The following is a 131,722-nucleotide window of genomic DNA, read 5'->3' as shown; positions in this document are numbered from 1 at the left end:
AGAAAAGGGCTTGATAATTTGCTGACCTTGAATTTATGATCCTCCTGCCTTAGTCTCCCTTGGCAACTAAGATTATAGGCGTGTGTCACCCTGCCAGGCCACATTTCTTTTGGTCTGACTTCCAAGGATCTGCATTTTTAAGCAGCTCTCCAGGTTTGCAAGTGGCTCCCACTTTGAGAAACAACTGTTACAGCTTTCAAGTCCCTGTGTGAATTGAGCCCCTTGATAACTTGAGGCTCCTGTCTGACTCTTGAGCTTCATTGCTGATCACTTATCTTGAGCTTCATATTCTGGCAGTTTCAAGTACTTTCAATCTTCAGTAGCTGTTGTTCAGGTTTACTTATTGATCATATTAAAATGGTTCAAAATGTAAAAGATACACACTGTTACACAATAAAAAGTCCTTTTACTTGTCATTCAGTTTTGGTCTGTAGAAATAACAAAGGTTACTGATTTTTGTGTTTTGTTTCAAAAATAATCTGTAATGTATAAATCACAGTGAAATACTCTTTTTTCTCTACCCCAACTCTTTTTATGCAGTGATAACATACTACTTAAACTGCTTGGCATCTTTAAAACTCAACGTATTTATGGAAATTATCATAAGAGCATTCTCATTCTACTTTTTAATAGACAGTGGTACCTCGGTTTACAAACACATTTTGTTTTTGATTTGGGGGAAGGTGACTGCATCTGTGTTTGTGTGGGGAAGATGGCCTCGGTTGTGTTTGTTGCCTGATAATGCAGAGTTTGAGAACAGAAGTGAACTTTTGCTGAACATTTTTGTTTGCAAACCAATTTGTTGGCAAACAGAAGCATTTGTGAACTGAAATATTACTGTATATGCGTATTTGTTTCATTGTATGCATATACCTTAATTTAACACTTGGTTTAACCTATTTCTGTTCATATCTGTGTGAATCGAGCTCTAAGATAGAAGCCTGAAAGAGTTGCTGAGTCAAAACACACGTATTTATGGAATTTTAATAGGTATTGCCAGACTGTCTTCCTTAGAGAGTATCAGTGTTTACTTTTGTCAGTGCTTTTTATGACTAGTTTATCCAATTTATATACTTGCTTTTTATGACTAGTTTATCCAATTTTGAGGTCATTTCCAACCTGGTAGGTAAAAATTGTATTTCAGAGTGATTTAATTTCATCCCTCAGTGTCTTTTGTAGCCCCCTTTGTCTTGGGAGCTCATCTCCATCCTTGGTCAGTTCTGTTCTTCTTTTGAGGTCAGGCTCAGACATTTCAGGAAACCTTGATAAACTTGTTGTGCACATTCCTGTCTGCGTACCAGAGTTGGGCTAGTAATTCTTCATTATATCTTCATAATAGTTAATCTGTGGTTATTTTCTTCTCTAGGGATAAGAACTCCATTTAATATCATTCTCTCAGCCCACTAAAGAAAGTGATGAAGTGTTTCTTATGTTCTTTAGGATGATGTTTTAGTCCTTTTCTCCCCGAGGCTGAGGATCAGCTTCCTTCTACTCCAGGACCTTATTGCCAGCTGTCAGTCTCCTAAATGTTAGATGATACAAGCGTAAGGCAGAGATCACGAAGACACAGCTCATACTCCTTCTGCACTCCTTCCTCCTCATCTCCATTTCTTGCTGCTTTTTTTTTTGCAAAGGCTTCCACACTGAGCTACACCTGCCCCCTCCTTTTTTTTTTCTCATTTTGAGACAGTGACTCAGGCTGGGCTTGAATTTACACTCTTTCCTGCTCCAACCTCCCAGAGTTCTGGATTATAGGAATGTGCTGTTATGCCTGGGTCTGACATGGCTTCTTTGAAAAAAAGCCATTGACTGTTAGGCTTTAAAGCCCTGCTGTTCATCCTACACTGTGTATCTGCATAGGGAGTTTTTAAAAAAAATACAAATTTGTTTTTAGCCAGGAAATTGTAAATGACAGAATTTTTCGCTGTGATCACTTTTTCTGTATTTTTCATTAAATAAAGCTCTGAGTCAATAATGAATGTGCTTATTGATGCATGTTAATATTTTAACTAGTAAAGTGTGAGTTGACTTTATTTCATTATTAATTCACTTTGTAATATGCGAAAGAAATGTGTGGCTTCAAAATATTAGCGGGTGTGCCATTTATTTCATGCCTTAGGAAAATCGATTCCCATATATGGATACAGACATAGATACAGTATTTTTCATAATAAAGCACTAGATGTGCATTGTGTAGGAAACTGGACCAACTTTGTAAAACATTTGCATTCAAGGAGATTTCACCCAGTTGGCTTGTGTCTTCCTGAGAATTGGTAGGAGAATTACATGTTTGAAATGGCATTGATTTGGTCACTCAAAAGTAGGTTGCTTTAGTGAGATATATCACTGAAGTGAACTAAAGATTTGGTGAATTTAACTGCTTTTTAATGCTTTTTTTGAAGAAGCTATAGATTTGAAGTTTTGCCTTTTAAAAAGTACATTTGTAGTAAAGTAATTTTAAAACATTACAATCTACTTTAAAATACTTGCTAGTGTCACTCTATAGTGCCACGAGGCTCTAGGAAATTAGTTGACTTAATTTGCTTGAAGTAATCATTTTCAACTGTTTATTTGCTAACCCATTACTTGAGTACCTGCCAACTACTGGACATTCTGCTGGTCCTTGGAGAATCCAGGATACATTAGTCGTTTGTAAATCTGTGGAGAAAATATTTTATGGTATTGTAATTATTTATAAGTGACTCTTGGGTGAACAGAAAAGGGAGAGAACAATTGGGGAAGGATATGAATAAAGGAGGGAAAAAGAAGACATTTAGTTTTGTCAACTTTGAATAGATTTGTAAATCTTTTCATGTTTATATTTTTGATCATGAAATATTTCAAACCTATAGAAAAAGTTTAGAAAGTAACAGGGTACTTCTGTATTCAGCTACCTGATATAGCAGATGTTAATATTTTTTCCATATTTGTTTCAGATTTTTTCTTAAAAAGTGCTACTCCAGCTAACGTCTTATCCATCCAGCTTTTTCTGCTCTCTGGCTCCCCAGAAGTATCTTTTACTGTCCTGAAATTGTATATCATTTTCATGCATGTGATTTTACATTCATTAATACGTTATGTCCCCAAATAGTTATAACATCATTTTGTATATCGTTAAAAAGATTTTTCAATGACATATTCTGTAGCCTTGAATTTTTTAGAATATGTGCCTTTTCTTTAGAAATTTGCTTTTATTTGCTGTTGGTGTTCAAACTTATCCACGTTGATACATGGTAATTCATTTAAAATGATACATAGTTTTCCATTGTTTGGACAATAAGGTTGTTTCCAGTTTTCCTACTTAAAATAATGCTACAATTGGAAGTAAAAAATAATTTTTCCCTAAGCATTCAGTGAGTACTTGAATCCCTACATTCTGATCAGCACTTGATAAATTTCAACCTTTTTGCTAATATGATGAGACTGAAATGGTAAGATGGGTAAAATTAATCTTTTACTCAAAAAAAACTCAAACTTTGATTGTGATTCCAAAGTCAAAAATATTTTACACTGTTACTTACTAGTCCCACAAGGAATAAATATTATTGTCTAAAAACCTGTACTAATAAAAAGATAATAGGAAACAATTTAGCTTTGTTAGGTATAATATATTTTCTTTTCTATGTAGTAGACAAGCTGTTTGTAACCAACCAATATAAGGGCAGTTAGAAAATCACTGCTTACCAGAAAGTATATTGAAACCAAAAAGTAGGCTGGACAGGATATGAAGGGGTCAACTGTCAAGCCAAGGAACTAGCTTTCTCTCCTGGTTGTTTTCAGACTTCTTAGGCAGTAGAATAAAATCCTTGTTCAGTCTCTGGTCTTTTCCCTACAGGAATGGAGAATGTCAATTTTTTTTTTTTTTGAGACATCAGTATGTTGGGAGAAGTACAAGAGTAGGTTTCTGGTGGTGGTGATTAGGCTGAGGGTGGGACTTAGGCAAAACGTGTGAAGAAGTTGAGAAAAACCTGGAAGCAAGCTTTTGCATTAATCCACATAGGCGTGGATGTGGTCCAGAACTCAACTAGTGGGAGTATAAACATACATGACATGGTTTGGAGAAACAGTTTATGGGTGTTAATTATTTGACGTCACCACTGGCTGACTGGAGATTGAGTGTGAAGGGAAGAATTAAAGATGACAGCTGGGTTCATTCTGTTGATTGTTGCCTATGCAAATAGTGCAGATTTGAAAGAGGGAATATGTAATTGAGTTTAAATCTTTTTGTAGAGAACTTCTTAAGCTACCTGTGGGTGAATATTAAAATAAGCCTTTGAAAATTTGAGCCTGTAGCTCAAGAGAGAGTCTTAGGGTGGCAGGATAGATTTCAGAGTTACTAGCTCACGCTTGCTAGTTCAGGTTGTCCAGTTGGAGAGAGAATTCAGGGAAAATGAAGTGAGGATAGATAAGAAAGCCAAAGATGGAACCTTGAGCAATACCCACATTCAAGGGAGGAAGTAAACAACAAGGAATATACTGACACTGGAACAGTGGAAAAAGTGAAAGTGAGAACCTGAGAGAAAGAATAAATGGAATAGAACTGATGCAAGATAAGTAGCATATATCTGAAGAAATATTAAGGGGTCAGTGCCCAAGGCCTGATCATGATAGGAGAGTAATTAACTTTCTAGCTGCTATTTTGGTGGTCTTAGCCTTTTAAGATAAGTAGGAACAACAGTTTTATATATATTATGCTGGGAGGTGAACTTAGGACTTGGTACATGCTAGGTAAGTGTGCTATCTTGCCAAGCTATACCTGTCAGCCCTTTTAAAAGGTTTTATTTTGAGCTGTGTGTGGTGGCATACTCCTGTAATCCCAGCACTTGGGAGGCAGAGGTAGGAGGATTGCTGCAAGTTCGAGGCCAGCCTGAACTATATAGCGAGAGCCTGTCTCAAAAAAACAAAAAACAAACAAAAATGTATTTTGAGACAAGGGTCTCTCTGAGTGGTCCAGGCTAGCCTCAGATTTACAATCTTCCTACCTCAGTTTCCCAAGTAGCGAGGATTATAGGCATGTACACCAAGCCTGGCAAATGTAAGCACTTTGAAGGCTGCTTAAATTATTTCTAGTGAGTTTACCTATGAAACTGTCATTGTATCAGAAGTTTGTGGATTTCTGTGTTAAATTTTAAAAGATATAACTCCTATTCTTACTGCAGTTTTATGGAAATTGCTTAGAGTACAAAATAGCATTTGACTGGTAAAATAAATTCTAAATATTTATAGTTGTAATAAATTCAGTTTGAGTTAAGTAAAAATGTTGGTGATAATAACAGTGTTGTAGACTATTTAGAAAACAGCAAACCATCATATCTCAACTAAAGAGTGCAGAATTTATCCCCTCAGAGCCTTCCTTTCTTACTTCCATAGTGTTCTCTTTTAATGTTAGAGCTGCTTGAGAAGACATGTTGGCTTTTGGTGATTTTTGTAGGAGATACTCTTGCTTATATTGAAATGTGTCTGTCTTGATTTTTATGATCTGCTTTTTCTATGTGTTTTGTTGAGTAAGCTTTTTGTTTTTTAATGGATAGAATTAACAGAAATTTTGGAAAAAATAATAAAGAATAATACTTAATGTGGAACACTGCAGAATTAAGAAAACATTTTACAAGGATTTGTGCTTTCTTGTTTTAGGCTGATTAAGGTATATTTTTAGAGGTTTGAAATCATGTTCTTTTCAGGGATATCACTACAAATTCTTACTAGCTGTTGTATATTATACAAACATAAGAGTCAGTTGAACAGTGGTTTAAGACTTTCCAATTCATTCTGTTTAAATGATTTTCTTAAATTTTTAATCTTTTGTACGCCTGGTTTAGCTAATCCTTGTTAATAAAGTCCAATTACTCAACCAGTTACAGCTTTAAATAAAATGATATAAAGACTTGTGTTCTCTAAATGAAGGTTGAACATGAGTTATTACAGAATTAATTCAAAATAAGACATTTGAGTGGGAATAAGAATTTATGAAATGACATTTCTGCTCCAATGCTAAGTATTCTGATGCTAAATGAACTTTAGATTTGGAATTTTAGGAATTTTAGTGTTGCTAGCAATCATAAGGAACTTCTAGTTTTTGGGCTTTTTTTAAGGACATTCCCCCCCCTCCCCCCGCAGATTCAAACTCCTTTACCATCTCAAGCCAAAGTTTCCTAAGACTCTACTGCTGAGTTTCTTAATTTCCTAGAGCCTGTTAGGAGAAGATAAGTATAAAAATGTCTGAACCACTGAACAGAATTTACAAGACTTACCCAGTAAAGCTTATGCCCTTTATCTTTAGTACATGTTCCATATAATCCAAATCAAAAATTAGAACACAAGGTCAAAAAATTTGGACAGGGAATTAAAGTCCAAGAGCTAGCTATCCTTAAGTTTTATTTATAGCAAGTCAGAAGCAGTAAATTTGATGAAACTGTAAGAGACTGTGCATTTTAATTCTCATTGTCCTTGGCATTTTTCAGTGCCCTATTTAATACGTGTGATTGAGCTCAACTACTATTGTTTTTTTTTTTTTTTTGGTTTTTCTCCGGTACCAGGAACCGAACTCACGACCTTGCGCTTGCCAGGCAGGCGCTTTTGCCGCTGAGCTAAATCCCCAGCCCTCAACTACTATTTAAATGAACATAATAGTAAGGTACTCAGATCGTTTGATGAATACATTAACATTTTTAGGGCTTGTAAAGCATTTACTCCTAAAATGGGATCATGAGAAGTGCTTACCGTGGCAAAATAATGTACTACTACAATTAGTCTGTCATTGCCCAGTTCTGACCAGGAAAAGATGGCCTGCATGGCTATTGTCAGGTAGCTGAGTTATCTTCTCCAGCACCTGCTTATGCAGTAGTTTTTGCTTTTCAGAAGCATGTATCCCCAGCACCCATACAAGACAAAAAATGGAAAAATGCATGAATGAATTCATTCAACAAATACCCACTACCTAGGTCCATAGGAACAGTAGTAAACAAAATAAGATCATTGCTTTCCTGGTACTTATATATAGTAAGGAAGACAAGTAGAATTTTAAAAAATACCCAAGATACTTTTAAGTGTGGTAAATGCTATGTAAGAAACTAACTGGTTTTGGGATGAACTAACAGTGGTAGCTATTGCAGCTTCAAGGGCAGTACCAACAGTGGCAGTGATATAGTGAACAGGCAGCCCTCATATTCTAAAGTAGAGAAGAGCCAGAGTTGAGCTGAGGGAAGGAGGACACTCCAAATAAAAAGAAGTAATGATATGGAAAATGAAATAGAAGGAAGAAGTCAGATCACATAGGCTTTGGAGAGAGGCAAGGAGCTCATAATATATCACAAGTATGTTAAACCGAGCCGTGCTGTGGGTCTTTGTGTGGGGTGTAGACTTTGCAAGTTGACAGAGTGAAGAGCCCTGATTAAAATGTGGGTAGTGTAAAGAGGAGAAGTGCATGGATTAGACCTAGGATTTAGTAATTGGGTGTGGGAATAATAAGGAAAAAGGCATACAGTGTGAGTCTAGATTCTTGGCTAGAGAAGGTGGGAAATCCTTGAGATAGGAAATAAAGGGTTTGATATTTACATTAATTTGAGATGTGTGTTAGACATCTGGAGGAAGATGTCAAATAGGCAGTTAGGTAAATTCATGTGACCTCCTAAAGGGTTAGCAGTTGGGAATCATGAGAATTGTCATATAGATTTCTTTTCAAGTGTTGAAACCATGAATTGTAGAGAAAAGAAAGGAAGGGGATTTTGGTCCATACTCATTGAGAGAAGTTTGGTGCAGTTTGAATCTGTAGCTGAGTATTGTATGATAATCTGAATGCTAAAGTTATGTCCATGTATAATCTGAAAGTCTCTGTATAGTTTTTCAAAACTGATTTGTGTTGTTAAAGTAAATGGGTAGAGTTATTATGTTGGTCACTACTTTAAAAAAACTTCTTGACAGTGTTTAGCTCTAATTACGAGGCTTATGAATAAGTACTAACTTGTTATATAAGATGTCTGATCTATGTTAACATCTATGTATTAATTTTCACAATAGCCAAATGTTTCCTCAGCTTCTCTTTTAAGGAATATACATTTCTATTTATAATGAGGGCAAAACTATTTAAAAACTTAAAACCCAATATTCATGGACAAAAGCTGGGTATTGTTAACACTAATAAAATATTAATAAAATATTAACACTAATTATCCCAGAATAAGATTGTATTTGATTTTTCTTTTGCTTTATTCATGTTTCCTGTTGTTAGTATTATTTTTATAGCATTTTATTTGATTTTTGTTTAGCTTTATTCATCTTTCATGTTGTTAGTATTATTTTTATAGCATTTTAAACAGTTAAATACATGTTACAATTTAAAAATTGATTTTTCTTAATGATTCAACAAGTAATGATTTAAAATAACATTTGTACTGGACAAGATCTTAAAAATTGATTCTGTATCTTAAAGAGGAAAGGTATAAAAGGATTTGGAAAAGGAAAGATGATGATATGCTTCTTAATTCTACTAGTATTCACTCCAGTGGATGAAGATTTCCTACTTGCTGATTGAATGAATGCTCACAGGATATTTCTGAACTTTTCTCAGTATTTTGCTTTATGGATTACTTTTACGGCATATACTTTAGAAGGGCAGTAGCAATGTAGCATTGAGATAGTTATGAAATGTTAACTCTAACTAGGAGAAATAATATTTGAAGGATATGTGTCTATGTCCAAAAGTTATGTCATTTCAAGCTAACCAACTTTCTGTTTAACTTTTGTAGGGTAAATTACAAACAGAATTCATAACTTTGAACACATGAAAGCACCAAAAGCAAGTGGAATAAAGATCATCTAACTGCCTCTAAAAACAGTAGTTTATGTTTGGTCTTCAGATAGACATACATGATATGTTAAGAAGTCATTTAAAAAAGCTAGGCTTTAAAACCATCCAAATTTTGAGATCATGCAGTATTTGTTACCAAAACCAAATTGTGGTTTTCTGAAATTACAATCTAGTTCTGTTTGAATTAGTAGGTTTCACAGGCAGTCATTAAAATGTACTTCCCCAAAATTCTATTTTATATAGGGATTTTTAAAAACAACATTAAAACATATATAATATATGTAAAACAACATTTCTTTTATTTTGATATAGCTTGCATTAAAAGGCTCTAGCTACAGTGGATTACTTGAACGACATCATATTCACACCAAAAATGTACAGCATATTGTAGATAGCTTGCGGTAAGTCTGTGGGATTGGGACTTGGATGAAATTTTATATTCAGGACTTCATTTTTATAATTTATACTGGCAGGTAATTTTTAGATTTTAGTAAACATTATTTTAAAATGATTTTCATAAGATATTGAAGTTAATGGATCTGATTTTATAGCTAAGGAAATTTTTATTGCACTCTGAAAATTTCAGATATTTTCAGTTATTTGGTCTACTAGAATTTTCTGTAGTTAATTCGGTATTCAGCTGTAGTTAATTTAGTACTCAGCTGAGTTAACAGTATTTATAATATTCTATTTTTTAAACAGTACAATATAACTTTATTCTTTGAGTGTCTGAAATCAGTATAGAAACTTCTGTTAATTTGGGACTAAATATAATAATTGGGTAAGTTTGTGTGTATGCAGGAAAATCAGTATGAGAACACGCACGTTAAGATGTTTTTGTCCCTGTCTGCCACTCAATATTTGTTGAATTTCAAATAATAGTACTTGGCTCTATAACATATTGTGTCTCTAAGTGTTAATATTCTGGACCATTTGTATTTAAATAAATTTTAGCACCAGAAGGAATAGAGAAAATAAAATGAAATTCTGACCAATCAATATTGCTATTTGTTAGTGGTTATAAAAGTATTTTTAAAGCACATGGAAATTTGGATAGTTATTACATTTTAGCTTATTTGTATGCTTTGTGACCTGTCATAGTTAATTGGCTGTTATAATTAAATGAAAATGATTTTACCTTTACAGAGCTACACAAAATTTACATAACATAAGCATAATTTGTTTTACATCTCCAGTATAACAATTTTCAGAAAACATACCTTTATTGTGTTACCATCAATGGAAATTTTATATGACCATTACTTTTTAATAATGACCATTACTTTTTAGGAATGAAGGAATTGAGGTTCGTCTAGTAAAGAGGAGAGAATATAATGAAGAGACTGTGCGATGGGCAGATGCTGTCATAGCTGCAGGAGGTAATTGTTTTATAGAGATGATGTTGTGATACAGAAATGCACTTCAAGACACATTATTTCTAGATATACTGGGGTATAGGTATTTTGAAGACTTCAGAGTCCTACCAGAAGACAAAATTTTGTATTTTGGGGGTTAGTTTTAAAATAGATGTTTTATATAACATTCCGCATATATAGTGAATTTATGTTCCTGTGAGGTTCTATCTGTATATTTCTGTGTATATTCAAGGGGTGCTTTTAACTTCAACTGTAATTCAGAAGATTAGATGTAATTGTATTTTGGTTTAATTATAGCAGCGTTAAAAAAGCAAACTAACAAAAAATGAAACAGGCCAGGCATGGTGGTGCATTCCTATAATCCCAGTGCGCAGGAGGCAGAGTCAGGAGGATTGCTGCAAGTTCAAGGCCAGCCTGGGCTACATAGTGAGCGCTTGTCTCAAAAACAAAATGAAAACAAAAGCAACTGAAGTTGATGATTTAATGAAATTAGGTAAATTTTGTGCCCCTCTTTACACTTACTTATTTCTTGAACATTGTTAGTGACTATTCTTTCTAAAGCTTTTTATTGGCAATAGTTGTTGGAGAGAAAAATCTGAAGTTGGACACTGCTAAATATGTTCTCACTAAAGTAATTTATGAAATATTTCTGAGCAGAGGAAATTTGATTTGTCTGTTATGCTCAATAAGATAAAAAAAAGTCCTCATCTAAAACAATGAAAAACAAGAAAATTTATGAATTTGGACTGGTTGTAGGAGAAGGAAAAAAGTTTTACAGCACTAGTTCTCAGCTGGGAGGAATTAGTGTCATCTAATAGGTACAGATCAAGGACACTGCTAAACACTCCACAATACACAGGACAGTCCTCTACAACAAAGAGCTTTTCTGCCCAAGATGTCCATCTTGGCTACTATTGAAATCTTGGATTAGAGCAGCTGGGATAATATAAAAATATAGCAGAAAGAAAGGAGGAGAGGTAAGCTATTATATAGCAGTCAGCAGGGTAGCTTGAAATGAAAGTACTAATTCTCAAAGTGGTGTCAAAAAGTGGTTTTTCGTCTGAGATGAATACATTATTTTCAGATGAAGAAATACAAATGGCAAAGAAATATATGAAAAAATGTTCAATATCATTAGTCATTCAAGAGATGCGAATTAAAACAACACTGAGATTCCTTCTAAACCCACAAAGAATGGCAGTCATCAAGAAATCAACCAAATGCTGGAGGGGATGTGGGGAAAAAGGAACCCTTTTTACTGTTGGTAGCAGTGTAGATTGGTACAACCTCTGTGGAAATCAGTGTGGAAATTCTTCAAAAAACTAAAACTGCATGTTCCATTAGACCCAGCTATTCCCCTTCTGGATAATTTCCCAGAAGAATTAAAACCACCATACCTCAGTGACATACGTGTACCTATGTTTATAGTAGCACAGTTTGTAGTAGCTAAACCTCCAAAACAACCCAAATGCCCATCAACTGAGGAATGGATAAAAAAGATGTATTTTTATACAATGGAGTACTACTCAGCTATAAAGAAGGGTAAACTTGAGGCTTTTATAGGTAAATGAATACAATTTGAGACCATACTCATAAATGAAATCAGACTGTCATGTAAACATGGTATTGTCTCCCTAATGTAAGAAAGTGAAAGAGTAAATAAGATCCAAAATGTATAGTAGATACTGTGAAAGAAGAAGAAACTGCTTAAAAGAAAAAAACTACTGAGATGGGGGAAAGGAGAAAAGGAGGGGAAAAGAAAAATATATATATAGAGAGATGTATTTATATCTACAAAAGATAGCTAATATTATTATACTAATTTTTACTTATTAAAAAGAGTAGTTTGTGCTTATATTTGATCTGTTTTGCATTTGTATATCTGGTAATCTGAGCAATTACTTTGGAGATAACAATGTGTGATACATTAACCATTGTTAATCTCCTTTTATCATGTTTTGAAATTCTGTATCATTGTTTTTATTATTATTTTTTTCCTCTTTAAAAAAACTGGTTTTGCAACACAAGTCTGTTTATGTCTTGTCCTTTTTTCCCCTTAGGTGATGGTACGATGCTTCTGGCAGCAAGTAAAGTCTTAGACAGACTTAAGCCAGTTATCGGGGTTAACACTGATCCAGAACGGTAAGGAAGAACATGTTCCTTTGTATGTTTGGTTTGTGTGTCTGTGCGCTTTTGTTTTTTGCATGTTACACAAACAGGCATTTCTACTTTGGTTTTATAGTATCTATGATAAATCTTAAAAGTTGGAAGCTGTTCTTTATTTTCTGTACTGTAGTCACATTACTAGGCTCTGCTGCTGTAGGGATTTTACCGTGTTTCATGATGTTCAAGTGGAAGTATCTTTGTTCCTGGCTACCCTGAACAGGAGTACCACGTCCCAAAAAATTTTGGATAAAATTTAGGCATGTACAGTTAATTATTCCCTTTAATAGGGATATGTTTGATGTAGATGTTTTTAAGGAGAGATCTGATTTTTAGCACAGACCCAGTGCATATCACTGGCATCCATGGTAGGAAATTATGTTATTGAATGAACCAGTCTTCACGACTATCCCCTGTGTAGTTTGGGAGGCGGATCTGGGGCAAACTAGACATAAACCCCTCACTAGGAAGGTATCGGAGAGCTTTGGCACTGCTGAAGAAGGATGAGTTAATATCCTTCCTTATGTCTTCACACACATTCTTGGTTATTCTTGTACTGACTTTTCTAGGTAACTTCATTGACCTAATGAAAGCATTATCTAAACTTCTGTGCTTTTCTTTTTTATCTTTTTTAAGGCAGGGAATTCATACTATATAGTCCAGGTTGGCCTTGAATTTGAGATTTTCCTGCCTTAGCCTCCTAAATACTGAGATTACAGCCATGTGCCACCATGCCCAGCTACACGTTTTCCCCCTTTTTATTTTCTCTTTTCTAGCTTCATTGATACTAACCATTATTCTATTCCAACCTTCCACAGTCATGACCATACCTAGGCTTTATTATCATTTCGAATTTCTCCATGTCTGTAGTGCTAATTTAATTCCGACCACAGCCTCCTACTTTAACAGCAGTCTTATTCTCTCATTTCACTAAATTTGCCCATTGACTTTTAGGGCCCAGATCCCATCTGTTCACACCACTTAATTCTCCTTCACTTTATTTATTTTCTTGACAGTCTCTTAAATATTTTATGCATTATCTTTGATCTAGGGGATAAATCATCCTAAGTCATCCTTTCTACTCCTATAGCAGCTTTAGAAAGGTCCTCTACAGGGAATGAAACAGCATAGAAGCTTGGGCTTAATACGAACATTGTATGAATGATGAATGAGCTTTCTGGACATCATTAGGTGCCATGTACTCTCATTTTTGTGTAGCAAATTAGAGGGAAGCTTAGCCATCTTGTAATATGCAGTGTATTTTAATTTGTCTTCTACATTAAGCTATGAATTTTTTGTAGTTCTTCTTTCTGTACTTTTAAAAATATTTTTATTTTATTTTTTTATTTTGAAAAGTAAAAGAAGGAAAACATATTAAACAGACATCCATTTACAAAATAACATAAGAGCAATACAAACAAGACAAAGTTATAGGAAATTAACCATGGTTGTTGCATTATGCATTGACATTTTCTTTTTTTTTTTTTTTTTTTTTTTTTTTTTTTTTTCTCCGGTACCAGGAACCGAACTCATGACCTTGCGCTTGCCAGGCAGGCGCTTTTGGCGCTGAGCTAAATCCCCAGCCCCCGCATTGACATTTTCAAAGTGGCTTTTCAGGAAAGCAAATAGAGACATACCAGATTGATCAAACAAGTAATCATTAACTGTTCCTTTCTGTAGAGCAATAGAAGACAGTAGTACAACTATGTTAGCTATCCTGTATATACATACTTACATAATTTCCCCTTCTTTCCCTTCTCATTTCCCACACCCCAGTAGCCCTTTACTTTTGAGCATTTTCCTTTCATTTCACAATGTCTATCATACCTCCTAGTTTTTATTCACTCTTTGAGGTCTTACACTAGTGAGAAAATACGATGCTTATACATGCAGGTCTGATTTACTTCACTTACCAGTGTGGTCTCTAGTTGTGACCATTTACCTATAAATGCTTCAAGTTTATCTTTCTTTATAGCTGAGTAATATTCCATAATATAAAAGTACCACAATTTTTTTATCCAATCCTCAGTGGATGGACATTTGGGTTGCTTCCACAGTTTAGCAATTACAAATTGCGCTGCTGTGAACATGTGTGCATATTTACCGCTGTGATATGATGTTTTCAGATCTTCTGGGAAAATACCCAGAAGGGGAATAGTTGGGTTGAATGGGACCTTTAGACCTAGTTTTGTGAGGAATCTCCAAACTGATTTCCACAGTGGTTTCACCAGTCTGCATTCCCACCAGCAGTGGAGAAGAGTTCCTATTTCTCCACAGCCTCACCGGCATTTGTTATTGGTTAATTTCTTAATGCTAGCCATTCTTACTAGGGTGAGATGAAATCTCAATATTATTTTAATTTGCATTTCTCAAATGACTAATGATGTTGAACATTTTCTCATGTATTTATTTGCCATTTGTATTTCTTTATCTGAGAAGTGTGTATTCATCTCAGCTGCCCATTTTTGGATTGGGTCTTTGAATTTGTGGGGGCTGATGTTTTTAATTCTTCGTATGTTTTAGATAGAAGCCCTTTGTCGGAGGGACAGTCAGCTAAAATTTTTTCCAAGTTTGTGGGTTTTCTTTTTACTCTGCTGGTGATTTCTTTAGATGTGCAGAAACTTTTCAGTAGGATGAGATCCCAGTTGTTGATTCTTTGAAGTGTTTCACGTGCAGTTTGGTTTTTGTTCATGAACTCTCTGCCTACCCCTATGTCTTCAAGGTTTTTACCTGCTTTCTCTTCCAATAGATTTAGTGTTTCTGTTTTAATATTGAGATCTGTGAACCATTTTGACTTGAGTTCGGTGCATGGTGATAGACCTGGGTCTGTTTTCAGTCTTTGGCAGATGGCAAGCCAATTATTCCAGCACCATTTATTAAAGAGGCTATCGTTCTTCCAATGAGTTTGTTTGGCCCTTTTATCAAAGATTAGGTGGCTGAGTGTGTTTGTGGCTGTGTCTGTGTCCTCCAGTCTGTTCTACTGATCTGTTTTTTAGCTAGTGCCATGTTGATTTTATTACAGTGGCTTTGTAGTATAATTTCAGGTCAGGGACTGTAATTCTGCCTGACTTGTCCTTGTTGCCCAGGGTTACTTTTCTATTCTGGGTCTCTTCTGGTTCCAGATGAATTTAAGGAATATTTTCTCTACATCTGGGAGGTATGCTAATGGTAATTTAATGGGAATTGCACTGAATCTGTACAACAATTTTGGGAGTATGGTTATTATCACAATGTTGATTCTTCGTCTCCATGAGCAAGGAATATTTTTCCATTTATTGAGATCCTCTTCGATCTCTTTTTTCAGAGTACTGTAGTTTTCATTGATTAGATCTTTTACTTTTGTTAGCTTTATTCCTAAATATTTCAATTTCTTGGATGCAATTGTGAAAGGTATAGTTTCCTTAATTTCTCTCTCAGTCTGTTGTTTGTGTATAGGAATGCTATCGATTTTTGGGTGTTCACTTTGTATCCAGCTGCAGTGCTGAATCTGTTGATTAATTCAAAGAGTCTTCTTGTGGAGTTTTTGGGGTCTTCATGTAAAGTGTCATGTCATCTGCAAATAGTGAACGTTTTACTTCTTCCCTTCCTATCCTTACTCCTTTTATTTCTTTGTCTTGTCTAATTGCTCTGGCTAATGGTTCCAGAACTATATTGAACAGGAGTGGTGACAGTGGACATCCTTGTCTTGTTCCTGATTTTAAAGTAAAATCTTTCAGTTTTTGTCCATTTAGTATGATGTTGGCTGTTGGTTTGTCATAGATGGCTTTGATCAGATTGAGGTAAAGACGATCTATTTCTATTTTCTGTAGGGTTTTTATCATGAATGCATGTGGGACTTTGTGGAAAGCTTTTTCTGCATCTATTGAGATGATCATGTGGCTTTTGTCTTTGGCTCTATTGATATGGTGTATAACATTAAATGATTTGCAAATATTGAACCATCCCTGCATTCCTGGAATGAATCTTACTTGGTTATGGTGTATGATTTTCTTGATGATTTGCTGCATTCTATTTGCTAGTATTTTATTGAGTATCTTTGCCTCTATATTCATTAGGGAGATTGGTCTGTAGTTCTCTTTCTTGGTTGGGTCTTTCTCTGGTTTTGGTATCAGTATAATACTTGTCTCAAGAAATGAGTTAGGGAGAATTGCTTCCTTTTCAATTTCATTGAAGAGTTTGAGGACTGTTGGTATTAAATCTTCTCTGAATTTCTTGTAAAATAATGCTGTGAATCCATCAGGGCCCTTTTTTAAATATTGGAATAAGATTTCTCAGTTCTTTTCATTTAAGAATATTTTAAATGACATTTAAATGGGATTATGGTTTAGTGTACTTTCACATAGATTGATTCTTCAGAAAAATCTGTGATTGGTGCTTTTATCATGCCTTTAGAGATAAAAAAAACATACTAAAGTCGCTTACCCAAATTTCTTAGCTAAGTAGTTTAACAATAAAATGCAAATACTATTATACTGTTAGATAACTTTATAGGGTAACCAAACAGTGGCAGATTTGCTGTTGTTTTTAATTTTACCATAAAGGGGAAACTTAAGTATTGTTGTGTATTGTGCATTAAAGTTAGATATAGCATATTTCTATTTGGGCTTTTTGTTCTTGAAAGAATAGACAGTTTTGATTTTTATAACGATAATTACTTTTTCTTTTACACTCCTTTCCTTTACAACACCCAAAAATCTCTTTTAAATAAAGGTCTGAAGGTCACCTGTGTCTGCCTGTTAGATATACACATTCCTTCCCAGAAGCCTTACAGAAGTTCTGTCGTGGTGAGTTCAGGTAGGAATTTCTTGCTGCTGTTCTTGTATATTTTAATAAACATGTGCCGTTAATAATGCTGTTAAAAGCAGAACAAGTCAAGATTACTCCATAGTTAGGACAGTAGCCTGAAATAGTTACACACTTGCCGAGTCTCTGATAGCTCTAACTTACCTCCTTCTAGTCCAGTTGGAACTGTGTAGAGAAAACATGTTAAATGTTACTTGGCTATCAGTGCAGTTAGAGGTGTTTCAGTGAGATAGAGGCCACACCTCTGCTTTCTTAACCTTGCTATGAATTCTTAACCGTTTAAGACAGTTAAAGCTGGTAAGGGCTCAAATTCTGAGATTTTATATATGTTTTGTATTTTGTGCATGCCTGCGTGTTACTGGGTATTGAACTCAGGGCCTTCTCACATCCCTAGCCCTTTTAAATTTTTTTTTTCCTTTAAGTTTTGAGACAGCATCTCACTAAGTTGTTCAGGCTGGGCTTAAACTTGTGATTCTCCTACCTCAGCCTCGAAAAGTGCTGGGATTATAGACATGTACCACTATGCCCAGCTAAGATTTTATATTTTTATATTCATCTTTGATCCAGTAACCAATGGATGATTGAATATTTAATGCAGCCATCTCTGTCTTGCAGATTGTTTGTTAACTCGTAGGGTTAAGACTTTTAAAATGTTCCTTTTACTTAATATGTTCAGTGGTCAGACTGTCATGAAAAGAGGCAGATGGAGGGAGATGCTGAGATAGGTTAGCCCCTTATATGTGAGAGAGCCAGGTTGAACTACTTTTTATAGTTTTTTTCTCCGAATATTTAGAAAATAGTATTAAGTTTTTAGAACTTGGTTTTAATTGACACATAGTGTATATTTGCTCGGTGCAATGTTACTTTTTGGGTTTTTTTTTTTTTTTTTTGAGACAAGGTCTCTCTATAAAGTTCAGGCTGCCCCTGAACTCACTGCATAGCCTAGGCTGGTCTCAAACTTGTAGCAATCCTTCTGCCTCAGCCTCCCAGTGCTGGGGTTACAGGTATGCTCCACTATGCCTGGCTACAGTGTTACATTTCAAAACATGTATCCAGTGATCAGGTCAGGGTAATTGGTATATTTGTCACCTCAGACATTTATTATTTCTTTGTATTGGGAACATTCACAGTGCTATTAACTATTTTGAAATACTCAGTTACTGAAACATAGAACATAAGAAAACATTCCTCCCATTCAGCTGCACCTCAAAAATAATTCACTTTTCTAGAATCACTTTATTATTAGTGATTCTAATTTCTCATGATGTAAGAAATCTGGTACCTCTAGAAGTGACTAATTTATAATCCCAGAGGGAATTTAGTTTCGTATATTACCAAGCTGAATCTGGCCCACTGGTTTTGAAGCAGTACTATTGGTTTTGAAATCAATTAAGCTTAATTCCTTTTTACTTTTATCAAAATATTGTTTAAAACATTAAGTGTAATAGAGATGTTATATTTGTTCTTAATCTCTTTTATTAAACCCATCATTGTGGAATTGGGGGGGATTTTATCCAATCCAGCCACTTAACATGGTATTTTACTTCCAGAATGCTTTTTTGTTTGTATGTTTTCTTACTGTGTAAAACTCAAGGTTATGATGAGCTCAATATCTTAGACTTAATGGGTTCTTAATAAAAAGTTTGACTTTAATTCAAGTCACTTGGAAGATTTTATACAGAAACTTTAGATACTTTCAGTATAATTGAGCAGAGAAATAAATATCCTGATCTCTCATTGAATGGTAACCCAGGGGGTGTTTAGTTGTTTCAGGTATAATTCATTCATAGAATGCCTATTTTTTAATATGTATTTTTTAATTTGGTGAAATTATTATAATGTCCAATCCTTAATTTAGTATATTGTGTTTTAACGTAGCTTTCTTCTCGCTGGCTTTCCTAAGGTGGTTATGGAGGCAGCGTATCAGGTTATATCTTGAAGGGACTGGCATCAACCCCGTTCCTGTGGACCTTCACGAACAGCAGCTGAGTTTGAATCAGCATAGCAGAGCCTTCAACATTGAGAGAGTCAATAATGAAAGTAGGTGGATTTAGAGTGGGTTTGGGAGCAGAACATATAGTTCTTTTGACCTCTGATTTTTTGAGGTAATAATATTTACCCGTAGTAAACTTATTTTAGTGCCACTAACAACACTTAACAAAGTACATTAAACTACTTTGTTGTAAAATGTATTATAATTAGAATCCAAAATAAATATAACAGGGCTGGGGATTTAGCTCAGCAGCAAAGCACCTGCCTGGCAAGCGCAAGGTCATGAGTTTGATTCCTGGTACCAGAAGAAAAACAACAAAAAAAAGATAATCCCTGCAAAATAAACATAACATATTTCTAGGGCAGGTTTGAAAACTGGTTGATTAAGGAGGAACATAACATAACTGATAGGATAGTTGATGGCTAAGAAAGATTTTTTTGCCTTAATCTTTGAAATACCAAAAACAAAACAAAACAAATACAAAGAGTAGAGATAAAATGATCTGTGGAAGAATTCATGATAATTATACATTTTATGTGGTTTATGCTTAATTATATTTACCATAGTGATAGTTATTGAATAGAACCTTTTTGTTAAGAGATTTTGCATCTTAGACTTAAGTTTTTAATGTTTGAAGTGTTTTAAGGGGAATATTAGGAAAAGAAAATTTGCAGGTTTTTTTTTTTAATGAGGGTTAAGGTGAATTCTCAGTTTTGAGCTAATTTATGGGTTATTAGCTGTATTTTCCTACTTTTTTCTAGTAACTAAAATGCTCCTTGGGTTTAATGCTTAGTACTACTACTGCACAGAAATTATGTTCATCATTGTTTTAGAGTCTTCAATAAATTCTAAGACCTTAAAGTCATACTTACAAATTTTATTGTATTTCTTACTTGAACATGTTACTGCTACGTCCAAACAATTGGTGCTTTTCATCAATATTAGGAAAACGGAGATTGGCATACAGAGATTCACTGCTCAGATACATGACTCGGATTCACTGGGTTTAGTTTATAAAGCAAGTTAATATTTTATATATAGAAACAATTATGGCAAGCCTTAGTGTCACATTGCTATGATCTCAGCTATTTGGGAGGCTTAATTAAGGCAGGAGGATCACAAGTTTGAGGCCAGTCTGGGGGCAATTTGGTGAGAGGTTATATAGTGTACCTGTCTTTAAAAGGTAATAGGGATGTAGTTTAGTGGTAGAGCACCTGCCTGGCATTCTAGAAACCCAGGGCTCAATCCCCTGTACAGAAGAAAACAAAAAAGCCCCCAAAACAAATACATATAAACTTAGTCAGTGATGGCTAAACATGCGGATGTTTAAACCTGATTAATGATAGTTCTACAAAAAGAAAATGTTCTAACTAAAACAGTAATGCAGGAAAATTTCTCAAAATGTACGGAAGAATCTGAATTGAAAGAACCCCCAGTTTTCAGCATAATTAGTGGTAGTAGAGTGCAGTACTAGAGAAGAAACAGCTTCCGGAGAAGAGGAGGTGGTGGTGGTGATTGGAGCAGGTTATTTTTTTTTGGTTTTTCTCCGGTACCGGGAACCGAACTCACGACCTTGCGCTTGCCAGGCAGGCGCTTTGCCGCTGAGCTAAATCCCCAGCCCCCTGGAGCAGGTTATTTTATATAGGAGTTTTAAAGGATTTGGAATTAGGATAACTTTAGATTTCTTGAAAGCTATGTTAAACATTGTTATTATAATTATATTACTGTTATTGTCAATAACAATTATATGGTATTTGCCAGTACAATATTAGACAGTAATTTATAGGACTGTTTTTTTTTTTGTTGTTGTTAGGGTTTTTTTGTATCTTCATTTTTTTGAGAAAAAAATTTAAAACAATTTCAGGGTACATATTGTATTTCCCATTTATATTCTTTTCAAGTTGCCTGGAAACATTTCCTAAGAAGCTTCCATGTGGGATTTTTTAATATAGAATAAGTTTAGATTATAAATATACTAACGTAAGTGATTCTGGAATTAACTTTCTAATTTAGGACAAAAAATCCTGCTTTAACCTTTCAATTTAAAAAAGCGACGATATAACTTTTAAAAATGGAAACAAATTTTTCCAGCATAAGAAGCACTGAGCTACATCTTTAGCTTTTTTTTTTTTTTTTTTTTTTGGTAATTTTGGATAGGATTACACTTAGTTCTCTAGGTTGGCCTCAAACTTGTGATCCTCCTGCCTCAGCCTCCCAAATAATTGGGATTACAGGTATGCACACCATGCCTAGCTATAAATGAAATTTTCTATTTTATATAGGATATCCTGTCTTTACGTAGTTTATATTTATGTACAAATTACTGAAGAAAAATTCATTTTTATTACCAGTAATAACTTCAGAATAGTACAGTAGGGTTGATTTATTTATTTTCTTTATTAAGAACATGTTTTAATCATGTAATTGGTTACTTTTTAACAAATTTTTTTGTTTATTTTATTGGTACGTTTTAGATATACATAGAGATAACATTCATCATAGGGAATTTGTACCTGTACCTGGTGTATCTTGCTGCTTCTTTTTTTTCTCATTTCCCTGTCCTTCCTTCAGCCCCGCTCCTCTTCTTCACAGAAATTTTGTTTCCATTTTTTCCTTCTCTTCTTTTTTTCTTGTCCCGTCTCCACGCTACCCCTACTCCCCTTGTTGTTTGAACATTTTCTTCCCATTTTACGATATCTATTTTGCATTTTGATCTTCATTTATGCTTTCAGTTTCTCACACCAGAGAAACCATGAGGTATTAACGTGTGTGTCTGATTTGTAAGATTACGGTCTCAGGTGCATCCATTTCGCTAGAGATGCCTGACACTTGTCTTCTTTATGGCAGAATAGTACTCCATTGTATAAAAAAACCACGTCGTCTTTATCCATTCATGGGTTGATGGGCATTTGGGCTGTTTCCAAGATGTAGCTATTATAAACTGTGCCACCATAAACATGGGTATACATATATTGCTGTGGTATGATGCTTTTAATTCTCTTTGGGAAGATACCAAGAAGGAGAATAGCTACATTAAATGGAACTTGCAGGCCTCGTTTTTTGAGGAATCTCCACAGATTTCCACAGTGATTGCACCAGTTCCCAAAAGAGGTGGAAAAGGGTTCCTTTTTCCCACTGACCCACCAGCATTTGTTATTAGCTGATTTCTTGATGATAGTCATTCTTTTGGGAGGGAGGTGAAATGGAATCTCAGTGTTGTTTGAATTTACATCTCTCAAATGACCAGTGATGTTGAACACTTTTTCATATATTTATTTGCCATTTCTACTTCTTTATCTGAGAAGTGTCTGTTCATTTCAGATGTCCATTTTTGGACTGGGTCTCTTTCACAATAGCATCCAAAAAAATGAAATACCTAGAATCAGTTTAAAGAATGAAGTAAAAGACTAAACAGTGAAAAGTACAGTACACTGAAAAGGGAGGTTGAAGATGATATCAGAAAATGGAAAGCTATCCCTTGTTCTTGGGTAGGAAGAACCAATAGAGTGAAGATGGCCTTACTTCCAAAGTTGTTACACACATTTAATGCAATCCCTATCAGAATTCCCATAGCATATCTCACAGAATTGGAGAAAACAATCCTAAAATTCGTTTGGAACCAGAAGAGATACAGAAGAGCAAAAGCAATCCTGGGCAATGAAAGCAAGGCAGGGTTCATCACAATCCCTGCCTTGAAACAATGCTACAAAGCTACTGTGATTAAAAACAGCATGCTACTGGCAAACAAAAACCAGAACCAAGGATCAGTGGAACAGACTAGAAGATGCAGAAACAACTCCAGACATACTTGGACACCTTATCTTTGACAAGGAGGCAAACACCTTCAGTGGAAGAAAGATAGCCTCTTTAATAAATAGTGCTAGAAAAACTGGCTTTCCACATGCTGAAGATTAAAATTAGATCCATACCTTTCACCATGCACTAAACTAAAATCAAAATGGATCAAAGATCTAAATATTAAAATGGAAACACTAAATCTGCTGGAAGATAGAATAGGTAGAACTCTTGAAGACGTTGGTGTAGGCAAAGACTTTATGAACAAAAAACCCCAGTCACACAGGAGCTATCACAAAGAATCAAAAATTGGGATTTCATTTTATTTAGAAGCTTTTGCACAGCTAGAGGAACCACCAACAGAGTGAAGAGACAGCCCACAATGTGGGAAAAAATTTTTGCCAGCTGTTCCTCAGAAGAGGGACTAATATCTAGAATATATGAACAACTCAAAATAACTTGTAGCTTTATTATTTGCAAGCTAGTCATACTAATTTGGAAAGGTGAATTGGTTTCATAAATAATACCAAGTATATCAGTGATTTAATGCAATTTTAAGTTTCTTTCTTGCTCATCTCACTATCCAGGGGGTGTCCAGGTAGCCCAGCCTTCTTCCAGATAGTGGCTCTGCCCATGTTCTCAGGCCTCTGAGTGTTCTACTGGATCTTCAGTATCTTGTGGGGAGAATAATACAGAGAGCATGGAAGGTACTAAGTTTTAGGGGCCAGGCTTTTTTCATTACTTTTGCCCTCATTCCATTGGCCATTACCAGTCACATGATTCCACCTAAAGTAGACCCAGAAATAGTCTTGCAATATGAGAATGTGGGGAGAATTGTACAGGATGGTATAATTCTAGTAGTTTCTCTCATTAGTTTAACAAGTCTGTATTTAGAAATACAAATTGTAAGTTTGTAATACATTCTCTTAGATAGAGTGTCCCACTGAAACAAGTTATTGAATAGTTTTGTGATTGGGTAAGGTTTGGTAGTCAATTAGCATGAAAATATAAACAAAATCAAGATGATTAATGATATTTGAAGCAATTTTATTCATTTGACAATGTTTTTGAGATGAAATTTCACGAGCATACATAATAAAATATATGCAAAATAAAATTAGAGAAAATGAGAATAGAGGTAGAAAGTCAAGATAATATAAAGGAGAAATATATAGGTACAGTTTGGTGAGAGTTTTATTTATTAGTAATATTTAGTGAGTACCACAGTTCAGCATGTGTAGAAAATCTGGGGATGAAGATCTGAAATAAATTCCATTAGTAATTACTTTAAGGGGGAGTAATTTAAACAAGAAGTATCACTTTCTACATTTATAAAACTGTCAGACATGAGAATATGAATATATCTAATAGCAAATTCAGACAGTTTCAAAAGTTAGCCTTTTGTAAGTGCAGTTAAATTTGATAAACACAGAACACAAAGTCTTTTTTTTAGCTTTTTGTGTCAGGTTCTTTTCTGTATTATGAGACTGAACTTATAATTTAGGCAAATAAATGTTCAAGGGTCATTGGTATTATAATAACGTTTTGAATGTGAAAGAATAGTTGAGTTCCCTTTAGGCAGTTATGATCCAAAAGACATGAGGAAAATATAACGAATGGTCACATTAATAAACATGTGAACAGACAAATATAATAATCAGGTTAGCAACTCGGAGGAGAATAGATCAGTGATTGTGTTGGTGACAGTGGTGGTTTTTTAGTGTATAGGTATCTAATGTGTATAAGATCTTTATTGTTGTATAACAAATTTCCCCACAATTTAGCATTTTAAGCATAAATATTTATAATCTCCCATAGATTGTAAAGCTCGGGAATGCAGGCACCAGTTCTGGCCAGTTCTGATTCAGGGTCTCTCAGGAGGTGAGGTCAAGCTGTCAACTAGGATGGCAATACTATATGCAGATGTCACTGGGACTGGAGGATCTCCTTCTCAGCTCATCATGTGGCTTTTGGCAGGAGGCTCCAGTTCTGTCCAAGCTGACCTAGCCAAAGGCCATGTCTTTAGACATGTCTTCCCTCACAGCAAGTGAGCTGAGAGAAGAAGAGAGACATGATGGAAGCCACAGTGTCTTTTCTAATGTACTCTCAGAAGTGCTATATGACGTCACTTCTGACATTTTATTGGTCACATAGGGCAATGCTGGTATGATGTGGGAGAGTGTGTCTCGTCACAAGGGCGAGTGCCATGAGGCAAGATTCACTGCTGCTGTCTTGGAGGCTGCCTATGTTGACTTAGGAGAAGTTTTGGAGGGAACAGCAAAGTGAAGTTGTCCCATGGTGCTTGCTTGGTGGGATACTGCGGGCAATAAATCTGCTACCACTGATGATGAAAAGATGGCGTTTCTAGTTGGAAGCTGGTAACAGACAAAAAGTAAAGGACACTAGGAAGATGACAATCACATTTTTGAATCAGAAGGCATCAGGAGTCCTTTAGGTGGTTTTCTGTGATGGAGTGATGTTTAAATAATCACAGAAAATTAGTTAAACTGTGCACACAATCTTGTAGTTTGAAAGAAGAAAAACTGATATAGTTTAAGAGGCCTGAAGAGAGATGGGGCAGTATTTTCTCCAGTGCTGCTGGTGCTAAAAATACTGTTGAGGTTTTCTATTGGAAAACAATAACAAAAACAAGACATTAATGATCTCTTAACATATATAGTTTGATTTTTGTAATTTGCTGCTTAAATCTAAGATGGTGCTTCTTTGGAAGTACTTGGTCAGTTCTACCACTAAAGCTTTCAAGGTAAAACTATGACAGGAATGTTATGAATTGGATAATATGTTTTATCACTCTTAAGAAATTGTTTCAAATAGAATTAAAGTTTATTTTGGAGAGATAGAATCTTCATTTGTTGGTGTAAGGTTAGATGTCGCTAAGGTTTATATTATGGATACTTTAGAATAGGTAGATTCTATTGAAACTATAAAAGTTTTAATGTTTTATAATTTTTATGTAACATTTCTAAAATTTAACAACCTATTTTGGATTTTTCTTCCCCTTTACTTCAGGGTCTGAGGTTTCAGGACCCCAGCTTTTGCCAGTGAGAGCACTAAATGAAGTCTTCATTGGGGAGAGTCTGTCATCCAGGTACTTTTAAACTGTGATCTTGAGTGTGGAATCTAATACTGTAGGATTTTTTTGGATATTTATTTAATTTCTACATCTTGCCTAAGATTTTTAAATAATTTATACTGTATAAACAACCTATTAAGTATTAAATGAAATATTTTCAAAACCATCATACCCATTAATGCATATTCAGGGAAAATAGCATTCTGTGACCAAAAAAGTTGATAAAACCCTACATTAAGCTGAATTACGTAGGTTTCTTTACTGTATCACTTTCTAGGACCTTTAATCTACTATGTAGATGTTTTGTAAATGTTTATAGAGTATGATGCACTAGACATGTATTTGCAATTGTTACAAAACTTTTAAAGATAGTCCTTTAAATGTCTCCACTAGAGCCAGGTGTCCCAGCTACTTAGGAGGCTGAGGGAGATCACTGAATCCTAGGAATGCAAGGCCAGCCTGGGCAGCATAATAAGACCTTGTGTCAAAAAATAAACAAAATAAAAAAATAAAATTTCTCCAGTAATTGTCTTAGTATCCTTTAAAGTTGATTTGTTTGTTGTTTTTATTCAGGATCCAGTCAAGACTCATTCATTGCATTATGGCTCTTTAAAATTAAGAATAATGCCTTAATTCCATTCTTCTTTTGTCATTTATTGCACCAATATTTTCGAGTAATCTAAGCCATTTGGTTTGCAGAACGTCCCTTATTTTAGATTTGTATGACTTTTTTCGCTGCCTTATAAGATTAGGTTTTTTTTTTTTTTTCTTTTTTCTTTTTTCTTGAAACAGGGTCTCATTGCGTAGCCCAGGCTGGCCTTGAATTTGAAATCTTCCTACTTCAGTCAGTTTTTCAAGCATTGGGATTTAAGGTGTGTGCCACCATGCCTGACTCAGAGTAGGCAATTTTGATGGGAATGCTGTATAGGTGGTGATGTACCCTTTTTAGTGTAACACATCAGAAAGCAAGTGTATTGAGTATTGACAGGTTGAGATTGTAACAATTATTAGCAAAATTTAAAGTTACTATAGTTCCTTATTAGGAGTATGAAATTGTACTTCATTACTGCTCACATCTATTTTGTTTAACTTAAATATAACTAGTCTTCAATTGTTGACCAAATTTCTTTTTGTAAAGCTGTATGTGTGACATAGTTAGCAGCTTAAAATAACTAGCCAATCCTAACCAATTTTAGTATTAAAAGGAAAGTTTGTTTGCAAAGAAATAAAATTTTAGGAAATTAAAAATACAGTAAAATGTAAAGTTTATTTTAACATAGGTAACACTTTTGTTATCTATAAAGTTTTCTGTGACATCAAGTTTGAAGCAGTATGGAGATGAGTAATAGTGTCGTGTGATGAGAGAGAGGAGATGTAACTCGGATTAGTGATATAATCTAGTCATTATTGTACTACCAAAGGCATAAGGCAGAGAACAAGTACTCTAAATGAGATTGGAGAAACTCCATTAGGTTAAATGGATGAATAAAGTAAAATGTTTTTGTGAGTTTATGCTCCCTCTAGGCAAGCCACTTAATGGTTTATTTTATTCTGTTTCTATATTTTAAATATGTAGTTAACTGCTCTGAGAACCTTTACTAGCAATGCTTTATACTTTGTACTTACTAAAAAATAACTTATAAAAGGAGGAAAACTGGGGTTAGCTGCTACACTTGGGGGATCAGTGAAGTCCCATAGGGTGGTTTCTGATGCTGCTGCCTTTTGTGTTTTTTGATGCCTCACCTAATATCTTTATTAAAATAAGGGCAGCATTGGGTGGGCTTCTGATACTATCGAACACATCGTAACTACCAAAGGGATTAGAAAGATTCTGTAATGATTAGTCAGAAAGAAAATGAAAATTTATTTGCCTGCTGTGTGTCAAGCTTATATTATGTAATCTCATTTAATGCTTACAGCATTCCTATGAGAAAGTTACTAGTGAACATATTGACACTTGGAAGGTTCAAACAACCTGCCCAAGGTCATATATTTAGCATCAAAACTATTGTATACGCCCATTATTTATGAGTTTATACTCTGCATTGAGGCTTTATTATGTTCCTAAAACTTAAGTGCTTTGCTTGGAAATATGAAGTGCAGCAATATTATTCCTGCCTCATTTATAATGTTCTTAGATACAAGAACATTTTAAAAGCCCGATTTTTTTTTTCTTTTCCCCTATTTGTTCTAACCTAGAATGTCTTATTCTTGGGCTGTAGCAGTGGACAGTTTAAGAAGAACTATCCCCACCCTAAAGGGACTGTGAGTTTTATTGCTGCCTTAAAAAAATACTCTCCCCCAAACAAAAATTCTGTCAATTAACTAATCTCAATAAACATGCATGTGAGAATGACACTAAATTTGCTCGTTTTGGACTCAGCATCTCTTACCTGACTATGCTTTTCTTTCTCTCCAGTTCTGCTTTTCCTCCACTCTTTCCAATTTACTTCTAATTCCTTTTGTTACTACTTAACACTGCCATGGTGCTAGCCATTTCTGTGGATTTGGCTAGCTTGTCTGTAAGTAATAGGTTCCTAATGTGCATTTTCTAAGAAGACTTACAGCGATGAAGTAGGTTAAATGAATATTAGGCCTGCTGTCTCTCATTTTTATAAGGAATGTTAACTTCAGAGGAAAAATGTTAAAGAATTGTTTCATGTGTAACCCTCACAAAGTAAGATCTTACAGGAGAAATTATAAGGGTTAGAATAAAGTTTATCTATAGAGTGTTCATATTTGCAGAGTGTCTAATAGTTTCATTATTTTGAAAAGCTCTACTAAGGGTTTGATTTTTTTTTTTTTTTTTAGTTGATAGAGAACAAATAATCTAGCATTGACTAGTGATATCATTATTTTAAGATAGAATTTACAAAATAGGCTTTTATGTAGTTCAAATGTTCTTTGAATAGGTAGAAATTATTTTGGGGTTAAAGAACAGTGCCATTTTTGCTAGTATCAGAAAACCTACTTAAGTTATACTTATGAAATAGTCTAAGGAATGTTAATCTCTTAAGAAATTAGTTCAAGCTGGGTGTGGTGGTACACCCTTGTTAGCATTGCTGAGGCTGAGGCAGGAAGATTATAGGTTCAAGGCCAGCCTGGACAACATAGTGAGACCCAGTCTCTAAAAAGAAAGAAAGAAATTAGTTTTATTCTGATTTGTCTGCTAATCTAAAGTGACCAAGAATTTTCTTTATAGCTTTTTATCACTGTTAGATTACTGCCAACTCAAAAAGTACATTAACATATAGTTATAACTGAAGAAACAAGAATTTAGAGGAAATGATTGGTAACTTAAAGATACAGATTTAGATATGACAAGGACTAGCCATGAAAATGAAACTCACCAGAGAATGCTGTTTTCCTTTTTGAATTCTGAAATGAAGCTTTGTATATATGAGATTCACAAAAGTGGTAGCAGCAATGCTAGCCAAAAATGGACAAGCTCTTGTTTGATGTATTAAAGTATTGATACAGAAGAGCATGTAGAGATCAGAAAGGCATGCAGACATACAAAAAGTTTTTCTTCTAACTTTTTCACTTAACTTTGGAATTAGAGGCATAATGTGTGTGTCTACTAAGAAGATATGTCTCGGTCAAGCTGACTTACTTAGATTTTATCAGTTGTGAAAAAGATATGTCTGTTTTGTTTACTGTGAGCTGTAGCTCAGGAAACAGTTTTATGTTCTGTGTTCACAGGGCATCCTACTATGAGATCTCAGTGGATGATGGCCCGTGGGAAAAACAGAAGAGTTCAGGGCTCAATTTGTGTACTGGGACAGGATCAAAGGCCTGGTAAGTAAGATTTGTGAAATATTTTAAGTACGCAATTTGTTTGATATCTCATATTGGTGCATCTAAGGCCCTAGTATGCATGAGGTAGCTCTGTGTTACGTAGGTGACCCAGTTTCTGCTCCGTTCATCCACTGGGTACCTTACTGTCCTTGTTCCTGCCCTAGCCTTACCCTACCCATCAGCACCCTGAGGGCATCACAGCAGGCTACTTGGAATTCTCAGCACATGGTTTGTTCTCTCTTGGCTTTTTGTTTCTCTCAGTGCAGTTTTTTCCTGCTTTGAATATCTGAACATTCTCTACTTTGCATCCGCTAGTTAAAAAGTCAGTCTTCAAATGTCATTCTCTTTAGGAAATGTTCATTAACACTGTTTCTTTCATAAGCAATGAAGTAATCCCTCTTTTGCCTTTCCCTAGCACTTTTCTCAGTGCTATTATAGCACCTGTCTTTATTATCTAATGTGCTAAAATCTAGCTGGTTTGAGCAACCTGAGGGATTTGAACTGGTGACTGGTGTTTTTCTTTATATAAGAATAGACAAAATATTATAATGAATCCTTATTATCTACTAGGCTGCCCAGTAATTATCAACGTGTACCTTTTGGTGGTGGTTGTTGTTGCTGCTGCTTTTTAGGGTGGAGTATCCTAAACGTACCTATGTTCTTTTGAAGTGATTTTCAGGTGTCTTATCATTTTATTCATGCATTGAATTAAGTACCTTTACATCTTTAAAAAAACCTAGCCAAACAAAATAATGTTTGGGGGAAAAAAACAAGTATTTAAAGCAATAACTTAGTCTTAAATAAAATAATTTCTTGGAAAAAACGCAAATATTTTATATGATGAATTAAAATGATAAGTTTCTAAAATGACTTTTCTAATTATATGAAAAAATAAATTTAGCCATCTAATATGCTATAAAATTATTTTATAACCATCTCAGGTTAAATTAAAAACATTACAATTAACAGCTTTAATTTATCATGATAGTATTTTTTTTATGGAACACAGTATACTACTGTTGAAAACTGGAATGAGAATTCGAAATTGTTCCCAGGACAATTTCTAGAAATTATTTCCCTTGTCTTCCCCCAGTCTTCTCACCCATTAAAATGGGCACAGTGGTATAAATGAAAAGCACTTAGGAGAGCTGACTAAACCACTACCTGGTTTTGTAACCCTGTATAAGTTTCTTTATCTGGAAGGTGAGCAACGTGGAATAGATATAATATTACTTTATCTTCTGAACTTCTGAGATTCTGTAAGTTTCTATTTTACGTGTTGTAAGTTATTCATCCCCTGCTACTTTGCATTGTGCTGCATACTTTGCATTGATCCTTACAAAAATCCTCAAAGGATACAGCACTATCCATTTTTATAAGAAAGAAGTTGAAGTGAGCTGGGTCTGATGGCATGAGCCTGTAATCCCAGCTGTCAGTGAGGATGAGAGAGGAAAACTGCACATTGGAGCCCAGCCGGGGCAACTTAGCCACGAAGTGAGGTCCTGTCTCAGCAGAGAGTGGGCAGGAGGGATGTAGCTCAGAGCAAGGCTCTGGGTTTAATCCCCAATAAGGAGTGTGTGTGTGAGGGGGAGGCATTGAAGGTCAACAAGGATAACAGTTTAAGCCAAGCCACACAACTAGTATGACAACTTGGATACAAGCACAGTATGCTTGCGGGCACTTTTCACTGTCACTGTTACTTGTGCAGCCCACAAGGGAAAGTCGGCTTTTAAATGGAGAGGAGGGGTTCTGAGACATCTATAGAAGTCACACACTTGAAAGTTGAGTCATTGTTATCTTGTTTCTTACTGTTGTAACACTACCACTGAATGGGTCATTTTTAAAGAACAGAGACTTCTCAAAGTTAGCTGGGGAGTCTGTTTTCACAGTGCCAGCATCTGGTGAGGGCCTTCTGGCTGCTTTTTCCTATGGTAGAAGATGCAAGAGAGGCCTGAACTCACCCTTCTGTCAGGAACCCACCCCGAGTTAAGAACATGAATGCACTATGCAGGCAGGGCCCTTGTGATCTAATCACCTCAGTTTCTCTCAGCGCTGTTGAATTGGGGATTTTCTGATGCATGAACTTTAGGAATCATACTCAAATCATAGCAGTTTTACTGAACTGGGAAACTATCAAGATAAACTTGGTTCTCCTAGTGAAACAGTGCTTTTGCTGTATATACTTGGACTTTTTCAAACGTGTGTATTGTAATTTAGATAGTTGTCAAGTTTTCAGTCATGATAAGAACATAAAGACTAACAATCACTGTTAACAACCCCACCCTGTACTGAGGATTGAACCCAGCCCTTTGCATTGAGATGCATGTTGTAACCATGGTGACATGTTACATTTGAGTAAGGCTGAGTTTAGAATTTCAGCCTTGTCTGTTGTTCATTAAAATCTCTCATTAATGTCTATACTTAGTGTAGAATTCCACACCCTATCTGTAAGCTCTGTGCCCTGAGCACCTTATTGGCCTCTAGCACTTTGCCCTCTTCCTTCACATTATTGATGAGTTTTTTGCTGAGGTAGATCTTTTGTTCTTTCTTCTTTGGAAAATGCAAAGAGAGAAAGAACCTCAGGAGCAAGAGGGCCTTGGGAGAAATGTGTACATTTCTGTACATCATAGTTTAATTTTATCACTTAGCACTTCTGAATCCTTTTTTGGTTCCATGTGATTACATTATTTAAATTATCACAAATACTCTGGAGGTAGGTGATTTATTTGCCTTAACAGTGTAAAGTGTCATAAGTTAACTTGCACAAAGCCATGTGGCTAATAAATGGTGAAGTCAAGATTTAAATCAGAGACAGCTTTATAAACTATAAAGCTCTGAGGAGTCACTGGGAAGAAAAGGTTAGGATAGTCTAATTTCTTTTCCTGTTTTTTTGAGGAAGTAAAGTTTTTTTTTTGTGTGTGTGTGTGACCATGTCAGTGTCTGCTTTGAATATAGGGAAATGTGTAACTCAAGGTAAGCTAGTTGTGCTAACATAATAGCTCAACATAATAGAAGTTTATTTTCTATTCCCATAAAGTACAGAGTGGGTAATTGGTAGGTGGCTTTCCTTCAAGTGGCGGTTCAGGGAGCCAGACTCTTTCCACCCTTGGTTCTGCTATCTTCTGAACATGGCTCTTGAGGTCAATGTGTTCATTTATGTCAAGCCACAGAAAAAGAAAGACCATGGAGGCCGGGCCCCCAGGGAGACTGGTGAGCAAGGCGTGGAAGTGCTGCCCATCATGTCCACTCTGACTCTTAACTAGAACTCACAGGGTTATATGGTGAGAGGGGCTAGAAAATAAAGCCTAACTATGTGTCCAGGGAAAACAGAAGGGTTTGGGAAAATCCCGTATTTGTTTTTCCAAAAATTATTTTACAGGGTTCAGATGTAGGAGTCATATTGAAGAGTAAATGAATTGTCCTTTATCTCGGTCTTCTGGCCAGTGTGCTACATGGTTTACCCCACACACTTGGAGAAGTACTACAGAATGCAATTACATATTTCAGTTAGTTTCTTAAGGCTGCTTCCAGTCCTCCTCCTGCATATATTTTGCCCTGTCAGACTTAAGGTCAGGAATAGGGGTTAATTTTGTTTTGTTTTGTGTTGTGTTGTGTTCTGTTGTGATACTGGGTATTGAATTCAGTGCCTAGTGCTAGGCAAGTGCTACATGCCCAGTATTTTTTTATTTTAAAAATTTTGAGCTGGGTTTCACTAAGCTGCCCAAGCTGGCCTGCAATTTGCAGTTTTTAACACCTGTCCAAGATTATAAGCCTAGCTGAGAGGGCATTTTTATGAGGTGAACTTTTAGTACGTCTTTGATGTAGAGCATAACCTGTTGCTCTTAAAGGTAGACTAAACTGGCTAAAGTCCTGGTTACAACCATAGAAAATTAATATAAGGCCAACTCAGAGAATTTATTTAGGGTTGGCTTATAGTATCCCTAATAATTCATAGTTTTGGAACATTATAACAGGTTTTTATAAGAGTTCTGTGTTTACCATAAAGAGGTATTAGTCACTAAATCATTGTGATGTTTATTTTAGTTCATTAGAACTCTAATAATAAATTTGTTTTTGTATGGCTTTTAGATTTTAAAATAAGGAATGCTCCTAAGCATTCTACAGTCAGTAATGTGGGTGTTCAGAAGAAGTAGAATATGACTCATAAATCTTCCTTTCTTTTAACAGTTTTTTGTTTATTATGGAGTCCTTTCCCTGAGCCAGGCAGTAAGTGCCTCATGCTTTGTAGTGTGAACAGTAATACTAGTGAGACACATATTTACTGAATAAGAAAGTCAGGAAACTTACAGTGTTTTGCTTCATACTATGTAGTAAGTGTGAGCAAGGGTACAGAGGTAGGAATGAGTTTGGTATGGTAGGTTGTGAAATTGGAGGGTAGATGATGGTGAAAGATGGAGTAGGCAAGGGGCAGATCTTAGATTTATTTTTTTAGCACAAGTGTTTAATATGTGAATGATTTAAAATGTTTAATTAACAGTTTGTAGATCTATATCTTGTCCTAAAATGTCCAGAGTGTTTTCACATTTGTCTAAAGGTGAAAGTATAAGATTGGAGAGTTTAGGGAGTTAACTCTTACTAATTCACTGCACAGTGAAAAACTAGCATCTTTTATTTTACATGCGTGCGCGTGGGCACACACACAGATGCCTTTCAAAAAATTAACATTTTGATTATCCTTTCATATCATAATGTATAGCTATATTTTTTAACATCATAATGAGTATAATTTATTTAACCAGCTTCTTATGGCTATATATTTGTTGTGCAATTATAGTGCTTCAGTAAATATTTTTTATGTGTCTTTGCACATTATATGTAGGAATGTATTTTAGGATAAATTGCTAGAATGCAGAGTATGTCCATAATATGTCCATTTTAAATTTTGATAGTACATAAATTGCTTTGCAGTTGAAATTTCCACATTCCTCCTAGTATGAAAATACTTGGCTGCCCCATAGCCATCTCAGTACATTATTTATCTGTTTTTAGTGGTGTTCATTTATAACTTGTCTTAATAATTTCTAAAAAATTTTTACATATTAAGTAGACTTTTCATTTTTAGCATATTTTTAGAATTAGAACAAGAAATAATTACGTTTTTGTTTTTAGGTCTTTCAATATTAACAGGGTTGCAACTCAGGCTGTGGAAGATGTTTTAAATATTGGTGAGTAGCAGAGCAACTATTATATGCTATAACATGATTATATTATAATGTATATATGTTATTGTATATTAGGTATTATATAAAGTATTTAATGAAGGTATATCCCCCATTCCTTTTTCAACAGCAAAACGACAAGGAAATTTGAATCTTCCATTGAACAGAGAATTGGTAGAGAAAGGTCAGTAGCAAATGATATTAATCACTGACAGTTTAATTTAGTTCTGTATCAATTTTGAGAGTAATAATGTAGTTGTTTAATTAACAAAGCACTTTTTTAGACTCAAACATGTGCTTAATACAATAACCCTTTAAATGTAACTCAACGGTATGCTGATTAAAGGTAGATTTATATTGTACATGAAGTATAGTAACATATGCCAAAACATTATACATAACATAAACATATCCTGGGGAATAGGAAAGTATAGAAAAGTCTGTATCTTGCAAATGGAAAACGTGTATCTAAATTCTGTGTGCCACTGCAGCAGGTTTCTCTCTTACCTGTGGTTTTGCTTTTCATGGTTTCAGCTCCTTAAAGTAGATTCTAGTCTTTCAATTTGAGACCAAAAATATTATTTTAATCGTGGACATTAGCATTAAATCTATATCAAAGACAGCAAAATTAGGCAATACAGTATAATAATTAACTCTTAATTGTGAAGTTTAACTTAGAGTGTAACCCTAAAGAAATGGTAAAAGTTTTTTAAAACTTTATTTTATGAAAACATTAAAAAAAATCATAACAAAAGAGAATAGTAATAGTCAGTACACTGTATACCATTACCTTCAAAATAGAAGAGTACAGGGGCTGGGGATTTAGCTCAGCGGCAAAAAGCGCCTGCCTGGCAAGCGCAAGGTCGTGAGTTCGGTTCCCGGTACCGGAGAAAAACAAAAAAAAAAAAAAAAAAATAGAAGAGTACAAGACATAGACAAAAAGATTCACTTACAAAGAAGAAATAAACAGATAATAGGACAAAGCTTTCTTTTCAGTGAACTAAGGGAAACTAGTAGTAAAGGTTTAAGGTGAAGTACAGGCTAATTACCTTGCGTTGCTCACTACCCAATGTATGTGTGCATCAAAATACCACGTTGTCCCTTATAAATATGTGCAACTATGTGGTAATCAAAATTGCAAACCTAAAAATTATATATATATAGATAGAAAAAATTGATACATACACACACATGCATACATATGTACATATACACATTCAGACCTAGAGATGGAGGTTTATGTCAGGTATATAAATTAAGGGTATATAGAAAATATACTGATAGGTTTTTCTTTTAATAAACACACGTTTTTATTGACTGTTGTCTGAAGATTTAGCTATCTTCAGAAGCAATAGTGAATGCTAGTGGTACAATCACTGCTTTTGACATTTCTGGAACTATTCCTTTGAAGTTTCTTTCAGATAGATAATATTTTTGGTGATGTGTTCCCAAGGAAGCATATTTTTATTTTCTTGGATGAATTAGATTTTGCTTTTCAAGAGCCAAGTGTGGTTTTTCAACTTTATGATGGTGCATGATACGCAGTCAGTAGAAACTATTATTTTGAATTTTTTTCCTGCGCTGGAAATAGGCTTTATTGTACTGTATAGTGATCATGTCTGGAGGCAATGAACAGGGCATACTCTCTAGTGTTCTGTGTTACTGTGAGGTTTCATAAGTTAGGTGTATCAAGTGCATTTTCAGCTTACAACGTTGTCAGGTTATGACGAGTTTGTAGAGATGAACATTCATTGTAAGTTGAGTGCTAGTAATTTAGATGATACTTTCATGAATAAAGTAGATGATCTGACAGTCTTGTAATTTTTTTTTTTAATATAGTGATCAACTGAACTTTCTTTCAAGCCTAATTTCTTCACACAGTTTCTTCTTTTTCCCCTTCCTCCTCCTCCTTTCTTCCCTCCCTTCTTCCTTCCCTTCCTTTCTTTTGAGGCAGCATATTGCTATATTGCCTAGGTTGGCCTCAAACTCCTAGACTCAAGTGATTCTCCTGCCTCAGAATCCTGTGTAGCTGACACCACAGGGCACCTCACCACACCAGACTTATAGAGTTGTGTTCTGCATGTGCCTCTTGGCTTGAGAGAAGGCAGATCCCAAAGATTTCTAAAATATCTTGAGTCTTGACACTTTCACTGGGGAAAGAATATTGCCTATTATTGTTTGAGACTGTTTTGTATCGAGACTGTTAACTTACAAAAGTGGCATAGTATTCTGGAGAGAACAGGAGCAGGGGAATATGTTCCACTTTTGATACCTTTGAGTGTATCTACCTATTTCCTCTATTTGTAATTTAATTACTATCTTTGTAGGTAGTGTTTTTTCCCCAGTTATACTGTACTTATTTCTGCTGTATTGTGGGTGCTGTATGCTTTTGTGGGTCATTTGTCGAAGCTAATCCTCATTTATAGTGCTTTTTTTTTTGATGAAGTATGTGTTGAGTTCCAAGCACTATCCTTTTAAATTAAGGATCGCGTCTATTGTTTTGCACTTCCCAAAAATGACCATCCTCCACCATATGTGCTAATATTTTTTCTTTATAGTAACAAATGAATATAATGAGTCACTGCTGTACAGTCCAGAAGAACCAAAAATACTTTTCAGTATCAGAGAACCAATAGCAAACCGAGTTTTCTCCAGCAGCCGCCAGCGTTGTTTCTCCTCAAAGTAAGCATTCTTGGTCTAACTTCAATTTTTATCACTTTTGTTCATTATACAGCTGTGTTAAGAGTACTGATTTATTTAAACTTTATGTGGTAGGGTAAGTAGTATCTATGAAACTAAGGAAGAATTATGTTAACTCAGCTAATATACATTTAAACTGCGACTTCAGAGAAACTAAAATGTTAATGAAAAGAGGCATAGTTACTTAATTGGTTGATTTTGATTTGTTGGTTTTCTTAATGTGTCAAAACACAGTAAGGTTAAATTGATTGTTTAAAAAAACTGATTAGAAAGCAAATCATCTTAGTAAGCTATGGAATAAAAGCAAGATAAATATTTGCATAAAACCTAAATTAGAGTAAGATTCATTTCTTTTAGCTTTTCCCTAAACATGAATTCCCATACATTGAATTTGCTTCATTTTTTTTGAGGGGAAAGATATTACCATATGAATATAATTTACAAAATTTTGCCTAATTTTTCAAACTAACAAGAAAACTTAAGTTATGAGAAAATGTCATCTCACAGGAAGCAAAGGCCAGTTTAATTATAAAATGCCACCTATCATGTGACTATTCTTTTTTTATAGTATATATTTGATTTCTTTCCAGGTAAGATATAAAAAGAAAACTTTTCTTGATATTTACTTATTCATTTGAGAGTTAATTTTGATTAATTAAATCTATACTCAGTTTGGGTGAGACTATAAAGATTCCTTGAAAGATACATACTTATCTTTATGTTTGAATTTTTGGTAATAAAATAGTTTGGTACTTTGGCATTGGAAAAGGTTTCTTAAACATGTCATAAAAAGTACTTGAACAACAAATGATTAATGCATTGAATTACACTAGAATTGAGAACTTACAGTAATAAAAGATACCGATAATAAAAAGGCATGCTACAGAGAGAAAGAAATCTGCAGGACCAATATGCAACATGGGCTCATAGCTGAATATATAATGCAGGTTGAGCATCCTTAATCTGAAGATATGAAATTATAATTTTTTAGTATCTAAAACTTAGTGAAAACATCCATGATGCTAGTAGAAAATTCCATACCTGGCATATTATGGGTCATAGTCAAAATGTAGGTGCACTATAAGTGTGATGTAAAATTATATTCAGGTTATGTGTAAAGTATATATGAATCATAGGTGAACTTTGTGTTTAGACTAATTTGTCCGTTTATAAGATATCTCATTATTTGTATGTAAATATTCTAAAATCTGAAAAGATCTGAAACCTCACACATTTCTGGTGCCAGGCATTTCAGAAAAGGAATACTCAACCTGTAAATACAAATTCCTGTGAATCATTAACCCAGTCCAATAGAAGAATGGCCAAGTCATAGGATTTTCACAAAAGGGGGTATCCAGTAAGCATATGGAAAGGCACTTGAGCTTAAATTCATCTGGGAAATGAAAAATAAAAGTATGGAAGAAGATACCATGTACAAGGAGAAAGGCTAAAATACCATTTATGTGAAGTTCCAGAACAGACAGAGCTGTTACTACTAAAGTGATGGAATTAGGATAGTGAGTATGCTTGGGAAGGGGAAGGCGCAGGGGTAAGTGGCAGGGAGAGGGCACTGATTCCTGACTTGGATAATGGGAGTGTGTCTATTAATAATTTGTATTAATAATTGGTGCCTCTTTTATATATTTTTCTTTATGCAAAAGCCTTACATGAAAAAATACTTGCTCAAGACTTAAAATACTTGTAATAACTCAACAGTCATATGAAAATAGCCTTGGAATTCTATCACTTCTGAACTTGTTCACTGAATATTTGAGTGAATGGCTTTGTCCTGAACATGTGCAAACGAGACTGTGACATTGTCCCCTTATTGTTCAGTCATGAATTTTCTCACGTTACTTGGCTTTTGAAATTAAGGCCAAATAATTTGCCAGCTCAGATAAAAGTTCAGTTATTTTGTTGTTAGGCTTGGGAAAACGTAATATTTAATGAAATATCTCTCTGTCCAGGGTTTGTGTTCGTTCTCGTTGTTGGGATGCCTGCATGGTTGTGGATGGAGGAACTTCTTTTGAGTTTAATGATGGGGCAATTGCTTCAATGATGATTAATAAAGAAGATGAGCTTCGAACTGTGCTTCTAGAACAGTGAAGGATTTCCTCAGATGACAAGCTTCGATTACTGAAAAGATACTTTTATTGCAGAAACAGAGTACCAGTCATAAAGCTTTTTTTTTTATTATTACTGAGACTAGTTGCCTTGGGCTCAAAGGTAACAAAGAAAATGAGATTCTTCTGTTGGATTCTGATAGAGAAAAGATGGTGATGATATGAAAAAGTAGATGGACTAAACGGATTAGAGTTGAGACCAGTGAATTTTTTTTTTTATTATTTACAATTGGTAACCAAGAGTGTTGTATCTTTTTAATTTAGAAGCAGGTTTAAATAAAGGATTAAGTGTGTAGGATTTGAAATTTTAACTGTACAGGTGGTATTTTCTTCCCTTTCTTTGTGCAATTGCTCACATTATCATTTAAGTGCTTATTTTCATAGTACCTAAAAGTAAAGATTTTTAAAAATTTTGATAGAGAATTTTGATAAATCCTGACATTGACCTAATTGAAGTAGGTTAAATGTGTTTTTTATATGTGATAAGAATTTTCTAATTTCAAAACACAATGATGTGATCTTTGATTTAAAAATTTCAGTAATTTTTGAAATTATTTATAGATGAATATTTTCATTTTTCATTCTCAATTTCAATAATGCCAGGTAAAACACCTCTGTTGGGACATAATCATGATGTTGTTACAGATATACTAAAATAGCTACTTTAGATCAGACAATCTTTTTAAAAAGATGATTTTGAGTCCAATAGGTCTCTTCTGTCTTTAAAAGTGTCTTAACATGGATTCAGGGACTAAAGGGAATGAATTGATGAGACATGGTTTCTTAGGAATTGGGCAAAATCTGTAAAAAGTATTTTTATCAAATGGAATACTGTCATAAGGAGAATGAATTCTTTTAGTAAATATGTAAAACATTAATTCTGGAATGGCTTCATTGAGTATTGTGGGTTTAAGTTATCTGAACATTTCACATTTTACATAATAATTTTGTGGGGTAAAATGTGATGACTTCCCTTTTTTCCCCATTATGAGAATTTCTTTAGTCCTTGAAGAAATTTTTATTTAATCCTTGGATCTACTTATAATGTTATCCTGTAGTTTTTCACAAAAATTGTATTGCTGAATAATGAAATGCCATTTATCCAAAGTTGTGTTTTTTTCACTCACAGGTGAAATTTTTGTTGTCACCGACACATACTTATTAAATGCCCACTCTGTATCATGTATTACTAGGTGCTGGATACATGTTGATGAATAAAACATACTCTAACTAGAATTTCAGACCAGTAAGCTCAGAAGTAAAATTCTTTGGAAGCTAGGATGTATAGTGAACTTGAGTGCTTAGTTTTGCCACCAGTGTTTAACGTGTTGCTCTTGTCAAAAATTTTTAAAAATAAATGTTAAGGTAAAAATTTAATCTAGATTTTGATGTATACTTCTAAGAGTCTGTTGTCCTTTTTTAAGTTAGGAATAATCTGCATAAATACAGAAAGTTATTTACATCATGAGTCACATGGAAATAAAATAAAAATTAATGTTTTGCTTTGGATATAAGTTCCTGTTGGACTTAAAATGAAATATGTAAGATACCACTTTATAAAGAAGTTAAAATTCCACAATATAGAATCTCCCTTAGCAGGTTTAAAAATACCTTGAGAAAAATGCCAATTTAATAATCTCTCAAGGATATTGACTGGAATACTGATTGTCTGGTTGCCCATGTGCTACCATAGATCTGTTAAAATGTATCATATTAATAGGCGGCCTGCTGTGTGAAACTGTGCAGATGCCATACTTTAACAGTTCTTAATATGCTCCCTTTGCAGTAGAACTTCTGCTCTGTGGTGGGAATTTATTTGTAAGAGATGAGAAACAGGATGTTAGAATAGCCAAAATGTTTATATGAATGAGTTAAGCTTTTAATGGTCACTATATGTGAATAAAATTAAACCATTATTATCTCTTTTTTACTTCATTTATTTTCTTAACTCTCATGGGGTCATTATTTGGAAACTAAGTTTTCCTGAAACACTGTTTTAAGAAAAGACATTTTACCCACTATTGTGTATTATTCTGTGCCCTGAAGACTTCCTTCATTGTGATATTCGACAGAGCGATGATCAATTATTTCATTGAAACGCTTACCCAGAAAATGTAGATGCTTCAGATAATTGTCACATACTTATGTCCCATTTAAATATTGGCCCCAGTATATTGAATCATATTACAAGTTTTAGTAAATGTATAGCTTTTATGTACAAAAAATTTACAGATTGCACTTTTTAAATAAGAATAGAGCCAGCTAATACAAATATTTTATTGTAAAATATTCACTTGAGTTGAAAAAGGTGTTAGAAATTTAAGAATACATTACCTGTTGCTCAGCTGTGAAAATAATAATGTAGAACTTAAACCGCTAAAATTTCATTCCATTGTGCCAATGTGTATATCCTGGTACTTAAGATAGTATCTATACCAAGACAGTTGTACAAAAAAAGAGATAATGTAACAACCAGATAGTATTAACAACAATGTGATGAAATGTATGTGTGGTAGTGTGGGGATAACAGTAAATGTACTTTTTTTTTTTTGCTTCTGGGAATTGAACTTGGTACTTTGTGCTTGCCAGGCAGGCACCTGTGCCACTGAACTATATCCCCAGCTCTAAAGAACAGTTGCATTTTCAAATGCAGTTTATTTTTGATTTTAAGCACATCTATTCCAGGGGTGGGCTGCATAAGTCAGCGAGAAGGCTTATTAAATTTTGTACATTAAGGAAGGTATGAAAAGTTAAGTCTTATGCATTTTTAAGAAAATCACTAAAGGTGCTAAAGATAGAAAATATTTTAAGTATTATCCTGAACATGCCTTAAATATTGATTTTAATGCTCAAAACTAAAGCAAATATTTTGACACTCATTTTGAGAAATATAAAAATACCAGCATTTTAATATAGAGATTCACTAAAACATTAAAGTAAAACAAAACAATAAAATGTTTAGTACAGGCTTGTAGGACTCTGAACTGTGTCCTGGAGTTAGCCTCTTGGTGAAGAGACCTTTTTAACTTCCTGAGTGGGACATGTGGTTTGGGAAGGGAAAAAGTGGTAACTGCTTTTCTGGGATTAACATACACAGTAACAAGGAGTTTCCTTCTGTTATACCATTTCTTCAGAACATTCTGCACCTTGCTGTGTGCTGTGCTTCAAACACAGCATCTTCCACATGGTAGATCCACTGGAAATGTTGAACTACACCTGACTTCACTAGGACAGAAGGGACATACATACCCTATCCAGAAATGTTTTTCCTTAGGCTAGGGTATCCTTCGTATCTCTGGAACTTATGCATAGGGTAGAGGAGAATGAAGAATCTACCGGGTAAAATGAAAAAGACTGATGTATACTTGTTACTTTTTGTTTTTTTGAGACAGAGGTTGACTCTGTAATTCAGGCTGGCCTTGAGCTCACTATGTAGCCCAGGCTGGCCTCTTAACTCACAGAAATCCAGCCTCAGCCTTTGAGTGCTAGGATGACAAGCACACACCACCATGCCCAGCTTGATGTTGTATACCTTTTAATATGTCTTCATATTACCAAGTATCTCCTCGGGGGCAAAAATCAGCCTTTGTCTAAATCTAGACAAGCTAGATCTAACCACCAATTTATGAAAATAGGAGACAGATTAACCTGTTAAGCACCATTCCAGAGATAATAGCAAAAACTTCTACAAATACAGGGTAGATGATCTAGTTTCATTAATGAACACAGGAAGGAAAAAAAAGGAGATATAAAGAATCAATTTTAAGGATATCACTGACATGCAATGTGCAGACCAGGTTAAGAGCCTGATCAAAACAAACCTATGTTTGAAAACACTGGAGAGATGTAAGGAATCTTTAACATTACCTAATATTCTGAGACTCAGATTTTATTCAGGAAAATTAGGTCTTTTAGAGGTACTTAGTCAAACACTTAGACATTACAGGTCTGAGTACTATTTCGAAATGATCTATGTGTTGTGGGTGTGTGGTGGGGAAAGAATGGTTGAGATCATGGTGATACTGGGCCAGACTTAATGGTTGTCAAAAGTGGAGGGAGTTTATCATAATCTTTACTTACTGCATATATTTCATATTTTCATCATTCAAAAAAAAAAAGCCACAGTAGAGATAAGGTAAAAGAATGATCATTGAAACTGGATGATCTTCAAGAATCACTGTGGCATCATTTGAATGGATGGCTGGTTTCAAAAGGAACTGAATTCCTAGAAGTTCTCCAGGCATTAAAAAAAACAAAAAAACCCAACTAATTAAAACATTTTTAAATGACAATAAAATATGTAGTGTAAACCAACTCAGTCTGTACTTAAAATGTTTATTAGTTGGATTTTATTGATAGTACTTCACTATCCCATTAATCAAATTCAAATGTTTTATAAATGCCATTGCATTTGGAAACACTTCAAAGAAAATAAGCCAATATTTACCACCTTTTAAAAATGCATTGTAAACTACCATTTAAATCTGACAAGCGTGTGAAGTAGACATGTTGTTTAGGGCTGTTTTATAGGGTTTTAGAGGCTACTGAGCCAGAGGGGGCTTTCTAATTTTAATGACATTCTTAAAGGAAAAAAGGGATACAACTTAGCTCAAGTACTCATTTTTACAAAAACGTTTTTTATTTTAAAACAAGTCTATAAAAGTAGAAATCACATACAAAAATACAGATTATTTTTGTTGACATGTTGGAAAAATAGCTTACTGTTGGAACTGAGTGTGAAAGTGCAGGCACTGAATGTAGGAAGGCGCCTGGAGAGCAGAGTCCGATCGGAGCCTGCCCCCAGCCCTGTCACTGGTCTGTAAACATAATTTCAAGTAGTATTTAGCACGTTTTAACTAAGAAAATGAAGCATAATCATTTCCTGTGTAACACCAAGTATTCTTCCTTAAGCCTGAGCAAATAAGGGCATTTCATCTGTTACCATATTTTTAACCTGTGAAATTTTTGATTTAAAAAAAGAAAACCAATTACCAGTCCAATTATTTATAAACAGGATGACCAAAAATTGCATTTTTTCATTAATTTTATAAGATAATGTAACAGGAAATAAAAGAATGACGATTTTATAGGTATTCAATACAGCTCGAGTGAAACTCGGGATGGTATGTAAACATATATGCTGCCCGAGTGATGCTCGGGGTAAACTTAAGTGGTTCGTAGAAAAGATGATGGGTTTTGGCTTTTTTGTTGCGTTGTGAAAATACGTCATCAACTTAGAACTAGGTTTATTTATTTATATTTTGGTGATTTTTTAAAAATTTAACTCTTTGCTTCTATGTACTAGGTTTTCTAAAAAAATCACTCGTGCCATCAAAAGTTTCAATGTGACTAAACTCTATAAGATGTAAGTAGTGGCCAAGTGCACTGCAGGGAACACCTGCTTCTAGTGCATTTCAGACTTAATACGCTGTTTGTAGGTCCAGTAACCTTATAAAGTGGGTAGTTTCAAACAGTTATTCTGAGAGACCATTAAAACAGACAATTTAAAATACTTGATTCCAGAGTAATATAAAAATAACGTCAGCACTAAAGGAAAACAGGCAGTATCAGTTCAGAATTCTTCATCCAACTTTTCAATAATAAACTGATTACGATAATATCCTTTCTAAAAGCAAGCCATTTTAAAAAGCTACACAACCCATAATAATATAATTCGATTATAAAGTTAGAAAACCACAAAATTTCTTTACCTAATTCGAAATTCTGAGAACACAGTACATTAATGAACATTAAAGGAGTCTTCAGATTAACCTGGCATAGAAAATTGCCTCCTGAGCCTTCAAATCCTATACCAATTTTAAACCTCCAATCACCTTTGTTTCTTTCTTTTTATTGAGGGGTTATGGTGAATTACTTGGGGTTGTCCGATAAACTGATTTTAAAAATAAAGATAAAACTGAAATGCACTAACCCCCAGAAACGATTACCTCAAACACTATTCTGTGACCGTTAAGCTCACAGCACAAACATAGCTTAATGTTCTTATAAGCCGTGTCTTAAAAAACAATACTGGAAAATTAAATGCATAAAAGTTACCACATAGGCTGTGACGACTATGAGCCTGTGGTAATTTTTTAAGCTTGATTGGAAATAGACTTAATCAAAAGGGCACTTGAAAGGTGGTTCAAGTTCTGATCTTTAAAAAGTCATCTGGAAATTATAGGCTTCTTCTCCTAAAATCTCCAAAGACTCTTAAGGGCCCAGCATTGACAGAATCTTTTAAAGTCATTTTTAAAAAGCAACACCTCATAGTTTTTTCTCTTAAATGCTTCCCTAAAATACTTGCAGGATAAAGGCTACAGGGAAATCAGTAACAAAACTAGCCAAGTGTCCAGCAGTTGGGCTTCCTCCCTGCTTCCCCCACTCCAAAGGGAGAGAAAACACTATCCTGCAGCAAGTACCTCATAGACAACTGGGCTTTTGCAGCGTCAGGCGGCATTTGATGCCCCATATCTCCTGGTTCTTTTTGTTGCCAACAGTTGGCCTGGCAATGGTGGTGAAATAGGAGCAATTAATCTGCAGATGAGGAAGGGCTTCCCTTAACAGTTGAAGGGTACCGTCTGGCACGATTCCAAAAACTTGTAGTGTTTTCAGTGTAGGGATTTCTCCAAGTTCACTGGAAAGGAAGAAAAAGATTTTCAGAGGAGAGGCATGTATGAAAACTCTGAAGTTATATGACCAAATCGTTACAATTTGTATCACTCTACAAAATGCAACCTATTTGAAGGAGTAGCAGAAGTGAACCAAGCTGGGAGCACAAGCCATACGGTCTGAGGCCTAAGGAAACATACGTGCATTTTGTTGAATGAGGCCCCTAATAACCTCTGAATGCTCTCTGAGGGGGACGAATAAAATCCAATTGCATTTGTTCCTTTTCTCCATTCCTGGTTTACACAGTGATCTGAAAGGGATTACTGTGCTGTGTGCTAGCAACCTCGTGATTGTGAAAGTCTTACTGCAGCGTCCACTGGAACTACCACAAGTTACATGAAATTTAAGGAGTGGGTCTGACCTTTAGTTGGAGTTGGCTCCATCTCTAAAAAGGAGCTGTCAGGAGAGCTGATGACTTATTAGTAATGGGTGTTCATTAGTAGTGGGGTTCACAATGCACAAGTCCATTGTGTGTGATGAACCATACCAGCGAGTTCCTGAAGATACTGTAGATAGTTATGCAGTTGGGTGCAGATGGAGAGAGGGGTGCCAGATTATACCCCTTTATAGCGGAGGCAGCAGCCCTTTACCTCTGACATATTACCATTTTTTCCCATCATAGGCAGGCCAGTCCTTTTCTTAGGTCTTTCACATTAGGTGAAACACAACTGTGTCAACAGTTGTCACAAAAGAGACAGCTTATTTACCCAAAGTAAATACTGTTTGGTTTAGATAATGATTTTTCTTAATACAGATAGATGTGCCTAGAAATTCATTTGTCTCTGATCTGTATTTACTCCAGGTTGGGAAATAGTACAAAGTCTCAGGAAAAGGAACATTTATTTTGGAATTTCAAAAAAGCCCCACTGTAGAATAATGAACACCTCAATGACGTAGAGTTAGAAGCAGCCTTTATTTTTTACATTGTCATCATTAGTCAAACTTGTGTTATTATGACTGTTACTTATCCTCCCATCTTTCTTCCTTCCAGCCCATTCTATGCACCAATGTTTGAGGCATCCTCCTAAAGCACTGCTCAGATTGTAGCACTCACCTGTTCTGAAACAACTGATTTCTGGGTGTTAGGGAACCCAGACAGCCTTGTAGGCCTTAAGACCTACCAAGATTAACTTGCTCTTCTAGTTTTCCCATTCTAAATGTATTTCCCATTTCTCTTCTAAATGTATTTTTTCTATATTCCACAAAATATCCTAAGCACTAAAGATGTTTAGTGTACGTTAGTGGAATAAAAGATGGAAGGGAAATTTAGACAGTAGAGGTATTAAGTAAAATAAATATGCTTGTTTAAAAGGGACAAGATTTGGAGAGCCTAATGTATCAAAAGAAAATCAAATAGAACAATTTGCTATTCTCAAAGTAACTTATGGACTATAGTAACGAAACATACAAGCAAGGTTCCAATCCACTGATGTTTATACTTATCATCACTGAAGGTGCTAACAATCCTATACATGAGTCTTTGTAATAACTGAGAATTCTGATTCTGGGATATCCAAAGCAGACACACTGTGAGTCATTCTGCAGTGGATATTTAAAGGCAGAAACTGTAGGTGGTAGTAAGAAAAGGAAGAAGGGTGGCAGATGGCAAAGGAGGAAATGTTCCTACAGCAGCATTGGGAAAGAACTTTGAGCAAGCAAGGAAGTCAAAGCACACTCTCAAGAGCTGTATGAGACGGGAGACACGTAAGAGGCTTGAAAATGTAAAGGAATGTAAAGTCTTTAAAATTTTAGGAAGGAAACAAAAAACTGCCTCCTGTTATGTTCATTATCTACAACACAGACAAACAAATCTGTAAGAATCTCTTTGACGTTACAGTGGAAGAGAAGGAAACCAAACAAAGGGGCAGTAAATAGAAATGAGGCATTTAAGTCATTCTCTCTGATAATGTCTTGATATTTGTTTAATTCAGCAAAAGCACAGGTTTATTCCTTACCTCATCTATATAACAGTTTTCCTTTATAAAATGTGAAATGTCTCAACTACAGATTCTCCTAACAGAAATTTATGTCTCCTAATCTTAGATCAGCAAACTCTCTCGGCTTGGGTTTCTCACTTGAATAAGAAGCAGGAGATGAACAGAACTAAGTTTATACATAAAAAATAAGATCAATTAAAGATAAGGAAATAAATACAGCAGGGTACCTTGGGTCAGTTTTTCAAGTATTATAAAAGATTATTAATTACAGAAGACTTCAAATTTTCTCTTCCAGTTTCAGAAATAAGAAATAAGTAGCCTTCACTTATTTAGCATAGGTGAATCGTCTCTCTAGAAATGAGACATCCTGGGACTTTTATTATGAATTTCAAGTACAACAGCTGCCAGAATGACTGAAATTACAGCGAAAGACATTTTATTTTGGGAAACTCCAGGATAGGGTACCAACAAGTTTACCTTAAAGGATTTAGAGTGTAAAGCATACTATGTACATGGTACATAAAGAAACATTCTTTTACCTTAAAAGTTCAAGGATAGTATCTTTCTTCTTTTCCTCATTCTGTACTGCTGCTGACCTGGAATACACTTAAGCCCTTGACACCCCTGTCTGTCTTCTTCCAAGATTAGATTTAGATAAATACGTAATAATAATGCAGAGAGAGTTCATACCTAGGTCTGTGACTGCAGGCCCAAGCTCTTAACTCTAAGTTTCATAGTTCCTGCAGGGATGCAGGTTTTACTATTATACCACTGGATGCAAATTATAAAAATGTGAGAGCTCAAAAGTTTCCCCTCATCTCAGCTTAAGGGAAAGTACTTGGGTTATTACCCACTTAGCTTCTTTCTGCATGAAGAAGAAAAAGCAAGACACTTAGATATAATCTCTTTAGAAAAGAATTATCTCAATCAACAGATTGGTGTAGATTTCAACAAGCCCCAAAGCCTCATGTGTTTGGAAGGTGTCTGGACTACGGGGCGCCGTAGCTGGCTTGCTGTTAGAAGGTGGGGCTATGCTGGAAGAGAAGAGTTCCTGGGGGCATGACCTAGAAGTCTCCCTTCCTGGCTCTTCTCTTCATTCTGCTTCCTGACTGCTGGACCCTTCTGCCAGCCTTCCTGCCTTGGAGTCTGCAAACTCTGCACTAAAAAGTGAAACAAAAGAAACGTTTCCTCCTTCAAGTTGTAAATGTCAGGTACTGTGTCTCAGCAATGGAAAAGTGATTCAGACGCAACCTTTCCTGAGAAATGGCCCAGGCAAAGTAGAAGCCCAGATGGCAAAGACAGGAAATGACAGATGATAGAAAAATGTTTGTGGATCAATACTAGAGGGTCCTAGGAGTTCTGGATGCTAGAAAACAGAAGGGCAGGAACCTTAATAAGAGTTCCATATGTATCAATTTAGATCCCAACATTTGAAAGCCACACAAGTAAACACTAGTGTCCTGTTTAGGCAGGGCTTTTCCAAACAGGATATTAGCTCACGCCCTGAGCCCTGAGTTTAAAATGATTAATTTAATCATGTAATGACCAGATCCCCAGTTCTGCTAGTTAAACTTGTATACAAGCTGAAGTATCTGCTTTATTTATTAATTCTTGAAACTAATTCATAAGACCCAATTCATTAACTTGGGAACTAAATAAATTCTTTGTTCAAATTCACCACCCTTCTTAGATGAGAAGCTGAAATTAAATCACTGGCATTTAGATATTGAGCTAAGTGAGTATGGCAGCTTCCTTCCCAACACACTGGCCATTATGAAAAAGGGCACCCGCCTGAGTGCAAAATACTGACCTCTTGTGGTTTTCCATGAAATTGCTACAGACTAACATTTATGTTTGTTTGTTTTTTTTTGTTTTTCTCCGGTACCGGGAACCGAACTCACGACCTTGCGCTTGCCAGGCAGGCGCTTGTGCCGCTGAGCTAAATCCCCAGCCCCCAGACTAACATTTAGCAGTAGGAAGACTGGTATGGCCCTTTGGTGTGAAGTAAAAGAAACATTTTAAAAAAATAAAGAGATGATATTATTCCCAGGATACCTTAAGCAAAGCACTTCTTATAAAAAAATGGGTTAGACTTTTTTTTCCTTTGTGCTCCTTCAATCCTGTGGAAGTTGCTTAGCAGGTAAAATGAACCCTCAGATGAACCATGCGATTGGCTACAGCGTATACTACCCTGTCCAGGAAAGCCTAACCTAGAGTTAGGTTGGCCAGTAATGCACCATCCTGTCTGGGACACGCCACTTCACTTTACTGGACCTTAATATCTCCTATTCAGAGAGTATTTGACTCTTATAATATGTACCACCTGTGTGTTTTGATTCTTCACTGTTCTTGAGCAATCAGGACATACATCACTAGAGTACAGAACTTTTCCTGTAAGCCCAGATAAACACTTTTGGAATCAACTAGAGCTGATTTGGAAAATTTTAAAAACAAAATAAAACAATAATCACTTCCTGATTATACAGAGTGTCCTCAAAGCTATCTTGTACTTCTTTTGGAAGTGTTTCACAGATGCTAGCCCAGTCCACTACTTTAAAAATATGGACCGTGGAGTAAAAATATGTAACGAGCAATCAGTTAACTCACTTTTAGCAGACATTGTAAGCAAAAAACTCTGTCCTACTTTTTCTCTCTTGCTGGTCTTTCCTAACCCGTTTTTGATTAAGACTAATATATAAGATTAATAATATATATACGCTCTCAAAGTCTGCTACTAATAATACATTTTGACATCAGCTGGCACGTCTTTTGGTCCCCGTCTTCTACTAGCATTAAAAGCACAACACACTTACAGTAGCGTTTCAGGTATTATATCGTAGCACCGACTGAGTGATAAGTGTTGGAGGTAGTTGAGCTGGAAAAATTCTGGAAAGCAGTCGTTCTTCAGCATGATACTATCACTGTAACAGAGCAGAAGAAGACATCCTCAAAACTACCCACTGGAATACTACTGCTTAGTCTCTTCAATTCAGTATTAAGATACTTTCACCATTTAATGAGCAATCAAGATTTTTCAACTTTTGATCTAAAACAAATAAAAAAAATACCTTAAATCTAGATGGACAAGGTTGGGGCATCTTCTAATTAAGGTACAGACATCTAGGAAAAACAAGCAAATATGGTGGTCACTATTAAATGAGGAATAGGACAAGAACATTTGCCATCACTACTATCCTTTAACATTGTGTACTCCAACAGGGAATTTTAGGTCTATTAAAAAACAATGTTGCTATCACAACTAGAAAAAATATTTCTTCAACTCTAATATATCCCAACAAATTTCATATATCTTAAAAAGTTCTAAGTGTAAACATTCAGGCAATTATTTACTGAATCTTGGGATAGGTATCTAAACAAACATGCATAAAGAACATTTATAAACTATTATATGAAAGTTTGAAAAACATCTATCATGTTAAAACAGAACAATTACAAAATTAACTGGTAATTGTTTTCCTTATAAATTAGACTCAATAATCTTACTATATCGTGGACAAAGATAAACAATAGAGAAACCTAATGAACATGAACAGATAATTTAGAAAATACAATAAAAATGGAGTAAGAGATACTAAGTGAAATTAGAAATACTGCTTCCCAGCTATGAAATGCAAAGAAGTATACTCTAACACCCTAAACAGATGAAACACAGTAAAGCAGGTCCACCCACCATACATCAGAAGTGGGTATTTAATCTTATGTGCAGCCTTTTAGAGGTTGAATGTGATTTTTTTTTTTTTGGATAGCGTGTTGAGTTTTTAAAAAAATATTCCAAGCATTACACACTGGGCCCTTTAGTCCAATAATTCCACTTACAGAAAAATACAGATGTGCATGAACATATCCACAGTAACAATAGTTATAAGTAGTCTATCCTCTAGTTAAATTTGTTAGCCTTCACTCACTCCATGAATTACAGTGCTAATAGCTGATATTAAGTAGGTTTTCAAAGGAGGCATAGCTTAGTGCTACAGTGTCTGCCTAGCATGCATGAGGTCCTATGTTTAGGAGACACCGTATACTGAAAACAAAATAATATGAAATGCATGCAGTGCACTATAATCTCAATTTAATCAAAATATACACAAACTCACATTTACATACAGATTGACAGAAAGAAATAAAAAGTCTGAAAGGAAATACACCAAAATATGACTGCTGTTAGCAAAGATACTGGAAATTCTAAATAACTTCAGAATTTGGGAGAAAGATATATTGACTGAGCTACTTTTAAACAGAATAATTGGGGCTGGGGATTTAGCTCAGCGGCACAGCGCCTGCCTGGCAAACACGAGGTTGTGAGTTTGATTCCCAGTACCGGAAAAAAAACAAAAATAACAATAAACAGAATAATTTATTTTAAACAACAAATTTCAGCTTGCTGTGGTGGTCATAGTGCATGCCTATGTACTCAGGAGGCTGAGGCAGGAGGATTACTTGAGTTCAAGACCAGTCTGGGCTACATATGGTAGTGACTGAAAGGCCAGGCTGAACTACATAGTAAGAAAAACCAAAACCAAAACAAAAGGAAACAAAGTAAAACCACCAAATTTTACTAATGTTTGAGGGTATAACTGCCTATCGGAAAGAAATCAGTTGCATAAATTACTGATTTAATATATTTATTCCATATCTATTTGATGGAATATCACATACCTGATGATGATGGGACAGCTACTGAAAATGGGGTTCTCTGAGGAGATAACAAGCTATTATAAAGTCGCATTCCACATACTATGTCCCACTTTAAAAAAACTTGTATTGGAAAAAGACTGGCATGATTTATTAGACTGGTGATTTGTTTTCCATTATTTAAAAAATACTCTGCATGTTTTTGAGGGTGTGTAATACTATGATCAGTCTTAAAGTAGTGCATATAAAAGGAAAAAATGTAGACTAGAAATACTATGCAGAGAGGACAAGGAAAGAAACCAACATACGATTGCAGCTTTTACAGGCCTCTAAAGAAAAAGCTCCCTTTGATAAAGCAGGCATTGGGAATGGCAGCATTCAAACTTGTGCCCTTGCAAAGGCAACAAACTTAAATCTCTGGCCATCATGAAATTGTAGTTACTATTTTCTACAGCCTGATATTATCTTATGTATTAGGGAATAATATATCATGCCCTGGAGATGTAGTTTTCAAATACTAAATTTTAAGAAGTACTTACAAATGCATGAGTCCTATCTTTCAAAGCACAATAAAAACTTTATCAATACATACACTCAAATGAGCTAGTACCACTAAGACATTGAGACATGCTTGCTACGCATCACTAGATGAGGCTTTGTGCACCCCCGACAGAATATTACTTGAAACCACAACATGAAACTGTTAAAGTCTTTCCATTTGCAACCATTAATGTCTGCACATCAAGGTTCTCTCAACATTATACACACAAAACGAAGCAGAGCCAAATGCTGAGGTTTATAAAGACTGTATCTGCTGTCCACATCCCTATTTCAGATGCCTGTGTTCATTTAAACAATACCATGGCTCTTTGTATACCTATATAGATATATATTATACATAAAGATACATGGATATATATAAATGTTTGTAAATCTATGAGCAGGGTTTATAACACTTTGGACTAGATTGTGTGTGTGTGTGTGTGTGTGCGTGCGCGCGTGCGCGCTTGGTTCTGACGCTCTGTGACTTCTTCAGCACCATTCTTTTAGGTACCAGTACCACCCCTCTAACTGTAATAATCCAAAATGTCTCCCAATGCTGTCAAATGCCACCTTGACAAAAACTACCTCTATTGGAGAATACTGATTAATCCTAATCAAACAAAATCACCCTTCAGTATCAAGCAGAACTGGCTGCAGAACACCCCTTAGATACCCAAACCCAAAGATACTTAACACCTAATATAAAACTGTGTAGAATTGGCATAAAATCTGTGCACACCCTCCGGTGTCCTTTAAATCATCTCTAGATTACTTGTAACAATTAATACAATATAAATGCTGTGTAAATAGTCATGACACTATATTGTTTGGGGATAACGACAAGAAAAAAAGTCTGTACATGTTCAGTTTTTCTTCCAGAATAGTTCTGATCCACTGTTGGCTGAATTCATGCATACAGAACCCATGGCTTCAGAAGGCCAGCTTTTTTTAAAAAAAAAAAATTAAAGTTTTGACTAATAATTAGTTGATTAAACGTAGTTCTGGGGCTGGGGATATAGCTCAGTGGCACAACTGCCCGTCTGGCAAGTGCAAGGTCTATTCCCAGTACAAAAAATTAAATAAATAAATAAAAGTACTTCTGTCTACAAATGTCTACAAATAAATCATTTAGAGTGTAAAATTTTCACCTTTTAGTCTAGTCTAGTTTAGTGTAGACTCAAATCTTGCCTCTAGGTCACTAATTGTTCACTTTTACCTAACTCTTCTGATCAGCAGTTCCCCGTATGAAATAATACATGCACTGGACTAAAGGAGACAATTGATACTGATGAGAACTTAAAAGATGCTCAATAAATGAAATGTTATTACTGCTAAAGCCTCCACAGCTCTGGCCTGGAAACTCTCACCTGACTTCTGGAGATTCTTCCTATAGCCACTGAGATTTAGCTGGGTGATTGTTTCTGACACATGTGTGACAGCCACTTGCACATGCTTCTCAGTGAAATCAAAACACCAGGACAGGTTCAGCTCATCCAGTCTGCAAGAACGAGAGGCAATAGGGAAAAATGAACCCATCAACTGGAATGAACTTGCCTTCAGTTGTACACAAAATACAAAACCAGAGACTCCTTTCCACTTTATGTACAGAACATTGCTATTCTGTACCTCTGTATCCTTTATGCACTGACACTTCATAATAACAAAGATGTTAATGCAATAACCAATATTTATTATGATATAATGTACCATATGTGATCAAAAACTACAAAGTAGGTATAGAAATATAGTAGGGGGAATAAAACCTGACTTTAGAATCAGATTTCCTTCGATCACACTATGATAAACACACTACTACATTTTTCTCACTTTAATAGTAATAAATAAAAAGAAAAAAAGGGAACATTATTCAAATATCCCTTCATTACAAATGTAATTGATTTGTGTCCAGAATTTAGCCAGAAAGTTTCTAGGATAAAGGATAGTGCATTATCCAAGTCAAGAAAGTAGTGAGTTAGGAATATCTCAATAGTTGATCCAATTTTGTTTGGATGGGAGGGATCACTGTATTTGATTCAAGAGCTTTATAATGAAGTCTTGAATCTTTCCTACCTGGAACAGCTGCTTAGCAAAGTCTTCAGGGCAGATTCCGAAAATCCAGAACACCCACAAAGGTTTAGTCGCACTAAATTTGAGTTCTGTGCAAGATTACTAGAAAAAAAATGCCACAGGAATACAAATAAGCACTCTCATTCAATCAATAGGATTTGGAGGAAAGCAGGCTGTCACTGTAATTAAAAGGCCTTTTGAGTTAGAAGCGAGTTTAAAATTCACATTACACTATTTCTGTGACACCAAACAGGGTATTTCAGTTAACTCATCTATAAAATGGCAAGAGAAATATCTTCTTGGTGGGGATGTTAATATTAAAGCATACAATGTAATAAAGGATATAGCATAATCTAGCACAAGAAACACTGATCAATGTACTTTTTAAATTAAAAGTAAAATCAATGAGATAAACATATATCTCTTTTATCCATAATTAGAATTAGCTTTTAGATGAACTTCTATTTGTGAAGTTATGAGGCTTATTCCATTATACATTTCTTACATGTGCTGTCTCCTCTACTATCCTAACTATCCTATGTAGGGAAACTTAGTGATTAAGAGCCATTATTCGGGAGTTCTGGAAACATGCTGTAATGCCATGCAAATCTTGGTTTGGCCACCTGTGTGACTTTGGACAAGTTGGACAAGTTATTCAGCCACCCCATGCATCACTTTTCACATGTATAAAAAGGGGCTGCTGTCAGAATTAAATACATTTAAAGAACTTAATGTATGGCACATCACAGTTGCTCAACAAAGGTGCTATTCTTATATCAGGTTTCATCTTTAATCACCCGAGTGAGCACATCAGTGTTCCTAACTAGGAACCTTAACTAGGAATGACATTCTGTCATTACTTTGACCTCCGTCCCCATGGTGCCTGGCAAGCTGATTTTCTAAATTTCAACCCTGCCATGTCTCATCTCTTCTAAGAGCCCCTCTTTTTATCTTGCTTCGCAGTTTATCAGAGTCTGGACTTTTTACAGCCCGGCACAGTAGCCCATGTGACCTTCTTCTTGTCTCTTCCTTTCCCAAGTCTCATGCATCAGCAACCTTAGTTACTTAAGAGTTTAGAACCAAACAAACAGCTTTACCTAGGCTGTTTTCTTTGACCTGTCACTCACAGATCTCCTATCTGACTGTTTTTAAATACCCAACTTATGAGTCACTTCCTCTGAGGCTGCCCTCCATAATTTAATTAGACCTCCCCATGTGTTGCCACGTAATCACCAGTGCATTTTACAGACATATGGCACTATAATTATCTACCTCACCCATGAATAAGGCACAGACTGCGCACCGATCATCTTTTCATTTCTAGTACCTAGCACAGGGCCGGGCATATGGCTAGCACTCAAATGTTTGCTGCCTCGAGATGAATCCTGGAGAGTTTTGCAGAAGCTGGAACCCTGCATGAGATATTTTCTTTGTCTATCTGGACACGGATAGAATGGCACCCCAGCCACACAGAACAAAACTAACACGCCTGACAGCCGCCTTTGTAACACACGCTGGCTGCTACTCACTTGACAATGGGATCTGAAAGCTGTAGGCCTTCCAGGCTTAGATTCTGCAGCTTGGCGCAATGAGCCAGAATGCCGTGGAGGGTATTCACATTTATAACAGAGTTTGACAGGTCCATGTGCTGTACGCGGAAAGGGCTGTGCACAGAAAAGAAAGGCTCTGTGAGGTGCCTCACCCAAGCACGTCCCAATCAAAGCTGACTACTACGTCTCAAATGAGCGGCGATCACAAATAAGACCTTAAATACACATGCCAAATACTGAACATAGTTCTGGTCATGAAACACATTGCTACTAATTAATTTCCATTCCTATTCCCAGTGGTTTTTAAAACTCAAGAGGTGCTGGATGTACATAGGAGGAGATGCAGCCTATACTGACTCCAAGTTTCCGTTGAAGGAGAGTGGGTGTGCAGCAGCGGTGTTTACTAAAATAGGGAGCCAGTGGAGGAGCAAGGTTTAAAGGGAAACTAAGTTTTCATTTTAGATAGGATAACACTGATGTAGTGAACAAAATCCAGGTGTAATTTTTTAGGCAATTAGGAATATGAGTGTGAAAGAGAAGACTGAGCTACACGTAAGGACAGGAGAGTCCGAGGCAAAAAGGTGCGTGTACGTGACACAGTTTGTCCAACAAGTGTGTGGATTAAAGAGAAAAGCAGAGAGGAACAAATGTTGGTATGAACAAAAGAAATCACATGTGTAAAGGAGACTAAGAGGGACCAGCCTTGGCAGTAGACAAAAACAGGGCAGCAGCAGGTTCTGATGATAAAAATAAAAAGATGGGAAAAAGTCCTAGAGGAGAGAGAGGTTTTACCCTTAGCTCTGCTGTCTTCAGCTTGTTTTTCTTTTCAGTATTTAGTTATTCTATTCAAGCATGATCTAGGACTAAATCTTAATACTATATAATTATCAGCACCAGAAAAATAGTTTTCAAAATATTCTATCAAACAAACAAAAAGAAAGCTTTTTTTCCCCAGGTTTCAGTTCTGTCCATGATAGGACAGAAAGCCCAAGCTACACACCTTCCATTTTCTATTTCTTAGAAATGGGCAGCAAGGAAAAGAACTAGACAGCCCTCATTGCTGGTGAGTGTTCTGCCTGCTTAGCTTTGTATGATTCACAATTCCCATTTGCTGAGGACCCAACCCAAGGAGCTAAATGAACATTGTGGGGAGGGGGGCAGTGTTAGAGCTTGAACTAAAGGTTTTGGGGCTGGGGATATAGCTCAGTGGCACGAGCGCCTGCCTGGCAAGCGCAAGGTCATGAGTTCGATCCTCAGTATGGCAAAAAAATCAAAATAAAAAAAAATAAAGATTAAAAAAAAATAAAGGTCTCGTGCATGCCAGGCAAGTGCTCTAACACTGAGCCACACCTCCATCCCCCAGGTGAACAAATTTGAGCTGGAGAAGAGCCCAACAGCAATCCTGAAATACAATGAGAACAGTGGGATTAAAAACTGTGCCACGTTCAACCCAAGGGCGAAATGGCGCAATGTGCAATTAACATCCCACACTGTATAGATGACCTGCCTCAGACTATAAGGTTACATCACGAATAAAAGGAGTTTTGATCTGTTTCTGTCTCAAGGTTTAAATAAAGTCTTTTCTAAGGATTTTTCCTTTGTACCTGAAATGTTCAACCAGTGGTTGGTCCATGAAGGATCGTGAGCAGCGGAAGGCAACCACGCCTCGAGACAGCAAGCGACCAATCACATCTGGGTGTAGATTTCTACCTGAGAGGTCTAGAGTCTGCCAAAGAGACTCATCAAACCTAGAAGAGAAGAGAGGCTGAACCTGGTAAGTCAGTTACAGTGAGTGCTGGAGGTCTTCAAGATCATTACTGAAAAGAAGGCATAGCTGCTTAATCTCCTTGAAGCAAATTCAAGGAAACTCTCATTTTCAGGTAGACTGTTTAATCAACCATGCTCCTACTATTGCTTGATCATAACACGGATAAGCATCCATCTTTCTACATATTTCCAATTTAGATGGTTCAATACTATAAATAGGACGGCTAATGATCCAGAACTGGAGAATAAAATTCCAGAAATTAACACAACAAGTTCAAAATTGGTTATTGAAATTGCTTAATTAATTATTACTAGGTGAGAGGGTTCAAAACTTCCTTAAATAATCCTACTTACCATTTTTCTTAAGCATGGACAGGTCTCAATTACCAAAAATATCATGTAAATATAACTGAAGGAAGAAAATTTAGTACTATTACAGGATATATCTGTCAAAGACATCTCCTAGGAAAACTGAGTGACAGTGTAAATCACAGTGTAGTACCTTAAATCACATCCTTATGCATGTATTTGTGTATGTGTGTGTATGTATGTGTGCATGAATTAATGTGAAGGGAACCGGGAAAACTCATTACATTATAGACAGTGTTTCTAAAGTAAAAGGCAAGTTCTAAAAACGTACGGAGCAGCATAGTAAGGGACTTTTAATATCCACAGCTGAATGCAACTGAACAAAAGAAATGTGCAGTACAAGCACATGAGGGAAATTCCCAACGTTTAGATGTATTAGAATTTCCTTTCTTTTAACGCTTAAAATAAGTGACCAGGGTTTTGAAATGATTTTGTTAAAGAGTATTTATCAGTGTGTGATTTGACCCCTATTACAAAAAGGTTGACTGTGCATAAGACATCCTCAAGAGACTGCATTTTTGTAGTTTCTTTCCCAGACTAAGATCCACTTCTGAGAAAATTACACCAGCTCATGCTCTGGTTATCTCAAATCCCATCCCTTACTTAATCCTTTTAAGGAAGCAAACAGCAGCTTACCCTGCATACTAGAACAATCTGGGGAAAGTGGTGAAATATGTATCTTTAGCATACATGGGAAGATGTATTCAGGAGCAATATGAATCCTCAGCTATACATAACTAGTTATGGTTAAACTGTGGAGCTAGCCAGACCTCAGATTTCTGCTTTACGGCTTGCCTCTGCCATATCTTCATCTATGAAAATGAGGTGATACAATTACATTTATACAATACAATCATACAATTATATACAATACAATTATCACTTAGGACCCATGGAACATTGAAGCGATAACACAGTGACTGGCACATGGTTATAACTGACATTTATGGCAACTAAAAAGTAATGGACTTGGTCAGGAGACGTAGGTCAAAGGACACAAAACAGCAGATATACAGGATTAACAAGTCTTCTTATCTACTGTATTATATGAGGACTATTAACTAAGGATATTGCATTGTATTAGGAATTTTTGTTAAAAGAATGTATTTTATGTTTGTCTAGCCAAAAAGGGCAGCTCTGTGAAATGGTGGGTATGTTAATATGCTTTGGTAAACATTTCGCTGTATGTACATTAAAATATCATGCATTCCTTAAATATAAGTAACACTTTAAAAAAAAAAAAAAAAGTAAACAGACTCCTCAAACACACAGCTGATGGAAAAAAAAAAAAAAAACTGGGGTTTCTTGGGTGGCAATAAGGACAACTCAGCTACCACTTCTGTCTTCTAAGCAAAACTCCTGCATACCCCTACACTGCCTTATTTCCAGGACAGCCTTCACGGCAAGGGACTCCTTTGGTCTCAAGTACATCCGGATTCGTGGAGTGAGAAGTCAGAAAGAAGGTCTCCAAATGAAGGCAAAAATGACCAGGGTATAGAGCAGAGCTGACAAGGAGGGGGAGCTGGGAAAAACTTCCAATTTAAAGGCAGAGTTTGGGGGCTGTGGGCGTGGCTGTAGGTGTACCTAGCACATACCAGGCCCTGGGCTCCATCCTTAGTACCACCGAAAAAGAAAAAAAAGATTTTCTTTTCTTGTATCAGGCTTGCTACTACCTTCCCGGCTCACCATCCACACCTAAAACGTGCTACCAAAAACTAGCAAGAAACACCTACAAGGCTTCCTTGTGCTCACCGTGCTGTGACTCAGACACCACGCCAGCACCTTACACTACATCCCTATCACCGCCCTGCACGGAAGGCGCCGTTATGTGTGTTTCACAAACAACGTGACTGAGGCTCAGACGTGTCACAAAATCTGCTCAGGTCACGCACAGCACATGTGGCAGAGGCTGAGCCCACCCAAGGGTCTGAGACCAGAGCCCCATCTTCTCTCCTGCTGGGCTCCAGCGGGGCACAGCTGTCTTCACACCCACCTAGAACTCCCTTCGCTGAGCACAGTGCCTGGCCCAAACAGGTGCTGAACTGAATGGGGGCCAAGAGGGAGTCAGAAATGGGGTGAGTTCATACCTCCAGGAGACTCCTCTCTTCTGCTGTGAAACGAAGATACTGATTAAGGAACATAGCTGGCTCGCTTAGGACTGCTATATACATCTATATGTGTGTTTTTTAAGCTTTACCATAGTGAATACCATAATGAATACACAACCTTCCCCCCACCGCCACATATGCCCAAAGGGGTGAAAAGTACTTACGCCAGGCAGTACCATCTCCTACAGACACTGGAGACTCTCAGCAACTCGGGGAGGCACAGACAGGAAAAGATCCCCAGGAGAAGCTCATCCGGGAGGGAGTCCCAGGAAACACCTATGAAGAGACAAAAATTTCCCATCACTGATCTTCCTGTCAGGCCTACTGAGTCTTCCCAAGCATGTAAAAGGGTACACAACATTTAGCCTAAAAGGGGATTAAGACTAACTGAATTCCTTATTGGCACGTTTACTTTGCCACTGTTCACAGACCCTGAAGGAGTCCCTCATTTTCTTAACAACAAGAAGAGAGAAAATCAAGAATACTTTCCCTATCGTTCTTCCCTTCAAAACCGGCCAGCTGAGGGGGGACATCAATGGGGCCAGAGAGCAAGCTCCCAGCCCATGAGGATACTGTGATACTTTGGGTCACAGGGAAGGCCTTGTTTCTGTCTGGTGTGGGCTCGCAGCCTTCCTCCCTCTCCTTTCAGGGGCACAGAAAGCGCACTGCAGTCCGTGCACCTCACGGAGCAGTACCAGAAGGGTGCAGTGAGTTAATTCCACAAATATCTACTAAGCCCCTAGGTCAGTGCCCTGTAGTATTGTTTCAGGTATCCAGGAAAGAGCAGCAAACAAAATTAAGACAGACAAATATATTTCACCTTCATGGGGCATACGTTCCAGTGAGGGAGGACGGACAATCACACACGAGGAACAGGCACGTTATGTGAAAAGGACGAGTGTTATGCAGAAAAATTTAGCAAGGTAAGGGAGAGAATGGAGAGTTCAGGGACAGGTAACCACGTCTGAACAGTGGTCAGGGAGGCTTTACTGAGACAGTGATCACTAAGCAGAGGCTTGAAGCCAGTAAGGGAGTGAGCTGGGAGTACACAGAGGGTGCTCTAGGTGCAGGGCACAGCATATCTGCTTGGAGGAACGGCAAGGAGGCTAGCACTGAGGAGCAGAGGAAGGCAAATGCAGCAGGGTCATGCAGGCTTCCTGTGTCATGATAAGGTCTTTGACCTGGGCTCCCACTTCAACTACAGGAGATTCTGAGCAAAGTGATAGAATTGCACTAAAGTTTTAAAATGATCACTCTGGCAATTGCATTCAGAACAGACTGGAGGGGGAGAAAGGTGGATACATGAAGACCAGTTTTCTTAGTCTTAGAATAGCAAGTCTTAAGTAGCTGTTCAACAAGTATCAATCTCTTACCTATGAATATACCAAAAACCCCCACAAGATCAGGATAATATAAAATGGCCAAAGTAAATGGGTAGGCACCAGAGAAATACTAGAGTGGTTGATGAGTTCAGAACCTGCTTTTCCTGTCTTTCTGCCCCTAGCTGACTTTCTAAGTTCTAGTGATATCCTTTCCCCTCAAATCCACTTTAAAAACACCAGTATCTACAGACCATCTATAACATTCCAGATACTGTGCAGGAGACCAAAGGCATAATGCATAGCATCAGGAGAGTGACAAACACCATACCTGCTGCCCCCAACAGTATCCCTACCGTCTTCCTGAGACAAGTACACCCTTCCCTCCAAATCAGAACCTTCAAAATGAGCCCCTAAATATTTAGCTAAAGTCCACGCTGCTCAGTATGGAGTTCAAAGCTTTCATGCCAGGACTCAACTCATTTTTTCTGGGGTCCTTATCTAGAAATGTGTCCAGCCATTTGAGGCTTTCTGTAATTCTTAGAATGAGTCATTCTGTGTCCCATCTCAATGCTTCTTCTGTGCTCTGTCCTTCCCAGGGCTGCTCTTTATTTTAACTCAAATTGCTATTAAAGCCCCAACTCCTACAGAATGTGTCCCCTGAGGTCATCATGGACAAGGCTCTTTTGTACTACGATCTCACTACCTCCTTGATCCTCTCTCCAGGTCCCCACTAGTCCACAAGTTCTTAGGAACAAGAACCTCATATTTTTTAACATTCTTTGTACTCTGAGGAACTAGCACAAAGTCTAATCCAGTCATCCATTTATGTATTTACAGAGCATGCAGTGCCCTCTGCTGAGGAATGAGCAGGAGATAAGCAGTTGCTCAATAAATGCCTGTCTCCTCTTCAGGGAACACAATTAAAGGACTGACTGAGGCCATGAAAGGTATGAGTAGAATGAAGGCAGTTTATCCACGCGGACCTTGGGCCCCAAACCGCGAAGGTAGCTGGAGGTTATGCCGCGGCTCCGCAGTGTAACAGCCCTTATGTTGCTCCCCTAGTTCTTCCACAGCCAATGTGGATGGAGGACAAAGGTTCTCAAACCAGTTCCTGCCTGCCCACCAAGTCAGAAAAAAGGTCGAAAGACAGGCTTTTCTCAACCTTTTCTCGTTAAATGTTAATTCTCTGACTTCTGCTGCCTCTCGCATTTATAGGTGAGATTCTAGCATTTGAGCTGACAAAAAAAAAAAAAAAGAGTCCTTACACAGTTTGACTCTAATAGGTTGAAAATTTACAATCATCTCTAAAACTGTCCTGATACCAGGTGTGCAGCCCCCCCAGCAGGTCTCAAAACTACTGAACTGAGGAACAAGCTCAGCTTTGATAGGAATCCCAGCTATGCTGCCCCCAACTCTGGGAACTGCAGCAAGCTACTCAATCTCTCTGGGCCTGTTTTCCGTCTGCAGCACTGAGGATAAACAGATTTATCTCACATAGTTGTACGACGTGCGCATTAAATGATGCACGAAGGAAGATTAAGTGACAAGTAATGGAGCTGTTATACTTTGGATCTAAACCATTCCCAAAGTCTACTTGATGGGCTTTGGGAACTGATCAGATCATGAAAGTGTTAGACCCATAAACGGATTAATCCACTGAGTTCACAGCTGAATGGGCCATTAGGCATGGGGCCTGGAGAAACAGGACAGGACAGGACCTCTGGGGACTGACTGTCTTTTCCCTGGCCCCGTCCTCTTGGATGTTTTCCCCTCTCTGCTTCCTGACTGCCAGGTGCTGAGCAGCTCTCCTCTGCCATGATGTTTCCCTTTGCCACAGACCTAAAGCAACGGGGCCGGCCGGCCACAGACTGAACCACGAGCCAAAGTAAGTCTTTCCTCCTCGCAGCTGTTTTTCTCAGGCATTCTGTCACCAGGGCGAAAACCTAGCACAGCAGTGGGGAATCAACTGTCTCGTTTCTGTTCCTCTCCTTTGCCCATTAAATCTGCGTATTTTCCTTTTATGAAAAGCTTTTCATTTCAGTGCTACTTTAAATTTTCACCAATGAGCTAAAATCCAAGGAATAAGGAGAGTTTAGAGTTTATCCAAACTTGAGATCTTCAAAAGCGCAGACTGAGGGTTTGACTTCACGTAGCTCATTTGGGAAGTAATGCCAGGAAGTACAGGAAGGAGCGGGGTACACAGACAGAGAAGGGAAGGACGCAACTCAGGGTATGTGAATAAGCAGATTACCATTAAGGGCAGTGGCTTCAAATTTTCTAGGGGTTCTGGAAACCATCTGGGACCTGCCCCAGAGCTGTCCCACCCAAGGACATTTGTGCTGGTTATGAGTCCACCATTTGCTGGCAGCCATTGGTTGGGTATGGAACATTAACTCCCCAGCGAAAACCCTCGAGCATGGAGTCATACCCATGTGCAGAAAGCCTCTGGCCTTAAAGGGATGGTGAGCTTCAAGGGCTACGGATGCAGCACCAAGAGTGCCCACTAAAGATGGCTGGGAAGGGAAACTAGGAAAGCTTGCTGTGAAATGCAAAGCAAGTAATTTAAATGAAATATGTCAACAAATTAGTTCAGTTCGTCCTTTATTGGGAAGATATAGGGAATGAGGAATAAACAGAAGGGTAATAGGAAATAGATAAAGTGCTAGGAGAAAAATCTGACAGTGATGTATGCGGAGGCCAGCATACGTGGCAATCGAGTTGTACAAGAGAACAGTCCAGAGTTGGGAGGGGCTTTGTGCTGCAACTTCCCTTTTCACCTGCAGAACTCCTACTCATCCTCAGACTTCAGCTGAAATGACACTTGCTCCAAGAAGCATTCTAGGTCACCACTAAAGTCCTATGCCTAAGCTTGCACATCTAGCACCTAACAGAGTACCTGACCTATAATTGGCACTTGATTCCTAGTGTGCCTGTCTCACCCTCCAACAATTATTTACTAAGGCTTAGTGCCTAGGGCAGAGCCTAGCACTGGAACCCTAGAAATGGCCCAAGTGATAATTTACAAAGGAATAACTGACACTCCAGAGAAGAATGTCAGCTTTATGTTAAGGAGTAGGAAGACTGTTGGCCTCTTAGGATCAGGTTAGCCTATGAATCCACTTTTCACTACAGCACTTATGGATGCTTGACTAATGCATGAGTGGTGGGAACTGGATTAAGCCATACACCCTTGGTGTAAGAGGCGAGGCTGAAGACAAAGATCCAGCGCACAGGGGTGATATCCTCTATTAGTACACCAGCAGGGGTGATGGATGTGGCGGGGGGATCAAGAGAAGATGCAACTATGATAAAAGGGACAAGGTTACACAAGCCGTAAATGGGAGAGTGAGAACTCAAACCCAGGTCTGAATTCAAAAGAGGCCTTCTTTCTGCTCCGTCACATGCTAAGTCTATGCTTTGATTATTCCACAAGTTTAGAAAAAGTGCGAATTAAACCAGACTTGCTTTGAAGAGAGTAATCAATCACGGACAGTGAGGTAGAAGGAAGAAAGCGTGAAATATTGATGCTGAGAGGCTCCAGTGGGTTCACCACAAAGTAGAAGGAACACGGACATGCACAGCCTTAGGTAACAGCCAAGTACCTGGGGCTCCACTCTGCTGACCACAGGACAGCTCCCCAGCCTAGGGGCCCTGCATAGGGGCGCAACAGCCTGGAATTGGCTGCTCCCCGAAAGGACGGGGCAGAAGTCTGTCTTTAATGGCTGGCATCTAGGCTGTGACACGCTTAATCTAATTTTACTTGCCATATTTCATTCTCAAAACATCAGCCATCTGGTTCCTGGATTCTTGACTACACTGCTGCCTGGTCTGCTTGCTGAGAGGAAAGGAATATCAGAGGCTTTTGCTTGCTTCTGCTAAACCCATCAAAGCTGCACACCAGCCCTATGCAAAGGAAATAAAGATTAAGCCTAAAGCCTCCAGTCTTCAACAACATGGATGGTGATAAGGGATTCCTCAGAGCCTGAGAAGGCTGAAAACCAGCCAGAGCACAGCTTGCTGGTGATCACCCACACCCGCTACTGCTTCCAGTTACTCTTCGGGAGCAAACTCAACTTCCTACTGCTGTAATCCATCACTTCCTGTGCCTCTCAAATTCCTCTGGAGAGAACAGTTTATAAGAGAGTTTTCCGTGCATCTGACCATTGTAATACAGATAACTCAGCTTATGTCACCTATGTATGTCTCAGAACTCATGTTCAGATTGAAAATCCGAAGTAATCCTAGTATCCCAAATTTTGACTTTTAAAATGGTTCTTCTTTTTCAGGCATCCAATAATGTGGCACTGAAGCTCTACCACCCTTCCTTCCTTCAGGGGTTCACTTCACAATTGCTTTTCCTGGCTTATTTTAAATAGCAACACTTCCTTTCTGAGGAACTACATCCAGATTTTGTCTTCCTAATGAGTTCTTCCTCTCCCCAGAAACAATAAAGAGAAAACATGAGACTGTGTTAGCTTTTAATATATTCTGGCTAAGACAAAACAGAATAAAACAAAACATAGCAAAATGAAACAGGGGTCCCCACGGTAACCCTGGGCTCCACAACTCTTAGTTCCGCAAAAGATTTGCTTAACCCTGGGGATAAAAGGAGTACACAGAACCAACACAAATTGGAACTTGGGAATAAGGTACAGGATATAAACTCTATGACAGCAAGGTCTTTTGCTCATGTTCAATGCTGTATTACCAATCCCAAGAATGGGCCTTGATGAGTATTTGCCAGAATGAATGAATGGCAGGAAACAAACACACAAAGATGAACAGGACAGTTCCAAAAACTCTCCCACAGAACTGAAATTTGGGAACTGTTGGCTGCGACTCATGGATTTGTCATGAAATCAATTTAGTAAGTTTGACCAGAAAAATCTCGGTAAGGGGAAACACCATTTTGTGAAACTCTCATCTCAGATACACATCAAGGATTGGAATATGAAATATATTTCTTTACTGGTTAACAAATAAAAAGTTGCATGAAAAATGTTTCACCTGGGTTTTAAAACAGGCTCCCAGGCCTCAGAGTTCTCAGATGAGAATCTCAGGAATCTTGCACTTTGAACAAGTTCCCTTGGGGATTCTGATATACCCTGAACTTTAGTCTCCACTCTGGGAGCCTTTGTAGGGTCTGGAATTTCAAGCAATCTAACAGCCACGGAAAAGCTGATCAACAAATTCATTCAACCACATTTTCAAGGCCATCACCTGTTTAAAGAGCAGAGAACAGGCAACTAACGATCATAAATACAATGTGATTGTCTCCTTTTTGCGTATTATTGGCCTCACTGCTGGGCTGCTTCCTCCTGAGTCCTTCCATTCACTCACCCCAGGGCAAATCAGACTCATGCTGGTATAGCCGGCCCCATAGCTCTAATCTTCCAAAATAAACAGATGAAAAAGATTCTACTGCCAGATGTGAGGCTGGATTGGAGCTTGCAGGGAAAGACTGCTTAGCAAAGAACTAACAAAAACTCACACCCCAGGCTAGTCATCAGATCTCTATGTACAGCAGGCATGGTCTGTCCTACCCTAATCCTGGCAGAGCTATCAGCCACCTGTCCTGACAACTGGAGGCAAAACTTCTTGGAATGAGGATCTAGCTACAGAGAAAGCCTAGGTTTCTGGAGGCCTAACAGGAATTTTCTACACCAGCTGCCCCTCACACTGCATCCCTGGACACCCCGCACCATCTGTAGCAATGAATCAATCTACATGTATGTAAGTCCATGCACACACAGATGTATACTACTGTTTTCTGTCTCCTGTACCTTTCTCTCCTGTACTTCTTTCTTCGGTAATAAAAAACAAAAGTTTTCTAAAGCCAACTTTAAAATCTTGGAACTTCTACTTTTGCTCACTGTAAGGAAGACTGTCCACATCTATCTGAATGGGAACTCAATCCCTTTTGTACAAGAGAATCCTTCTCTCTGACCCCCTAGAACAATGATGGCTAACCTTTTAGAGCTTTCAGTGATACAAACAGCCCACTGAGGCATGCGTGCCATAGGTCTGCCACCACTCCCCTACAGCACTCACTCTCTGAACCGCTCCTCTGTTGGTGTTTTAGTAGCAGTCACATATTTCTCAGGGTGAGCTGCTCTTAAGGTTTTTTCTCTCCAACTTTATTTGCAAATTTCTAGGACACAATAAATATCCCCTATATTTCTACCCAGTTCCCATACTGCCTTGCTTTAAAGAAAAGTCTTTTTAATTTACATTTGTGTATGTGTGAATGTGGAAGGACAAACAGCAATCACACTTCACGTCAAAAACTACCGAAACAGGAAAGTTAATTGAAATCTATTTATCTCTTTTTTTTTGAGACAGGGTCTCGCTATGCAGTTCAGGCCGGCCTTGAGCTCACTCTGTAGCCCAGGCTGGCCTTGAACTCGCAACAATCCTCCTGCCTCAGCCACCCGAGTGCTGGGATTACAGGCGCGCGCTACCACGCCCAGCTTCTGATTAATTCTTAATGCAGACTCCCATGCTGTAACTGCACAAGCATCATTTCTACAGAAAGGGAGAAGAAAGCAATTTTTTAAAAATACAGTCAATCAACTAACCCATAAACCCTTTCACAGAAGAAGCCAGAGGGGAGAATTTAGGAAATACACTTATTTATCTTGGCTCTAGAGGACTTCATTTTTTAATAATCTGTCTTCTCTATCATTACCAAATTTCAGCCTCTGACTGCATCTATTCACAATTTCAATAGCCTCCTAATTCTGTTGTCTGTAATGTTTATATCCCGAATCTGACCACTTAAAGCATCCTCGCCTATCTCTTTAAGAAGCTTCCAAGCTTCTTTCCTTTATTCCCTAATGTTTCATCTTGGCACATCGCTGTCTCCTTTTAAAAGGCTCAGTCAGATCACATCACAGCTCTGCTTAAGCCCCCATCTTGCTGGACTTCCCCCTACTTTCAGCTTTCCCACTCTTGGTATGTGGCTCCCTTGTTGCTCCCCGGGTAAACATGTCATTTTTTCTTAAGGATCTTCTAAAGGCTGTTCCTTTTGCCTGTGGCTGGGTTTTGCAAGATCGCCTGGTTTCTGTATGCCTTTACTTAAAGGCCACTGTCCAACTGCGGCTTTCCCTCAAAACCCTGCTTAAATCCATACTCTATCTCCTCATCCCAGGACTCCAACTCCCTTCTGGGTTGCTCTGTTTTTATTTTTAGCCATAGCATTTAGTATTATGTTCTTCCACACTACATAAAACACCCTACTTAATGCGTTTAATGGAAACTCCACCGAAGTAGGAATGTTTACATTTGGCTCGCGGTTGTAGCTTCATCACCTAGCACAATGCCTGACAAACAGTATGCATTCCACAAATATCTGCTGAATTACTGTTTTAAATACTTACTAGCAAGAATAACTGACCAAGTCAATGCGGGATGCTATGGCTTGCAGGGCCCTATGGCTTTGAGTACTCCATGGTTCTGATCCATTCAGAAGGTACTCATTCGTCTGACTGAGAAATCCAGAGGTTGGGGAGCTATTAGGAAAAGGTAACATGTGGTGATATCTATCTACATTTTAGACAATCTATGCTACCTGTGGAGAATGACCCTGGGTGAAGAAGGCTGAAATTATTATAAGGCTATTACAATAGTTAAGGCAAGAGAAGATGAGGGCTTGAAAAATACTTACTAGATAAGACGGAAAGATGTGATGACTGATTAGAGGTTGGGGTACTCATTAGATACTGGGGTACTCGGACCGAAGTTAGGGTTTTAAGTTAGGTGACTGAGCAGATAATGCCACAGTGAGACAGAGCATACCAAAAGAAGCCCATTTGAGAGTGGGCCTGATGAGATAAGTCTTGTCCACTTAGATTAAGATTTGCTTTTGCAGACCACTGACAAATAATTAACATGATTAGAACAGAAAGCTCACTCAGGGGTTCAAAGCAGCAGAGTATAAACAAAAAGAATCCTTCAAGCGGATCATTGTTTATGTTCCCATTTATCAGAGGCCCTGAGCTGGACTTTGGGCAGCCAGATTCCCTTCTAAGGAAAAAGACGCGAATGTCTTCTCACGAATGTTTTCCCACTGGTTAAAAGTTTCAAGTTGATTGCACACCAGAAGATATAGACCTACATAACTCCGGCAGACTTCAATGATGGCTGGCCCCATTTCATTGGAAAATAAGTTTCAGACTGGGCGATACAAAAAGCAGCCAATCCTGAAGATCCTCCAACAAAGGTTTACCAACAAAGTAGTTCAATCCACCCCTTAGGTAACTAACAATTTTACTCTCAAACCTTACCTGGAAAGTTCTCTCGATTGAGCCTAGGCCTGCGGATGATCACAAAATCTTTATCATTTTCTTTGCTCTTCAGCCTTTTCCGTGGGGGGCTCTGCGAGTGGCCCAGGTTTGAGAGCAGTTCCTGGGGGATGTTCTCACTGTCCACCTCCTCCTTCTCAAGGGCGGAGACCCCCATGCCTGACAACAGCTCAGAGGTCTTGCTGGAGTCCCAGCCCCATGTGAAGCTGGTGGTAACGTTGCTACTCTGGTCCGGAATCTCCTGGAGGTGCTTCCTGTAGAAGGGCACAATATCATCCCCCTTCTTGTGAAAACACACCCCTAAATAATTTCTGGGTAGGCACGAAAGAAGCATCAAGTTAATGCTTCGTAGATAACTTTAACTGCAGCTAACAGAATTATATTTCTTACATGCCCACTGCTATTCCCCAAGAATGAAAGACAAAACAGAAAAAACAAAAAGGAAAGTCTTTTTGATTTACGATCCCACAGAGAGCCTCAAGTTTCTTCCCGTGGAGGGAAAAAGTAAAGAGGAGTCAGTGGTTGTAAACGGTAATAGGAAAACTCAACCAGGGAAACCAAACTAAATCGTATCTGACTCCCGCACGGAAGCATCCATCCATCCACACATTCCCCAAGGGACTAAGGAATTCTTCACTCAACTGCATTAATAATCTTAGCAAGTAGCAATATTCGCGGCCTAAAATAATTCAGCAGGTCTATCCACGGTCCGACCTCTTTGCAATCGACTTACCTGTGCATGGCGTCCACCAGGTCCGGAGTTTTAAATACGTGCATTAATTGCAGAACTGCCCGCCTCCTGGATTCCCGCTTTGGCGCGCAGCGGCTCCCAGCGTGCAGCTTTGGCCCCTAGCAGTCAGACCCGCGAACTGTAGCAACGTTCCATCCCTGCAGCGCGCGCAGAGCTGCTTGACCCGCTCTCCCTACGGCCGATGTCTGCTCCTGTAGCCTGCTGGGAATTGTAGTTCCTATACTGTTTTGCAGTCCGACAGGCTCGCTCCCACTTCCGGCACAAGCAGCTCTGCCCGCCTACCAGATACCCACAATTCCCCGCGGTGCGGGGCCAGCCGGCGAGCGGGGGAGGCGGGGAGGCGGAAGTGGGCGGGGCTCCGATTGACTGGGAAATGTCAGCTGCTTGACGGGACGGGTTTTCCTTTCTTGGGAGCCCAGAGGCCTTCTGGTGACCGCCACCGCCGTCTCCCCTGAGTGTGGGTCTCAGACCCTGGACGGCTGTAACAGACGGGGAGCTTACCGGCCCCTTCCAGACGCTGTCTGGCGAGATCAGACGGTGAGTCCCAGGGGGGCGCGTGTGAGGCGCGTTGGGGTCGGGGTCCCGGCGGAGCGCAGACGGAGGTGGAGGGGAGTGCGGGGGAGTGAGCGGCCGCCGCGAGGCCCACCCCTGGCTTCAGCCTTCCGGTCAGGTGAGAGGCTGCGAACCTGGAGGATCACACCTGCCAGTGCCTTTGCCAGAAAGCTTCTTCCACTGGGGAGAGGCCGCTCTTAGGGCTTCGTCGGTGAACGGGAGCCTTCCCCCCTCTGTAACACTGGCACGACAACGAGGCACTTCTCACAAGCTTGAAGGGAGGATCAAATGAGATACTGGGCGTGAAAGCCTGGTGTAAAGTAAAGCGCAGTTCCAACGAGAAACGGTGGTTTAATTTTAGAGGAGCTGGAGACCACAGTGGCTCCTGCGTGCGGTAGGAAAGCTTCATATCCTCCTGCATGCTAGCAAAGGAATAAATAAGATGACTGTATGTTTGCAAAGGGCTTTACCAGGCAAGCAAGAGGCCACCAGCAATGCCATTTGGATGTACTGGCTCAAGCGACTGTGTCCGTTTGCTCGGCCCCCTAAAAGCAAGCTGCATTTAGCTATCTCTGATTGGAAGAGGTTGTGGGCGGTTAGGGTAGGGAGCATTGCATATTCCAGGCACAGATGACCGTGCGAAATCCACCGTGCAAAGTGTACACCTGTGACCGTGGGAAAACGGTGTGAGAGCGAAGGAGATCAAACTCTAACCCTAGTAGAAGTGAAGAGTCATAATGTTCAAAAGTAAGCAGGCCTGCTCCATCACAGACATTAATTCAGTATGCTATGTGATATACTCTCAGGTTTCTTTGAAACAAACTTAATTCACTGTACACTGAAATTAAATCTCCCTTGCCCAGGTGTGTGCTTCTTGAAAGCTTAGTGGCTTGAAAAGTAACTACCGCTTGACAGAGGAAGGAAATCTGAACCTTTCGTTTGCTCTTGAAAGTAATGATTGGTGTAAAGAGATCTGTTAATAAATTGATTTTAATTGAAATGAGGCTAAGAATACTAGGCTGAGTTTAAGATTCATTAAACTAATGTTAATTTATGGAAGATATTTTAAAATGCAACCCCACTATATATGCATTCAGTAGTAGTCTTATTTTTGAAAATTGAATAAGACAAGGGGAATTCTGTTTACATAGAAGAGCAATGTGCTTTTTACCTTAGTTCCATCATAGCATGAAGTAAATTTTAAAACTCTTTAGTTTTTTTTGTCTTACATTATTTAGCTCAGCAGGACAAAAAGATGAGGACATCTGCTAATCAAATTTCAAATTTCTCATCTGCTAATCACATTTCAAATTTCAGTCATTTTCATTGGTTAGTCTTAAAGCAGATTTTTCTCTTCAATTTAGTGCTCTGTGATAGATGGGACAAGGAAAAGAAAGTCCTAATTTGCTGTACGTTTTCTACTTCTGTCATGTAGATTATAGTCGTGTATTTAGCCTGTATCAAGTAGTGGCGGTATTACATGTAAAGTGAGAAGTTTAATTCTATATTAAACACGACTTTCTTTGCATTGGTTGGTTTGCCAACTCAACTCTTAAATGGCTTTAAAAGCTATATGACTTTTTCTCATTTTAAATGAGAGGGAGAGTTCCTTTGGTACTCTATATCCTAAACTGAACTTTTTATATATGAAACCTTAAATATGAGAAACTTTTTATATATGAAACCTTAAATATGAGAGTAATGATTGTTTAGAAGACTTAAATTTGACTTTTTATTATTCACTTCTACTTCTGGTTCTTTTTGTTTTTTATTACTAAGATCTTGAGTTGTCTCCTAGTTTTTAATCTATGATTTTTATTTTATTATTTACTTTGTCCCTATTTTGTCAAATATTTGAGTAAAGAAAATTATGTAAGTTAATGAGTCTAAGGAATCATTAGGGTCTCACTGGAAATTTTTCAGTTTAGAAATGTTTGGTTGTAATTCAACTTTTGTTAGGTTTTTGTTTGTGTTTTCATCAGTTGCTACCAGTTCTTGCTCTCTATCTCTCTCTTTTTGAACATTGGAATCCCTCAAATTCTAAAATTCTCTTAACCTCTTGAAGGTTTCCTGAAAGAACTATTATCAGCCATAAGATACTCAGGAAAGAGAACTCCAAGTCAGGAACTTTAACAAGCTGATTATAAAACTGTTATAAAGGCATTTGAAAATAATATTGAATAATATCTTGATGATTAGAAAAAGACTAAGTTGGTTTTTAAATGTTTAAAATTTTGGATCTGATATTTTGAAGGTATAATATATCTACCTACACACCAGGCACTAAGATTTGATAGAAGGAATTGACATTTTGATTTTTTCAGTAAAATAAACTTTTCACTGCTGTAGTGTTAATGCCATCCTTTGATAGCTGGAGCACCCAGCCCCGGTGGTTCTTTTTTTTTTTTTTTTTTTTTTTTCACTTTCTGTATGAGAATTGAACCTGGGGCCTCACACAGGCTAGGCAGATGCTTTACCACTAAGCTGTATACCCAATCTTTTTAAACCTAAATTATATTAAATTTTATTTTGAGACAGGGTCTTGATTAACCCAGCATGACAGTTAATCTTGATCATCAAATTGATTGGCCTGAAAAGTGCCTAGGAAATCAGTAAAGCATACTTCTGGGTCAGCCATGGGGTATGACTTTAGGGACTAAATCTGGTCTCTGGTCCCATGCTTTTGGGCTCTTCTCCTGCTTCTTGCTTCCCAGATGCCCTGAGTTGAGCAGCTTTCATATCTCATGCCTTTCTACCATGATGTCTTTACTTTGGTGCCAACTGACCATGAACTGAAACCTTGGAAACCGTGAACGAATGTAACCTTCTTCTCCTTTAAGTTGCAGGTGTCAGGTATTTTGTGCCAGCAACAGGAAAGGTAACCAGTACACTAAGGCTGGCCTCAAACTTGAAATCCTCCTGCCTCAGCCTCCTGAGTAACTGGGATCATATTGTAGTAAAGAGATAATTTCTACTTTCTTCTTTGTGCTTTCTTCTATATATAATTTTAATAGTTAATCTATATTACTGGTTGTCACATTGTAGTAAAGAGATAATTTCCACCATTCTGGCTTCCCTGTCTGTTGTAGTTACCTGGAACTGAATTTTGATTTGCCTCTAAATTTTAGTATCATCTTTGCTTTCTCCCTAAACATATTATTTTAATATTTGAAGAGTAATATAAGTCAACTGTTGTGGTCAGAGACATATTTTTGCTTTTGTCTTTGAAAATTTTTGTAAAGCTACAAATGATCATAGTTCAGCAAATAGCCTATGATAGTCTGTGTTTTAATAATGTGCCTAGAAAAATGACATTGTCTTTCTATATGCCATTAGTGTGTTAGGTATACCTTCTTGACATGGTTCTGAGATATGTTGTGTTTCTTCAAAACAAACATGAAGGGATGCTTGGGCAACCTTGCAGACTGAGGAAGATAATCCTAATTTGTTGAGAGATGCATAGGAAGCAATTTTTATGAACGTATATAACTTTCTCATGTAGCAGTGATGGTTGGCATAGACTATTGGAACCACAGAGAACGAGAAGTGAAAAACAGCTGCTTTCTAGTTACAGTTTTTTTTTAAGGAGGCAGGGAACAGACCATTTAAGGATAAAGGTATGTTGGGATACCATTGAGGCAACTAGATACTTTCTAGAAGTGTATCTATGAAGGCAGCAGTGATAAGCACCCAGCATTTATTGAAGACCTACTCTGCCTGAGACTCCTACTTTGTGTATACTTTATTTGATTATAGCAAGCTATCTAAGGTGGTTTCCTCCTTTAACAGCCTACATTGCATAAAAGTTACTACATAATTATGAAATAGAGTTTGGATTTGGAGCCTAGGTTTGCTAAGACATAATATTTTTAAAGTTATAATTTTAGGCATTTAACATCTGGTAAAACTTTTCATTTTCTTTGGATTTTACTTTCATATTACTATACTGATGTGAAAATGATTTTAAGATTGCAAAGTAATATAGATTAACTATTAAAATTACATATAGAAGAAAGCACAAAGAAGAAAGTAGAAATTATCTCTTTACTACAATGTGACAACCATTGTGATATGTATCTGTATCTGTATATGTACATATATATGATCTCCTTTCTCCTAGGTTGGGAAAAACCGATGATCTTCTTTAATCATTGTCTGCAATACAGTGTTACTGTTGGGTAGTGTTTGACTCAGGCATAGATCCCAGCTCCATCAAGCATGGCTAGAACAGCAGGATTAGTAAATTATGAAATCCTTAGCTGTTTTTCTCAAAAAGTCAACGGGCAGCAATGGGATAGGACTGTTTAGTACAAACATTTAAGTTCTGTGTTTTCAGACTTTTTTTTTGTGGTACCAAGAATCGAACTCAGAACCTTGCACTTGCCAGGCTGGCACTGTGCCACTGAGCTATATTCCTGGCCCTGTGTTTTTAGATTTAAATAATGCTATAGTAAAAAGTAATATTGTAGATAAATTTTTATTCCCATTTTGGCATTTCTTGAAAAAAAGGTATTTGTTGAGGAATTGCTAGGACAAAGAATATATACTCTCTGAAAGATTTTCTATATATGTTGACAAAATGCTGCCCTTGTAGCAGTGAATTATTTAATAAGCTAGGCTTGAGTTGTTCAGCCTTTATTTTTGTTAAATTTCAATTGAAAACTTTTTAATAAATTATAATTTAATTTCTAAGTAACCAAATCAGAGAATAAAATACCCCTAAATTTCCACAGAAAAATTTTCAGTTGAAATAACCAGGACAGGGTACAGAATTTCCAAAGAATCTTAGAAGGTGCTTTTCTGTGCTGTAACAATTGCTGTTTTGAATTTAGGTAGAAATTCGAAGATAGGCTTTAAAATGGTTACTTTCTCATTTCAGGTTAAGGAAACGCTAATTTTTATCTCCCATTTCATAAAATGAGTAGGTGTCACCTGTTTCATAAGAAGAAAACATTCTGTTAAAAGAAGTAGATGATGAAGTAAACAGACTAATACACAAGGATGTGCTCCCCTTATCTCTGGAACCAGTACATGTGATTAGGGTATCCAGGGGGGATCTACTGCTAAGATTAGGCAGCCTTAGCAAATTAAGATCCTAGAAATTAAAGATTCTTCTCCAGAGAGGAATGCAAACCTATTGCCACCTTGTGAGACTCTAAAGAAAATTTAATTGTGCCATAATAGAGTATATTTAAATTTATATAGGCAATATTTCTACATGATATATCATAAACAAAAACCATGTTTAATATACTATTTTATATTGTTCAGTTTCTTTCCATTCCTTTGTATATTTTCATTTTTCTTAAAAAATCACCAAATGAAACCCTTTCATTACTATCTGTTCCATTATCCTGCTACATTTTTTCAGATACCCTTTAACACTATTAAAATATTCAAGTTTTCATTCTTTTTATAGCTAGTTTTCACTGGCAATGTTTGTCAATTTGAAGGATTTTATTGATCTTTATTTTGTTTGGTTATATTATGATCTTAAATCTCAATGTTGAGCTATTAATTACTTATTTATAGCCAAACAAAATGTCTTACACTGACTACACAAGTTGCATATTGCCTTCAGTTAGTAATGATAAATTATTTTTCTTCGTACAGTAATATCAAATAAACCATTTGCTGATGTCTGTATCATCAACATTTTTAATTAAGAATATTTTTAAATGTATGGTTATTGAATAGTTATTTTCACATATAAAAATGCATAAAGTGTCTAAAGAAAATGAGATGTATGTAGATAAGTGGAAAGTGGTAAGTATGTCTGTGAAACAGTAAAAAATAAGGTTTCTTTTGGAGACAAGATCCCACTGTGTAGTTCAGGCTGGCCTTAAACTGGCTACAGTCCTTTTGCCTCAGCTTCCTGAGTGCTAGGATTATAGGCATGTGCCACTACAGCAGCAAAAATAAGTATATTAAGTCCTGAAAGTTGGGTTAGAAAACATTAACATAAAAGGAAAATATTTTTTCAAACAAAAGAAAGGTTAAATTATGGGCTACCCATATTTTAGAAAACTTTTATTTTGCTAAATATCTAATTCCTAGGATCTTAATTTGCTAAAGATTGCCTAAATATATAGTTTCCTAGGGTAGTATCTTATAAAATATTTTGTTAGGATTTAGAACATTGAGAAACTCCAGATGACATTGTATTGGAACTGTTCACATCTGGTATTAAGAATGTCTTAATTTGTAATATTTTAAGAACTAGCATGACTTTTGTTAGAATAACTTTTTCTGAAGGTACAATGTGAATTTTTTCTTTTTTTTTTTTTCTGGGAATCGAACTTAGGACCTTGCACTTGCCAAGCAGGCGCTTATGCCACTGACCTATATCCCTGGCCAATGTGAAATTTTTAAGATGGATTTTAAATAGTACGATATAAGGACTTGACACTAGGAATTATTCTTTTCATTTTATTGTCAGTCCAATGTAAAGCATGACAGTTTCCCCATTATTAATAAACATTTAGAAAATTTCCACATGGTTGTTTCCTGTGCTGGTAATACATTTTTTGTTTGTTTTCAGTGAACAGCTATGGTTCAGAACTGTACATGAATAACCTCAGTGACTCAGAGCGAATATTCAATAATGAGTGGTGCAGCTTTGGGACTTGAGATTGTTTTTGTCTTTTTTCTGGCTTTATTTCTACTTCATCGATATGGAGACTTCAAGAAACAGCATAGACTTGTAATTGTTGGTACATTGCTTGCTTGGTATCTCTGCTTTCTTATTGTCTTCATACTGCCTCTGGATGTTAGTACGGTAAGAGATGACACTGATTTTCACAGTTTAAGAAGCAATTATAATTACACAGTTTGTTTGCAGTACATTCTATCCTAATAAGCTAAATTATATCAGGTTATGGGTTATGCATGTAGTTTGAATTTAAATATTATTTTAGGAATTTGATCATTAAACAGCATAACCAGGAAGATAACTTTAGGTAGGTAGATTTATAAACCCCAATATCTCTTAAAAACTTAATAACTTTTGATTCTAATTTTAAACTGTGGTTGCTTTAGACAATATACAACCGGTGCAGGCATGCTGCTGCAAATTCAAGCCCTCCAGAGAATAACAACAGTACAGGATCATATGCAACTATTACCCCAGTTCCCAGGTATTTTACTCTTTGTATTTTTATTAATTTTTGTAGCTTAATGCTGTAGGAAGAAAACTGTTTAAAACTTTTTATCACCCATATTTTTTATATTTATAAAAATTGATCTCTACTGATCCTTCTACTTTCATCCTTTACCAGTATTCTTTTTAGTATGTCATCTTCAATTTAAATCTAAACTAAATATTTGTCGATGCACAGTAGATGAAAAACTGCACAGTAGTGAAAAACTTAAAGGAGATGTCATGTTTTAGCCTGACTTTTCCATTTCCAAGTGTCAGACTTCCAGAACTTTTATTTCCCCTCAGCCTCAGTCTCATATCTAAAAAAGTGCAACATGAACATTCCTGGGTTCCAACATCATAAATACATAAATTAAGGATCATGCAGTGTTTTTCCCCCTAATTTACAAGGTTGTTATGAAGAATAAGGGGGTTATTCTGTATGTAGGGTATTCCTTTTGTATGGCATATCCCTTAAAACCATTAGTGTTTTAAGTCAAGAGTGAGTACAATTCAATTTGTCACAAGGTAATATTGAATTCATATCTGTCTTGGTTACGTTTCTCTCATTGCTAAGACAAAATACCTGACACCCCAAATTAAGGCAGGAAAGGTTTGTTTTGCTCATAGTCTGTGGATGTTTCAGCCCTTAATCAGCTGGCTCCAAGGCAGAGTGGCATGGCACAGGGGCAATAGCTCAAGGTAGTGCAAGACAGCAAAAGCCACAAGAGCAAAAGAGGGCAGAGCAAGCCTCTTTTCCTCCCTTATATTGTAAGCAGGCTACCCCCGCTAGGGCAGGTGTAGCGCTCACACAACCTCTGCCCTCTTCTTGGACCCTGCTGAGTCACTTAGTTAAACTTCTAAACTTCTCAAGTTGACATGATGAACAACATTCTATGGCCGTAAGGGCACGTCCTCTACACCCCAGGATGTAGAATTGCTGAGTTACCTAGTTAAGCTTCTAGATTTCCCAAGTTGACACAGTGTATCAACCATTACAACATCAAATTTCCAGGTAAAAAAACTAATCTGTGTTAATACAAAGTTTTACCAGTGCTTTAAGTAGTGTGTGTTTCTTTATGCAGCTTTAAAAAAAAAAAAAATCTAAATTGAATAAATTTAAACTGTAGTTGTTACTCCTCTTTGAAGCACCAGTAGAAACTGTTTGTTGATCAGTTGAAATTATAGGATGTTGTTAAAAACTTGGATTAAAAGATATCCTTGCACCTAAAAGATATCCTTGCACCTTGCACCTTATGTGGAGGAATCTATGGTCAGAGACTCATCAGAAAATTCAAACACAGTTGTGTATTGATACTGGTATGCATCTCCATAAAAGCTATACTATAGTGACAAATTTAATTAGTACTCTAATTTCTAGAAGTTAATCCCCTAATATCATCTCTTCTCCAACCCCATTTCTATATAACACTAAAACAAAGTAAAACATCTTGGGAGGCTGAGACAGGAGGGTCATAAGTTCAAGGCCAACTTGAACTACAGAGCTAGTTCAAGGTCAGCCTGAGCTACATAATGAGATTCTGTTTGAAAAAACCAAAACCAAAAAAAAAACCTTAACCAACTCCACAAATAGGGTGAGTATGTACTTTAAGACTAATCATAGAGATTTGACTTGATAACATTTACTTTTAAAGACTGTTGCATCGTTAGTCTATTATTTTTACTCTATGACTGAAAATACACTGAAAGTTGAAGACTAAATGGTATTTCTCTTTAGAACAAATTGTTTTATTCTCTTTGTGTGTGTGTTTTGTTGTTGTTGTTTTGACTTTTTGAGACAGGGTTTCACTATGGAGCCAAGGCTGGCCTTGAACACACTGCGATCCTCCTGCCTCAACCTCCCAAGTACTAGGATTATAGGTGCACACCACCATGCCTAGTTTGTGTGTGTGTGTTTTTAGTTTAAGAGTCAGCTTTGAATTTTAAATTTTCTATGAAGTATTATGAGACAAAGTCAGTAATTTTTAATCTGATTAAATGAACTGTGCTACACATAAATTAATAGTATAATTCATTTAAGTAATAATTACTTATGATTAATTGGCTTTAAATTTTTATTAAACAGACAACATCCATGTTTTAAGCCATGGAGTTACATTCCTGATGGAATCATGCCAATTTTCTGGAGGGTAGTATATTGGACATCACAATTTTTAACATGGTAAGTGACAGTGAAGGATAAATTTTTTTAAATTTTGGCTAAAATAAGAAAAGGGGATTTTTTTTTTTCCATTGAACCTTTGTATTTTGGAATTCATTTTCCTCCTTAAATTGTTATCTTCTCCCTTTCTGCTGGTTCAAATCTCCTTTTATTAAAAAGGAAGGGAAGGAGGAAGGATGGGGAAAAGAAAAGAAAAACAAAAACAAAAAATAGAAAACAAAAAAAACCCAAAAAATTTTCCTTGTCACTCTTTTTTTCCAGTTATTGTTCTCTCTCTTGATCCAAAATCCAGTCCTCTTCTAGTCACGTTTTTATAGGAAATGACCTTGCCAATGTCATCATTATTCTCTGTTTTTTTTCTGCCTTCTTCGCCAACCTTTTGAACTCCCTTCATGGAGTCTTAAGTTTGATCATCTTGTTGTCTGACTCTTCGTGAACAGTTATAATTAGAGCCATAGTTTCATTGGCCAATAATGCATCCCAAATCTTTCTGGAGACCCATTACAACTTCGTCTTTCTGCTTTCTCTGCTGGTTCCAAAGACACATTTACCCACTGCCTACTGAACATTTCTGAGATGCAGCTAAGCTGTCAATCTGGGCTGATTTTTTTTTTTTTTTTTTTTTTGTGGTGCTGGGGATCAAACCCAGGGCCTTCTGCCTGCAAGGCAAGAGCTCTACCACTGAGCTATATCCCCAGCCCTGGGCTGAATACTGTAAAAGGAAAAATTACACAACAGAGTAGATTCATGTCCCTGTAAATTCATTCTCTCATTCTCTTCTGGGCCCTCAAAATTGCCTGTTTCCTTTTTTGTTTCATTAATCTGTTTCCTGCTTATTTCCTTCATCAGACACCTCCCATCACTGAAAATTTCTATCCTTTTTGTGGCTCTCTCTGCCCCCCACTAAAGTCACCTTCACTCTTAGCATATGACTTTACTCTCTATCTCACAGTGAAAGTAGAAATCATCAGATCAATATTCTTTCAGTTTCTCACCAACAAATTACTTTACTACCCATTGTTTCTCACTTCCCATCGAAGGATGGAAGAATTATTTTTGTAAAGCTGCTCCCCCAGCCAAGGATACAGCTCAGCGGCATAAGTGCTTGCCTGGCAAGCCTGAGGTCATGAGTTCGATTCCTGGTACCAAAAAAAAAAAAGCTGCTCCCTCTTCCTAAATTGAGGACATAACTCCTTCAGCTCTTGTCACCTACTTACAGCTTTTAGTTTTGACAAAGTAATTCCTTCATCCTTTAAAACAAACTAGCAAGCAAACAAAAAAAACTCTCAACCCAGATTCCCTTCCAACCTCTATCATGTTGATTTTCCTACAGTTAAATTTTTTGGAGACTTTAAAAAATTGAATTATACATTTCTACTGAAAAATCCACAGGTTGTGTTTAGTTTGACTCTTTTTTTAATGATACTGGAGATTGAACCCAGGGATTTGCACATACTAGGCAGATGCTATACCACTGAGCTACATCACTAGTTCTTTTATTTATGAGAAAGCGTTTTGCCAGGTTGCACAGGCTGGCATCAAAGTCCTGAACCCCTCCCTTGGCCTCCTAAGTAGCTGAGATTATGGGTATGTGCTACTGTACCCAGCTACTTAAATTTTTTCAGTGTGAATGTGCCCATTCTCCAACACTCAGGACAACACTCAGTTAATGTAGGACATTAACGATGTCCTCAGAAGCCTTCCTCCTGCTCCTTTCTTGTCATCTCCAGTCCCCAAAGACAACCAGGGCTCTGACTTCCATCACCATAAGTTAATTTTGCTTGATTGTGACTTAATAAACGTGGAGTTGTATGACACGTACTTTTGCTCTCTCTCTTCTTTGCTTATACGTTTGAAAGATTTACTTGTTATATGCATCAGTATTCTTTTTATTTTCTACAAGATTTCCATTTTATGTATATGTAATAGTTTATCCTACCCAGGTACACTTCTTAAATGAACTGTACATTTGGTGTCTTATTTGCTTACTTATTCCTCAACCCATAGTAGCTGTTCTTTCTATATCCGTGCCTCCACGCATACATACTAGTTCTTAGTTTACTTGAACTCTTGGCAGCATTTGAATCTATTGGTTTCTCTTTCCAGTTTTAAACACTTCCTTCTAGTATCTCTTCCATTTACTCATTGTGTTTTTTCCTTGCTCCTTTGCTGTACTCTGGTCTTCTTCACTGGCTGCTTTTTCTCCTGTTTCTCTACCTCTCTCATAAAAGTTGGTGTTTCTCAAAAGTCAAAGTTCTTTGCCTTCTTCATTCCACATATTCCACATTCCACACATTCACCTTTCCAGAGCTCATCTACTGATACTATTTTTGTACTGTTTATGTGGCTGATGACTCCAGAATCTGTCTTTCTAGTCTTTCTAAAACTCAGCAGCTGGCTGGCCAACTACCTTCCCCCATTGCAGCTCCTGTTGGATATCTCTTAAGTCAAAGCACTAGAGTTTACAATCAATCCCTCCTGTTTCTTTTTCTTTTTTCGATAGCAGCTCACTATGTGGCTATGTGGCCCAGGTTGGCCTTGAACTCACTGTGTAGCCCAGGCTGGCCTTGACTCATGATCCTTTTACCTCAGCTTCCCAGGTGCTGGGATTTGGGATTGGAGGACTGCTCCATCATGCTTGGCTCTCCACATCCCCCGTGTCTCTCATCACCACCTTCCTTACCCTCCCCACTAGTTCCAGTGTCGTTCCTGTTCAGTCCTTCTGAAATTTGATCATATGTCCTTTTTATTAAAATAAAGTTTCCTCATTCTTTCAATGCAGACCAGATTCTTCATAGGCCTTTAAAGGCATATTTTTAGACTTACCTGAAATCTCTCACACTGTTGTACATTGCTGATCCTTGTGGCCTTCTATGCCCCAAGCATATTCATTGCTTTTTCCTGCCTGGGGACTTTGTTTCCCCCAAATGTAATATTATAAAATATACAATTGATTATAGTTTATGGTTTATTCACTGTTAACACATAATTATTAATGAGAATTATCCATTAAAATTGAGGTTCATATATTTCTGGCATTTTGAATTATACTGATATTTTAGTTACTTTCTTATTACTGAAACAAAATACCTGACACCCACAGCTTAAAGAAAGAGAGGTTTATTTTAGCGCACAGTTTTGGAAGTTTCAGTCCTTGCATGGTGTGCTGCTCTAGGTAGAAGCAGCATGGCAGAGGGGCATAGCAGAGGAAGACAGCTGCTTATGTCATTGCACCCAGGAAGCAGAGTGAGAAGAAAGCCAGAAGGGAGATACACACTTCCAGGTCACACCCCTTGGGGACTGCCTTCCCCTACCAACTAACAGCAGCTTGGCTATTGCGCCCCCATGGTCCAGTCCTCTTCCAAAAGCCTTACCTGCCTGTCTACACAGGAGGCTCTTGGGGGACATCCAGATATAAACCAGAACAACATTTATGTAACTGTTTTGTTTTTCTAATTATGTTTTTTCTACCCGTCTAGGATTCTGTTACCTTTTATGCAGTCATATGCAAGATCTGGAGGGTTTTCCATCACTGGAAAGATAAAAACTGCACTGATTGAGAATGCGATCTACTATGGCACATATTTGCTAATTTTTGGAGCATTTTTAATTTATGTAGCTGTAAACCCACGTTTGCATTTAGAATGGTAAGAAAAGTCTTAACATTATTTCTGTGTATATTTATCCTCAAAATCCTTATCTTATAAGAATATAGACATTTTACCAAGCAACTTAGTAAATTATGTGTTTTTGTTTTTTTTTTTTGTAAATTATGTGTTTTATAGCTTACCCCACAAAAATCTGAATATCCTTACTACTAAGAAAGAAAATGTAGGGGCTGGGGATTTAGCTCAGTGGCAAAGTGCCTGCCTGGCAAGGGCAAGGTCATGAGTTCAATTCCTGGTACTGGAAGAAAAAACCAAAACAAACAAACAAACAAAAAAGAAAGAAAATGTGGAATAGCATCTTTAAAAATTGCTGTTAAGTGCTGGGTATAGTAGTACATGACTATTATCCCAGCATTCTGGGAGGCTGAGACAGGAAGATCACAAGTTCAAGCTGAGCCCAGGTATAATGATTTGTGTCTAGATGTATCCCCCCACCCAAAGCCGGATGCCATCATGGAGCAGGCTTCTAAGGTTTTTGATGGATTCATGGTCCAATGCTGGGATTATAGGTGTGAGTGCTACATTCACCCTGGGGCGGGTAGCTTGCTTACAATATAAGGGAGGGAAAGAGGCTTGCTCTCTGCTGCTCCTCTCTTTTTGCTCTTGCTGCTTTTGCTGTTTTCCACTGCCGTGAACTGTTGCCCTCTACCATGTGCCACTCTGCCTTGGAGCTAGCCAAGTATGGACTGAAACTTCTACAAATTGAGCTAAATAAACCTTTCCTTTCTTAATTCTGAGCATCAGGTATTTTGTCTCAGCAACATGAGAAAAGTAACGAAGACACCAGGCAGCTATGTGACTTAGCAAGACAATTTTAAAATAAAAAGAAAAAAATTAAAAATTTAGAAAACGACTGGAAATAAATCTCTAGTACCATAAAAAAATATACATACACATGCATGTAACAATTATATGATTGATACAGCGGCACAACACCTGCCTGGCAAGTGCAAGGTTCTCAGTTCTATTCTTGGTACCCAAAAAAAAAAACAAAACAAAAAAATTGTAAAATGGATAAATGCTTTACTAATAGCTATGTACAAAAAGTAATAAAATTGCTTTTAGATAAAATTTCAAATTTTATAAAAGAGGAAGTACGTTGTTTTCTTCCTTCATTCCCCCAGCAACGTGCCGGCTGTTAAATTTTCCTTTTGTTTTGACTGTACTTTGACAGCATATTTGTTCTTAATGTTATTTTAGGTTTAGGCATTTCAATAAAATTGCAATCTAATTTGTACTTATCTGTAACGTACAGAGAAACTAGATCTGAAAATTTAGAAATAGAGTACTAGTTATAACTTACTGTTGCATTCCTGAAATTTGTGGAGGTTGCCCTTCACAGAAATTAATATAAATTTTTTTCATGCTTCACTTATTCATAATCTCTTAGAAAGCACCTAGTGACAAGTATGTTTCCTTTGGGAAAAATATATATGTATTTTTTTTTTACCATTGAGTACCCCACATTGTATTTTTAACTGTAATAGAATCAGTATTTTCTATGTTGAAATCTATTTTTGAGTTACAGTGATACCTACGTTTGTGAACTTAATTCTTTCCATAATTCTGGTCACAAATTGAATTGAATGAGAACTGAATCAAATTCAGTGGTTAGGTTCAATGGTTAGGTTCAATTTCCCTTCTGGGGAAATTTGATTTAATTCTCATCCAATTCAGTTTGCAATCAGAATCTTGGAAAGAATTAGGTTCGTGAACCGCCTTTCCATTAAAATATATCTGCTGTGACTAAAAATAAGAATCTGAGTATTTGAAAGTCTAATCTTTTCATTTAAAATCCTACCTATCCTTTAAAGTAGTTTACTGGAAAACCATTTAATACTAGTTTTATTTTACTTTTTTGTAGGAAAATATATTTATCACAGCCATGTGGTTATGCTTTCTCTTAGGAACCAACTTCAGACAATTGGTATAGCTGCTGCCAATACGTGGGGTTTGTTTCTTCTTGTGTTGTTGTTGGGGTATGGCTTGGTGGAAATACCTCGGTCATACTGGAATGGAGCAAAAAGGGGTTATCTACTTATGAAGACTTATTTTAAGGCAGCCAAACTGATGACAGAGAAAACAGATGCAGAAGAGAATTTAGAAGACGTTATGGAGGTAAACAAATTTAAACTTTACAAGCTGTAGTTACCACGTTGTATGCATTTCCTTTTTGATACTGCTGGTTTTTTGATAGCAAATTGGTGGGCTTCAGCTGCACGTTTGATGCTCATTCATTATCATATTCTACTGACAATTTAGCCTCATGCAGTATCATCCCCATCTTCTGCCTGACAAAGATTCAGGGAAAATACACTCAGTAATGAAAGACTATCTATGCCTGTTGTCTTGGGTAATTTTTTTTTTAAACTGTGGTCTTGTGTGTCCCTGCTGGGCAAGTACTTGGATTCTCCAGCAACTCATTTTTAAGAAAATTTTTGAGACAGGGTCTCATTAAGTTGACAAAGATGGGCTTGAACTTGGTGCTTCACCTACCTCAGCCTACCTCTTAAGTAGCCGGGATTGTAAGCCACCATACTTGGCTTTGGGTAGCTTTAAGTGACCTCTTTTAGTCTCAAAAGTTCCTTAATTAGACAATAGATTGTATGTTTACTCTAAATAGTGAAGTGAAGTAGTGATCAGAGAACACCTCCCTGAAAGTGTAAGCCAGGCAGTCCCACCAAATCTGGAAACCTTTAGAGAACAATTTGCCTGGCTGTTTGTATCAACAAATTTTGTTTTCTATCTGTAAGGCACTTCATTTTGTTCCCTTGTAAAATTCAGTTGACTTAAAGCAACTTCACCAAATTTTTCTGGAGGCTACACTTTTGAAAGTGTAAGTTATACTTTGAGTAATGTACATAAAAATGTACAACAAATTAGAAAACTTTTGCTGCGTTAAGTAATAATTTGGTTTTAAAAGAGATCAGTGGTCACTTCACAGTTTTGCTCTAGAAGGAAAATATTTCACTTTGGTGATATTTCTTTCCAACTTAAAACCTCATTTTGAAAGCCTTTCATTCATGTGAGAATAAACTCCAAAAGTTTTAAAACCCAATTCACCATATGTTTAGCTCTGCAGCCTTATCCCAGGAAAGGCCTCCATCCTCGTCAAGTCTGCTCTTTTTGGCTACTCAGCTTGCTAAGGATGAAATAGTAAACAATTCAGTATTATATATGTTATTAATGTATTTACTAATATATAATTACTATTGTATTATACATACTATAATTCTATCTTAATACTTACCTCACACTCAGCCTTGCCTCCTTAAACTTGATAATGGTGGTAATAATGACAGTTAAGTGGACTGTGTACCTAAATTCTAAGCACTTTACATTATGAATATACAATTGACTCTTGAACAATACAGAAATTGCCCCCACTAACCCCTATGCAGTCAAAACTCCATATAATTTTTGACTGTCCGACAGCTCAACTACTCATAGCCCACAGTTAATCAGAAATTTTACTGGTAAGATAAGCAGTTGACTAACACATATTTTATAGGTTACATGTATTAAACAGTTAACAAATATCTTACGTTATATATGTTATACATGGTGAAAAATACCCTAGAATCAAAAGCGATCACTTTTTTAGAGATAGGAAATTTAGTGGGGAGAGAACTTGTCCATGTGAGATATTCAGTATCACATGGTATTGTTAAGCAGATGCCACACTTGAACTCACCACAATAGCAACAAAGGATAGCTGTGAAATCATTGTGGTAGTCTAGTGGTTAATTTTATGTAGTTGTGGCTTAATACTGTGTATTTACCTTGATTTACATATTTTGTGACTGGAAATGGTGGTATTTGTGGTTTGTAAATGTATTCGTAAGTTTTAATGAATTTTAACTTTATAATAGATTCGTATATATTTCATGGCAATAATGATAAAATAGACTATTCACAAATATTTTATGCATTCATTACATGCATATTTCATTTTTCAGAAAAGCCTTTATATATATATATTTTTTTTTTTGGTTTTTCTCCGGTACCGGGAACCGAACTCACGACCTTGCGCTTGCCAGGCAGGCGCTTTTGCTGCTGAGCTAAATCCCCAGCCCCAAGAAAAGCCTTTATAGTCATATCCTAGGGCTGCTTGTAAGAAAAGTACTACAAACTTAATTAGCTTAAACAATAGATATTTATTGTCTCACATTTTTAGAGGCTAAAAGTCCAATAGCAAGATGTTGTCAGGATTGCTTTCTTCTGAGGGCTAGCAGAAATCTTTCATGCCTCTCTCCTAGCTATCCCTAGCAATCTTTGGTATTCTTTTTTTTTTTTTTTTGGTTTTTCTCCGGTACCAGGAACCGAACTCACGACCTTGCGCTTGCCAGGCAAGCGCTTTTGCCACTGAGCTAAATCCCCAGCCCAATCTTTGGTATTCTTAATTTGTAGATCCTACCTCCATTGTTCTTTCTCTCATTGTGTCCGAAGTTCCCCTTCTTAAAAGACAACTTGCTGTCAAGAGGCTATGAGCTCATCTTTACTTTGTTAATTGTATGTGTGATAACTGTATTTCCAAATGAGATTGCCTTCTGAGGTCTAGGGGATTAAGACTTTAATATCTGACTTTTTAGGACACACAAAAGTCAACCCATAATACCTTTCTTGGTCTTCCAGACTTTTAGACTCTTAGGCACTCAGCAGTCATTTTTAGGTGAGCGAATAAATGAACAAATGAAAGTAGGCTGTGATTGGAAAATTTTGTATTGACTTTTCAGTATTCAGACTTTTCTCTAAAATGTAAGAATTACATCAGAAAATATTAACTCAAAAGTATAGGAGTAAATCTATAAATTGTACACTCACATTTTCTCTGGCTTACAATAAATGTTAATACATTCTCAAAAGCAGATAATTTATATTTAATAATTTTATATATATTTGATGTACCTGAAAATTTGAAATGTTTGAAGGTTTTAAATATTTGAAATTTTATATTTGATAGATACTTATAATTGATAAAATTGTAATTTATTTCATTTTTATTTATTTAAATTTAAATTTGGTAGTGTTCCCCCAAAAGTCAGTATTAAATTCACTTGATTCAGATTTGAAGAATTTGAATTCACCAGATTTTTAAATATTCCTTTAACAAATACATAAATTAATTTTATTATTTGAGACCTGGATTTTTCTGGGACCGTCAATGTCTGAATGAAATAGATGATGTTGTTAAGCGGAGCCCGTTAGTTAGGAATAAGATGTGGGAAATTAAGAACTGGCCTTGGTCTTTCTGTGCTACTTCTATGTAGTCATTGGTTTAAACAGAGCTAGATGATTTAAAAAATTTGAGGAAATTTTCTATGTAAACAAGAAACTGCTCTCAATTGATATTTTGTAGCATATTCACTTAGATACCAGAATTCTACCCTCCCCCTGAAAACAATAGCACCAAAAATACTGTTTCTCAGGTATGAATTTTTTTGTTCATGTACTTTAAGGTAATTTGGGATTCTTTCTGCTTTTCTGAATATCAAAAAACATAAATTTGAGAAATTTATTCATCATTTAATAAGTATCTTCCTGCCATGTTAAGTGTTTACTAGTAACATCAAAAAACATAAATTTGAGAAATTTATTAATCATTTAATAAGTATCTTCCTGCCATGTTAAGTGTTTACTAGTAACTGTCTAGAGCAGAAAATTGTGCGCTCCCTTAAGGCATATGCTGAATGTGATGTGGAAGATACAAAGGAAATTCTCTAATATGGAGTGATTTCACATCTTCATAGGGGTCAGAGGAGATGAAATATGACCTGGACCCTGAAGAATGGCAAGCATTTTGATGGCTGACAGCATTCCAGTCAAATATTAGGAAGTTTTAAAGCCAAGTTAAAGTGATCATAAAGTTTTTTTTAGAAAAAGCCATATCAGGCCTGTCAAATGGCAAAGTCCAGACTGTCTTGAAAGTAATGAGAAATCATTGACACTTTCCAAACAAGGAAGAAATATGATACTGTTATATGGTTTCAGTCAGTTTGATGGAGGTGTACAGAATGTACTATAAGAAAAAAAGGAACAAAAGTGTGAATAATTTAGTTGGAAAGAAGACATAGTTGGTGCTGATTATATCTTTTAATAGATTACAATGTTTAGTTAACTTTTCTTGGTAATTATTTTCTCCGCTTTCCATATATATTAGCTTTCCAATTGCTGGGTAGTACCAAACACCCACAACTTAAAGGAGGAGAGATTTAGTTTAGTTCATAGTTTCAGGGCATTCAGTATAAGGACAACAAGCTCTAAGACAGGAACATCAGGGCAGAAGGGTCTGGCAGAGCAAAAATGCTTAGTTCATTGCTGGGAAACAGAGCAGGGTAACAGCATCAGAGAGACAGGGATGAAGGACCAGATCTAGTGCCCAATGTCACACCTCCTTGCACCACCCAGACACACCAAGAAGAGTGCTCTGCCAGTCCCCTTGGCAGCCCCCACACCAATCAAGTTGACACAGTCTCCATATATTCCCCAAATGTAGCTTCATTCCCCAAATTCATCTCTCTGTGAGTGTGGCTGTTACTTTTCTTTGAGGCATTAATGAAACTTACCACATCAAACCATTCAAAAGGTATTTGCTTAGTAGCCTTTACATTTTGTTATTTTTCTAGGTAAAGAATTTTGGGGAGGGAGAAGAAATTATTTATTCCCACTTAAAACTGTGTACTATCCTGCCTTCATGGACATTGTCTGACCTGCTCACAAAAGAATTGATTAGGCACGGTAATCAAAGGGCCCAACTCTGCTATTTTGTATGAAGGAAACAAAACTAATTTTTCAAATACTTCCCACATTTTACACAATTATGAGCTTTTGACTGAACCTTAAATTTATAACAGAGCGAATGTTAAAAATTCACTGTCCTAGTACTTGTTTTTATTTAATATGGCAAAATAAAGAAAAATATAGTATTTCATAAATATATGGTCAGATCATATACTTTCAAATAGGATGAATTTGTGATTTTACAAACTTTAAGGCAGCTTAGTAATGGAAAATTGTAATAATGCTCCAAGATGACCTTTTAAATTCCTAAGTCTGATGTTCATGTTCTTGTATTTAGGCCTCACATATTGACCTCACAGTAATTTAAGGCTTTGATTTTGCTTCTTCATGTGATCAAGTGTTAGGTCCTTACTCTTCTTTCCTTTGTAGTCATGCTTTGTTTGGAATTCTCAGTTCTGTCTGAAAACCTTTGTATTTTCTGTCCTTGTCCTTCTCTCTGGAAGACTTCCCCACCTTTTGGTTGGCTGTCTCCTACTCATTTTGTTTTATCCCATTTTAAATTATCAATTAATCAGAAAGCTTCCTACTAGATTATATTCTCTCAGATCATCCTATACTTTTATAGAAGTTTGCACACCTTTTCTATTTGGTTAATGTGTGTTTTCCTCATTAAGTTAAATTACTTTACAGAAAGTGTATGCTGGTACAGATTATTCAGAGTATGCATATACTACATTTTGGTAGATACTGCTATATTACCCTCCAAATACAAGATGTTACTTTTTACTGTGTATAGGAGGGCCTGTTTCTCTACAATCTTATATCATTATATTGTTGCAGAATTTCCAAGAAACTGAAGAGAGGAGAAGGGGATTTTCAGGAGGACTTTAACGGTGTACCTTCTAACCATTAGAAATGTAGAAAACTAGGCTGGGCCCTGAACCAAGCAAAGGTCCCCTTTTATACCATTTGAGATGTCAAGCAAGTAGAGATACAGAAGTGAAATAAAGGCAGTTAGTCATCCTAGCAGCTAAGCCTATTTTAGCCTTGAAAGAAAACATCCTGTGGATCTCAGGATGTTGGGACGCTGTAAAACTTGTTTATAACCCCATTTGTTAGTTTTGTCCGTGTTGGTACCTATTGCCTCTCTAGGAGATGAGATTCCCATGAGAGAACTCCCTGAAGCGTCTCCCTTATCAGTGAGAAGCACAGGGCCTGGTGAGAAAGCACAAGTCCACGTTCCTGAGGGAGGGGTTGCCTGAGGAGTTGCTTCCTGCTGAACTAGGAAGATTTTACAGAGCTCCTAGTTCTGCTTCAGTATGGTATCTGGTTTTTTTTCTAATTTTGAAAGAAAATGTTCTCTTTTAAAAGCTATAATTATTTTTAGTGAGCTTAAATATTCTTTTATACATTTATAAGCCAATTATATTTCTTCTATATTCTCATTTTTGTGCTTAGTTGCCAAAATTCTTTACCTATCAAGGACAGTGATTCTGAGTAATATTAGTTATAAATATTTTATAATAATTCGTTGACACTTTGGATGCTTTCTGTGCCTCAAGTTCTATATCCTTTAATGCTTTTCTCTATAATTTAGATGTTCCTTTCAATATCCCAGTGAATTCTTTTCTTGACTTGTAGGCTGTGACATGGTGTTTCCTTGCTTAAAATAGTTGATCCAAATTTTGTTTTTATTTCATGCGTAGTATGTAGCAGTGTGATTCTCTAAGAACTACTGGTTCTAAAGATTCCTCTCCTTTACCTTTTATGCCTTTCATGTTCATGACAGTACTTAATTCACCACCAAACTGTCATTGTAGTTATAGACTGACAATTCTAGTCTTCCTACCCCACCTTCCAGTGTGGATTAGCCAGCACAGAGCTAATGTACAGTATTGTCTTAATGAACAGATATAGGATGAATGAATTGTGACTGTTCTAGAGTTCTATTGGAAAGGAGCAGGTACTTTGTAACATGTGTAGTGTTTGCTGCCTCCTTTGGCTTCATTTCTACGTTTAAGATGAGATAATTGATCTTGAGGGACAAGGGGGAGGGATACAGTCCTGTTTTTTAAGGTTCACAAAATTTGTCAGATCTTTTGTGAAGTTTTAAAATAATTTTTAATCATCTTTGTAGAACAAGTAAGCAAATAATAGTGTCTGTTCATGTCAGTTGTCCATTTTTGGATTGGGTCCTTAAATGTGGGAGTTTTGAGTTCTTTATATGTTCTAGATATGTAAAGGAAAATCTTCTCTGTGGAACAGCTGGCAAAAATTATTTCCTACTTTCTAGGTTGTCTCTTCACTCTGTTAATGGTTTTTTTTTTGCTGTTTAAAAGCTTCTTAATAAGAAGAGATCCTAGTTGTTGATTCTTTGTGATAGTTCCTGTGTGATCAGGACTTTATGAGTCCCGTTCATAAAGTCTTTGCCACCAGTGTCTTCAAGACTTCTGCCTATTCTAGCTTCCAGCAGTTTTAGTGTTTCTGTTTTAATATTTAGATCTTTGATCCATTTTGACTTTAGTTTAGTGCTTGGTGAAAGATAGGAGTCTAGGTTTAATCTTCAGCCTGTGGAAAGCCAGTTTTTCTTTTCCCCTAGCACCACTGATTAAAGAAGCTTTCTTCCACTGGCGGTGTTTGTCTCCTTTATCAAAGATAAGGTGGCCGAGAAAGTCTGGAGTTGTCTCTGCATCTTCTAATCTGTTACATTGATCCTTGGGTCTGTTTTTTTGCCATTAGCTTTGTTTAATCACAGTAGCTTTTTGTTTAATCAGAGTAGCTTTGTAGTTTAGTTTCAAGTCAGGGATTGTGATGCCCCCTGCCTTATCTTTGTTGCCCAGGATTGCTCTTGCTATCCTAGGTCTGTTCTTGTTTCATATAAATTCTAGGATTGTTTTCTCTAACTTTGTGAGGTATGTGTTTGGAATTTTGATCAGGGTTGCATTAAATCTGTGTAACAATTTTGGGAGTATGGCCATTTTCACTGTATTGGTTCTTTCTACCCCAAAACAAAGGATATCTTTCCATTTTCTGATATCCTCTTCAATCTCCTTTTCCAGAATTCTGTAGTTTTCAGTGTATAGGTCTTTTACTTCCTTTATTAGATTGCTTCCTCAGTATTTCATTTTTTGGATGCTATTGTGAAATGTGTTGTTTCTCTAATTTCTCTCTGAATAAGTTTGTTGTTTGTGTACAAGAAGACTATTGATTTTTGAGTGCTGACTTTGTATCCAGCCATGCTACTGAATTTGGTTACTAAATCTAGAAGTCTTTGGGTGGAGTTTTTAGTTTATTCTATGTAAAGTATCATATCATCGGCAAATAATGATAATTTAACTTCTTCCTTTCCTATCCTAATTCCTTTTATTTCTTTCTCTTGTCTAATGATTCTGGCTAATGTTTCCAGAACTATGTTGAATTAGTGGTGACAGTGGACATCCTTGTCATGTTCCTGATTTTAGAGTGAAAACTTTTAGCTTTTGTCCATTTAGTATGGTGTTGGCTATTGGTTTCTCATAGATGGCTTTTATCAGATTGAAATGAAGACTACTATTCAGATTTTTGTAGGTTTCTTTTTATCATGAATGGGTGTTGGACTTTGTCAAATGCTTTTTCTATTGAGATGATCATAATTTTTGTACTTGGCTCTGTTGATATTGTGTATTACATTTATTGATTTGTGTATGTTGAACCATCCCTCCATTTCTGGGATGAATCCTACTTGGTAATTGTGTACAATCTTCTTGATGATATGCTGCATTCTGTTTGCCAGTATGTTATTGAGGATTTTGTGCATATGTGTTCATTTGGGAGACTGGCTTGTAGTTCTCATTTTTGGTTGGACCCTTCTCTGGTTTTGATATAAGATTAAGTGCTTGCCTCCAGGAATGAGTTTGGGAGTATTGTTTCCCTTTCAATTTCATTAAAGAGTTTGGGAAGTGGTGGCGTTAGGTCTTCTCTAGATTTCTTGTAGAATTCAGCAGTGAATCCATCAGGGCCTGGGCTTTTCTTTGTTGGTAGGTTTTTAATTACATCTTCATTTCACTGATATTAGTTCATTTAGAATTTGTATATCTTCTTGATTCAGCTTCTGTAAAGCATATGTATCTGGGAATCTGTCTATTTCTTCTATGTTTTCTATCCTAGTAGAATATAGGGTCTCAAAGTAGGCATTGATGATCGTCTGGATTTCTGCAGGATCTGTTTTGATTTCAGGATTTTCGTCTCTAATTGCATGTATTTTCACTATTTCTTCCTTGTGATAAGTTAGCTAAGGGTTTGTCAGTTTTGATTTTTCAAAGAACTAACTGTAATTAATTGATATTTGTATTGTTTTCTTAGTCTCCATTGCATTGAATTTCTGCTTATTTGATATTTCATGTTTGTTAACATTTGTTTTATGTAGTTAAGTGCACCATTATTTGATACATACATATTTATGATTGTTATCTCTTCCTCTTGGATTGTTCTCTTTACAGGGATGTAGTATAGTGACCTTGTTTGTCTCTTCTAGTGAGTCTTGGTTTAAATCCTCTTTGTCTGCAAACAGAATAGTGACCCTTGCTCTCTTCCAAATTCCTGTTGCATGGAGTATTGTTTTTTGTCCTTTGACTTTTCAGTCTGTGAATTTCTTTTTCAATTACATGTGTTTCTTGTATGTAGCATATTGATGGATCTTGTTTATTGATCCATTCTTCCAGTCTGTTTCTTTTGATTGTTGAGACCATTAACATAGATGGTTATAACTGATATATATATATATGTGTGTATATATATATAGGTATATAGGTGTGTGTGTGTGTGTGTATGTATATATATATATATATATTTATTTATTTATATCCTTGTCATGTTACTTTCCTGTTGTTGGTTCCCTTTTTTACCACCCTCTGTTTAATTGCCTGCCTTGCTTGGTGGATTCATTCTGTTGGGGTTCATGCAGTAGTAATCCTTATTATCTCTCTTTACAATGTCTTTCAGAACATTTTAGAGTGCTGGTTTTATGTTCATGAATTTCCTCAGATGTTCTTTGTCATGGAAGTATCCTATTTCTCCATTAATTTCGAAAGATGGTTTTGCAGGGTACATCAATCTGTGTTGGAGGTTTTTTTTCTTTGAGGGTTGAAGTACTTCACTTGAAAATCTCCTTGACTTGAGGGTTTGTGTTGAGAAGTCTGCTGTGATTCTGATGGGCTTTGTTTTATAGGTGATTTGTTTCTTTTCTCCAACAGCTTTTAATATTTTTTTTCTTGTGTTGAATTTCTGGAATCTTGACTATTATATACCTTGGTATAGTTTTTTTTTATTATGGTTAGTTGGGGTTCTATATGCCTCATTTATTTGTATGTCAGATTCTTTTTCCCTGCCAGGGATGTTTTCTGCCATTACTTCTGTGAATAGGTTTTTTATTTCATCTGCAGTATGTTCTGCTTTTTCATTGACTCTGATGAATCTTATGTTATTCTTCTTTGCATCATCTAGCAACTGCTGGATTGATTTTTCATGGTCCTTTGTTATTTTTAATAAATCTTTATTTCCGTGATTGCTAACTGCAGTCCTATCTTCTATATCTGATAGTCTGTTCCCACATTGGCTCATTTTCCTGTGTATACTTTCAATGAAATTTTTAATCTGCATATCTGTTTGAATTTGTTTCATGGATTTCTTTTCTTTGCTATATTGGGCATTCATGATTTCCATCACTTTCCTAAGCTTCTATATTTTTTTAATCTGTATCTGCTCTGGGGTCACTAAGCATATCTTTCATTATGGTCACCATCTCTGTAGTTATCTGAGAAATTATTTCTGATTTGATTTTTCTAGAGCCTTGTTCATTTGCTTTGTTAGTTCTGCTGTTACCACTTCAGAGAGTCCAGGTGGGCAGCTTTTGAATTATTCCACCTCATTGCCGCCTGGGCTTGCCTTTGGTGACCTGGAAGTCTGGGATTGCATTTTGTTTAAATGTCGTCTCATTTTCTAATTTTTTTTAGTTTAATTCCTGGGTTAATGCTTGTAAATTGCTTATAGAGAGTAGCTTTGTTACTAGTACTTAAACCTTTAGGAAATGAGTACTTTCTAGAGATGTCTTCCTAGTGTAGCTGACTTTTGGGTTTTGAGTCTGTTCTGCCTCTTCAATTTAGTGAGGATGAAAAGTTGCTGCCTGCTTGTCACAGCCCCTGGTTCTTTGGCATTGGCCTATAGCATTGTTTATGACCCTTAGGCAATCTCAGTCTTAGTATACTAGGAAGAACAACTGATTAGAACAATTATGTCACCTTGGCTAAAATAGTACAATCAGCAATTACAGTAGCATTGAACACAGCCTAGAAAACGACAAACTGTGGTAAAAATTAATTTTCGGTCTTTGGTTGTGTGAACTAGACTTGTGGTTATATAACAAAATCTAAAACAAACCAGAAAGTTGTATGCAGTAAGCAAGCCCTTGATGTGGCCATTCAATTTCAAAGGGATTAGGGAGAAAAACAGAGACATAAAAGAAGAGGAAGAGATTAGGAACAAGGGTGGAAGACAAAGATTATACAAACTTTGGGAAACTGGTAAAGAAGACAGGAGGGAAAGAGAGAAGGAAGAAATAAAAACCAGAACAGAAAAGAACAAGAGAACTAGCAACCATATTAACACTCACATAAAAAATAAGAGCTAACAATCAAGAAAAATAAACACAAAATAAAATGCAAGAAAAAAGAAATTAAATAAGAAAAAAATGTCCAAATCAAGGCATATCTCTGTTGTCACTGGTAGACAGTGTGGGCAGAGTCCAGATCCAAGTTGATTAATCCCAGAAAGCCAGCTGTAGTTTTATGGTGGGGTGGTGGATAATACCAGCAAGGCTGCACCTTTAGTTCCACTGAAGTTCAGGCAGGTTTCTAGCTGTGAGACTGGAACATGATTTGTTCAGCCTGTAACAGTTCATGTGCCTCTTGCCAGCTTGAACTCGGCTCCCTGCCAGCTCGAAGTTGGCTCCCTGACCTCCTGCCTACTTGAACTCAGCAGGCTCACCCTGACACTGAGAGCTGCTAGATGGAGCCACCCCACAGCTGTTCTGAGTTCTGAGCTAAGTTGGCCCATCTTCAAAATGGCTACCAGCCACTTGCCCTTTCCTGGAGGACATCTGAACATGACTAACTCACCAGCCATTGCTACCCACTGTGTCCATTGCTCTGTGCCACTGGTGCATTTTTCTGTGGAGGCCTCCAGGTTTGCCAGTAGTTGCTGTGCATCTTACTTTGTTTTTTATATATGTTATTAAGAATTTTTATTTGGTAAAAAGAACTTCATGTGATATTAAATAATTTGAGCTGAAATTAAACTTGGAGACTGTAGCTAGCATTTAGTGCATTCTCATTTGAAATTTCTGATGTGTAAAAGTCAAAATATTTTTATTACTCTTACTGTTTTCATAGGAAGTTCGTAAAGTGAATGAAAGCATCAAATATAACCACCCGTTGAGAAAGTGTGTTGACACAATACTTAAAAAGGTAATTGTTATATTAAATTATATTATCTCATCTATTTCTTTTTAAATATGAATGTATATAATATAAATTGCTGTTTTATAAAATAACAAGACCAGGAGACTATGAAAAGAATTACACATGGGTTCTTCCCAGTACATACAGAAATATTAACCATATGCTAATATTAATGTGTACATAGTGGATTTTTTTGTTAGATCAGGTTTAGAGCTATTTATTTTCCACTGATATGTGGACATAGGGGTGATGTTGAATAATGTATAGTAATTTCCATGAAACAGTGGTAGAGAGCCTCTAAATTGCCATTGTATATTATCACTAAATACATATCTCCTATCAGAAAATAAACTTGGGCCTCAGTAATTTGTTTCAACCAGCTTCCTACATGTCACTTTACAGAATGTTTCATTTATCATTAAATAATTGTCATTATGAAATATATAACATAGATGTTTACAGAAAGCCATACAACTAAGATTTTGGTATGGTAGTACTGAAATTGTAGAACTCATATTTTCAAAAGTGATTATTTGTAGTTCTTCTATTTTCTTTTATGCACCCACAGAACTACTGAGCTATGTCTTTTTATGTGTTTTAAAGCAGTTATACTAATTATTAGCTAATATTCCTTTGGCTAAAATCTTAGTCATAGGAATAAATATTTTTATCATGTCTCTTACTTGCTACTTCTTGAGACCTATTTATGGAGCTTATCTGACTTTGCCCAATTTCATATAGGTAATAAATCACTAATAGTATGGAAATACTCCATATAGAATATGCACTTCTCTCTACTGTGACTTTTAAAAATTTAGCATCTTGGATTTGTCATGATTCTTCTTAATTAACCAAGAAAATCAGTGAGCTTTTGTCTACTTAGAATAATTTTCTCAAATACTAGTTACCTAATGTAGATAAGCTTCCCTGTCTACACCATGCTTCAGTTAGCATACCTGAACATAAAGATAAGTATGAATGGAAGTTAGAAGAAAGTCAAAACATTTTAAAAATATTTTCAAAAAAAATCAGCAAGGAGAAATTAGCTGTTTAGAGATGCTAATAAAGAAAGACTGTTTTTGAGAAAATTAGAGATGACTCAGAATGATAAAGTTACTAATGAAAATAAATTTTATTTTACAGTTAAAATTTTTTTAAAAATCTGCTGTTCCTTTTAGTGCCCTACAGAGTATCAGGAAAAAATGGGTAGGAACATGGATGATTATGAAGATTTTGATGAAAAGCGTAATACCTACCCAAGTGAAAAAAGTCTGGTAAAATTGCATAAACAGGTAATTTTAATTATTAATTGTAGCTATTTCACTAACCGATTATTTCAAATATGTTTATAATTGTTACCTACAAAGAAGGAATTTTGACTGAATCTAAAACTTTGTTTAATCTTGTCTGTATCAATGTTTTTGAAATATTTTAACTTTATGTTTCTGGGTAGGGTGCTCTTGGAAATTGGGCAGAGAGAAGTATAACTGTTCTATAGAACTCTTACATCATTTTCACACCCAGTAAATGCACTATCACTTTTCTGTTGTGAGAAAAATCAGTGAATAAATAATTTCTAAAGAGTGAGTTGGCCCACCACTGGATCAGAACAATGACAGGTCTACTGACATCACTTCTCTTTTTTAGGTGATTTATTCAGTTCAGAGGCACCGTCGAACCCAAGTGCAATGGCAGATTCTTTTGGAACAAGCATTTTATTTAGAAGATGTAGCAAAAAATGAAACTAGTGCCACCCATCAGTTTGTTCACAGCTTTCAGTCTCCAGAGCCAGAAAATCGATTTATTCAATATTTTTACAATCCTACAGTTGGTATGTAATTTTATATAAATTTCAAAGTTTAATGATAGTTTTCTGCAAGAAAAAAAGTGTATATTTTCATCAAAGCCAAGATGAAATTCGCTTGTATTATTTATACTGTGTGGTAATATTATGTATTTGACAAACTTTGCCCCCTAAGTAACTATTTTACTTGTCATATAGTGTACCCATCATTTTTCACTATTATGTCACAAACAGTTGAAATTCTATGCAAAAGTGTATGCAATACATCAAGCATGTTTTGTATATACATGATATGCACTTAAAATAATTAGAATTTTAAGAAATTTGAGTCTTTCAGTTTTGACAGTCTATTAAAATATCTCCCTAAGAAGTCCTCTTTCATTATTTTCATTCATAGTTTTATTTATGAAACCTACATACTTTAGTCATCATTTTTTTTCACTTCTACAATTGCTTCTGACACTCCTTTCAAATGTTATCATATTTAGTGTGAAGAAACTTAATTCATGGGCCAAATTGTCTCTGTACCAAAGCTTCACAATAACATCTTTTATTCTAACAGCTGTATTCACTTGTTTATTTGAATGTTTAGTCCTCACCATGAAGACATAATAACCAAATATCTCAGAAAACTTCTTCAACAAAGATTCTTTCTAATTAAACAAAGGCACAGTATGGTTGATAACAGTTTTCATTCATTCAACAAATACTTGAGTACGTAAATTTTGTATATTGTTGGGCGCTGTGTATGCATCAGTTTAAAAAAAAACAAAATTTCCAGCCCTTGTAGGTTGAGAAAAATACGGAATAGATGCATACAGGTATAAATAAGGATGCAGAGTAGGTAATTAGTGCCAGAAATAGAAATTCAGGGCAGAAGACTTGTCTGCAAATATAAATTAGGGTGCCTGCAATGGGTAGTGAACCATGGGTCAGGAAAAAAAATCAGTAAAGAAGTGATTAAGATAGAGAAGAGAAAAAGTGAGGCCCACACCTGAAGCAATCCAGATTTTTAGAGATTAATTGATAAGAAGAAACAAACAGAAAAGACTAGAAAAGGAGTGGCCAGTGAGATAGGAGGTATACCAGGAGAGTTAACTATTCTGAGGAAAAGGATGTGTGACATACCTTTCAATTGTTGTAGATAGGCTGCATCATGAATACTGAGAATTGTCCAGTGGGTGTCAGGGAAAAGAGATGGAAGAAAGGTAATAAAGCCTGACTGAGGTTTAGAAGAAATAAGGAAGGCAACTAAAGATGTGGTAGAAAACTCTCAAGATGCTTTCCTTATTAAAAAAAGAGCAGAGAAAAGTGGTAGTAGTTGGCAGAGGATTATAGAGTAGAGGAGAAATTATAGCAAGTAACATGGGAATGCTGTAGAGAGAAGAAATTTGATACAGGATAGTGGAGAATTCTAGAACAGTGTTCACAGATGAGAAACAGTGAACAATGAAGAAAATTTCTTTTAATTAGGAGTAAGTTACAGAAGTACCTGAGATGTGAGAAGCTATAATAGTGGAATCATGGGAAAGTTCCCTTCTGATCATTTCTATTTGCTTAGCAACATGCTAAGAATAGGTATGAGGGGGAGAAGGATTTGGAGAAGAAGGTATGAAATAGTACTAACTCTCAGCATTTTAGTTTAGGGAAGACTCTAGGAATGAATGAGGTAGTGTTGAGGGCAAGCTCATTAGAGAAGAGGTAAAGAAAATGAGAATCAGTATTCAATAGGATCACCTGTGTGGATGGTGAAATCACCAGAAACTTTGCTGAGCTTAAGTTGAAAGGATTTACTTTTATGAGACGGGAGCTCAGTTTTTCAGGGTATGAAGTGAAAACATAGCCCTGCTGAGGGTGTAACGGAGTGGGGTAACACATGCTTAGCATACACAAGGCCGTGGGTTTTTTCCCTAGCACCTTAAATATAAATAAGGCCTTATTGAGCTTTCTTTTTGTTTTTAACTTTTATTCTTACCTAAATCCAGACTTAAACAAACCAGAATCTCACAAAATATTCTCATATACTTGGGTTCTTCACATGTTAAAAGTTTACCATATTAATTTGGTTTTTCTTTCTCTGTGTGTATTATTTCCTTAATGTTTCACACTTGTGTTCAGACATGATGCCTCTTTGCTTCTAAATGTTTCAGTGTGTATTTTCTAAAACTAAAGGTATGTTCTTATATAACCAGTTACTACTGTTGAAATCAGGAAATTGTTATTGATACTGCCCTGTTACTCACAGACCTTATTGCTTAATTATTCCAATGATATCCTTTGTAAAAAAGTATAGATTGTGTGTTGCATTCAGTTGTCCTATCTTCTTAGTCTCCTTTAACCAAGAACAGTTTCTCAGGCTTTATTTGTGTTCTGTGACATAGATGTTTGTGGAGGGTACAGGTAAGTTTTCTGTTGAATGTCCTAATGATTACACAGGTTATGCATTTTGGGCAGGAATACCATGGCAGTTACATCCTTTTCTGCTCAGTGCATTACAGCAGGAAGCACATGAGATAACAATTTGTCTCATTACTAGTGATCATTTGGCTAAGGTGGTAGCTGTCTGTTTCCTTCAGTGTAATTCTCTTGTTTGATATATTTTGAAACAGTATAAATACCCTGTTACTTCTTTATTTTTCCTAGTTTTCTGTTTCTTTTATCTTTTAGAATGGTACTGGGAATGTCTTTTGCGACCATGGTTTTACAGGATTCTTGCTGTGGTTTTGTCCATCTTTTCTGTAATTGTTGTGTGGTCAGAGTGCACATTCTTCAGCACAACTCCGGTCTTGTCTCTCTTTGCGGTCTTCATACAGCTGGCAGAAAAAACATACAACTATATTTATATCGAGGTCAGTTTACTTTATATCTGTCATAAATATACTCAACTTCATAGTTTAACCCTTAACTATTGTATTTTTTCTCATACATTTATTTCTTCTAGTAATAATGAAAGCAGTGATGTTTCCTACAGTATTATTGAGACTTCCAAAAATGAGTTTACCCAAACTATAAAAAATGAACCATATTTAAGGAGAGATGAAAAAGTACAAAATAGTGCAAGATTATTTTATGAGAATGCTTTGCTCTTTATGTCAGTGAAGCTATGTAACTTAGAGTCTTCATATGAAGAGTTTTCAAGGGAATGGGAAAACAGACTTACTTTAGGAAGTAGATTTGAAACCTATAGATCTAGGATATTGAACTGTTTGAAATGTAGACTTTTTTCCTATAATTTCATTTTCTTAGATGATTTTTAAAAATTTCATTATTGTACTTAAAGTTCAGAATAGCAATAAATGTTGGCTGGAAATAAATAATTCTTGTGACATTTATTAGTCTTAACCAAATTTTTTTCCAGATTGCTTGCTTCCTTTCCATCTTCTTCCTCAGTATTTGTGTTTATTCTACTGTATTCAGGATTCGTGTATTTAACTATTATTACTTGGCTTCCCATCACCAGACTGATGCATACAGTCTACTTTTCAGTGGCATGTAAGTAGGATTGAGTTGAGAAACAGAGAAATGTCTCCATCGCGTGTATCACTGTGGATCTCTCATTTCTTATTGTTTATGAATGAGTGTTGCATTAACAGCTACATTTGTATGAGCTAACTGATTAACAAATACCTGTGTTTTGGCTACCAGCTAAACCCTACTTGAGGTTTAAAGTTAAATTAAGTATGTCAGATTAAGAGGGAAAAGAAAGACATAGGAAGACTAAGTTTACCAGTTTGAGATTCAGTTTATAGATGAGTTCATAGTAGAAGCAATTGTAAGTTTAACTTTTTAATTTATTGTTGCCATATTTAAAGACTGAGTCATACCTGCAGAATAATCTGAAGGTCAGTGGCCTGAAATTGTTTTCAGGAGGACTAAGGAGAAAAGATGACTCTAGCATGAGCTAGATTGCACAGTATTATTTACTATTTAGTTAATCCTATAACATATTTATAAGGGCTAGACTCAGGGAAGTTCAGAGAAATTGATATTTCAAGCATTTTTAAGAGTTTCCTTTTCTCTACAAATAGTTTTGAACTTACTGGAAGTTGCAAATACACCACAAAGCGACTATATATACACCAAGCTTCTCCTAATGGTGATATCTTATATATCTGTTTTATAGTATCAATATCAAAACTAGGAAATTTACATTAGAACTTTACTGTTAACTACACTATAAGCCTTATTTTGTTCTCTTGAGGTTTTTGTTTTTGTTTTTGTTTTTTGAGACAGGGTCTCACTTTGTAGTTCAGGCTGTTCTTGAACTCACAACATAGTCCAGGCTGGCCCCAAAATTACAGCAATCCTCCTACCTTAGCCTCCTGAGTGCTGGGATTATAGGCATGTACCACCATGCCTGAATCTTTTTATTCCTTTATTTATTTATTTTTTCTTTTTCTATTTTTTATTTTGAGACAGGATCATGCTAAATTGTTCTGGGCTGGCCTTGAATTTACAGTCCTCTCGCCCCAGCTTCCTGAGTGCTGGGATTACAGACATGCACCACCATACCTAGCCTTTTGATGTTTTAATCCATCATTTGTTTGTGTAGATTCCTGCAGCCACTATCACAATTGAGCTACAGAGTTGTGTTTTACAACAAAAGAGCTTCCTCATACTACCTCTTTATATTCAGCCCCGACCAGCCTTTGCACTACCAGTTCTTCAACTCTAGTTCTATAAGGTGCTTTTTATCTGGACAAAATGAACAGTTCTTCCTAGCTGTACCTGTCAGAATAACTCATTTTAATACAACTTCAGATCTTTTCTGTACTGAGTTCCATTCACCTTGTGGCTGTTACTGTCTTTGTTGTACTGTGAGATGGCTTGCAGAGATGGTAGAAATTATGCAGATAAAGCAGTGGTAGACACTAGCAGGGAACCCGAGCTGCAATTTTTCTCGTAGTTGTTGATATTTTAATGAGAAGTGTGACTAGTAGGACATTCTGAAAGTCACCCAAGTAAGTGCAGTGCATATTAAGAATTCAAAATGTATATTATACAACTAGATGAAAATTACAGCTACAGTGATCTGAATACATTTCAGTATAATATAAAATGTATTCTTTTGCATTATTTTTATGTATTCTTTTTAAAAAAATGTTTAGGTTATTTTGCCGTTTGACTCCTCCTTTATGTCTTAATTTCTTGGGTTTGACCCATATGGATTCCTCCATCTCTCACCAGAATACTCAGCCTACTGCTTATACATCTGTAAGTATGATCAAAAAATGAAATTCTGTAGATTTGTTGTATATATAAGATGTTATTACTGTAAACCTTCTTTTAATGTTGGCAGAAAAGTTCTGTAACATTATTGGACTCCTGTTACTGCAACTTTCTCTGAAATGTTGTATATATAACTACTGATGACTTGATAAAAGTGGCTTTACTTTTCTTCTTATTAAAAATGTTTCTTGGTTCTTTAGGTTGTCTGGCTGAGTAATATTAAACACCTAACTTAAAATAACATTAACTTTTATATTTATAGATTTTATATAAACTTTCTGGTAGTATTTCTAAAATACTAGTTTTCTGTAGGAGAAAACCTTAATAGAGAGCAAATTTTTAAAAAATTCAGATCACTCATTACTTTGTGTCTAGTTTTGCAAAGTTTAAAGTTTAGTTTACTGATGTAACTGGTTATGAGCAAATATTTTAGTGATGGAAAGGAATGAAACATATAAAACTATGCTGATATACCTTTTTGGTTTTTTGCTCTTCAGATTATGGGTTCCATGAAAGTTTTATCCTTCATTGCAGATGGATTCTATATATATTATCCAATGCTGGTGGTAATTCTCTGTATTGCTACTTATTTTAGGTAATTTTTCCTCATATCCTTAATTGGATCTGGGTATCTTTTCATTGTAAAACTCCTTTAAATATTTACTGGTCCCATCTTAGTTGTTTATTTTGACTTTGAGGAAGTTGAGGATAGTTTGAAGAAGCTGCTTTGATAATTGAGTCAGGTTTTTTCCTCTAAAGATATTTTAATGAAAAAGAGAAGTAGTGTTACTCTGCTATAGTTATTTAAGCTATGAAGTGATACAATTAATAGAGTATATTAACTCCTAAGTCCTGGCCTTTGACAGTGACAGCCAGTATAGCTTGAAAAACTCTTTCATACCTAACTTCTCTCTAATAATTCATAATTTAATTTTAGGGCTTTCCTCATAATTATTGCTGGGTTTCTAAATGCTTCAAATCACAGCCACCATGATGAGTCAGGTGAGGAGCAGTTATAACCAAGAAGTACATCTAGGGATGGAGGAGAAATCCTTCTCTAGTTTTGAAAGGTTGATGGTCTGCTTATTTTATGGCTTTAGAGAAAATGATAGAAATTGACAGAGATAAGATGCAAAAGAAGTTAAAGGACAGGGGTGACTGTCTTTAGCATCCTTCTCTACTTTCACACGTAGAAGATCCTTACTTGTGTTTGTCTGCCCTCTCTCACATCATAAGTGCTCCATGACACACCAAAAATATCACTTCTTCAAAAACATTAATGCTAATCAGTTTGCTTTTCTTTTTTTGTCCTTTCATTTTTTTTTTTTGAACTATTATTTTTAGGTGGTATAGGGTCTGACATAGTCCACTTCAATAAGAAATCTATATATTGTAGTGAGAAAACTACTGGGGATAAGCTTCTAAAAAGGGGAAATAAGTGCTTCTTAAAGAATGGTAGATGTAATACTGTGTAATTTGGCAAAGTAAATAATAATGAACATAGGCTTCTTGGCAGTGACAATGCTAAGAAACAGTTTATCTAAATGTTTACAATGGAAAATAATGCTTGTCTTTATGATTATCTACTTTCATTAGTTTGGGAACCCGTTGTTTGAATCTGCTTGGTTTCCAGCAGTTTATGGGTGATAATGATATGACATCAGACTTAGTTGATGAAGGAAGAGAATTAATCAAACGAGGTAAGATTTGTCTTTAAATGAAAGAAAATGCTAAGTGCTAAGACAAAGTACAAGAATAATGTTTGTATAATTTGTGAATAATCTTTAATATATTTTAAGAAATTAGAAATTAATGCTGTTTAGCTAAAAATTTATGTATATCTTTCTAAGGAAAAATAAATTGAAAACATAAATGTTTCATCTTTCTTTAAGAAATTCTGCAACATAAATTATGTCTATAACTAAAAACCAGCTTTTCATTCAAATTCCATTGTCCTGGAATTATTTTCATATTTGCATTGAAACATATTTTCCAAGTTCTGTATCACTATGAAATTTATTAAAGAGTCATTAGTTTGATACTGCATGGAAAATTATTCAATCCAAGTCTGTTTCTTTTATCATATGATCCTTAATGTGAGAATGTGAGCACTGTTCGAATACATAGCACTCTGCTAGAAGGTGAACACAGAATTGAATGTATTAACTCACTGATATTTAAGCAATGGTAAAATGTATGGATGGGAGGGAATTGACTTTGGGATGTTAATATTTGGGCATTCTCTGAAATAACCAAGTACTATATAGTTTTTTCCTACTCTGAAGGTAGTGTTTAGCTGATACAGTAGTTTTGCTTTTTGCATCAATTAGACCTCATCTGAGTAAGATTTTCACAAATAGGACTGATAAATTAGAAGGTCTTTAGAGGACAGCCAGAATTGAAGTATATCCTCTGGGAGGCTGTTAAACCCTGAGTATATATGACTTAAAGATAGTAACGGGGGAAGGACTCCTATACAAAAAGTATGAGTTCAGCCAAGAAGAGAGAACTAAAAAGAGTAGAAGTTACAGAGCAGCAAATTTTAGGTCACTGTGAGGAAAATATCTTACTCTATGTCTAATTAAACAATATTAAACCAAATTTGAGGTCATTTTTCTGTCTCTAGAGAAGAGAAAAAGGCAAAGGCAAGAAGATGGTGAAAATCGAAGAAGAGTAAGTATGGTATTTATTAAATCACTAAAAATAAGAATCTTACTGATTTAGAGAAATTGGTTAAAGGTAGAAAAACAATGGAGAAATGACTTAGGATATATCTTTAAAAGAAGGGGATTTTAGTACTTTTATATGCAAATGCTAGGTGTTCTGTCATTTTGTTCCAAAAAGTTACTGGTAACAAACTACTTAATTTGTGCCCAGTGGCAAGCAATTTGTTGCCTAAGGTATGTGTTTTGGTTACTTTTTTCTCACTGCTGAGACAAAATACCTGACGCCCAAAGTTAAGGAAGGAAAGGTTTATTTAGCTTACAGTTAGTGGAGGTTTCAGTCCGTGCTTGGCTGGCTGCAAGGCAGAGTGGCACATGGTAGAGGGGAACCATTCATGGTGGAAGAAAACAGCAGAAGCACAAGAGCAAAAAGGAGCAACAGGCAGCAGGCAGCCTCTTTCCCTCCCTTATATTGTATGCAGAATTCCCACTCCAGGGCAGGTGTAATACTCACACCCATAATCCCTACATTGGACCATGAATCAATCATAAACTCTAGAACTCTGCCCCAAGACTGCATGAGGTTTTGGGAGGGCATACAGACACAAACCATAGCAGTATGTTTTTCAGTAAATATTTGTTGAATGACTGAATAAATTCATGAAACCTTGCTATTAAAGTGGTTGTAATTGCTTTAAAATTGTTAGGCCTTTTTTATAACATGGCATTAATTTTTTCCTCCTTAATTTTTCTTAGTCCTCCATTTGCTAAGGTAAACTAATTTCCTGTTAGTGAAAAGACAAAAATGAGAAAAGCTACTTACAGTTACAACAGAATTTTAACACGTGGATGTATTTTACTGATAAAATTAAGGAGAAAGGAAATTTGATTGCTGTCTGTATTAGTATAAAGTTAGTATAAAGTATATAAAAAAGGAAAGGAAATTTGATTGCTGTCTGTATTAGTATAAAGTTAGTATAAAAGTATATATTAGTATAAAGTATAAAGCATATAAAAGGAAGACTTGGTTTTTTTTTCTTTTTTAAAATAAAGCTTTATTGAAATACAATTGATTTTATGAAAAATTGCACATATATAATATATACATTTTGAGGAGTTGGATAGACATACCTCTGATACCATTTATTTCAAGAGGAATAACTAGAATCAAAGAATAGAAGCTACTAAAGATTTCACCTCCATGAGAATTTTTAATTTCCACCATTTATTGTAATTTCAATATTCTGCTCAAATGTAGAAAACTGCTACTTAGTCAAACAGCTGAAAAGCACCTAGCATAGTTTAGAAAGAGTCCCTCCATGGAAGATTAAATGAGGGGACTGACTTCTAGTGGCCATTTCAATTGTAAGAATGTATAGAGTACAATCTCAGTTAATGTGATTTTATTACATTTAAGATAATTCACAATTCTGTGTGAGTCATCATCTAATTATGCCTTGTACAACTTTAATTGCGCCATCAAAAATGACTTTTTGGGTTGTTGGTAGCTTATTTGAGGGAAAGAAAATTTTATTAATATCTTACAAGTCATTTATGAGTTTGCGTGATTCTTACATGGTCAAGGTAAGTTTGATGTAGGTGTAATATTCTTTTAAAATTTTAGTTAGAGTAATAATTTAACATAATCATAGCTAGCAAAAAAATGAAAAAAATCTGTAAATGTCCTAATTGAAAATTAAAGCTTATGGAGATTGATTTGAATAAATTACATAAAAATGAAAACATTGACCTGTGTTTAAAGGCACTATATTTACGCTGATACTAATGTATTTCTGTTGAAAATAATTACATATAGAATCTGTTGACACTGATGGATATTTCCTATTCTTTTGTTATATATTCATTTGTATTTCCCTTTAGGAATGGAAAGAACGTTATGGGCACAATAGAGAAGATTCCACTAGGAATAGAAATGTTCATTCTGATCCAAAAGAGTCAAATTTCTCAGATACTAGTACCAATTGGTGTAAGTAGTTTATATTTTCTCATTTGCTTAGAGTTTTTTCTTATGTTTGCCTGCTTAGAGACTGAGAATTAGGATACCAATCTCGAAACGGCTAAATTTTGTAAGAATTATCTTCCATGACTTTACTTTCTTATAGCCCTTCATATGTACAAGGAAAGGGAAACTCAACTATGCATTCTAATAGGGTAAGAAAACACCAAATAAGTAGTTGGAAGTATACTAACCTAAATAACCATTTATTTCAAGAAGAATAACTAGAACCAAAGAAGAGAAGCTACTAGAGAAAGATTTCACCTATGAGAATTTCTAACTTCCACCATTTACCAAAACTGCAGTATTCTGCTCAAATGTAGACAATTGTTAGCTATTCAGAGAGCCAGAAAGCACCTAGCATAGTTTAGAAGAAGTCCCTCCATCGAAGGTTAAATGAGGTGACTGACTTCTAGTAGCTGTTTCAATTCTAACAACTTAAAGAGTACAATCTCATCTAATGTGATTTTTACTGCATTTAAGATAACTCACAATTCTATGTGAGTAGATCCAACGCATGTTCTATGCAAGTACTTATTTCTACTGTTTACCTTGATGTTTTCCTGTATTTTTCTGTTGGTAGATATCAGTTATTCAGTCATTTTTATAATAGTTAATTGACTAACCCACATATGTCAGGTAGTTTCTCATGCCTACGGTTATATAAAGAAGATAAATGTCTTATCCTTGGGATGGTCACATTTTAGAGATGGACTGATACCAAGCAGAAACTATCAGCAGTGTGGATTAGGAAACCTCCCATAGCACTGACCCTGCACTGCCACAAGGCAGAGAAGTCATTTGTCTCTAGAAGGTACAACTTGTCTCTGTTTTTGCCTAGAACCGTGCCCTTTATGAAGGCAAAGTTTGTGTGTCGCTGGGAGAGGTACACTAATCCTAAAGGGTTCCTGCCACTGAGGCGTCTGTGTCCAGGGGCCTGCATAAGACTGAGGATGAAACAGGAATACTAAGCCCTCCCAGCCAGTGATAAGTTCCACACAGCATTATGCTACTGATGGAGAAGTACAAACATATTCCCCTCTCCCCACCTTACGGGATAGGCATGCAGTGACTGCAGAAATCCAAGACTGAAAACAATATAGAGAGAGAACCATGTGACACTTGAGGCCCTACAAAGCCCGAGGTAGTGATAGTCCATTTCTGGAGAAATGTGCATTCTGTGGGAACTTAAGGGAACTAAAGCAACAACAAAGTCCAAACTCAGTTTAACTACAGATTCCAAGTAGGTTAATTTCAGCCCTCAACAATGAGTACCTCATAGAAACAGTATGCCCATTCTGGGCGTAGTTGATATTTGCCTTAATTTCTGCTTTGCTTTGTGCAAAATGTCTGGCATTTAACCAAAAATTAGGAGGTACTCAAGAAAGTAGGAACATGTAAAAAAAAGAAAAGGCGAGCCATCTTTTACATAGAGCAGACAACATATTAGACCTTGAAGTGACTCAAATACTGGAATGGTCAGACAGTACAGTGACTAATATAATGCATTGGTATGTGAAAAGATCTAATGGAAAGCTTAGACAAGGTGCACGAACAGATGGGGGAATATCAGCAGAGATAGAAAAGAGCTAAACTATACAAAAGAGCAAATGAAAATGTTAGAAATATTTTAATGGCAGACTATTTATTATAGATTTCTCATGGGAACTGCTAGACTACTTATTGTGGATTTCTCATGGGAACTGTTAGACTTTTTATTGTAGATTTCTCATGGGAACTGTTAGACTATTTATTGTAGATTTCTTATGGGAGCTGTTAGACTATTTATTGTAGATTTCTCATGGGAGCTGTTATAGAAGGGTACACATCTGGTACCAAGAAACCCATCTTGGGGAACAGAGAAAGTGTTGTGCCTTGGGAAAAGATTGTCCAATAAATAAATATCTCTGTAATAAAGAAATAGTTTAGTACTTAGAAATGAATAGTATTTAGCCAAGTGGAGGGTTTTTAATCAGAAGGAAGACTGAATGAGTGCAAGACGTAGTGACAGGAGATAACAGAGGAGGCTACACAGATGTTGGGCAACAGATATTGTCGTTCTCAAAACCTTGGATTTCATACTGAATAAGATTTCAGTCTGAGAAGCAGCATGATAGGGTATTTTGTTTAGAAAAATGAATTTGATGGCACTATAAATGAATTTGATGGCATGAGTATCAAAGAAGTGACACAAACCGTTTTAGAGTCTGTTTTGATAATGCAGTCAAGAAATGAAGAGGGTCTAAAGTAAGGCAGTGATCCCAGTGATGAAAGCTTTTATTTGAAATAATTAGGACAAAACAAATAATGGACAGCAAAAGCCATGGTTAAAGCTGTGAAACAGAAGGAGGATTCTGTAAAGGCCTTGAGTATTACCCTGAAGTTTACAGAATGGAAACACCTGGTAGTATGGGAAAACGGTTACTAGAAGAAGAGGCACAAAGCCTTCGATGATGAGTTAGTGAGAACCTCGAATGTGGTAGTTAACTACTATTGGTTGAATGAATGAATGAAAAAATGATTTTAAAAAGCAATGAAAAAATGTGCAGTTAGGTCACAGTCCAAGATGACACAAATACAAGATATGAATAGGTTGTTTTAAGTTTTTAAAAAGAACTGTATCCTAAAGTTGTTTGGAAGCTACAAGTAGACCAAGACTGTTCCAATAACACCATGAGAATTTAAGCTGTTTGTAAAGAAAATCTTCATCCCTGGAGAGAAGGCAGAGCTCTCTAGATCTGTACTGCCCCATGTGGCAGGCATTAGTTGCATGTGACTATTGAGTACTTGCAGTGTGGCCAGTGCCCCATGTTGGTAATATTTTGGATGTATTGTGTTAAAATTAAATATTAAATATTAAATTAATTTCACCTATATCTTTTACTTTTTCATGTAACTACTAGAAAATTCCAAATTAAATGTTAGACTTGCATTTTATATATGTTGACCAGTGCTGGCCTTTCTTTAGGAACTTTGGTTGCCTACCCAAATAGTGAATGTCACTATTATTGAAACTTAATGTGATATTGAACAACTTCACTGTTATGTCACTACAGTTAAATATTCTAATTCATATTAAGTCTGTCTGCTGTATCTGCTTCTGAACTTAGCTACAAGGCTGGAGAAATTTTCCTTGTTATTTTCTATTCTACTGTTTATAATTTTAATCAGACATTGAAGGAACTATTTAGTTATCTTTTCTTATATTATTTTTCTTCCTAATCAAAATTCATATCCTTCGTAATTTTTGGCTTTTCTTCCTATGAACCCATAAATTGTGACATATAGACAAAAAGACAATAAAGAAACGGATATTTCTCTTTTTTCTCCATTTGAACAGCATCCAAATATACCAGGGCTAATAATAGGACTGAAAGGGACCGAATAGAACTTCTCCAAGATGCAGAACCTTTGGATTTTAATGCAGAAACATTCAGTGATGATCCTCTTGAATCTGAATCAGGAAGGTAAGTTCTGATTATGTCATTTTGACTCAAGCATTTCTCTGAAATTTTAATAACATATTGATAAGATTGGAAACAAATGATAAGTGAACATAAAAATGTCCATTTTTACTACTAATAAAAAACTTACTGAGCAACCTTTGATACTATTTTATATCCTCTAATATTTTTATATTTAAAAAATTATACCATTCAATCGTGATTAAAATTGGTATCTTCATATACATAAGAAGAATTAAAATTCTTATATATATACACACATACATGGCAATTGTATTTATGAAGTTTATTATATTTAGCAGGGGCTGGGGATTTAGCTCAGCGGCAAAAGCGCCTGCCTGGCAAGCGCGAGGTCGTGAGTTCGGTTCCCGGTACCAGAGAAAAACCAAAAACCAAAAAAATAAATAAATAAATATTATATTTAGCAGACATAACTATATCTTGATAGCAGACACACTTCTAAGTACTTTAACAATACTTTATTTTATGGTTACAAATCCAGAGATGCTTTGTAATTTGCCTAGAGCCACTTCTAAATGGCAAATCAGGCATTCAGATTCCAATATTCTTATTGCAAAGGCTATACTTGTAGCAGCTGTGCTACAAGGAAATAATTAAACAAAAGCAAAATATCAAACGCACAAAGTTGTTGCTGTGTTATTGCCTATAAATAGCAAACACCTAGAATCTTCTATTTATATTTAGCAATTGAGAGCAGTTTTTAAACCGATTAAATCTCAGGGATGTGTCTTACATACCCCCATGTAAAAAAAATACCCCTGTCTGTCATATGTTCATTCTAGGCTCTAAACCAGTTTCTGGTTGATTTATAACTAAGTTCTTTTGGATAATACACTTGGAAGATAAGTTTCTGCTTTTAGTTGCTGGTTGATTTTGCAGAGCTTACAAATTATGTAGTTACTTCCTTTTAAGGTGTTCTCATTTTCCTCTTCTCTATTATTTTTGATGCCTCCGATCATTTCTTTATGTTTACCTTTTAGGTATCAGCCTGGTGGACGATATCTTTCTATGTCTTCCAGTATAATATTTGAAGATATCTAAAGTCTGAAAAAAATGTATGGATCAACTAAAGTATTCAACACATCACATCAGTTCAGGTTTTATGAACATCCTTATGCCCTAGAATTTCTTGCCTATTCTCAAAGAAGTGTCAGTATAACAAAAAAGACACCAAGAATTAAGTACAGCTTAGTTTATTAAAGAGTATTATCTTTTTAATAACACTTATTCCATACCATTCCCTAAGTGTCTGCCTTAGAAGTACAGTTACAATGGAAGGATTTAATTCATGATAAAGATCAGTATATGTTGAGAACATATACTTCAGTTTCATGCGAATTTTTTTCAGGAAAGTTATTTAAAGGTTCAAGGAAGCCATAAGTCATACTAAATATCATACATTTTATTATTGTGATTTACATTTCTGCTGTTTCTAAAAAAAATGTTCAATCTGTATTTCCCAAAGAAATATAAGTGAATGGAGACCTCAAATAATAACCATATTCACAAAATCCATGTCTTAAAACTTACTTATTAGACATAACTGAATGTAAAAAGCTCTTTTTCAAATCTGTATGCAAATTTGTGGAGTATTTTGCATGAATAATTCAGATTATATTTGGACTAATAGTGTTAGTGTCTTTAGCATGTGTACACTAATCAAGTGATACATTATTTTTTCAGTCTTTATAATAACTGGATTTTAAAAATGCTTTGCTATTACTTTAGAAAAGATTTTCATTTCAGAGGGAAATACTCACTTTTCACATTTAGCATATTTAAGTATGGATCATTCCATTCAAGTGGAAATCTTTTAAGTATTGATAGTTTTTTTAATAGCCAAAGAGTTCCGCAGAATTGTCTATTTAAAGGTTCTTGTTTACACTTTCTGAAAAGAAAACGTGGCTATTTAAAATAAAATGTGAAATTATGGCTTATAGAAAACAGAAAACTGTGTTAGAACAGAAATGTATAATAATTTGTTGGTTAAATGTGCTTATTATTTCAGTTTGATTGTTTAATCTTTGTGGTTAAGCCACAGTTAGGTATTATATTTTAAAGCACCAGTGTTTTATTGCACAGTGGAAATGGCAGAGTGCAACATGCTCACAGAGTTTTTTATGGCTCTAAAAATATTGATAACACTCATAGAATCCATGCTACATAGGGTAACAGTACTTGAGCTTACCTCTCAATTTTTTTTTTTCTTGGTGGTACTGGGGATTGAACCCAGGGCCTTCAAACTAAGCTACATTCCAGGCTGTGTTTTGTTTTGTGACAGTCTCAGAAAGTTACGAAGTGGGCTTGAACTTGTGATCCTCCTGTTTCATTCTCCCAGAATGCTGGGATTACATGAATAAGCCACTACACCTGGCTGTTCTTTCTCAGTTTAACACTTACCATCCTTATAATTATTACTCATGTCATTTTCCATTTCAAGTATCTCTATTTGAAGATGTATTCTAGGATTACCCCAATAAGATGAACATATGTTTCTTGAAGACACTTTTTTCCTAAGTCATAACTTTAAATTTTTTACATTCCTCCTTAATGAATGTTATTATGTAAATTTTTAAAATCATAGTTCTATCCAAGTACTAAATATTTTTCTTTTTTTTCCTTGTGGTGCTGAAGATTGAACCCAAGGCCTTGTTTATGCTAGCAAGTGCTCCACCACTAAGCTAAACCCCCAGTCCCTGTTTTTTGATCTTTCGAGTTTTAATGATCTTTGAGATTATATCCCCTTTAAAATAATTATTAATAGATGTATTCTCTTTTTTTTTTTTTTTTTTTTTTTGGTTTTTCTCCGGTACCGGGAACCAAACTCACGACCTTGCGCTTGCCAGGCAGGCGCTTTTGCCGCTGAGCTAAATCCCCAGCCCCAATAGATGTATTCTCAATTGAACGTCATATAGCCTGCTCACTTGAGTATACACAGGTAACTTTTATTGTGAAGTGTCATCAGAACATTAGGCCAGAAGTGATAATTTAATTGTTTATAATTTATGATTGATTCAGTACATACTTTGGGCAGACCGTGTAACATTTCAGTGCCTCGGTGTCTTCATTTGTAGAGTGAACAAGATTCTTACTATTTCTGCACTGATCTACCTCACAACATTATTGTGAGGGAGTTGAGTTGAGGTTTATGTAGAGGAGTGTAGACAGAAGAAGTCACCTGTGCTATGTCCCTTAGTGGTTCCTAGGGTGCTGGATAGGAGAAATGATCATCCCAGAAAGGGATCCAGTTTCTTATTGTTACCGGGAAGCTTACAAGTCCTCAAAGCAAAAGCTTTCTGAATTAATTCTTTAAAAGTCCTGTGAGAAACTGTTTTATTATTTGGTCTAGTATTTGGGTTTACTTTGGAATGTTTTTCTTAAGAATAATGTTTCCCATCAGGTTTTGTCATGAAACTCATGCTGTTGTAAAGAATTAAGAAAAAAAAGAAATTACCCAGTTACTTTAATAACTAACTTTTATAGTGCCATAGGTAAAAATTGATAGGAATATATAAAGAAATGTTACTCTTTCCTTTATTATTAAATTTTTTATGATTATAATAATTGAAGCACATGTATGTATACTTTACAAATAATATGTAGATTCCCTTTGACTTTTGAGTTATTTCCAAAATAATTTTTGCTCAGTTCTGCGATCCCAAGTCTTCAAATTTTAAAGCAAAGTTTGTCTTACAGTATTGTATATGCAACCCCATAGGAAAGTTACTTTGCTGAATAAATTTGAGTTTGAAGGGCATTCATTTAACCCCTGAAGGCTTAGGAGTTTTTTTTTTCTGGGGAAGTAAGTTAATACTTAAACTTGTTATGTAAAAACCTGTATATATACAAATAGTTTTGTTTTGAGAAGCTTATTTACATGTAATGACACCAATTGTAAAATATTAGTACTAAATTAATATACTTTACATGCAAAGTACATTTCTTAAAGACTTTCTGGTAATTACTTTTTGATCTCTTTCTTACATAATGAGGAGTATCTGATTAGAGTTTTCTAAATTATTTTTCTAAATATTAAGGAAGGACATTCAGTAAGCTAGTTATTCAGAATAGCCATTGCAGAAAGTAATACTAACCTATAAAATTCATGAATCACTTATAAATTGCTAGTTAATTTTTTATGACACAAATAACATTATCAATAGAGCAATTTTGTTAAAAACTTTGTTTTATTTATCTTTATTTTTTTGATGCAGTACTGAGGATTGAACCCAGGGTCCTTGCACTGAATACATCCCATCCCTTTTTAAAATTTTTTTTCATTTGAGACAGGATCTTACGAAGTTTCTAAGTTGCCTGGGCTGAGTTTGAACTTACACTCCTCATATCTCAGCCTCCCCAAATGCCACCATGCCCAGCTTAAAAAACATTAGTAAGAAATAAAGTCTGTGTCTAATTATTAAAAATTGGCTATTAAAAATAGGCTCCTGGGGCTGGGGATTTAGCTCAGCGGCAAAGCACCTGCCTGGCAGGCGCGAGGTTGTGAGTTCAATTCCTGGTACCGGAAGAAAAACAAAACAAACAAACAAACCAAAAAAATAGGCTCTCTTCAAAATGAATACAGGGAATTTAGAATAATTTCATGGTACAAAAGGCCTTCTCTTCACAAAGTGGCAGAAACTAAATCAGAGTATTAGTTTTCCCTTTAAAAAGACTAGATTGGAGAATTCAACAATGCAAACATTCAAAAAGTAGTTGTGTCAGTTGATTTGTTTATTGCTTCTACTATTTGTTTAGATCTCTCCTGAAATTTAAGCAGAATGTGTATCTAAGTTACATGTGGATAGGAAAGTCAATATGTCTGCTTTTTTATAGTATGTTTTAGCATGTTAAGGAATTTCATTTATGTTTAATAGCAAGCTTCATTTTCAATATGTTTAATAGTTTTAGGGAGTGTTCTGATAGTGTGTTGATTACCATAGTAAAGGAAAAATACATTATATTACAATTCACATTATTTAGTAAGATACGTTCCATACTTCTGATGTGAGTGGGTTAGGCCTGAAAATCAGAAAGATAAAAGTAGATTTGCACTAAAAAAATATGTTTCTGAGAAATCTTAGCATATTCAAAGTGTAGTAGATTATACTGAATGTTAAGAAGTAAAAAGATTCAGGCTTTGGTCTTTCTTTTCTGCCACTTTTGTCACTTTTTCTTTCCTTACGCCTCTCTTCCTTTCTGAGTCCTGCCTTTATCGTATGGTTTTCAAAGTGCTGAAAGATTTTTCTTCTATTGTGTGTACACAGTTGTTTTTGATGGATATTACACTCAAAAGGAGCTACATCTGACTATAAATGCCACTACCTGTAATGGTAGTAATCCACTTAGTGTAAAGTAGTGAAACAGATTTGGCTAGACAACTAAGCTGCATCTGAAGGTAAATGTGAAGTGTGCTGGGTCAGTGTGTTGTCACTTAGGTCACTAAGGAGGGCATGTCAGTGAAATAATTATTTCAGTGTAATGTTTTCCCATAAAAATGTGCTCCTAAAAAGGAGGCAAAAGCAAATCACAAACCATTAAGAACCATGAGATCTTTTTTTCATAAAAAGGAGAGAATTGCAGGAGGTTTCCTTAAATATCAGTGCCTCTCTTGTAGAGTGCTTCCAACTCAGTGAATTTTTCCTGCCCAGCAACTTGACACACCAAGCAGTATTATCTCCTTTCCAGAGTCCTAGAGACCAGGCCCTATGAGTCATCAATGCCTTTACCTGCCCCCTTTCCACTGGACAGGGGACATGTCCTTACTGTAATTCCTCTAGCCCCAGCCTGGTTTAACTGAAATTTTTTTTCCATTTTCAAAGATTTGGTCATTGAAGTCAGCTGAAGCTTTGCTGTAACTTTTCACTGAATCAGTCAATCAATCAATCATCTTTTTCTTTCATCCACCCTCCCCTCCTTTCTTTTCTTCTTCCCTCCCTTCCTCTTCCATCCTTTCTTCAACCCCCTGCTTACTCCCCTTCTCGCCCCTCCTCTTTCCTTTCCTAATAGGATCTTCTGTTCTGTGCAGGCTAGTATCAGCTTATGGGCTCAAAGTGATCCATCCTCCTGCCTCAGCCTCTTGAGTAGCTGAGACTACAAATGTGCATCTGGCTATTACATTTCTTAATAAAGCAAGTCTACTGGTATATTTCTCTTGTCATAGGTATCCTAAGGTATATTTAAATATATTTATATCCTAAGGTATCCTAAAATGTATTTGTTTTGAATTAACTTTCTTTTCCTTGGAAAAGCTTTCTTTGTGTGATTATTTTGATCTCATTGCTTTGTAAAAGGAGAATTTTGCTGTATTTGGTTCAAAAGAGTAGAAAGAGCATCTTACTATGGCAGACATATGTAAAGTCATAATTTGTTGAAAGTACAACACCATTTAGAGCTGACTTTATTAACACATCTTGTCAACTTGCCCAGGGCTGCATTTATCAAAAGGATGCTGACTAACATCTTCCCTACTTAATATACCAAGTTGAAGGGGAGAGAATGTGTATTTTTTTTTAAGCAATCCAATGGATTTGTTTTTGTCCATATTTTGAAACCAACTTGAAGGATTTTTCTCATTTTAGAGCGTAAAAATTTCTGTCTTTTCAAATATTGTACTCTAATATATATCTAATATATATTTATAAATTATGGCAGTGAAAAATGCAAAAGAGCTCTAATATTGATCTTGTTACTTCCTGCTATTTAATTTTTATAATGTTTTTGTAAGTAACTAATTGTAGTACTGCTTTTACAGTTTAAATTTTTTTCTCATAAGTTCTATGTCTTAAAGTTCAGTAGTCTACCATAATTTGAAACACTTCTGCATCATATGTATGTGTATATATATATATATATATATATATGATATTCAGTACCCAATCAAATTATACCAAAAGCCTAACTTCTGTGTTGCATTAATGAAGTGCTTGTTATTTTCCCTTCCTCCAGTTCAGTTGATTAGGTGAACTAGAAGATAAATTTTTTCAGTGTGCATCTGCTCATAGTTTTTCAAAATGTTACCTATGTTTATTTTTAGTGCATGATGCCAAATTTATCTTTGATCAGCCATTCTGATCTGATTTGACAAATGTTTTCTGATCTGACTGGTGGGTTGTAGGGTTTAACTATTTTTCTCTGCAAATTCTCACAATACTTTCAAATATGTATTTGTAAATAGCTTCAAAGTGCTACCTATAAGTAAGTTAGCATTTTTTACCTTATCTATGCATAATGGTTTCTCAGTTTGAATTTGACAAACTTGTTGACTTGCAATTCCTTTGTAGTACTGTAACTTATTGTGATGTAATGAATTTTTTGAAATATTTATGTGATTAGTTGTTAAGATACAGAAAATTATGTAGCTTTGCATGAAATAAACTACATTTCTATAAGTTATGAAGAATTTTGCTAATTATTTATACATTTCACTTGAGACAAATGCTTAAGTAGATTTAGGCATTTCTTTTTTCCTTACAAATTTATTAGCAAAAGAAATTTATTACAAAATTATTACAAAATAAATGTTTTAAGATAAATAAATATGTCTGAAAAATATGGTTTAGGTATAACATTACTATTTGTGCTTATAGTTGAAATAGAAGTAATTATGAAAATTAGTACAGAAACAAATGAAATTGAAAGCAAAAACAATAGAAAAACTAAAATCCAAAAGGTGGCTTTTTAAAAATATGAATAAGGTAATGAAACTCTAGCTAGCCTTACCAAGAAACATGAAGCAAATTGCTTTTCTATATGCCAAAAATAAACAATTGAAAATTTAAATTAAAAGCATAACTAACATTTATATAAGCACTACAAATTGAAGTACTTAGGTAAATCTAGCAAAGTTTGTAAAAGATCCATATGAGGAAAACTGCAAAACTCTGATGAGAAATCAGAGAGCTAAATACATGGAGAGACACTCCATATTCATGAATAGGAATATTCACTATTGTGAAGGTAAGATTTCTTCCTAACTTGATCTATAGATTCAATGCAATCCAGTCCAAAATTCTAGTAACTTGTTTTTTGGGTGTTGACAAACTGATTCTAAAGTTTACATGTACAAGTAAATGTCCCAGAGGAGCTAACTCAATAAAGAACAAATTCAGAGGACTAACTCTACCTGACTTCCAGACTTACTATAATGATATGGTAATTAAGATGTGGTATTAGTGAAGAATAGACAGATAAATGGAACAAAGTAACCCAGGAATGGATTGATATAAAGGTATTCAGCTGCTATTTGATGAAGGAACAAAGGCAACTATGTGAACAAAAGAACCTTTCCAACAAGTGGTATGGGAACAACTGAATATACATTTGAAACGTGTCTGCACACTGATCTTACAGCTTTCAGAAAAATTAACTGAAAATTGGCCTCCGACCTAAAAGTAAAACACAGAACTACAAAATATCTAGAATATAACATAGGAAAATCCAGGTGATCTTGAGTTTGTCAGTGAATGTTTAGGTACAACACTAAAATCATAGTCTACTGAAGAAAATTTTAAAAGTTGGACTTCATTAAAATTAAAATTAAAACTTCACTTTGCACAAGACACCCTCAAGAGGGTGAAAAGACAGGCCAGAGACTAGAAGAGAAATATTTGCAAAAGACATCTGATAAAGAATTTACAACCCAAGTACAAAAAAAAAACAAAACTTGAGAGTCAAAAATAAGGCCAGATATGGTGATGTATGCCTGTATTCTAGCTGGTCAGGAGGCTGACAGGAGGGTTGCCAAGTTTAAGGCTAGGTTGGGCAACTTAGATTATCTAAAAAATGGGGGGGATGTGGTGTAGCCCAGCCATAGAGTGGTTACTTAGTGTATTGATTCGGGTCTAGAAGAAAGGAATCAGTAAAATGTTTTAGATAGGTTTACAGAATCAGAAGCAGGAGAGTCCATAATGGCTGTCTGTATTCTGGACAACCACAAGATCCAGTAGCTGCCCGTCCAGGGGCTCACAAAAGGGAGGGAGCCGCAGAACAAAGAGATCAAGGATTGAACACTAGTAGGAGACCAAAGGTGTAAGTCTCTGGTGTGAGTCTGCATTGGAAGACAAAGAAACCAGAGTCTGATCTCTGATGGCATCAAAAGATGAACCCACTCAAGCAGAATTAAACTCCACAAGATAACTTCCTTCTTTCTCCTTTATTCTACCCAGGCTGTAATCCTGTTGATTGTACCACCCACAACCAGGTAGGGTCCCCCCTCCAGTTTGCTCATCTACATGTCAGTCATCTCTGGAAACACTCCCCCTGACACACCCAGAACTGTGCTGTATTAATGTGGGCATTTCTGAATCCACTTAAGTTGAAATATGAGTAATGATCACATCTAGCATGTGTAAGGCCCTGTGTTCTAATCTCCAATACTGAGGGAAAATTCAGATGTTTATGAAACCTATTGTCTCTTCTTTGTTTATGTCACCTTTATTTATGTCACCTGCCACTCCTCACTGGTAGGATTTTGATAGGAATCTGCAGATCGTTGGTTTATTATGATTTCTGTGTAGTCATACCTGTCTGCTAACGTTAATTTGTATTTGCAGCTGCTCTCTAGTGCTTGCACCCCCACCTCAGCTCCACCTCAGATTGTCAGATACTAGGTTCTTAAGCATCTAGCCTAGATCCCTCACAGGCACAACTCACAGTAAGGTTCATGGGTTTGTGAGAATCTGATGCCACCACTAATCTGACAGGAGGTGGTGCTTAAGAGATAAGAGGGTCTGGAAATACCATAAGGAGCAGCTAGCAATGCGGATGAAGCTTCACTAGTTTGCCTGATGCTCACCTCCTGTTGTGAAGCCCAGTTCCTAATAGGCCACTAAGTACTACTGGTCCATGGCTTGGGGCCTGGGGACCCCTGCAACACTACAAAAATCTGTGTTACTCTTCTGCTTTCTGATTTTCAGGGCTCAATCACAAGTCCCAAATAGGACATTTTCTTATTTAAAAAAGTATCTAAATGGAATTAATTAAAATTAAAACATTAAAGGCTATTTCTGTCTAATGTCACAAACACCAGGGCACCAAATAATTTTGCAAGAGTTCACATTATTTTGCATTGCATCAGTACTTTTTTTTTTTTTTTTTTTTGAGACAGGGTCTCACTATGCAGTTCAGGCTGGCTTTGAGCTCACTTTGTAGTCCAGGCTGGTCTTGAACTCACAAAGATCCTCCTGCCTCAGCCTCCCGAGTGCTGGGATTACAGGCGTGTGCCACCATGCCCGGCTATATTTGTATAAACATTTGTTGGCTTAAAAAGAATGACTCTAAAGTACAATGTGTGGTCCAAGAATAGATGTGTGAAAGCATATCTTCATGAAAGTATTTCAGCTAATAAAGAAGAGACAATAGGTTTCATAAACAAGTTGATCTAGACATTGAGCATCAGTGGCTGCTAAATTCATGAAAAGAAAGAAAAGAGGAAAGCCAGGCATTATATGCCTCTCTAATGAAAGAGATACATAATGACTGTAGTAGACCTCATCTGAGGGCTTGGGCAGAGAAAGCCCAGAAATTTCAGGATTTTCTGAAAGTTCGGGTCTACATCATATTAGTTTCTGCCAAAAGGACTGAAGTCGAATCTGCTTATGCCTCTGATGACAGTTGCTGGTTTTCTCAAGACTATACACTCTACACAATCCAGACTATGAGAAACTACTGCTCAGATAAATGCTCTGGGTTATTCAACAGATAAATTACAAAGTAAAGAAAGGGACTAAGATAGAATTTGTAGATTTAAAAGACTTAAAATGCATAAATTTAAGTGAACAAGACTAACAAGTATCAGGAGCACACTTGAGAAGTGCTGTGATAAAGTATACTGATCAATTGTAAAATTTGAACTAAGTTTGAATTCATTGGTTAAATTCATCTTTCTCAGTGAGGTCTACCCCAACTACCTTACTTACAATTAGAAATTTCAAAACTCATTAAACCTACTCCGTAGTGCCTCAGCATTCTCAGCCCTTTTAACTAGGCTAATTCTTTTATCTCTATATACTTTCATCTTCTAGCGTGCTATATATTTTTTCATTATGCCTCTTGCTTGTTTGTGCACTACCTCCCAAATGTAAACTATAAGTGTGTTCTCCTTGTTAATGTATTTTAAGTACTAGAATGCTGTCTGTTCAGTTAATATCTAGTGAAGGAATGGCTTAAATCATCAATATGAATCATTCTTGGAACAGGGACAGAAAAGACTGACCTTCCAGGAAATGGGAAAAATGTACATCTACATACACATTCATTATTGAACTGTAGACAATGCTACATAACCACAAAAACATCTGTTGTTCTATATTCTGCTCTTTAGAGCCCAGGAAAAGTCTGTTTCTCATCCTGCAAAGTGGTGTACACATTCAGTGCAGATTAATGCAACCCTATGGAAGTCAAATCAACTTTGTGAGCAAGGATTACCAGAATAGTAAGGCTGCATCATACTTGACTGCAAAGAGAAGAATTTTATGGTAATTTCACTAAGTGAAAATTATTAGATTCACATCCTTTATGAAATAAAAATCAATAAATTTGGAATCCAGGAAATGTTTTATATTAGGTAACAATATTATAGACACTGATTGCCCAGAAAATTCATTTTCCTTCTTCCTGTCCACTACAGCTAAACTATATTCCCAGCATCATTTGCATGTAGTGGAATCACAGATTAAAGTAAAAGAAAAACTTGATCAGACCCTCCTTATACAAAATAATATATCCAATGTCTTAGTTACTTTCTTGTTGCTGGGACAAAATACTCACAACTCAAAGGAAGAAAGATTTATTTTAGCTCATAATTTGGTAAAGTTTCAGTTCAACTTGACTGACTCCAAGGCAAGGTGGGATGGCAGAGGGGCATGGCAGAGGGGAAACAGTCCATAGAATGGAAAGCAGGAGGCAGCAACGCAGCAAAATAGCCTCTTGTTCCCTTTTATTCCATTCAGACTATAAGCCTATTTGTTGGTACCACCCACACCCAGGGTGGGCCTTCCTGTTACCCACCCTAACTCTATGCCAATTCAATCAGCAGACTAATTTAATATCACACACCCTTAATCCATATTCAAACACCCTAGATCTAGCCACCTCTGAAAAGACCCATTTATGAGGCTTTGGGGGAACATCTAGGTGTGAACCATTATACCCAATATATATGTGCTTGCTTTCAGTAGAGTTGTTGATCAGCAATTTAAAACAGCAAAACGCCTCAGCAAAAACATCAGAATGGCAAAATTTAAAAATAATAATATTAAAAGTAAATATTGGCAAGAATGTGGAGCAATAGAACACTGAGAGTACAAGCTAATAAATCACCTTAAAATATTTTGGTAATTTCCACTAAAGTTGAAGTAAGTATATCCAACCATTTCACTGTAAGGTCGATAGTATGTGTATATATGCACCGAGACACGTAGAAGAATGTTCTTGTAAGAATTATTCATAATAACCGCAACCATAAACAGTATAACCAACATAATGGATATACTTATCCAACTGGATGGATAGATGAATGAATAAATTAAAGTGAATTAATTACTTCTATGCAACAATGAGTGAAACTCACAAATACAGTGTAAATCAAAGGGAAAATGCATAAAAATAATATAAAAGATGTAAAAAGGAAAACATGGAAACAAGGCTTTTGTAAATGAGGGGAAGAGGGGTTGAGGGAAGGTAGAGGAATGGGGGAGAAAGAATCAAGTTATATCACATACAGGTACAAGTTTGTGATGAGTGTGATTATTATATATACCTAAAGCATTCTAATAAACTTAGTTAATTAAAAATGTAATGATTCTATTTACATAAAGTTCAAAAGCAGGCAAAACTAGAGTTTAAAGATGAATGGCTTGTGGCAAAATCATAAGAAAATCAAGGAATGGATTGTCATACATGTCAGGCTATTGATTACCTTTGAGGAGAAGGATCAGTGATTAAGATGATTTCTGAATTGCTGCCTGACTTCCATGTCTTGATTTGGGGGATGGTTTTATAGGTGTTCACTTTGCAATGAACTGCTGAGCAGTATAGGATTTTGTGTGTGTTTTACTGCATGTATATTTAATTTAATAATAAAATATTAGCTAGATAGAGAAAATTAAATTATACAACTCCTTATATAAATATACAACTCTTTATATAAATTTGGAGTGGAGGAATGGTATTATCATGTTAAAAGCTTGTGGTAATATCCAGTAGGAGGATAAAGAAAGTACTTAAATTAGACATTTTTAATTTAAGTTTATTTCTAACTGAGTCATAGAAACATAAAAATTGTACATATTTATGGGGTACCATGTGATGTTTTGAACATGTATGTTGTGTGATAGTATAGTGAACGTTCAAATTTTTAAAAATTATTACGGCAAAACACACATTGCTATTAATCTCCCTCAGCATATTCCTGTGCTTTGAACACATTCATCCCACCATCCTTGCTACTTGCCGAAACAGTTCTGGAAGTTGTCTTTAGCGAGTATATTTATGAGGTGTGATTTTTAAAAAAAGGTTTGGTGAAGGCTGCTGCCGAATGTCATCCAATGGAAAAGCAGTCTGCATCCTCTTTCTTCAGTGGATCTGCCACCATGTGACTTGTGGCTCTTTCCCAGGGTCAAAATGACCATGAAAGGGAAATATTTGAATCTAATCAAGTCATCAAGGCAGCTATAACAACACAAGTAAAGACAGGAAGGAGGATTTTCAGAACTGCTTCAGAAAATAGAAAGAATGATGGAATAAGTGTGTTTGAAGTGAAGGCTAGTAAGGGGGATTACTGGCTCTGTGTGCATTCAATTTCTCAATCATACCTCATATACATTGTGCCATGTTTAAATCTGCTTAAGTGTACCTATTTCCTTAAATATTTATCAGTTCATTATGATGAAAGCATTTAAACTTTCTTTGTAACTTAGATTTTGAGAAGGATGCATATTAAAATCATTGTGGTAGTCATTAAAAGAATAGAAACAGGATATAGCTTCCAGAGGAGGAAAAGTGGAATGATAAAAAGTCAAAAGAAAAACAAAATGGCAAAATAATAAAAACAGTCCTAAACTTAATTTTATTGTGTAAAGATGTGAGTAAAATTGACCAAACTATGAGGAAAGGCAAATGAAGTGGTTTCCTATGAAAGTCAGGGTAATAGTTTTGACTCAGGGGTATACTCTCAGGAAGCAGGGTTTTCTGAATAAACTAGTTGCTACTTACATTCACTATATTGTATATTTATATTGTATACACTTTTCTGAATATGTGCATATTGCAAAAGTTTAAAGATTTTAAAAACATGGTATCACTACAAATAATATTAATAGTTTAAGTGAATAAAGTCACATCATCATCTCAAAGAGCTGCAGAAAACATTTTGGTAAGGTTCAGCATTCATGTATGTTTTTAAAAAATCCTTAGAAAACAAAAAATAAAAGCAAGCATTCTTTTTCCTAATAAAGAAAGTCTATGTATATCTATCTATCCATGTTTAGAGGGAAATAATATATATACAAAGAACTTGAAACTGCCAATGCTATCAGTAATGCTACAATCTTATTTGAAAGCCAGAAGAAGACCAGAGTGTCTTCCATCACCAAGTCTATCCAACAATTTATGTTCTTAATAATAAGACAAAAAGGGAAAACTAAAAGACCAAATGATGAAAAGCCTTAACTTAGCACTGTGGCTACGTATGCAAAAATAAAAAATTCATGAATTATTAAAATTGATAAGAAAAAGACTTTTCCTAACATGGTGTTTGGGAATCCTGGTTAAGTCAGAGACACTTGACAAATCTCAACCTCAGACTTATTTTTTTTGTAAAAATAATAGGAAATAACTCATAATATAATACCACTCAGCATGGATGGGAGGATTGTTATCAGACAATGCACTCAAAAATACTGGGTATAATATTGCCCCCATGTCCCGCACTCATTTATTAAGAAATGCCACCAAACTGCGTGGTTAGTTCACCCTTTTTTTAGGTCTTTACTGTGAAATCCTCTCTCAGAGGTGCCTTCCCTGCTTCATTATATTTCTTGTTGCTGCCTAATCTACTGTATAGTATTATTTAATTCTCTTCTCAAATGCAAACTATGAAGAATAATATTTTTATTTTTGTTTGCAAAATTATTCCTACCTGGTTTTTGAATCTAAACATAATAAAGATAGCATCAAAAAGGGAAATCACAAGAATAAAAAAGAAAAACAAAAAGAATATGAATTGACTCTAAGCCAAAAGGCCTTAAGTATGACAAGGAAAGAATAGTTCTGAATAGTAAACAGTGAATATGAATAAATAATAGCTAATACAGTCCACTACTACTTTAGAAAAATGGCAGGATTTATGCAAGTTTGACTTTTTCTAAGAAATGTACACATAACTTAATATTAAGGGACTTTATTAATAGATATAGCAAGAAAAACCATATGGCTCTCAGCATAAATACTGGAAAAGAACCCAAGGAAACACAGTTACATAAACTGTTATAGTTCAGCTTGCCTGGAGTAAGAAAGGCTTAGCAGATTACTAATACACAGTACAGTGTGGGTCCATGGTCCAGCATAAATACTGGAAAAGAACCCAAGGAAACACAGGTACGTTAACTGTTATAGTTCAGCTTGCATGGAGTAAGAAGGGCTTAGCAGATTACTAATACACAGTACAGCGTGGGTCCATGGATAACTGAGATGTAGGCCAGCAAGCTGAGGGGGCAGATTCTACCCTGCTTGTGGGTTGCACCAATCCATAGGTGTGTAGACTGGATGGAATAAAAAAGGAAAATAAGGAAGTGTAACCAGCTTTGAAAAGCTGCATTCTCCTTGAACAGGTGTGTCCTTTATGGCTGTCACCTCTTAAAAATTTAAAAAAAAATTTTTATTAGTACATTTGCAGTTCATAATGAATACATTCATTGTGGGGAGTTGGTACACGCACATAACATATCTTAATTCCTTTTATACTCATTTCTTCTTAACTCTGCTTCCCCAGCATCTGTTGTTCTCCTTCCTATTTGCAAAAGATCTATCATCCTGTTTCCTATAATCTATCTTTTATCTTGCTCTTTATTTATTTTTAAATTCCTTATATAAAATAAACCATGTGATATTTAAGCTTGTGTGTTTGATATATTTCACTTTAACACTATGGTCTCAAGGAGCAGTCATTGTCCTACTAATGCCTCAAATTTGTCCTTTATAGCAGAATAGTATTCCATTGTGTATAAATATCACATTTTTTTTATTTACTCATATTTTGATAGACATACAGACCTCTTCCAAGAGTTAGCTATTCTGAGTTGTTCTGCTCTAAGTATGGGTATTTGTGTTGGTTACTTTTCTGTCCTTGCTGAGACAAAATACCTGATACCCAGTATTAACGAGGAAAAGGTTATTTAGCTTACAGTTTGTGGAGGTTTCAGTCCATTCTTGGCTGGCTCTGAGGCAGAGTGGCACATGGCACAGAGCAACTGCTCATGGCAGCAGAAAACAGCAAAAGCAACAAAAACGAGCAAAAGGGAGGAGCAGCAAGAGAGCAAGGCTCTTTCCCTCCCTTATATTGTATGCAAACTACCCCCCATGGTGTGTGTAGCACTCACACCTCTAATCCCAGCATTGGACCATGGATCAATCAAAAACTCTAGAAGCCCGCCCCAATACTGCATGGGGCTTTGGGGGGACATCTAGACACAAACCAGAACAGTATACATGTATCATTGTAATATGATGTTTTTAACTCCTGGAAAAATAGACAGAAGAGGTATAGCTGGGTTAAATATAATTTCTACTTTTTTTTTTTTTTTTTTTTTTTTGGTTTTTCTCCGGTACCGGGAACCGAACTCACGACCTTGCACTTGCCAGGCAGGTGCTTTTGCCGCTGA

General features: G+C 36.0%; 3 protein-coding genes across 6 annotated transcripts in view; 2 read left to right on the top strand and 1 right to left on the bottom strand.

The window, feature by feature from the left end:
• Positions 1-41,750, top strand: part of Nadk2 (NAD kinase 2, mitochondrial) — a gene marked incomplete in the record, with an annotated part of 46,339 nt that extends 4,589 nt beyond the window's left edge. Inside the window, 12 exon segments of one of the 2 annotated variants that reach the window (XM_013514976.1) lie at positions 9,119-9,207; positions 10,097-10,185; positions 12,243-12,324; positions 17,056-17,139; positions 19,052-19,188; positions 25,967-26,045; positions 28,230-28,295; positions 29,733-29,828; positions 34,959-35,014; positions 35,139-35,192; positions 37,567-37,690; positions 39,676-41,750. In XM_013514976.1, the coding sequence (XP_013370430.1) occupies positions 9,119-9,207; positions 10,097-10,185; positions 12,243-12,324; positions 17,056-17,139; positions 19,052-19,188; positions 25,967-26,045; positions 28,230-28,295; positions 29,733-29,828; positions 34,959-35,014; positions 35,139-35,192; positions 37,567-37,690; positions 39,676-39,814 (1,095 nt within the window). 2 annotated transcript variants of the gene reach the window in all.
• A 3,079-nt stretch (positions 41,751-44,829) lies between these two features.
• On the bottom strand, positions 44,830-71,936 carry Skp2 (S-phase kinase-associated protein 2, E3 ubiquitin protein ligase). 2 transcript variants are annotated; one of them, XM_005386206.2, is made up of 10 exons: positions 71,856-71,936; positions 71,105-71,376; positions 61,662-61,773; positions 58,858-59,001; positions 57,233-57,367; positions 55,707-55,805; positions 55,004-55,134; positions 51,509-51,560; positions 51,254-51,361; positions 44,830-46,468 (listed from the first exon to the last, which is right to left on the bottom strand). In XM_005386206.2, exons 1-10 carry the CDS (start codon positions 71,897-71,899, stop codon positions 46,255-46,257), a joined length of 1,311 nt encoding a protein of 436 aa, XP_005386263.1. In that variant the 5' UTR covers positions 71,900-71,936; the 3' UTR covers positions 44,830-46,254. The 2 variants fall into 2 exon arrangements, with proteins under 2 accessions (XP_005386263.1, XP_005386264.1); XM_005386207.2 differs by lacking the exon at positions 71,856-71,936 and adding an exon at positions 71,765-71,849.
• Positions 71,937-72,227: 291 nt separating this feature from the next.
• On the top strand, positions 72,228-116,276 carry Lmbrd2 (LMBR1 domain containing 2). Of its 2 annotated transcripts, XM_005386204.2 has the most exons (18): positions 72,228-72,410; positions 78,967-79,203; positions 79,464-79,561; positions 81,650-81,745; positions 85,225-85,392; positions 87,321-87,531; positions 99,579-99,653; positions 100,826-100,939; positions 101,295-101,478; positions 104,119-104,300; positions 104,810-104,943; positions 106,560-106,665; positions 107,178-107,275; positions 108,277-108,380; positions 109,307-109,353; positions 111,225-111,330; positions 114,701-114,827; positions 115,826-116,276. In XM_005386204.2, the coding sequence occupies exons 2-18, from the start codon at positions 79,030-79,032 to the stop codon at positions 115,884-115,886; spliced, it is 2,085 nt and encodes a 694-aa protein (XP_005386261.1). In that variant the 5' UTR covers positions 72,228-72,410; positions 78,967-79,029; the 3' UTR covers positions 115,887-116,276. The 2 variants fall into 2 exon arrangements, with proteins under 2 accessions (XP_005386261.1, XP_005386262.2); XM_005386205.2 differs by lacking the exons at positions 109,307-109,353; positions 111,225-111,330; positions 114,701-114,827; positions 115,826-116,276 and adding an exon at positions 107,618-107,682 and having other exon boundaries at positions 108,277-108,374.
• Positions 116,277-131,722: the final 15,446 nt, after the last annotated feature.

This window comes from Chinchilla lanigera, unplaced genomic scaffold (assembly GCF_000276665.1).
Source record: "Chinchilla lanigera isolate Chin_1 unplaced genomic scaffold, ChiLan1.0 scaffold00025, whole genome shotgun sequence".
NCBI classification, from domain to species: domain Eukaryota; kingdom Metazoa; phylum Chordata; class Mammalia; order Rodentia; family Chinchillidae; genus Chinchilla; species Chinchilla lanigera.
This window is presented reverse-complemented; position numbering and strand designations above follow the sequence as displayed.

What these genes read in the sequence shown, in the direction of transcription:
- Skp2 (XM_005386206.2), bottom strand. Translation starts at nt 71,899, where the DNA reads ATGCACGTATTTAAAACTCCGGACCTGGTGGACGCCATGCACAG. An exon ending in TTGCTAAGCAGCTGTTCCAG is followed by an intron (nt 55,135 to 55,706) that starts GTAGGAAAGATT and finishes TCGTTCTTGCAG; the next exon opens with ACTGGATGAGCTGAACCTGT. An exon ending in ATAATACCTGAAACGCTACT is followed by an intron (nt 46,469 to 51,253) that starts GTAAGTGTGTTG and finishes CTTCCTTTCCAG; the next exon opens with TGAACTTGGAGAAATCCCTA.
- Lmbrd2 (XM_005386204.2), top strand. Translation starts at nt 79,030, where the DNA reads ATGAGTGGTGCAGCTTTGGGACTTGAGATTGTTTTTGTCTTTTTTCTG. An exon ending in ACTATTACCCCAGTTCCCAG is followed by an intron (nt 79,562 to 81,649) that starts GTATTTTACTCT and finishes TTTATTAAACAG; the next exon opens with ACAACATCCATGTTTTAAGC. An exon ending in AAGAGAATTAATCAAACGAG is followed by an intron (nt 108,381 to 109,306) that starts GTAAGATTTGTC and finishes TTCTGTCTCTAG; the next exon opens with AGAAGAGAAAAAGGCAAAGG.